This window comes from Rhinatrema bivittatum, chromosome 2 (assembly GCF_901001135.1).
Source record: "Rhinatrema bivittatum chromosome 2, aRhiBiv1.1, whole genome shotgun sequence".
NCBI lineage: Eukaryota > Metazoa > Chordata > Amphibia > Gymnophiona > Rhinatrematidae > Rhinatrema > Rhinatrema bivittatum.
In genome coordinates this window covers 746,689,017-746,833,195 of record NC_042616.1, presented here as the reverse complement: position 1 = coordinate 746,833,195, position 144,179 = coordinate 746,689,017, and positions in this window count along the sequence as shown.

Below are 144,179 nucleotides of genomic sequence, written 5' to 3'. Positions count from 1 at the left end.
TCATTACCCATGAAAACCTTCTCCAGTACGAGTACCTCCCCAACATCCTCTTCAGTAAACACCGAAGCAAAGAAATCATTTAATCTTTCCACAATGGCCTTATCTTCTCTAAGTGCCCCCTTGCATGCGGCTATGCTCCCTTTTTCTCCCAAGGCCTCCCACCCACCCCATACCTTCCAATGGACTCTGTGGTTCAAGATCACAGAGAGAGTGAGTGAGTGAGAGAGAGAGAGAGAGATAAAGACTAAGATGAGATTGCTTCAATGTTCTCTTACCCTAGCTGAATTGTACCCTGGTAGAGAGCCCATCAAGAGAGGGTGAGAGAACACTGTAGAAATCTCATCTTTGTGTGACTTTCCTCATTCCAAATGACGTCAAGTCTTCATGAAGTATACTGTTCTGTTCATATATCTCAATCTGCATGTAAAACTACCCCCAAAGTCCCAGACTACCAAAAAAACCTCAGCTCGATATACCAGCTGCACTGTGATAAACACCACATGCGTTATGGCATTATCACAGGTTTTAACACCATAATGCACTTTGATAAATGACCGTTTGTAATCCCATTCTTGAATATTTCATTTATTTACATCTAATAAATCACCTATCTTTCCAACTCAGAGTAATATACAGTTTAACAATTAGTTATTTTATTTATATAAAATAATTTGTATTCCAGTCTACCCAGACAAATACTGTATTTCAGGATGGATTGCCATGTAAAACACATAAAACAACATTTCTGATAAACATAACAAACAAGAGCATTAGAAACTAATGAATTATAAACAAAAATGTATAAACCTAAATCTGTATTTTATTATTTGTTTTGTGTCAACATTGTTTTTAATTGTTTGTTGGTATTATGTTTATTTTATTATGAATGTGACCTTGTTAGCCATTTTGGAATTTGGAAATGCAGCATATAATTTTTTTTTAATGAAATAATTAACTTTCCCAAGTTGAACTTTATTTCTGTCCAAAGGATCAAGTTTATCAGAGCATGGGTATATTCAGCAGAAAAGGAAAACATTCCTCTCATCAGTATTGGGCATTCTGTCTTTGAACATTGATCCAGAACTTATATAGAAGGATTGGGTCCCAGTCAAAGAAGTCCTGGTGGCAGCACTGTATGTGGTCTCCATGACTCTCCTCAACATGAGAATTCTCCAGTGGAACTTCTGCAGCCAGTGGGAGCAACTACTTCAGTCCTTGTTGTACCTTGCAAGGATTACCATAGAAATTCAAATGCCTCTCCTTTGGTGGCTAGAACCAGAGTTACTGGGGATAGGTGTTCCTCTGATGCCTGCCTTTTCTCTCTCTTTTTTATCTTTCTTTACTTTTTTTTCATATTTCAAGCATCATGTTTTAATTATGGCTGTTGATTTTAGTTCTGTATTGATGTGTTTGTTAACTTATATATTATGTATGTAACTATGTAATCCACCAAGAGTTTTAGATTGGTGGAATATAAAAACTTATAAATAAATAAATGGATTCACAAGGCAGTGGGGCACACACATGGGTTCCTTCTGCGCCCAAGAAATCTAGTCAGTGACAGAATGTCCATTACAGATCAACCTCTTGGCGCTATGAGCCATCTGATATGCATGGACAGTTTTCTCACATCTTCTTTGGATAAAGAGAATTCTGAAACAAACTGACTACCAAAGAGTGATCTTCTATGTGAACAAACAAGAGGGCATAGGCTCTTGGACTCTCTGTCAGGAATCACAAAAAATTTGGGAGTGGGCTCAGACTGTTAATATCAATTTACTTGCTGTAATTTCAGTACGGGAGGGTAAATTGCAAATAACATGTGTAAGGGCATTTTCTTGGTGGCTCCAACATTATGGCATCCTTTACCAAATGAATTACATTTCATTAAATATATTAAGCATTTCAGGATGCAAGTCAATTTATTTTAGTACTACTTTTTATTTATAATGAATATTTTGTCTGTAATCACATTATTTGTACTGTATATGTTTTAGCATTATTGTTTAATATGTTATTGTAATTTGTTAACTAAATTGTGTATGATTATTATGTAATCTACACTGAACATTATATGAAGGAAGCAGAATATAAGAAATGTAAAATAAATAAATAAACTCATTGTTAATCTGTCTCAACCTCTGAAGTCTTGGGTAAAATAAAATGCACAGTATTCAGCAATTTCATGAATAGCAATAAGTACAACATTCCACAGAAAAACCTCAGCAGCAGAAGGAACTGCTAGCAACTTCTTAGTTGTGTACCTCAGTACATGAAAAGGACTATTCAGCAACAAAAGATCTTTTAAATCCTGAGGCCACCCCTCCCTCACAATGTAGTAAACAAATGTGACCATTCAGCCCATGACCCAGAGAAATGTCAAAAACAACACATTTTGACATAACAGTTTCTTGAAGCTCATGATCTTGCAGAATGGCAGGCCATTGGTGTGGCTGGTGATGGAAGCAGTACTTGGACAGACCATGTTCTCATCTCCTTGATGGTCACATAATGAACTTACCTTTGGCCCCCATCCCAGCTCACAAGCAGCCAGTCCAGCCACCTCTGTTTTTTCCTGTGTAGTTCCCAGGCTTTCTTCTTCAGATCCCTAATCTACACAAAGAAATAGAAATACAAATTTTAGTATGTACTGTTACTACTACTATGGTCTCCATATTGATATGTTTTTATGTATTGATTAGAAGTCTGGAGTTAGTAGTATGGCTGTTTGTTCTCCCTTCATGCACCTACAAGTGGTGTCCTACCACCAGAACAAAAAGAATACTGGAATAGGAACAATCCATGAACAGTCATAGTACCCATTTTCATGAGGCAGCTTGCCTGTCTGTCCAGCCAGTCAAAATACCCCTTGCAGATATAGGATCAGATATGGGACAACTCTGAGACTACAGAACACACTGCTTTGAGGAGTAACTGAAACTGTATGAAAGACCCATATCTCTCCCTTCTGGAAGAAGGACAGTGGTTTTCTCTCCTATAGGGGCCACATTTGAATTTATTACATTTCCTATAGGAAGTTCTATCTCATAAATGGACCTTAACTATACTTTTGACGATTGGTTAAAGTCAATCGTTGTTACCTATTACAAATATTTATTTTATTTTATTTATTTTGTGTTTTTCTATACCTGCATTCGCGATAAGAATCACATCATGCCAGTTTACAATTAACAAAAGGGGTGTAAAAAGAAGATACAATAAGAACATTAACAGGTGCAGAACGAAAAACGCAGTTACAATATAACAGGGAAATACACAACTGGGAGCAGAGAAAATCGATAGGAATTTAACAAAGAGAAAAAATTTACAAATTTACAAGTTTATGGTATTTACTAAGTTATGGACTTTCACAGGGATATTGTTTACCATGATAAGGTAAAGTCAGAGTCAGTTAATGGATGGTTAAGGTTCAGTTAGGGTCTGGAAAGGCTTTCTTGAATAGCCACGTTTTGAGTCTTTTCCTGAATGTTGGAAGGCAGGGTTCCTGTCGTAGATCCAGTGGAATGGAGTTCCATAGAGGAGGTCCTGCTGTGGAGAATGCCCTGTCTCTGAAGGTTATATGCTGAGAAGTTTTGGTGTGTGGTACCTGTAGGGAATCTCTATAGGCCTCTCTGATGGGTCTGGAGGAGGTATGTTTTCTGAATGGGATTTGTAGGTTGAGTGGAGAGTGTTGATGGATAGCTTTGTAGATAGAGGTAATGGATTTATATATGATTCTATAGTGAATTGGCAACCAATGTAGGTCTTTGAGAATTGGAGATATGTGATCTCTTCTCCTAGTGTTTGTTAATATTCTGGCTGCCGTATTTTGAACCATCTGAAGAGGTTTAGTGTGAGATGAGGGTAGACCTAATAATATCAAGTTGCAATAATCTAACTTAGAGAAGATTATTGCTTGCAGGACTGTTCTGTAGTCATGAGAGTGGAAAAGTGGTTTTATTCTTTTTAAGACATGAAGTTTATGGAAGCAGTCCTTGGTAGTTTGGTTAATAAATGATTTTAGGTTTAGCCGATTATCGATGATAGCTCCTAGGTCTCTTACTTGAGATGTTTGTAAGTTGGCTGGTGGATTGAGGTGATGCTGCTGTTTTCCAGGGATATTAGTAGGAGTTCACTTTTTGAAGAGTTTAGGATTAAGTTTAGGCTGGAGAGGAGGCCGTTGATTTCTAGTAGGCATTTTTCCCAAAATTCTAGAGTTTTTGTGATGGATTCTTTGAGGGGGATGACGATCTGGACATCATCGGCGTATAGAAAGTGTTTTAGGTTCCGTTTGGTTAACAACTGGCAAAGGGGAAGAAGGTAAATGTTAAAGAGCATGGGTGAGAGGGAAGAGCCCTGCGGAACTCCTAGAGAAGAGGGATAACGCTGAGATTCTTTGTTGTGTATTTTGACCTTGTAGCCTCTGTTCCCAAGGAATGTTGTGAACCATGCCAGAGCCGTACCTGTTATGCCAATGTTAGCTAACTGATTTAAGAGGATGGAGTGGTTAACCATTTCGAATGCTGCCAAGAGGTCCAGGAGGATCAGTAAGTAGGCTTGACCTTTATCAAGGCCCATGATGAGGTAATCTGTCAGGGATATGAGTAGTGATTCAGTACTTAATGATTTTCGGAAGCCATATTGGGTAGGAAACAGGATTTTGTGGTCTTCGAGGCAGTCCGATAATTTGGAGTTAACTAGTTTTTCCATTATCTTGGCTAAGAAAGGGAGATTAGAGTTTGGACGAATGTTGGTAGGATCTTTAGGGTCTATGTTTGGTTTTTTTAAGAGCGGTTTGATGTATGCAATTTTGAGGTCATCTGGGTAGATTCCTTGGGATAAAGAACAATTGATAATGTCTGCCAGAGCTTTGGAGATGGTGTCTGGGATTAGAAGAAGCAGTTTAGTCGGGATATGGTCAAATGGATGTGATGAGAGTTTCATTTTCTTCAGTACTGATAGGATTTCTGAAGTTGTGATGGGTTTGAATGATTGGAGAGAAATGTCCTTGTTGGGATGTAGATATGTGCTGGATGGCACAGGGGTATTAGACTTCAGCTGAGTTAGAAGGTTAGATATTTTATTGCTGAAGAAGAGGGCCAACTCATCTGTTTTTTTCTTGAGCTTGGTTGAGAGGAATGTCAGGAGTATTGCTTTGAGTTAAATTTGACACATAAGCAAAGAGGGCTTTTGAGTCGAAAATAAGGTGATGGATCTTAAGAGCGTAGAAATCCCTTTTTGTTTTTAATGTATAGCACTTGTATAGGTGGAGGGCAATTTTGTAAGTGGAGAGGGTGGTCGGGGATGGCGCTTTACGCCATTAGCTTTCTTTCTGTCGAAGGGAGTGTTTGAGTTTTTGAAGTTCTTCGTTGAACCATGGTTGTCTTTTGGGCTCGTTTTGTTTGAGTTTTTTTGTTGTCAGTGGACAAAGTTTATTTGCTGCCATTTCTGTTATATTGGACCAGGAGTGGAGGGCTGAATTAGGAGTGGAGATGTCAAAGAGAAGGAGTTCTGAGATTAGGTGTTTGTAGAGGTCATCGGAGGAGCAAGATTTCCTGTAAGTAAATTGTTGTTGAGGGGAGTGTTTTTTGCTCATTTGTGCTAGTGAAATGGTGGTAGAGATTAATGTATGGTCTGACCAGGGGACTAGTTTGCAGACAGGTTGAGCTGAGTGTGAGATGCCTGAGTTCACAAAAATAAGATCCAGGGTGTGACCCGCTCTGTGGGTGGGTTTATTGATTATCTGCTTGAATCCCATGGCAGACATGGCGGTTAGGAATGTTTCGCAGTTGGTTGAGCGAATGGGGTTGTCAACATGTAAATTAAAATCTCCAAGGATTATGGCTGGGGACTCCAGATTTAGGTGTGACGCTGTTAATTCCAGAATGGGAGATGCATCTGAGTCTATAAGGCCTGGGGGGGCATAGACTAGTAGGATTTGCAGATGGTCCGATTTGAAAAGGCCTGTTTCAATTTTTGTGGGTGATTTAACTGGATATTGTGCGAGTCTCAGATCTTTTTTGGCAACTAGGAGAATACCCCCTCCCCTTTTTTTCTGTCAGGGGATGGAGAAAAAATCGTAGGATTGTGTTGGGAGTTGATTTATTAGTGTATTTCTGTTATGGCGCAGAAGTCTGGATTTGCATCTAGCAGAAGGTCATTGAGTATTGGCGTTTTCTTGGTGAGGGATTGGGCGTTGAATAGAATCAGGGAGAATATAGCAAGGCCTAGTATTTGTGTAATAGGGGAAATCATGATGGGAATGAGTGATTTGTAAGTGTGTGGATGGGAAATCATGGAAAGATTTCCTGTGAGGATGGTCCTATGATGGAGAAATGGAATTGGAAGACCAATAGGCATTATGGCTTAATATGACCGGTGAGCTGGTTGTTCGAATGACGAGACTTATTTTCTTGGATGAGTGGGGTGAAGGTTGGATGACAATTAGATGAGTAGGATGAGTGCTGGAGGCTGGTCTGATGACTGATGGATGAAGTTAGATGAGTGCTGGAGATTGGTGGGATGAGTGCTGGATGCTGGTTGGATGAATGCAGGAGGCTGGTCTGATGAATGCTGGATGAAGTTGGATGAGTGCTGGAGACTGGTGGGATGAGTGCTGGATGCTGGTCTGATGAATGCTGGATGAAGATAGATGAGAGCTGGGAGTTGGTGGGAAGATTGCAGTGGGATGAGGTAATTTGAACTCTGAAAGCTGGGCTGGGAATTAATGTGATCAAAGTTTCCTTTGTTCTGGGTCTCACAAAAGGGGGGGCATGGTAAACTCTCCGCGCTGAGCCAGACTTTTCTTTTTTCCTCTTTTTAGCTGGTTCTCCGTCTTTTTATCTTCTCTCCCTTGTTTCTCAGTTGTTGCCGGGAGAAACGCCTCCTCTGCATGGCTTACTAATTCTGTTGAAGTGAGTGGGCTAACGCCCCTGTAGGGTCGTATGAGCCCCTTGCATTATATAAAAAGTGAAACACATATACATTTATCATGCCATTAATGGAATTCAATTCTAATACATTATCCATGCATACCTATTGCCTCTTGCCCTAACTTTATACCATTTTGAGCCCACTCTGTTGACTCACCTACATGCTCTTAACATGCCCTTCCCCCTTCCCACATTCCTAGTGTCCCTTAGTGCCTTTCCTACATACCTTTAACAGGCCCCACCCCCACCCCATACACCTAATGCCTTTTCTAGTGATCCTGCTACACAATCCAAGCAATCCCTACCCTTACTACCCATAATCTATTTACCCCATGTGGATACAAACTCCACAATTAAATTCATGTTGCAAGACTTTCCAAGTCTACTTCATAGCCCTCGTGTTTCATTTTGACTGGTTGACATGGTCACAGTGACCCATTTTGGAATATATAATGCTTCACACCACCCTTGGACCCAGTAATCAATGCCCCTCACCCACCGATCCCTTAAAATATCCCCACTAAACTCCCCCTTCTCCCTACCCCTCATCACTGAGGCAGTACTGACTTCAACTTGAATTTAAGGACATAGGAGTGTAGATTTTCTGCAGCCATATGTGGTTAAGAACATAAGAACATAAGATATTCCATTTTGGGTCAGACCGAGGGTCCATCAAGCCCAGTATCCTGTTTCCAACAGTGGGCAATATTAGTTGGCTGTATGTTATGGCTAAAATCTTACTAAAACTAACTGCAAATATCACCAGCTATCATGCTATGAAGTAGCTTACTGAAAATTTACCCCTCAGGGAATAGGATGCTAATGCATTCCCTTTAATGATTCAGTCACTAAGAGGTCCAGGAATTTCTTGGGAAAATTATTATATAGAATTTAAAAAGCTTTAGTATTATAATTGACAAAATGTATATCAGCACAAATCGGTTGCGTGCCCAGAATTGTAATAGATCATACTGATATTTATCATTCAAACCTTTAAATAGTCACTGAACATTCTCTAAGAATTCAGAAAAAGAATATTCACGCCCCTAGTACTAACAATGCTTATTCATTTTATAACACCATTAATTATTTTTATGCCACTGCTCTATATTACTGTCCTCTGTAGCCAGGAATACCATTTGCATATTTATTTCAGTAATAAGTAGGAACATTGAATAGAATAATTATTGTTTCCCTGCTTTTGCATGTTCTTTATTTGTTAATATTCAATTAATCTATTATAGAGAGAACAGAAGGAAAACTGGATAAATTATTTGTTGTCTTAACACTGACAGGAAAAAGTGCATTTATCATACTGTGAGGGCAAATTACAAAGTTATTTATATTGGTAAATAGGGATTTACTCGGGTAAAACTAAAAATTACCCTTAGTCAAGCCAGCAGAAAATAAGCTTGGCGTGCCATTTGCAGAATATATGGAAGGTGTGTTCAGTAAATAATGCATTTATTTTCAAATCTACTCATGTTTTGTTTTTGTTTTTTACTATAGATATTATACCTACACAAAAAGCAGTTGCAAAAGTCCAAGGGTATTTTGCAGTTACTACCCCAAACCAAATGTGCCTGATACTTCACTTTCCATGCATATCCAGCATGGTTCTCTGCTGCATCGGCATGGGAGAAAGACTGATACATCACGCATTTCCAGCATAGCTCTCTGCTTCAACGGCAGGGGGAAAAAAAAAAAAAAAAACAAAACAAAAACAAAAAATTGATGCTTCACGCATATCCTGCATAGCTTCAACGACAGGGGTGAAGAAAAAAAAAAGGATTCGCAATCACAAAGCGAGGAGTAGCTGGCTTGTTACGGCGGTTACTACCCCAACCAAATGTGCCTGATACTTCACTTTCAAGGCATATCCAGCATGGCTCTCTGCTTCTACAGCAGGGGAGAAGAAAAAAAAACCAACAAGAGCTGTACAACATAGTCTAGGTAAAACAAATAAGCATGGGTGTAGCTTGCTTATCGCAGCGGTTACTGCCCCTACTACCCCTAACTAATCAAGCTAGATATTTCACTTGCATGCAGCTCCATCACTGCTCTCTACATTAATGGTGGGGGTGGAAGGGGAATAGAACAAGGAGCTAAGAGTAACAGATAAGAATGAGAGAAAAAATGTGTGAGGCTTGCTGGGCAGACTGGATGGGCCATTCGGTCTTCTTCTGCCGTCATTTCTATGTTTCTATGTTTCTATGTATCCATGACAATTTTCAAAAGGAAAGTACATGGGTACTTTTCACCTAAGCAAACTGTTTGGAATTTGCCTCCTATAAGCAGCATGTCCCTAGGTGATGGACTAGATTAAAAACTGGTTGAGTGACAAACAATGGAAGGTGATGGCATATTTAGATCACAATGAGGAAAGAAGGGTGATTAGTAGAGTGTATCAGCAGTTTTGCAGAAGGGTTAGTGGGAAAAGTTTGCGTTTTGCAGATTATGCTAGTATCTATAACAAAGTGGTAATTATAGGTCAGGTCTGGGTATTTATGGTAAATAGTGGGATAGTTATTTGCATCATCCATAACGATTAAATAAGAAAGAAACTTTAAAAGTACGGGTACATTAGTAAGAACTGAAGATAGGGTATATTAATATGTGTTCTGTTAGGAGAAAAGGAACGTTTAGAGATCTAACAGATGAATATTCTTTAGACATATTTTTTATTATGAAATCATGGCATAGAGAAATGATAATATAATATTAAATCAAATGTTCCCTGATGGATTTTCATATAAGAGTAGACAGAGGGCCTCATTTTCCAGAGGGATCGCACACGATAAGGGACGTTTCGCACGCGTTTCGCACCACCAAAATAGGGGCAGAGTCGACCCCGGAAGAGGAGGAGTCGGGGTGTCACCAGGGCCTACTCCGCGAAGACGCCGTGGATGACGAAAAGGTAAGGCCCTTTTCGCGTCCGAGTTCGCGCCCAATAGCTACACCTTCTATGGTGGCGCTATTGGGTGCGAAACTGGCAGCGATCGCGCCGCAACGGTGCGATCGCTGCCGGCTAGCGCAGGCCCACCCCCCGTTTCAGCCCCCCACCCCTCATTCCCTAAAATATTGCAGGCTTGCGATACTTTAGAAAATGAGGCCCAGAGTTGGTAAAAGAGGCAATGTGGTACTGGTGTTTTATAAATTGGATTTAAAATGAAGATACTGTATATTGAGTATGTGTTTATCCCTGAGTTGAGGGTCTGATAGTCAAAATTAATTGCTTGATTTTTTGTTCATTGTATTGTCTTCCAGATGTTGTTCAGACATCAGTGGCCCAATTGATTGATATATTTGCATCTTTGCTATTAAATAATCCTAATATGTTGATTTGGGGTGACTTTAATCTGCATGTGGAAGATACTGCAATTGCTCATGTAAAATAATTCTTACTGTCAATTTCAGTATTGGGATTGAAGCAAATGGTTCAAGGGACAACTCATAAATTAGGCCATAGATCAGATTTCTTATTATTTTGTCAAGAAAATTGGAATGATGTGTCTATATTGCATCTATTATCTATCGGTTGGATGGACCATTCTTTAATTTTAATTTTCATTGGGGGAAATGACATGTGATAATATTAGGGTTCCTACAGTTTGTGGAATTCATTCAAGAGTTGAAATTGATAATTGTAATCAGGAGGTTTGTGAACCACTTAATAAATTAGAAAAGAATAGTATATTGAATGAGTTAAGGGTTGGTTTAAATCTTTGAAGGAGGTATATGACACTCTTGCAACTGTTACTAGCATTAAAGATAGTTTAGTTAAGCGTAAACTGCAGTGGTTTTGAGGCATTAAAGAAAGAGAAACTAGAGTTGATAAAGTTAGAACAAAATTGGTGGATGTTAAAAAATGAAGCTAATTTAGAAGCTTACAAGATTGTGTTGAGAATTAACTAAGAAAATATATTATTCTGAAAGGCTTCAAAATCTTTAAATGACTCAAGAGAGTTGTTTTATAAGGTAACGTTATTAATAAATTAACTAAAATGTGTGAAATCAGAAAATATGATTAGGATATAAAACAAGTGCTTGCTTTTTTGAAAATAAAGTTGAAAATCTAAAGGGTGAATTCCAAAAGCCTGATGCATACTTTAATTAGGAGATGCACAAATATGTCAGGCTCGCATGGACCGAGTGGGTTTTAAAAGCTGCTGACATATGCGCATATATAGAACATAAGAACATAAGAACATGCCATACTGGGTCAGACAAAGGGTCCATCAAGCCCATCATCCTGTTTCCAACAGTGGCCAATCCAGGCCACAAGAACTTGGCAAGAACCCAAAAAACCAAATCTATTCCATGTTACTGCTGCCAGTAATAGCAGAGGTTATTATCTAAATCAACTTAATTAACAGCAGGTAATGGACTTCTCCTCCAAGAACTTATCCAATCCTTTTTTAAACACAGCTATACTAATTGCAATAACCATATCTTCTGGCAACAAATTCCAGAATTTAATTGTGCGTTGAGTGAAAAAGAACTTTCTCTGATTAGTTTTAAATGGGCCACATGCTAACTTCATGGCGTGCCCCCTAGTCTTTCTATTATCCGAAAGAGTAAAAAACCGCACACATCTCAGAAGTTTTCATAAAGGGGGAGCCCGTGGCTGGGGCACGGGTGAATCGGGACATGAACCTGAGTTGTGTGTAGAAATACTTTTGTGATCTGGTGTGCACTGATGCCCCCTGCCATGTAACTTTACTTATGCTATGGATGATGTGTAAATTAAAAAAATAAAAAAATAGAGAGATGTACAGGATTTTAAGAGTCAGGGGTAACTGAGGGGAGTGAAGGCTATTAAACTTGGGCAGTTTGGACTAACTATATTTTAACTGGGTGAACTGGGGATGAACTGGTAAAACCGGGAATAGTGTTGGCGTACACCCCTTTTAAAATCCCCCAGTTTACATGGTAGAAGTGGCATTTACATGCACATTTGCACACCCATTTAAAATTTGTCGCACATGTGCACGAGATCAGGCTATTTTATATCATGCATGCATATTTATTCATGTATATATTACAAAAAGGTCAAATCCCTGGGTGTGGGCCAATGTAGGTGCACAAATATGCACACGTGCACCAGTTTGGAAGTTATCATCCCTGGAAGCAAGTAAGTCAGAGTAGGATATCTCTAATTCAAGATAAGCTGCAGCAAGAATTATAATTCATATTAATTACTGTGAAAGAAAAGAGGGCAGAGCAAGATGGCTGCAAGAAGCTAGATGTGCCTAAAATCTGTTCCTTCGCAAAGATTTTCTATTCTAATGCCTCCAAAACTGAAAGGAAAAGTAAGGGTTTTCCCTGATGAATCACCTCACTTTTCAGGCCAGCAAAAAATCACCTCTTTCATGTTTGTCTACTGGTTTTCATGGTGGTAAAGTCCTCATTGTTGGGTCTGGCGAAGAAGCATTGAGCCAGCCAGGTGTCTCTAAAGAAGGAACCCAATGGCCCGATCACACGTTCTCCCAAAATTTTATAATAATCTTAGGAAAACCATCCAGTTTGGGAGCTTTACCTGGTTTGCTCGATTTTATGGCGTTTAGTACTCTATGGAGGAAATTGGTGAATTAAAGTATACTGTTTGTTAGGGATGTGCAGAGCAAAATTTTATGTTCATATTTTTTATGTCCGAAAGGGGGTCCCACTTGCGGCCAATATGGACATAAAAAAAATCCAATGAGTTGGGTATATGTACATATGTGCAAAAAAAAATTTTAAACCCCCTCACCCTCCTTAATCCCCCCCCCAGACTTACCACAACTCCCTGGTGATCGAGCGAGGAGTGAGGACGTCATTTCTGCAATCCTTGGCGAGAAGCATGTGACGTCGGTGGCACGTCGAGTGACGCGGCGTCACGTGATTCCCGGCGAGTTCGCGCCGGACGGCTCGTTCGGCCCAAAAAGAACTTTTGGCCAGCTTGGGGGGGCCTCCTGACCCCCCCAAGCTGGCCAAAAGTTCTTTTTGGGCCGAACGAGCCGTCCGGCGCGAACGAGCCGGGAATCACGTGACGCCGGCGTCACTCGACGTGCCGCCGACGTCACATGCTTCTCGCCAAGGATTGCAGAAATGGCGTCCTCACTCCTCGCTCCATCACCAGGGAGTTGTGGTAAGTCGGGGGGGGGGGGATTAAGGAGGGTGAGGGGGTTTATATTTTTATTTTGGCTCAACAATCGCGATTTCCCACATATCGAACATATCTATGTTCGATATGTGGGAAATCCGATCGTTTATGTCGAATCAATTTTTTAAGTAAAAAAAAAATATGAGTTGCGTTTTACTAATGCGGTCAATCCGAATGCACACCCCTACTGTTTGTTGGTCCAAAAGTTGTGCAATTAAGATCCTTTGAAAAAATTATCTTCCTCCACTTGCCCCCCTAATCTGTCATCTGTGTAAATTTTCTCATAAAAGGAGAACATCACTTCACTAATATCAGCCCCATGAATAGCCCAGGTATCCTGAGACATTTTCAGTTTTTCTATATATGTTTTGCTCTGACGGGCTCTTACTAAATTAGCTAAAAGTTTCCCAGTTTTATTTCCATATTTAAAAAGGAGTGTGTTGCTTGTTGAAAGAGTTTTAATGCCCGTTGGTGGAGATAGGCCCATAGAGTTCTGAGTATTGTGTGGTAATTTGCAGAATGGTCAGGGGATGGTGTATTAATCATGATTTGTTTGGAAGCTTTCAGCTTGTCTTCTAGCTCTAAGTTCTTTGCATTTAAGCATTTGTTCCTGTGCCTAAGATAAGATATTATCTCCCCTCTGAGCACTGCTTTGCTGGTTTCCCAGAAGAGGCTAGGGATATCTGCATGTTGGGCACTGGAATCCTGAAAGTGTGTCCACTTGGATTGCAAAAATTGCTGAAACTCTGAATCATTTTTTAAGTAAGATGGAAACCTCCACCATCTTTCCTGTGCTGAGTGATCTTCTATATTCAGATCAGCCCTTATAAGAGCATGATCGGAAACATTGGCGTGGCCAGTGCCAGCTGATACAGTATATGAGAAAATGCTTGGAGACCCTAAAATGTAGTCAGTTCTGGAAAGAGTATTGTGAGCTTTGGAGACATGTGTAGTCCCATTCATCCGGGCGCAAAAATTCTCCACAGGTTCAAGAGCTGCAAATTTGGACATAACATGGGTATACAGGTGTCCTAGTTATGGAGGTGTTTTCTAGACGGGTTTGGGGAACAGTCCATTAGCGGATCATGTACACAAATGAAATCACCAGCTAGGATAAGCCAGCCATTTCTGTGAAGTGTGAGAAGGCTTGCTGTCTTGTGAAAGAAAACAGGGTTAGGCGAGTTTGGCCCATAAATAATTGTGTATCTGCCTTCTGAGTCAGAGATCTCCAATACAAGTTGAAAAGAGACATTTCTATGCAGGAATATTGCTACCCCAGCCTTTTTCCCAACTGCAGGGGAGTAGTATATGGATCCTACCCAGTTGCATTGTAATTTTTTACTTTCTGCGGCTGTTAAATGGGTTTCCTGTATGCAAGCTATGTCCACTTTGGACCTTTTAAGAGCTTGAAGGACTTTAGAACATTTTATAGGACTTCCCAGCCATGTTCAGAAATAAATTGTGATATTATTGTGCCTCTTTATAGCATATGGAATAAATGGATAAAAGAGGCAGGCTGGGGTTCAGTGGGAATTTTAGGTTTTGTAACATATCATTATTTTATGATATATATATGTGATTTATTGATTTGTTAGATCCTTGTCTTGATGGTTTGCTCTCTAAGGCTTGTAATCAAATTTAGATAAAATGCATGCATATCACTATCTAAACAAGCCATATGAAATTCATATAATTTTATTTGATATCAAAATGCCAAATTATTAACATTATTTTTTTTTGCATGCAAACTATATTACTGTATATTTCGATAATGTGGTAACTGTATTGTGCAATAAGGAAAGCCAATATAATATGATATTTTTCCCATTCTTATTGCAATTTAGTATATTTGATTAGGTATGTTCAAAGCAATAACTGTGTGTATCCTGATAGTTCTTACCTCATTTCTTGTTTTTAGTTCAGAGTAAGGATGTGTTTACAGCAGAACCTCACAAATACCGCACCATGTTGAAGTAAATTTCACAGTATTGTGATTTTCAAATCATAGTATTGTGATTAATGTTAAACATATTACTATGATTTACTAATGTAAACCACAGCAAACCTGTCATGTAATATCACTATCAGTGTTGAATTTCTTTAAAATAACATTTTAAATAAAAATTGTAAACTAAATAATCCTTGTTCTGTTAAGGACAGATCCCATTTAAATAATTTAAAAAAAGAGCCTGTTTTTATCTATCTAATTATTTCTATATAGATAGATAGATGGAGAAAGAATACAGATTTAGATATAGATATAAATACTCTTAACACATCTTTTCCTGGCATGCAGGGGATAAGAGAGGAGGGACAGGGCCAAGTCTGAACTCATGCTCCCAAGTTTTTCACTAACAGGTAGGCAAGATTCAGGGGTTTTTTTTTTGTTTTTTTTTAAATCTCCTAGAGCTCCTCTATAACCAGACCAACAGGTAACAAAGAAAACACATGCCACAATGTTGTTCAAAACTAAAATCCTTTACTGGTCACTGTAGGAAAACAAAGTCCACAGCAGAACATTAGACTAGAGCACATTCACATAAGTACAGAAAATTAAAGTCTCCTGGCACAAAAAAAAAAGAAAGTCTCTAAAAGTAGGAAAGCAAAATATTTTGGGGAGAGGGCAATCCCACAATATGTGTTACCCCACTCTGGGAAAATATTGCATGGCCTCCAGTTGATATTTTCTCTCACAGATAATGCCATGAGAAAAATTAAGGTGGAAAAGGGGCAAAAAATGCATGATGGCAGTCCACTTCACCACACAGCCAGCAAACCCTCCCCGCACCACCACCAATGTATAATCCACAAGAGGCAACATCCTATTGTGGATAGAAAACTGGTGAAAAGGTAGGAAACAGAGAGTAGGAATAGTCAGCTTTCTCAGTGGAGAAAGGTAAATAGTGGAGTACTTAATGGATCTGTACTGGAGCCGGTACTTTTTAATAAATTTATAAATAATCTGGAAAAAGAACGATGAGTTAGGTAATCAGAATTACAGATGTGTTGCGGTCTCCGCCGCTTCCTCCTTCCCCGGGCCCTGCAGAACTTACCTCCGCGGCGTGAAGCGCCGCGTTCCGCGGTGCTGCGGCCCCAGCGACGCTGCTCGGGGTTCATGGCGGCCATCTTGGCCGGCCTGCCTCCTTTGGGGGCTCGCGCGCGCACAAGGACGCTCGATATGGGCGCGCAGGCCTGGAAGGCAAGCCCCGCCTCCGTCGATGACATCACGCCCCGGGACTCTCTTAACCGGCGTCCGGATCTCAGCACCTCGCCTTGCAACGAGGGTCGCTACAGTGTGTAGTTCTTAGTTGCACTTCCGTTGTACTGCTTCAGCCACCGACCTCTGCTCGTTCCTGACTCTGCTTCTGCCTGCCGCCAGCCACCGACCTCTGCTCGTTCCTGACTCTGCTTCTGCCTGCCGCCAGCCACTGACCTCTGCTCGTTCCTGACTCTGCTATTGCCTGCCACCTGCCTCAGTCCACGGCCTCTCTGACGCAGCTGCTGTGCTCCTGTCCTCCGGACAGCGTCCTACGCAGGTCTGGGCTGGAACTACTGCCAGACTGTCTTGGGTCTTGTTACCTTCTACTTCCTGCCAGGCTCAGGCCTACTCGCTGCTGGCTCCCATATTGCACCCTGCAAGTTCCATTCAAGACATTACTGACTCTGACCCTGCTCCCGCTTGCTCTGTGCTCCCTGGCCTATTGGCCCTTGCTGCTGGACTCTGTGCCTACTCCTTGCCCGGACCTTTCTATAGAGACTGACACTGTGCATAAGTCCCAAGGGACTGGGACCCTACGGGCTCCTCCTGGGGGGTTCCTAGTTCCCGGGTGAAGATCCATACGTGTGTCTCCTAAGTCCCAAGGCTCCAGGACCCTACGGGCTCCTCCTGGGGGGTTCCTGGTTCCCGGGTGAAGATCTGTGCCTGTGGCTCCGCCTCCCGAGCTACTCTACCCAGGGTGGTTCGGCTCAAGGGTCCACTCTCGAACTGCAGCTTCCCAGACTGCAACAGTTTGCAAGGCCATGGACTCAGCGGAGTTCCCGATGCCCCTAGTCTTGCCGGAAATGGCCCAGCAAATACATTATCCTGTGCAGCAACAGATACAGGAGGACCAGGGCCAAAGCTCGTATGCCCTGCTTGAGTCCTTGCGACAGGCTGTGGCTCTCATCGACACCAGTCCGTTCCTTACGGACGCTCCTGGTTCTTCTGGGCCTCAGGCTGACCTGGAATTACGCTTTCGGCAGAAACAGGACCGTATCAATATGCTTGCAGCCACCGTGGAACAGCTGGTGTCCCGTCTAGAGACTCTTTCTTCGGCACCGTCACCAAGCTTACAGGCCATCCCGGGAATGGCTCAACGCCTCCAGCAACAGCAGCACTGCTTGGACGCACTCGCAGCCACTGTGGAACGATTGGTTTCTCGCTTGGAGGGTCCCACTCGGGAAGCGCTGCCAGCACCTGCTCTCTCCGTAACGCAGCTACCCACGCCTACCCGGTATGCCGGAGACCCCAAGTCTTGCCGCGGCTTCTTAACACAATGCTACGTGCGATTTGAACTTCTGCCTGAACAGTTCCCCACCAATGCGGGGAAAGTAGCCTTCATTGTTTCCTTACTGGACGGTAAGGTCCTCGACTGGGCTTCTTCCCTGTGGGAGCGTCAGGATCCCTTACTGCAGAACCTCCAAGACTTTGCACGCAGCTTCCGCCTGGCTTTCGACGACCCTGCACACCAGACCGCCGCTGCTTCTGACCTCCTGCACCTCCAACAAGGAACACGCCCAGCAGCAGACTACACCCTCGAGTTCCGCACGCTGGCCATGAAGGTGGGCTGGCAAGATGACTGCCTGCGGGGAATCTTCCTCGAAGGACTTGCCCCCCGCATTAAGGATGAGCTGGCAGGCCGGGACCTCCGGGGGGTTGGGACGCCCTGATCAATGTCACTGGCCGGGTGGATCGTCGCCTCCAGCGGGACAGAGAGACCCGCGCATTTCAGAAGGAGTCCGAGCAGTTAGTTCTAGGGATGTGAATCGTGTGCCATATCGTCTTAACGATTGAAATCGTGTGGCAGGAGAAGAAAATCGTGTTAGGCACGATTATTTCGTTGAAAAATCGTTAAAAATCGTTTTTTCCAATTAGTGCGAACTAACGGGAGTTAGTGCGCACTAACAGAAATTGATACAATTTGACACTTTTCAGGTCAGTTAAGGTCAGTTTAGGAATGAATATGTATTCCTATTGGCTGCCCTCTTATTTATTCATGTTACCAAGGTTCCCACTGACAGTATATGGGTGATGGGAAATGGAAACAGTTGGTAGCTTGACAAAAAAAGTAATGTGATCAGTCAATGTGACTAGAACTTGTGCCCTAACCCTGATACCAGGGGTGTTGTGATCTTCCTGCACACAGTGCCCTAACCCTGGCACCAGGGGTGTTGTGATCTTCATGTACACACAGTGCCCTATCCCTATTAATACCAGGAGTGTTGTGATCTTTCTGCACACAGTGCCCTAACCCGGGCACCAGGGGTGTTGTGATCTTCATGCACACAGTGCCCTATCCCTATTAATACCAGGAGTGTTGTGATCTTCCTGCACACAGTGCCCTAACCCTGATACCAGTGGTGTTGTGATCTTCCTGCACACAGTGCCCTAACCCTGGCACCAGGGGTGTTGTGATCTTCATGTACACACAGTGCCCTATCCCAATTAATACCAGGAGTGTTGTGATCTTCCTGCACACAGTGCCCTAACCCTGGCACCAGGGGTGTTGTGATCTTCCTGCACACAGTGCCTTATCCCTATTAATACCAGGAGTGTTGTGATCTTCCTGCACACAGTGCCCTAACCCTGACACCAGGGGTGTTGTGATCTTCCTGCACACAGTGCCCTATCCTATACCAGGAGTGTTGTGATCTTCCTGGACACAGTGCCCTAACCCTGACACCAGGGGTGTTGTGATCTTCCTGCACACAGTGCCCTATCCCTATTAATACCAGGAGTGTTGTGATCTTCCTGCACACAGTGCCCTAACCCTGACACCAGGGGTGTTGTGATCTTCCTGCATGCAGTGCCCTATCCCGCCTGCATTACTAGTGAGATGCTGGCTTCACAGACAGGGGGGAGCTTCCTGACCCTCACTCCTCCCCTCCCCATGTCCCAGCCAGTGAATGGTGTGTGGGTGAGGGGGGGGGGGGAGGATGGTGAAGGGTGAGACAGCTCCTTCCCTGCATTACTAGTGAGAGGCTGGCTTCACAGACAGGGGGGAGCTTCCTGACCCTCACTCCTCCCCTCCCCATGTCCCAGCCAGTGAATGGTGTGTGGGTGAGGGGGGGGGGAGGATGGTGAAGGGTGAGACAGCTCCTTCCCTGCATTACTAGTGAGAGGCTGGCTTCACAGACAGGGGGGAGCTTCCTGACAAAAATAACAAAAATAATAAACAAACACGTTCTAGTCACATGAGTGATGATCATCACGTTACTTTTTTTGTCAAGCTTCCAACTGTTTCCATTTCACATCCCCCCAACCATTACCTCAGTGGGAACCTTGGTAACATCAATAGATAAGAGCACAGCCAGCCAATAGGAATACATATTCATTCCTAAGTGAACTTTACTGACCTGGGAAGTGTCAACACTTTGTTTCATTTTCTGTTGGTGTTCGTGAGTTTCCAGTTCCATTTCCCATCCCCCCAACCATCACCTCAGTGGGAAACTTGGTAACATCAATAGATAAGAGGGCAGCCAGCCAATAGGAACACATATTCATTCCTAACTGACCTTTACTGACCTGGAAAGTGTCCATTTGTATCATTTTCTGTTAGTGCGCACTAACTGGAGTTAGTGCGCACTAACACGATTTAACGATTTTTAACGATAAATCGTTAGAATTTCTATTGTATTGTATTCTATAACGATTTAAGACGATATTAACATTACCGGACGATAATTTTAATCGTTGAAAAATGATTCACATCCCTAGTTAGTTCTCCCTCCCAGAACACCAGCTCCCAGGGTCCCCCCAGTCTTGGCGGACTATGAGGAACCCATGCAGTTGGGTAGGTCTCATTTGTCCCCTGAAGAAAGGAGCAAACGACGCTCAGGGGGGCTCTGTCTCTATTGTGGAGCCAAGGACCACTTCCTCGCCCAAGGTCCGGAATGCCCCGAGAACCGTTCGTGCCTAGACTATACCAAGCAGCGACCTCTAGGCACATCGGGATCGGTCCCTGCATGCACACTACCAGTGACTTTGAAGTATCCCGGGGGGGAATTCCAGATCCGAGCCTGCATAGATTCTGGAGCCGAAGGGAATTTTATTGCGGCTAAGCTGGTGGCCCAGCTTGCTCTTCCCACGGTACAAAAGATTCCCTCGCTACGGATCTCCTCAATCCGAGGCACCTTACTCCCTGGGGCCATTACCCGCTCTACGGCTCCTGAGACCTTGCAGACCGGCCTGTGCCAGTCCGAGGAGATCTCCTTGCTTATCCTGGAGCAAGCAGTGCACTCACTGGTTCTGGGACTACCTTGGCTATGTCAACATTCCCCCACGATACGATGGAACGATTCCCAGCTCGTACGTTGGGGTTCAGCCTGTTTTGGACGTTGTATACAACCGCCACGCTCTCCCGAACCCTTGTACACCTGCTCCTCGCATCTACTGCCCGAGACAGTTCAAGAAGTCACTGACAATTGTTCCGACAAGCAGGCAACCAGACTCCCTCGATGCGGGCCGCCCGATGGCCCTGTTGTCGTGGAGACAAACCCCGCGCATTCCCGTGGACGGGGATGTTCATTCCCATTGCCCAAGACTACTGTCAAGGAGGAGAGCCTTGCTAAGGACTTCACTTTCCCGTCTCGCTCTCCTGCTAGATTCGGTAAGGTCAAGAAGGTCCGGAGCAAGGCTCTCTCCAACACTCTGTCCCGTGAGACAAGACAAGTACCCCCAGACCCGTCTGCTACCGCCTTCAACGATGACGCTACCCCTCGGATGCAGGAGGCCCTGGGCAGTCGCTCCCACGACTGTGGTCAGAGGAGTGTATTTGCATGGGAGAGCTGCGGAAATGAGAACACCGCCTGGGAACTCAGCCGTCGCCTCCTCGACAGTCCCTTGTCTCGACATTTTCATCTGGATCATCCTGGCCAGTCTGGGCCTCTCAAGAGGGGCCGTAAAGGGAGGGGTACTGTTGCGGTCTCCGCCGCTTCCTCCTTCCCCGGGCCCTGCAGAACTTACCTCCGCGGCGTGAAGCACCGCGTTCCGCGGTGCAGCGGCCCCGGTGACGCTGCTCGGGGTTCATGGCGGCCATCTTGGCTGGCCTGCCTCCTTTGGGGGCTCACGCGCGCACGAGGACGCTCGATATGGGCGATCAGGCCCGGAAGGCAAGCCCCGCCTCCGTCAATGACATCACGCCCCGGGGCTCTCTTAACCGGCGTCCGGATCTCAGCACCTCGCCTTGCAACGAGGGTCGCTACAGTGTGTAGTTCTTAGTTGCACTTCCGTTGTACTGCTTCAGCCACCGACCTCTGCTCGTTCCTGACTCTGCTTCTGCCTGCCGCCAGCCACCGACCTCTGCTCGTTCCTGACTCTGCTTCTGCCTGCCGCCAGCCACCGACCTCTGCTCGTTCCTGACTCTGCTTCTGCCTGCCGCCAGCCACTGACCTCTGCTCATTCCTGACTCTGCTATTGCCTGCCGCCTGCCTCAGTCCACGGCCTCTCTGACGCAGCTGCTGCGCTCCTGTCCTCCAGACAGCATCCTACGCAGGTCTGGGCTGGAACTACTGCCAGACTGTCTTGGGTCTTGTTACCTTCTACTTCCTGCCATGCTCAGGCCTACTCGCTGCTGGCTCCCATATTGCACCCTGCAAGTTCCATTCAAGACATTACTGACTCTGACCCTGCTCCCGCTTGCTCTGTGCTCCCTGGCCTATTGGCCCTTGCTGCTGGACTCTGTGCCTACTCCTTGCCCAGGCCTTTCTATAGAGACTGACACTGTGCATAAGTCCCAAGGGACTGGGACCCTACGGGCTCCTCCTGGGGGGTTCCCAGTTCCTGGGTGAAGATCCATACGTGTGTCTCCTAAGTCCCAAGGCTCCAGGACCCTACGGGCTCCTCCTGGGGGGTTCCTGGTTCCCGGGTGAAGATCTCTGCCTGTGGCTCCGCCTCCCGAGCTACTCTACCCAGGGTGGTTTGGCTCAAGGGTCCACTCTCGAACTGCAGCTTCCCAGACTGCAACAAGATGACACAAAATTATTACAAATGGTGAAATCACAAGAGGATTGTGAGAAATTGCAGGAAGATCTTGCAAGACTGGAAGATTGGGCGTCCAAATTACAGATTAAATTTAATGTGGACAAGTACAAATTGATACCCATAGGAAAAAGTAACCCACCCTGCAGTGACACACAATGTTAGGCTCCATATTAGGAAATACATCCCTGGGAAAGGATCTGGGTGTCATCATGGACTATACTTTGAAATCTTTGACTCAGAGTATGGTGGCAGTCAAAAAAGCTAACAGAATGTTCGGAATTATTAGGAAAGGAGTGAAGAATAAAATGGAAAATGCCATAATACCTTTGCTGCATTCCATGGTGAGACCACACTGTTTGCAATTCTGGTAGCTGCATCTCAAAAAAAGATATAACTGAACTCTAAAGGATACAGAGAAGTGACTGAAATGACAAAGGAGATAGAACACCAGAACAGTTCTCTTATGAGGAAAAGCTAAAGATGTTAGGGCTATTCAGTTTGGAGAAGAGGCAGCTGATGGATATGACAGAGGTCTTTAAAATCATGAATGGAATAGAATGGGTAAATCTTAATCTGTTATTTACGCTTTCAAATAATATACAAATTAGGGGACACTCCATGAAGTTAGTAAGTAGTACATTTAAAACTAATCAGAGAAAATTCTTTTTCAGTCAATGTACAAGAAAGCTCTGGAATTCATTGCCGGAAGATGTGGTTAAGGCAACTTGTGTAGCTGAGTTTAAAAAAAAGGTTTGGACAAGGTTTTGGAGGAGAAAAGCCTTTACTTTTCTCGGGGCAATAGCAGCACAGAATCCATCAACTGTTTGGGATCCTGCCAAGTACTTGTGACCTGGATTGGCCACTGTTGGAAACATGATATTGGGCTTGATAGACCCTCGATATGATCCAGTATAGCAAGTCTTATATTCTTATTTTCCTAAATTCCCCCCACTAGGGGTTTGGATATACTCCCGCCACATGTAGAGGTGACTGAAAAGAAAACACCCCTTTCAAAGACCCCCTCCCTTTTAAAACAAATTCAACCCCCTCCCCACTCCAAATACTGCTCAATCCATATTCCTCCACCCCTTTAATAGTTCTCCCCACCCCTGGTCCTCCCCAACATACAACCTATTCCCTGGAATTACAATGGCCCCCTCCCCTACCACACAAGAGTCTTCCAAGTTATCTAGTGGCCCCCACGACCTCCAGAATCCCCTTACCTACAAAATACTTCCAATAATTCCAGTTGTTGCCTGGAGTGTTCCCTAGGCTCATGGGCAGTCAGCACCACTTTTTAAAATGGAATCCTCCAGTCTTTGTCCCTATCATGTCAGCTGCATCAGACAACAAAAATTACTTTCTCCAAACACCATCCAAGTAACTTAATCTCCACACTCCAGCAAGCTAAAATACCCCCAGGTCACTCAACTTACAGGCCACATCTCCAGCAGGCCCCCACCATAGCCAGCAAGGCACCTACAACCTAAGGGGCTGAACCTAGACCCCGGGTGTTTGTCTCCCTCAAGACACTATAGTTCAAAATCAATACACATTTTGGCTCAGGTTCTCTGCTGCTACTGCAACATCAACCCAAAAGCATCAACAAGAGTAATCAATACAACAATACAATATTAAAAATGGAGAGTGGGTGGACTGGGTAGGAGAACCTCTCTCCATTGGTGCAGCCATTACTGAAGCCCCCAGATAACCTTTATTATACCCTACAATGGTAAGCTCCCACCTCATATTGGCCCCATACTGCCAGGCCAACCAAAGCCAGAGAGAATTTGAAAGATCATGGAGAGCATGTGGGCTACTCTCACCATGCTATCCCATGCCTCCCCCCCCCCACCCCACAAGGGGGGGAGGCAGGTGAAGGACAGGCGTAGGGGGCATGTTTTCCTCAGAAGCCCAGGGGCCCATATTATCCCATGGAACATGGATTGGCTGCCCATCCATAATATGAATCCACCTTGGAACATTATCCCCACACACACCCATGATCTTCATAGACCCTCTAGTCCCAACATGACACTATATTGGTGGTCAAATGACACAGCTTTATTATGATCAAGTACCCAAGCAAATCAAAACAAAATAGAAACAAGAAGCCACATCAATCAAAAAAATGACTTTCTCCAAAGCACCAGCCAAGTAGTTTAACGTCCACTCTCCAGCTAATTAAACTATCCCCAGGCCACCCAACTTGCAGGGCACACCTCCAGCAGGCCCCCACCACAATCAACAAGGAGCCTAGAATCCAAAGTTTTGAACCCAGACTCTAGTTGGCTGTCATTCTCAAGACACTGTGGCTCAAAATCAGTTCACCAATATAGTGTCATGTTGGATTTCAGCAAAGTTTTTGATACGGTCCCGCATAGGAGACTGGTGAATAAAATGAGAAGCTTAGAAGTGAGTACCGAGGTGGTGGCCTGGATTGTAAACTGGTTGACAGACAGAAGACAATGTGTGATGATAAATTGGAACTCTCTCTGAAGAGAGAGCGGTTTTAAGTGGTGTATCGCAAGGATCGGTGTTGGGACCTGTCCTGTTCAATATCTTTGTGAGCGACATTGTAGACGAGATAGAAGATAAGGTTTGTCTTTTTGCAGATGACACTAAGATCTGCAACAGAGTGGACATGCCGGAAGGAGTGGAGAGAATGAGATGGGATTTAAGGAAGCTGGAAGAGTGGTCGAAGATATGGCAGCTGAGATTCAATGCCAAGAAGTGCAGAGTCATGCATATGGGGAGTGGAAATCCGAATGAAATGTATTCGATGGGGGGAGAAAGGGTGATGTGCACGGAGCAGGAGAGAGACCTTGGGGTGATGGTGTCTAATGATCTGAAGTCAGTGAAACAATGTGACAAGGCGATAGCTAAAGCCAGAAGAATGCTGGGCCGCATAGAGAGAGGAATATTGAGTAAGAAAAGGGAAGTGATTATCCTCTTGTACAGGTCCTTGGTGAGGCCTCAACTGGAATACTGTGTTCAGTTCTGGAGACTGTATCTCTAAAGAGACAGAGACATGATGAAGGTGGTCCAGAGAAGGGCGACCAAAAAGGTGGAGGGTCTTCATCGAATGAGTTATGAGGAGAGATTGAAGAATCTAAATATGTACACCCTGGAGGAAAGGAGGAGCAGAGGTGATATGATACAGACTTTCAGATACTTGAAAGGTTTTAATGATCCAAAGACAACGACAAACCTTTTCCATCAGAAAAAAATCAACAGAACCAGGGGTCACGAGTTGAAGCTCCAGGGAGGAAGACTCAGAACCAATGTCAGGAATTATTTCTTCACGGAGAGGGTGGTGGATGCCTGGAATGCCCTTCCGGAGGAAGTGGTGAAGACCAGAACTGTGAAGGACTTCAAAGAGACATGGGATAAATACTGTGGATCCATAATGTCTAGAGGACATGAATGAAGAGTGGGTGGCTCGTGGGAATGACGGCTACTACCTGGAGATAATACCCTTATTCAATAAACATACACATGGTTAATGAGACTCCAACATTGCTCTAAGCTTCAACGGCAAGAGGAAAAGTGGAAAAAAGGATTTGATTCACAAAAAAATGGGGAATAGCTTGCTTGTTACGGTGGTTAGTACTAGGGATGTGCAGAGCAAAATTTTATGTTCATATTTTTTATGTCCGAAAGGGGGTCCCACTTGCGGCCAATATGGACATAAAAAAAATCCAATGAGTTGGGTATATGTACATATGTGCAAAAAAAAAAGGTAAACCCCCTCACCCTCCTTAATCCCCCCCCCAGACTTACCACAACTCCCTGGTGATCGAGCGAGGAGTGAGGACGTCATTTCTGCAATCCTTGGCGAGAAGCATGTGACGTCGGTGGCACGTCGAGTGACGCGGCGTCACGTGATTCCCGGCTCGTTCGCGCCGGACGGCTCGTTCGGCCCAAAAGAACTTTTGGCCAGCTTGGGGGGGCCTCCTGACCCCCCCAAGCTGGCCAAAAGGAGGGTGAGGGGGTTTATATTTTTATTTTGGCTCAACAATCGCGATTTCCCACATATCGAACATATCTATGTTCGATATGTGGGAAATCCGATCGTTTATGTCGAATCAATTTTTTAAGTAAAAAAAAAATATGAGTTGCGTTTTACTAATGCGGTCAATCCGAATGCACACCCCTAGTTAGTACCCCACACCAAATAAGCCTGATACTTCACTTTCAATGCATATCCAGCATAGCTCTATGCTTCAATGGCAGGGGAGAAAGACTCATACTTCATGCATATCCAGCATAGCTCTCTGCTTCAATGGCAAGGGAGGAGACCGATACTTCAAGCATATCCAGCATAGTTCTCTGCTTCAACGGCAGGGGAGAAAGACCGATACTTCACGCATATCCAGCATAGCTCTCTGCTTCAACGGCAGGGGAGAAAGACCGATTCTTCACGCATATCCAGCATAGCTCTCTGCTTCAACGGCAGGGGAGAAAGACCCATACTTTACGCATATCCAGCATAGCTCTCTGCTTCAACGGCAGGGGGAATGAAGAAAAGTGGATCTATATACAGACAACAACCAACATGGACTGAATTACATAGTCTGGGTAAACAATAATGGGTGTAGCTTGCTTATTGCGGCGGTTACTACCCCTAACTAATTAAGGCCTAGATTTATCAAAATGCGGTAAGTACCGCATGCGATAGCAAAAGGGGTGTGTTTTATGCTAATATAGTATTTATTGCATTTTGTGATAATTACCTGTGTGAAGAGCTAAGTTAGTGCACATTGTGATACCATTTCATATTCTGTGATAAGTGCTGAATCTGATGTATTTCCTGCATTCAACCACTGGGGGACCTGTTTTTCAATGATGAGAGAGAGAGAGAGAGAGAGAGAGAGAGAGAGAGAGAGAGAGAGAGAGAGAGAGAGAGAGAGAGAGAGAGAGAGAGAGAGAGAGAGGCTGTAATGGCATGTTCCGTAGATAGGTATTTGTATCCCTAGGATAGGCCCACCTAGTAACTCGAGGTGGGGATTAGGTAAGAGTGTAGGGGGTTAGGGGCCACTTTCACATTCTACATGAGACGTACGAACAGAACAGAGGTCTCTTGTGAAGATTTGCTGGCCTTCGGAGTGAGGAAACTCACCCAAAGATGAGATTTGGGCAAGGGTCTCTCAACCTAGCTTGATGGACTCTCTACTTGGGTAACATCAAGCTAGGTTGAGAGACCCTTGCCCAAATCTCATCTTTGGGTGAGTTTCCTCACTCCAAAGGCCAGCAAATCTTCACAAGAGACCTCTGTTCTGTTCGTAGATGTCACGTAGCATGTCAACGTGGCCCCTAACCCCCTACACACTTACCTAATCCCCACCTCGAGTTACTAGGTGGGCCTATCCTAGGGATACAAATACCTATCTATGGGATGTGCTATTATGGTTTCTCTCTCTCTCTCTCTCTCTCTCTCTCTCTCTCTCTCTCTCTCTCTCTCTCTCTCTCTCTCTCTCTCTCTCTCTCTCTCTCTGAAATAAGCCTTACAGGACACATCAGAGATGGAGATAAACCCTTTACAGCCAGTATCACACTGCCTAATGCATTTGAAAAAGGTGTAGTTAAAAATCTGCATTATGGCTGTGCAATACTCTTCACACAGAGCCTAACCCTCTCTCCTCCCATATTTGCATCACACCATACAATATGGTACAAAATGCCTTACCACATTTTGAAAAATGACCCCCTAAGCTATCTAGTTCACTTAGATGCAATTCCAACACTGCTCTCTAATGTTGGCCAATGCCTGCCACAAGGCTAATAATATCTTGTGGGTAATAGGTTACCTCCAGTAGGAAGCCATGCCCATCATCTTGGCCCACCCAGCTAATAAATGCCTCACTATTAATTTGCCAGCAGGAATGCCCCATTCATGTGCCTTAGCATGAATGGCTGTGTTTTTTCCCATTAGCTGTGTAGTTCCCATCCAGGCTCCTCCTCCTCCATTCTTCAACTACAGGTCACTGACATTCCCAGCAGTTCCATTTCTGGCTTCTACTCCTTTCTTCGGCCATTGGGCCTGGGGGATCCCTGTTGGCCCTGCGGTTTCAGCTTATCTACCATTCTTTGTGTGGGGGCCTAGTAATCCCAACTGGCTCCATGGCTCCAGTTCCAGATTTTCCTACTTTCTTTGCCTTAGGATGGTGGTGGGAGGGCTGCCTAGTTTGAATGATTAGTCCACTTCCAGTAATGTTGAATGCATTCATGCATCATGAATGCATGCTCACATGTGATACTTTTGCATTATAAAAATACTGAGGCCGATTTTAATCCCTACGCGCGCAAGATACATTTGTGTGCACTACCCGGCACGCACAAATGTACACCCGATTTTATAACATGCGCATGCTGCTGCAGGAGTGTTATAAAATTCGGGGTCAGCGCATGAAAGGGGGTGCACACGTGCACCTTGCGCACGCCGAGCCCAAAGGGAGCCCCGATGGCTTTCCCCGTTCCCTCCAAGACCGCTCCAAAATCGGAACGGCCTTGGAGGGAACTTTTTTTTTAGCTCCCCCCCACCTTTCCCCTATCTAACCCACCCCCCAGCCCTACCTAAATCCCCCCTACCTTATTTCTTCGAGTTATGCCTGCCTCTGGCAGGTGTAACTGGCGCCACGCCGGCCAGCTGCCGGCGCGCCAATCCCCAGCACAGGCCACTGCATCGGAGGACTCGGGACCACCCCTGGCCCGCCTCCACGCCCCAGCCATGCCCCCGGCCTACCACAACGAGCCAGCCACACCCTGGACTGCTCCCAAACCTCCCCCCGCCCCTGGACCCGCCCCTGGACTGCCCATTTTTGAAAGCCCCAGGTCATATGCGCGTCCCGGGGCTTGCACGTGCCACCAAGCCTATGCAAAATAGGCTTGGCGCGCGCAAGGGTAGGTTTTCTGGGGTTACGCGTGAATCTTACGCATATCTTACATGCGTAACCCTTTGAAAATCTAACCCACTTTGTGTATATATGTGTTTGTGTGTGTGTTTAATATATATACCAATAGCACACATATGAATACATACATTTTTTAATTAAAGAAGATGAACAGGAAGGGTAAATATTATCTTTCATCTGTGACATGACAGGCTCAATGAAATTTGTTTCCTTAGTAGTATATGAGAAGTAAAAGAAAGTCTTCATACCTTGGGGTTTATTTTGACTGAGAGCCTGTATTTTTGCCTTGATTTATAGACCTATTGAAGTGCAATAAACTGACTATTTTTGATCAATCATTTGTACACTGATGCTGCCTTAGAGGCATGAGAAACACTTCCACAGTAGATCAGAGAAAGGAGCTCACATTAGCACTGAATAAATATCTACTGAATTTCATTGAGTCATGTATTAGATAATTCATTATGAAAATTCATAATACAAACCTTGGACCACTGTATTGAGGGAATAAAAACCGCAAATAATAAAAGGCTTATCCTTAAATTCTTTCTGACACATACGGTTATGTCTATTATTCCCAATGGTCTCAGTTCATCAAAAATCAGGACACAGAATAATCCAGGAGAAAAATATCTTTAGCAAATAAAAATGCTCAGACCCCATCTTTTAAAACACAGATCATTGGTCCTATGTAGAGATGTGAATCGTGTCCTCGATCGTCTTAACGATCGATTTTGGCTGGGAGGGGGAGGGAATCGTATTGTTGCCGTTTGGGTGTGTAAAGTATCGTGAAAATCGTTAAAATCGTGAGCCGGCACACTAAAACCCCCTAAAACCCACCCCGACCCTTTAAATTAAATCCCCCACCCTCCCGAACCCCCCCACAAATGCCTTAAATTACCTGGGGGTCCAGCGGCACACTAAAACATGGCACACTAAAACCCACCCCGGAACCCTCGCTGAACGACCTCCTGCAGTCGATCTCCTGCCGGCGCCATTTTCCGTACGGAAAACGATTTGCGGCAGGAAATCGCTCCCGGACGCCCGCTGGACCCCCAGGAACTTTTGGCCAGCTTGGGGGGGCCTCCTGACCCCCACAAGACTTGCCAAAAGTCCAGCGGGGGTCCGGAACAACCTCCTGCGTCAAATCGTTTTGGTCTATGGCCGCCGCCATTTTGCGGCGGCCATTTTGCAAAATGGCGCCGGCTGAAGACTACACGATTTAGTGTGCCACTTTTCCTGCTCTCCCCCTTCCCCCGATTTAGCTACGGACCGCCGCTACGGAGGTAATTTAAGGCTACGGACCCCCAGGTAATTTAAGGCATTTGGGGGGGGTTCGGGAGGGTGGGGGATTTAATTTAAAGGGTCGGGGTGGGTTTTAGGCGGTTTTAGTGTGCCGTGTTTTAGTGTGCCGCTGGACCCCCAGGTAATTTAAGGCATTTGGGGGGGGGGGGTTCGGGAGGGTGGAGGATTTAATTTAAAGGGTCGGGGTGGGTTTTAGGGTGATTTAGTGTGCCGGTTTTCCTGCCCTCCCCCTTCCCCCGATTTACGATTTTTTGATGATAAATCGGGGGAATTGGTATTGTATCGTGGCCCTAACGATTTTTGATGATTTAAAATATATCGGACGATATTTTAAATCGTCAAAAAACGATTCACATCCCTAGTCCTATGTATCTTGGAGAAACTAAATAAACCCTGTTTTAAGAGAGTTTTAAATTAGTCCCTGGTTTGAATTATGCAGTAAATTACCAACGTCATTGCAGTCTGTACACAGACATGCAGAGTCATTCTATACGTCGCTAACATCTGGAATTTGGTGAAGGGAATACCCTGAACATGTTTTGACTGTGATATCAGCTTGAATTAAGGGTGACAATATATTAAATTGTGCCTAATTTGAATTTCCTCATTGTCTCATTTAAAAATGCCCCAGAGCCCTTCCAAAGCCAACCTTCATAGGAATCAATGGGGAAATTAGGATATTATTAAAAAAAAAAAATAGACATCTTTCATTCATTGTGCAAAATAAAATGCTTATATTTGACAGAAATAACAAATAATGTTTTACAGCAGTTAATGTGTCACATGTTATACTGAAGTCAGAAAAATTCCAAATGCGTTTCATATGCATTTTGTATTTTGACAAAATCATCAGCAGAAAATATGCAGAATGGTTCAAGGAATAGAAAGGATATTTTTAGGAGGATGTCGATACATTCAATAACTATGCTGGTGAACTAATGAGTAGTATTGTAACACTCTTTTGGTGCAGCAGATAAATGTAGGAATGGAGTTAACAAACAGGAAAAGATGGTTAACTCCTTATCAGAGCAGAGAGAATAGAGAATACCTTACAATATTCATGTATTTATTTAACAATTATGTAAGAAATATAGACACACTTCTTTGTGATCAGTTTGTTATTAAAGCTAAACAAAAGAGGGCTATTAGCAGAGGTTAGCCACTGAACTCAGAAACTGTTCAGATTTACCAGACACGAGCAGTTGGAAGATTCCCAAGGTGTTCCAGTATTATGAAAGCGAAGGGAATGGATGACCATAAGCTCTCTTCCCTATTTTTTAATACAAAGATGCTTCTTCCACTGCCAGTCTTTGTGACCTTAACCTGCACTTTGCATTACCTCAGGTACACAATTAGTAGAGATGTGAATCGTGTGATCGATCGTCTTAACGATCAATTTTGGCTGGGGGGGGGGGGGGGGGGGAGGGAATCGGATCGTCGCGGTTTTGTTTTTTAAAATATCATGTAAATCGTAAATCGGGGGAGGGCGTGAAAACCGGCACACTAAAACAACCCTAAAACCCACCCTGACCCTTTAAAATAAATCCCCCACCCTCCCGAACCCCCCCAAAATGTCTAAAATTACCTGGGGTCCAGTGGGGGGTTCCGGTGTGATCTTCCACTCTCGGGCCACGGGTGCGTTGATAGAAATGGCACCGGTGCTACCTTTGCCCTGTCATATGACAGGGCAAAGGTAGCGCCGGCGCCATTTTGGTTCCTGTCCCCCGACGTCACGAGCGTAGGAGATCGCTCCCGGACCCCCGCTGGACCCCCAGGGACTTTTGGCCAGCTTGGGGGGGCCGTATGGCCATTTTGGCGCCGGCCGTATGGCCATATTGCCATATGGCCATATTGCCGTATTGCAAAATGGCGCTGGCCGTATGGCCGGCGCCATTTTTCATTACGGCAACACGATTCGAGTGCAGGAGGTCGTTCCTGGATCCCCGCTGGACTTTTGGCAAGTTTTGTGGAGGTCAGGAGGCCCCCCAAGCTGGCCAAAAGTCCCTGGGGGTCCAGCGGGGGTCCGGGAGCGATCTCCTACGCTTGTGACGTCGGGGGACAAGAACCAAAATGGCACCGGCGCTACCTTTGCCCTGTCATATGACAGTATTTAATAAACATATAGTGACATATATCCAATTATGAATCTTTATTAGTGAAAAATCTTCATAAAACACATCCCAAAATTATGTCTCCATAATACCCCAGACACCAAACATTTAAAAATCTCATCACACCCATACAATCACATTCACTCTTTATATCACTCATACAATCTGTTATATAAAACACTTCAAAAATTTTAAATTACACATGCTCATGAGAGGCTTCTAAGAAAACTAAAAAGTCATGGGATAGGAGGCGATGTCCTTTCATGGATTACAAACTGGTTAAAAGACTGGAAACAGAGAGTAGGATTAAATGGTCAATTTTCTCAGTGGAAAAGGGTAAAGAGTGGAGTGTCTCAGGGATCTGAACTTGGACCGGTGCTTTTCAATATATATATAAATGATCTGGAATGGAAGGTTATCAAATTTGCGAATGATACAAAATTATTCAGAGTAGTTAAATCACAAGCAGATTGTGATACATTACAGGAGGACCTTGCAAGACTGGAAGACTGGGCATCCAAATGGCTGATGACATTTATTGTGGACAAGTGCAAGGTGTTGCATATAGGGAAAAATAACCCTGCTGTAGTTACACAATTTTAGGTTCCATATTAGAGCTACCACCCAGGAAAAAGATCTAGGCTTCATAGTGGATAATACTTTAAAATCGTCAGCTCAGTGTGCTGCAGTAGTCAAAAAAGGAAACAGAGGAATTATTAGGAAGGGAATGGTTAATAAAACAGAAAATGTCATAATGCCTCTGTATTGCTCCATGGTGAGACTGCACCTTGAATACTGTATATAATTCTGGTCGCCGCATCTCAAAAAATATATAGTTGCAATGGAGAAGGTACAGAGAAGGGCAACCAAAATGATAAAGGGGATGGAACAGCTCCCCTAGGAGGAAAGGCTGGGGCTGTTCAGCTTGGAGAAGAGACGGCTGAGGAAGGATATGATAGAGGTCTTTGAGATCATGAGAGGTCTTGAACGAGTAGATTTGTGAATCGGTTATTTACACTTTTGAATAATAGAAGGACTAGGTGGCATTCCATGAAGTTAGCAAGCAGCACATTTAAGACTAATTGGAGAAAATTATTTTTCACTCAACGCACAATAAAGCTCTTGAATTTGTTGCCAGAGGATGTGGTTAGTGCAGTTAGTGTAGCTGGGTTCAAAAAAGGTTTGGATAAGTTCTTGGAGGAGGAGTCAATTAACTGCTATTAATTAAGTTGACTTAGGGAATAGCCACTGCTATTAATTGCATCAGTAGCATGGGATCTTCTTGGTGTTTGGGTAATTGCCAGGTTCTTGTGGCCTGGTTTGGCCTCTGTTGGAAACAGGATGCTGGACATGATGGATCCTTGGTCTGACCCAGCATGGCAATTTCTTATGTTCTTATGATCATAAAAAGCATGCAGATAGCCAGCTTCAGACAGGTGCAATGAGTTAGACAGGCATATAGCCTGATCCTCACTTTCTTCAATATCTACATCAACAATCTCCCTACAGTACTGGAGAGATCCTGAAACTCGTGACTAAAATTAATGGTCTCAGAAATAAAATGTTTTCTGTATGCATGTCATTTTATCTTCTGCTCCAGAAGGTCTACAAGAGAAACTAAGGGGCCGATGCAGTATTATTCACGGAAAGCGGGGTGCCATGAAATATGCAAATTAGGGGATCATGCTAGCAAAGAGGCACTAGGGTCGCTTGCGTGACCTTAGTACCTCTTTGCTATCACAACCCCGCGGTTACTGGCAGTCAGCCGGTTATGAAAAACGATACCAAGTTAATTGGCGTAGGTTTTCATTACTGCAGCTGGCCGATTATGAAAACCGACGCCGAGCATATCGGCATTGGTCTTCAAAGTGGCCAGCAGAGGATTTTTTTTTCTTTTTCTTTTTAACTTTTCTAACTGTTTTTTCAGTGCGCTCAGCTATTAATGCCTGCTCCAGGCAGGCGTTAATAGCTGAGCGATAAATTTTCATCTGAGACACACATTTATTTTTTTGCATTTGGAATGAATGAGTAATAGCCTCATTCACATGCATTTGCATGTGATGAGCACTAACTCATTCACTTCACATCACACGCATGCTAAATAGGCACTAATCCCCCTATTGCATTACGGGTGGATTAGCACCTATTTAAGCCGTGTCCAACAGCGGGTTAAACAGTGCCCTCGGCTGAGCGCACTGTATTGCATCAGCCCCTAAAGCTGTTAGAGACCTACAACAAATCATGGGCCCTACAAGTGAAACTGAAAAAAAAAAATCAAGAAAAACTATGATTTTCTAGAAAAGAGCAAAAAAATCTCCAACAGATATTCTAATTCTTCCTAATTAAACAGGAAGTCGAAGAGAAGTCAAGCATACCCTAGATTATGTTTACCTTTGCCTAAGACAAAGTGCATCTGTGAATTTTAAATTGGCTATAAAGACACTAAAAGAAATATTTCTAAAAGCCTAACATGCAACAAAAAAACCTCTGAATAAAGATTACTTCCTAGTAAAACTACTATGGCAATTATTCAATTGCATCATTCAAATAATCCTTTTATATGAGAGTGCGGTCTGCATATATCATTATCTCTATACTGTATAGAATGGGACTGAATTCCAATCAAAATCCTATAACTGCATTTCTGCAAACAAGCCCTCAATGACCATAGAATAATGAGTATAGAAAAGAATTGGTGCTCTTCCTCTTACAAGAAAGAATATTAAAATTCTGGTATCTCATAAACAGCAACATAAACTTTCTCCAGTATCAAGCAATCAGTAAAGTAACACAAAACCTTTGAAAAAAAAAAAAGCACACTCCTCCCACATCAAACCAGCATTAACAGCAAACATTCAAAACATTACAACCCAGCCTATGAAAAGGCAGCAATGTGAATGTTGCATTGTGCCCTGAAATACATCTGCTAATTGGAGGTACAGATTGGAAAACAGAAATAACTGGACTACAACAAATCCTTACACAGAAAGTAGCAGAATACCTCATTTCAATCACACTTGCACAAAACAGACAGATCCTCAGAAATGCAGAATCAGTAATCACAGAATAGAAATTGAAATATGCAGACACAAAACTGAACTGGAAACCCCAAGATGCCAGACTCTGTATGCAATACAATGCTGGAAAAATATAGAAACATAGAAACATAGAAATGACGGCAGAAGAAGACCGAATGGCCCATCCAGTCTGCCCAGCAAGCCTCACACATTTTTTCTCTCATTCTTATCTGTTACTCTTAGCTCCTTGTTCTATTCCCCTTCCACCCCCACCATTAATGTAGAATGTTTCCACCCCCACCATTAATGTAGAATGTTTCTATGTTTCTATGAAATATGCAGACACAAAACTGAACTGGAAACCCCAAGATGCCAGACTCTGTATGCAATACAATGCTGGAAAAATAGAAACAGAAAAATATTTCTTCCTGTGTTGTGCAAAATACAAAGTTATTTGGTATGCACATTTGCAAAAGCTGGCAGAGAACATCAAATATTTTCCACAAACTTTGTATAATCAGTGGAAACAAGAGGAAACAGCAGCTATAGCAGTAAGATATGTGGTATCCTACCACCAGGCCGGAAACATAATCTGACCATGAAAATTATGCATCAGCACCAGAATCAGAGACTTTTCCTTGTTATTGTATGTTCCATAACCTGTTACTTTACTGTTATTTTTTTTTCTTTTCTTCCTATTTATTTTAATCATTCTCTCTATTACTATGGCAACATACAATTTGTAAAATTGCCATGCCAATAACATAATCTGAATCTGGTTATCCTAGACCAATACTGACATAGATGCAGCAGAGACTGAGGCATTCCACCTTGAAAAATGATGAGAAACTCATCTAAAACATAACTTTTTTCAATGCTTGCTGACTTTTTTTTCCCCAGAACTCCATTCCAATGGCATGAGATAATATAATAGGAAAGAGGATGGTGTGACCCAGCACCAGTGATTTTCCTGGAGAAGAAAAGAAATAGAAATGCATTTTTCATCCCACAGGAAATAATGCGAGCCATGCAGACCAATGGGACACCACATGGACTTTCTCCTTTTCTAAGTAGGAGTACATCTATTTTGGATAGAGTTCATTGGGGTGTTAAATAAAATTAAATTTGCATAGCTAAGCAAAAGGTTCATGGATGAATTTCACCTATTGAAAACCTCAAGCAGACGCCTAGCAAGAATCTGGCAGAATAGAATATTGCCCACATGAATGGCAAGCACCTAATAGTTTACAACTCTGAGGTTAAAGAGACTAGAAAGAAGCTTTTTATCCTCAAGTTACCTGGGCAAAGAGCCTTCCTAAGGTATGTTTTAGCTATTAATTATTTTGAGAATGCTCATAACCCTTGTATTTTGAATGCTCTAATTTGCTAATTAGCTGTGAATCATTTGCTTTAAAAACTTTTCCCCAAATTTTATATATTCAAAGGCGTCTAAATGCTTTAACACTTTCTTTAAAATCTTGTGAGGCAATGCCAATACCTATTTGCTTTGTAATAGATTTCTTCTATTTGGTATCTGTTAAACAAATCACAGAGATGTTAAGCATGGCCAAGGCTAATAACTATTGATCCCTATTCCTCAATGTCGATTAAAGATGGGGCAGCTATCCTGACCAAAGCATTCTGCTGAATTATCAAATCATTGTTAAAATTTGTTTTCCCTGGAAATGTAAAGAGTATTGTGATCTGCCCCCTATTAAAAAAACATGAATCTCTTGCAGGTAGATAATAAGTGAACCATTTAAAATCTTTCTTTCTTAATCAAGTTATTTAAATATTCTATTCCGGCCTCATTGTTATCTGTTCTAGAAGAACAATGTTTTATGAACCTCCATTAAGTTTGGATTCATAAGAACATAAGAAAATGCCATACTGGGTCAGACCAAGGGTCCATCAAGCCCAGCACCCTGTTTCCAACAGTGGCCAATCCAGGCCAATGGATGATTTTAATGATAAGTTACAAATTTTTACTAATAGGTCTGAAATTTCATTTTTTAGTTCCTTCAGAACTCTGGGGTGTATACCATCCGGTCCAGGTGATTTACTACTCTTCAGTTTGTCAATCAGGCCTACCACATCTTCTAGGTTCACCGTGATTTGATTCAGTCCATCTGAATCATTACCCATGAAAACCTTCTCCATTACGGGTACCTCCCCAACATCCTCTTCAGTAAACACCGAAGCAAAGAAATCATTTAATCTTTCCGCAATGGCCTTATCTTCTCTAAGTGCCCCTTTAACCCCTCGATCATCTAACGGTCCAACTGACTCCCTCACAGGCTTTCTGCTTCGGATATATTTAAAAAAGTTTTTACTGTGAGTTTTTGCCTCTACAGCCAACTTCTTTTCAAATTCTTTCTTAGCCTGTCTTATCAATGTCTTACATTTAACTTGCCAATGTTTATGCTTTATCCTATTTTCTTCTGTTGGATCCTTCTTCCAATTTTTGAATGAAGATCTTTTGGCTAAATAGCTTCTTTCACCTCCCCTTTTAACCATGCCAGTAATCGTTTTGCCTTCTTTCCACCTTTCTTAATGTGTGGAATACATCTGGACTGTGCTTCTAGAATGGTATTTTTTAACAAGGACCACGCCTCTTGGACATTTTTTACTTTTGTATCTGCTCCTTTCAGTTTTTTTCTAACAATTTTTCTCATTTTATCAAAGTTTCCCTTTTGAAAGTTTAGCACGAGAGCCTTGGATTTGCACACTGTTCCTTTTCCAGTCATTAAATCAAATTTGATCATGTTATGATCACTATTGCCAAGCGGCCCCACCACCGCTACCTCTCTCACCAAGTCCTGTGCTCCACTGAGAATTAGATCTAAAATTGTTCCCTCTCTTGTCGATTCTTGAACCAATTGCTCCATAAAGCTATCATTTATTCCATCCAGGAACGTTACCTCTCGAGCATGTCCCGATGATACATTTACCCAGTCAATATTGGCGTAATTGAAGTCTCCCATTATTACCGCACTACCAATTTGGTTAGCTTCCCTAATTTCTCTTAGCATTTCACTGTCCGTCTCACCATCTTGACCAGGTGGATGGTAGAATACCCCTATTACTATAGTCTTCCCCAACACAGAAGGGATTTCTACCCATAAAGATTCAATTTTGTATTTAGTCTCATGCAGGATGTTTATCCTGTTGGACTCTATGCCATCCCGGACATAAAGCGCCACACCTCCTCCCGGGTGCTCCTCTCTGTCATTGTGATATAATTTGTACCCCGGTATAGCACTGTCCCAAAGGAATCTTCACTGAGAACTCTTTTTTGGTCTTATTAGATGTTCTGGAAAGAAGCATCAATAGAGGTATAGATTCATTGGTAGTATAGATTCATTGGTAGTCCTATTAGGTTTATTATCTGCCTTTGATACCATGTAGCAAGATATTCTTCTACAATGTCTGAGATTCACCTTCAGCCTCAACAGATGATTCAGAATGCTGCCAAATATTTAGTGTTATATCAGAGTCCTGGGGAATGTTTCAACTTGCTTATATGAGTTTCCTTGGTTGCAAGTCCTGCTGTTGTGCCACTGTCCCAACCCAGCAAAAGTTATTCCTAGATCTGAGATTAATATCAGGTCAGATCCCATTATCATATCTTCCATCTGTATCTGTGGTCAGAGTCCAGGCTAGGGCCTATTTCACACTCTGCTACAGAGGAACCTGCTCCTGTGGAGTCCTTGGTGTTCCAATTCCAGGACCTGAATCTGCCTCTCAAAGAAAAGTCAAATTATGCTTCAGGTCATATGCCTAATCCAGCCCAGCTTCAAGAATTCTGGTCCAGGCTTTGCCAGAAGCACTTTCAAAGACTGTATCCCAGGCTGCTCCTGAAGCACCTTTCATGAACCTGGTCCTCTGAGTTATTCTCGAAGCACTTTTCAAGAATCCGGGCCAGGCTGATCCCTCAGTATTTCCAAAGACTCACTTTCAGGCTGTGCTCACAGAAGGCCCCAAACCTCATTTCTGACTGCTTCTCTTGCAATATCTAAACCTCTGCTCCAGCCTGTGCCCACAGCAGATTCAAAGACTTCATTCACAGTGAATCTAGCAACTTCTGTCTAAACACTGGTGAAGCCCATAATGCTTTTGGTGGCGCCAACTTTTTCTGCCATATTTCTGCAATGCCAAACTAAACCAGCTCCTGTCACAACTTTGTTCCAGGCTGAGCCAGCTTTTTCTCCCACATCCCTGCAATGCCAATGTGAGCTGGTTCCTTCCATGACTATGTCCCAGGTTGAGCCAGCTTTTCCTGCCACATCTCTGTGATGCCAAGCTTTACCAGTTTCTACCATCATTCTGTCCTAAGCTAAGTCAGCTATTCCTGCTGCATCTCTGCGATGGCAAGTTGAACAAATTCCTGCCACAATTCTGCTCCAAATGGAATGGACTCTGATCCACCTATTCCACCTCAGTGGACTTTGATCCTGCTACTTCAGTCCTGGATTCTCTACTGCAGATACAAGACCTCAGTCCAGGCTTCATTCACAGTACCCAATCATTCTGATGGCACCCACAGCCTTCAAGCCACAGACTATGCCAGCTATGACTTTGATGAAGCCAGTGCCTGCTGCTGCTGCTGCTACTGCTTTAGTCTCTGCCTTTGCTGAGATGAACTCCAAGCCAACTGTTCAGAGATATACTCTACTACAGGCACGTACCTGGCCTTTGATTTTAATTGCAACCAATGAGTCAAGTCCTTGTCACAGATGGTACCTGTAATGTCCAAGACACCACATCAGATGGATTCCATCTCTGATCCAGGCACTCAGTTTCTGCCTTGCTCCATTCCCGATGCCCAAAGCCCTTCTGCCAGTTGGAACTTGGGGGAAGGAGTTCATTGAAAGGGGGGTACTGTAATGATACTGGCTGCTAGGCAGCTCCCCTGCCAGCAGGGCCCTCACTGGGCCATGTTCAAACTCACTCTAGCCTCCACCTTAAAGAGTTGCATGATGCAGCAAGGCTAGCCCTATAAATCCATCTCTCACAAGTTACTCCCTGCCTTATGGGGGAATCTCTTGACCTTGTATTCCTTGCTTGGTGTCTCTGTTATGGGATTACTTGTTCTTGCCTGGTTAGGCCTCCCAGTGACCTGTCTTGCATGTGTGTTCCTAGCTTTGTCCCTGTCCCGTGTTAAGACTTTCAGTAGCCCCCTTCTCCATGTGTTTTCCTTGTGATATATTTTTTTCCATGCTTTGTCTGATTCCTTGTTTGGTCTCAGAATCTCCCTTGACTTATGCTTATTTGTCAGTTCCTGAACTTTCAGTGCTAACAACAGTCTGTGTTCAGTGTGGCCAGTAGGGATGTGAATCATTTTCCATATCGTCTTAACGATAGAAATCGTGTGGCAGGGCAAGAAAATCGTCTTAGGCACGATTTTTTAGTTAAAAAATCGTTAAAAATCGTTTTTTCCGATTAGTGCGCACTAACTCGAGTTAGTGCGCACTAACGGGAGTTAGTGCGCACTAACTGAAAATGATACAATTTGACACTTTTTAGGTCAGTTAAGGTCAGTTTAGGAATGAATATGTATTCCTATTGGCTGCCCTCTTATTTATTCATGTTACCAAGTTTCCTACTGACAGTATATGGGGGATGGGAAATGGAAACAGTTGGTAGCTTGACAAAACAAGTAATGTGATCAGTCAATGTGACTAGAACTTGTGCCCTAACCCTGATACCAGGGGTATTGTGATCTTCCTGCACACAGTGCCCTATCCCTATTAATACCAGGAGTGTTGTGATCTTCCTGCACACAGTGCCCTATCCCTAATACCAGGGGTGTTGTGATCTTCCTGCACACAGTGCCCTATTCCTGATACTGGGGGTGTTGTGATCTTCCTGCACACAGTGCCCTATTCCTGATACCGGGGGTGTTGTGATCTTCTTGCACACATCCCGATATCAGGGATAGGGCACTGCGTGCAGGAAGATCACAACACTCCTGGTATTAATAGGGATAGGGCACTGCATGCAGGAAGATCACAACACTCCTGGTATTAATAGGGATAGGGCACTGCATGCAGGAAGATCACAACACCCCTGGTATCAGGGATAGGGCACTGTGTGCAGGAAGATCACAATACCCCGGAGGAGTGAGGGTCAGGCAGCTCCCCCCTGTCTGTGAAGCCAGCCTCTCACTAGTAATGCAGGGAGGGAGCTGTCTCAGACTGGTATCAGGGTTAGGGCACTGTGTGCAGGAAGATCACAACACTCCTGGTATTAATAGGGATAGGGCACTGTAAGAGATGACTGTAGTAGATTGAATAAAGATCTGATGTTTCTGCTCTCCTCACACCAAACAAAAACAACACACAAGCAGAGAAGCCCTTCTTACAAAGCTGAGCTAGTGAGTTAAGTAGGAGGAAAAGTAAACATACTGGTGCCAGTGTGGCTACTTAAAAAATACACTTACCAACAATCAATTACATATATTTGAACTGTGTACAGTTCCAGCCAGGACCACCTTTCTAAAATGCACAGTGATTGGCAAATTCAACATGCACTAGCATTTCAGGTGCCTGCTAACAAAAATAATAAACAAACAAGTTCTAGTCACGTGAGTGCTGATCATTACATTACTTTTTTTGTCAAGCTTCCAACTGTTTCCATTTCACATCCCCGCAACCATATTGGTAACATCAATAGATAAGAGCACAGCCAGCCAATAGGAATACATACATACATATTCATTCCTAAGTGACCTTTACTGACCTGGGAAGTGTGAACACTTTGTTTCATTTTCTGTTGGTGTTCGTTAGTTTCCAGTTCCATTTCCCATCCCCCCAACCATCACCTCAGTGGTAACCTTGGTAATATCAATAGATAAGAGGGCAGCCAGCCAATAGGAACACATATTCATTCCTAACTGACCTTCAGTGACCTGGAAAGTGTTTATTTGTATCATTTTCAGTTAGTGCGCACTAAATCGAGTTAGTGCGCACTAACGGGGAGTTAGTGCGCACTAACTCGAGTTAGTGCGCACTAACACGATTTAACAATTTTTAACGATAAATCATTAGAATTTCTATTGTATCGTGTTCTATAACGATTTAAGACGATATAAACATTATCGGACGATAATTTTAATCGTTGAAAAACGATTCACATCCCTAGTGGCCAGGGCACCTTCTGTGCCCTTGCTTCCCACTACCTGCCAGTTTCAGTAAGTGACCCTGCACACCACTCCCAATATGACCTACCAGCCACCGGCACCTGAGGGCCCAATCTGAAGGAAAGGTGGTTGGTCAGGCAGGAGATCTATGCCAGTCCTGCCTGCTCTTGACCCCTTCAGAACACCAGGCCTGACCTGATTGCTCATGGCCCTCACAAACCCCTACCTAGGGGATACCTTCAAATCATCTAGTGTGGCTGTGACACCTTTTTTCTAGAGCTTCCTTTCCGTTGAAAGAGGCTAGCTTCCTATGCATGGAAATCTTTCAGATATTCAAATGTCTCATATTTCCCCTATCTTACCTTTCCTCTAGGGTATACATGTTTAGACCTTTAAGTCTATCTGTGTATGCTTTACAACAAAGACCATAAAACATTTTAGTAGCCACCCTCTGGACCAACTCCAACCAGTTTATATCCTTTAGAAGGTGTGGTCTCCAGAATTTTACACAGTATTCCAAATGAGGTTTCAACATAGACCTATAAAGGAGCAATATCACCTTTCTTTTTCTGTTATCCATTCCTCTCCCTATGCAGCCAAGCTGCTTTCTGGCTTTTGCCATCACTTTATCAACCTGATTTGCCACTTTAAAATTATCAGATACAATCACCCGCAGCTTCCACTCTTCCTTTTGTGCATAGATTTTCACCTCTAATACTGTAGCTTTTACTTGGGTTTTTTCATTCTAAATGCAATGTTCAGCATTTTTAGCATTAAATCTGTTACGCCCATCAGTCACAGACGGCTGTGACCACTTCTGCTCACCTCTCTCTTCTCTTCAGTGACTCCATTGGGGAAGTGGCAGCCTCCGCCAGCTACCGCTGACCCACCTGGCATTCCTAGGATGGCGTGGGCGCTGCCGACCGCCATTTTGACTCTGGGGTCACATAGGCGCGTGCACGCATGCACAGGTCAGGTTAAGCACTGCTTGGCGGGATCCTCAGGGATGTCCCCCGCTGATGACGTCTCCACTCCCGGATACTTAAGCCGACTGAACCTGACCACTGACGACTTTGCAACAAGTTCCCTCATTGCTGATTCCGCACCTCATGCTATGGACTTCCGTTCCAGCTCCTACTCTGGCGAGACACCCTCTGGGTACCCACTCCTCAGGGGCCCATCCTTGTCTCTGGCTATCCGCTCCTTGGAGAGCCTTCTGCCTTAGGCTATCGCTCTACCCTGCATCCCAGGACTACTGCTGGAACGCACCTTGCTGTGAGTACTCTGAATCCTTGGATTACTTCCTATCTCTGGTGTACCCCGTGCTGTGGGCCACTACCATGTTCACCTTCATAGGACCTCCTATGAGCACCTCATCCTGAGAACCTCCTCCATACCATCATCTGTGGGAATCCTCTGGCGTACCCCGTTCTGCGGGCCACTACCATTCCTGATCTACTTGAGGAATCCTGTTGGTGTACCCTGTGCTTCAGGCCACTACCAAGCCATCTCTACAAGAGGACCTTATCGGTGTACCCCGCTCTGTGGACCATGACCTGATTACTACTAGGAGGTATTCCCTCTGGGTCTACCCCATCTCACAAACATTGTGCTTGTCTCTGCACTGCCCGCTCCTCAGGCAGTCCCTCTCTCTCTCTCTCTCTAAGAAAGACTCTATTCCACAGCTGTGTCTGAAGCCTGTCGAGATCTCACCTTCCGACGGTGAAACTCACAGGACTCCTCCCTGTGGGTGGTACCATCACTCCCATCGGTCCAGGGGCCCACAAACATATAAAACCCTAACAAAATCTTAGCTGCCAGAAATTAGTTCATTCTTTGTGCTTCACCAGATCCCTCATTATGTTTTCCACACCTTCCTGGCTGTCAACCTTGTTACAAATCTTGGTATCATCAGCAAAAAGACAAACCTTTCCCAACAATCCTTCTACTGTGTCGCTCATAAAAATGTTGAAAAGTAGTTAACTAATCCCAAGACTGATCCCTGAGACACATCACTAGTAATGCTCCCCTTCTCACAGTAATCTTTATTTACCACTATCCTTTGTCACCTTTAACTTAGCCAGTTTCTAACCCAGTCAGTCGCTCTAGGTTCCATACCAAGCATGCTCAATTTATTTATAAGTCTCTTGTGATAAGGAATATCTGCAGGAATAATCTAATTATATCTCCAATATGGTGAATGCTATGTGCAAAAACAGGAGTAAAAGGTGATAAATTGTACCCATTGTTACTGTTGTGTAAGCAATCTGGGGATTTTTGGGGGTGCTTTATTTTGCTGATCATACAAAAGAGTGAAAAGCCTTACTGAAAAGCAAGTACACTATGTCTTGCTCTCCCTTGATCCAACTCTCTGGTCACCCAATCAAAGAAATTGATCAGATTAGTCTGACAAGATTTCTCTCTAGTAAAATCATGCTGCTTCAGATCATATAATCCATTGGATTTCAGAAACTGCACTATCCTGTTTTAGTAGTAATATCATTCGTTTGCTCATCACATAGGTCAGACTAACTGGCCTGTATTTTCCACCCGCCTCCGTACTTCCACTTTTGTGAATAGGAACCACATCCACCCATCTCCATTCCTTCAGAACTACACATGTCTCAAAAGAAACATGAAAAGTGTAGCTGCTAGGTCTTATCTATATTCCCTCAGTATCTTCAGATGTATCCCATCCGACCCCATCACCTTATCTATCAGTTTAGTTGAGACCTGATTTGAGTATTACCTCAGATCCAAACTTATTTGGATTTGTATTATGTGTTCCTGCTCCAGGCCCTTTCACAGTGAACACTAAACAGAAATAATTGTTAAGCAATTTAACTTTTTCCTTATCAGCCTCTCTGTATTCCTACCATTCAGCCCTGAGTCTCATAATGCTACTTTTGCACTTCCTTCTATCACTCACGTATCTAAAGAAAAGTTTTGTCCCTCACCCCTGTTATGCCCTGTTTTGCTATTTTTTCTTCCATTTGAGTTTTTGCATCCTTGACCTCTTCCCCAGCTTCTCTTTGCTTTTCCAGTTATTGTTGCCTCTCTTTCATTTTCTGTGATCTTACAGTTTATGAACGCGAACCTTTTCTCCCTTATCTTTTTGGCTACTTCTTTAAGTGCACTTAACGCAGGTAAATCCTATGGATAATTCAATGGCATATGTTGTAGCAATTTTAAAAAGCTCACTTACATGGGTGGAGTGCATTTACATGTGTAAAATGCAGATTTTAAATGTGTAAAAGCTTTTGAAATTCAGGCCCATTGTGCCTAATTCAGCTTCATATTAAATAATATGTATATATATATATATATAACTCTTCTGATTATACCTATGGTTATTTTAGCTTTTTGACCATTTTGGGCTTGTTCAATCCAGTTTCTTGCATTGTTTTATATTATAGAGTAAAGTCTGATGGAGACTCATTATATGATGGGAGAAAGTGAGGGCACAGAAAGAGCCAGAAACAGATCCTGAATATAGAAAAGAAAAACACTGAAAGTGAAAAAATGCATTGACATCCTAAATTATTATTTTAAGTAATGATACAGCAATTAAAAAAGAGAGAACAAAAAATAGAGATAGAAACCAGCCTACCACACATATAACGTGCTTGGCTATATTCCTAGTACAGAATAATTACTAATTTGTGTTTGTTTGGTCTATTTTCTTTTGCTTGCATCCTAGTGGGGTGCAGCTACTGTTGCCTGACATTATTTGTACAGCTGTAAGGTAAAAGAGATGGCAACAGCAGTCAATCAGTGACAAGTGACCATTATCCCTCCAGACTAGTATACACATTGTACCATCCATTATCTAGTATACATATATAATTATCAGTGAGGCAGGGAGAAAGAAAGACAAGACAGAATCTTAGGGCTAGGGATGCACTTATTTTTCACTTGCATAGAAAGTCTACCTAGAGAGAACTAAAATGCTTAGATTAGAAATTCTACATGTGCAGCAGCAGCAGCAGGATTGTAATATAACTATTACACTTACAAATACTATATTTGCTAGACTTTATTCTTCTTGTTATCATCAAAGACAACCCTTTGCTACATGGTAACAATGGGTTGTAAGGCCACCCCCCAAAAAATGGCTTGCCATCTCTTTGCCAAACCAGTTTCAGACACTGGATCAGGCCAAGGTGTTGCGGAGCGCTCGGACAGCAATCCCACTTCCTGAGAGATGTGTGTCCTTGGGCCGCGGCTCGACCCCAGAGAATTCCGAAGAGGGTCGCGGGAGGCGTGGCATGCCCGAGCATGGGTAGGACGGAAGCAAGACTGGAGTGATGACCAGGCGACAGGCCCTCCTCCAGACCTGCACGCTTCGGAAGACCCAACAACGCAATGTTGGTCTTGTGAACAGTCCTCCGACCGTTCCCAGCCCTTTCGGACCTGCCGCAGGGTACAGCACGAAGCGGCAGGCCGGACAGAGGCCAGGACAGCGAAGACTGGAACATAGATTCAGACGAGGCTCAGAAGCAGGGTACTGGAAGTGCAGACGTAGACTCAGAAGCAGTGTACTGGGAGTGCAGACGTAGACTCAGAAGCAAGGTACTGGGAGTGCAGACGTAGACTCAGAAGCAAGGTACTGGAAGTGCAGACGAAGACTCAGAGACAAGATACTGGGCGTGCTGACGTAGGCTCAGGAGCAAGGTACTGAAGGTGTAGAGGTAGATTCAAAGGCGAGGTACTGAAGATACTGAGGTAGGTTCAGAAGCGAGGTAATGAAGATGCTGAGGTAAGTTCAGAAGTGAGGTAATGAAGGTGCAGATGTAGACTCAGGAACAAGGACTGGAAGAAGACATGAGCACAGTCCCTCAGGGCACCCTGCTCAGACCACTCCTGGGACTGAGACACGAGCCACCCTGTCCCACGCATCCCCAACACTACTTTGGAGGGCAGGTCACGGACCACGCAGAGAACGGGAGAATGCAGGAGAGATCCAGGCGAAGCGAACTCCGATGCTGGGATACTGACATCCGAAGCCCCGTCGGCTGGCAGGAAGGGAAGCTCCAAAGCTCAGGGACAAATCCCACCTGTTGGCCACTCCAGGGCCCAACAGGCCAGAAGGCAGACAAGGACGAAGGGCAGCACATATGGGACTGGATCAGGAACTCGATCTGGCATCGACATCAAGGCAACAGGGAAGAAGCTGGATTGCTGCACACCGGCAGCCAAGGCAGGAGACAGGGTCAGGAACAAGGACTTCTCAGAGACTTAGAAACGAGGTACATGACTTGCATCACAGATGGCCCTAACCAGCCCGCCCCGAGGGTTGGTCACGGACCACGGCGTGGCTTGCCGCGAGGTACCAGGACATTGGAAGACACAGGATCAAGGTGCTAGCTTTCAGGAGATTCAAGGCAAGGTACTTAGCTTTCAGGCGAGTTCTTAGAAACAAGGTACATGGCTTGCATCACAGATAGCCCTAACCAGCCCGCCCCGAGGGCTGGTCACGGACCACGGCGTGGCTTGCCGCGAGGTACCAGGACATTGGAAGACACAGGATCAAGGTGCTAGCTTTCAGGAGATTCAAGGCAAGGTACTTAGCTTTCAGGCGAGTTTCAGGATCAAGGTACAAGGCTTGTAATGTCTGGACTGGATCATGGATACCGGATAGGAATCAGACCTCAAGGCAGGAACAGGAACAAGCAAACATCAGGACTGGAACAACTGAATACATCAGGACTGGAACAAATGGACAAGAAGCTTCAACGGAAAACATGGAACACTTAGACCTTGCAGAAGGCTGGAACTCAAGGCAGCTCCTGGAACGAGGGTCTCAGGAGTGACCAACTCCTTGCGAAGGCAAAGACAGACTGAACGTTGAATCCCTTTGTAGAGCTGAGGCGGACAACGCCCAGGGAGGAGCCAGCAGGGGCCACACCTGGCTGGCCCTTGAAGAACAGACGAGAGGGGCGCGCTCGCGCCCTAGGAAGCTGAAGAGATGAGTGCTGGAAGCTGGTGGCATCCTCAGCCACGTGGAGGACCCATGGAAGCCAGGCAAGCATGGGGGCAGCCCTGCCCTGAAGCTGGAGAGGTGGCAGGCTGCTGGAGCATCTTCCAGCTACGAAGATGAAAGCAGGAGAGCAGGAAGAGAGCTGGAGAAGGCTGACTGCAGGACAAGCCGGTAGCTGTAGCAGACTGCAGGCAGAGAGGTAAGGCTGGTTGCAGGGAGGCAGGGGGCTGTAGCAGGCTGCAGGCACTGCTCCATGCTGCAAGGCTGAAGAGAGAAGTGCTGGCTGCAGGGAGCTGTAGAGGCTGCAGGCACCGGCAGGGACTGTTCCTTGCCGGGTGAGGACCCGGGCTGAAGCAGGCACTGGGAGGGACAGCCTCCCTGCTGGCAGAAGGTCCCGGAATCGCAACAGCACACCGAGGGAAGGCAGAAACAGGAGCAGAGGAGCCAGCCGCATGGCAACAGCTCGGGGACGGCTCAGCTGATTCAGGGAAAGACAAGCAGCAGCGTCAGCAGCCCGACTGGCTGTGAGAAGGTAAGAGCCTGCCCGCGCTCCTCACGGGCAGGATCGCAACACAAGGGCAAACTTTACCCTCTCCACCATGGTACAATGCAGTCCTACCGTATGATTCTATTTCTCCTCATTGCCAACCCCACTGCTCCTGGGGCTGGCAGCAGGAGTAGCTTTTAAGCATACATCATCATCTGCTGTTATGGGAACAGTCTTAAGAACATAAGAATATAAGAAATTGCCATGCTGGTTCAGACCAAGGGTCAATCAAGCCCAGCTGTCTTCCAGTAGATATTTCAAGATCATGAAACACCTATTTTGAGACTTGATCCATGGCAGCAGATGATGATGTGTTCTTGAATGCTGCCAGCCCAGGCAGATGAGGAGTAGTATCAGAAGGAAAAGTATCTGTGCCCCATTAACCAGGAAGGAATAGTATGATAGTATGATAAATGGCTAAGAGCATAGATAGAGGGTGAGAAAGGGGAAGAGTACTGAGAGATAGGGACAGGGTGAAAACATTGGAAGGGAGGGAGTGAAAAGGAAAGTAAAGTTTCTAGAAGGAGAAGGAAGGATGAGCTTCTGGAGAGAGGAAAGGGATGAAAGCATCTGTGGTAGAGATCAATTTGAGGAAGACTTAGACTTAGACTTAGAAAATAGCCCTGCTATTACTAGCAACAATAACATGGGATAGATTTAGTTTTTTTGGTACTTGCAAATTCTTATGGCCTGGATTGGCCACTGTTGGAGACAGGATGCTGTGCTTGATGGACCCTTGGTCTGACCCAGTATGGCATGTTCTTATGTTCTTATTATGCGTAGAGAAAAATAATTTTCTCTGATTTGTTTTGCTAACTTCATGGAGTGCACCCTAGTCCCTGTTTTGTCTGAAAGAGTAAATAACTCACAACTGCTTCCCATTGAGACATCTACATTAAAAACTATGGTGGATGTTGGCATATAGTAAAGGTAATTCTCTGGACAAAAGTCTTTGAAGGCTTCTAACACACAAGGGCCATAACGGTGAATGAAAAGCCTCACAATAAAATATCAGCTGGGAGCCAAAGTTCTCCTATCAGATCTGGAAGTGATAAACTGGAAACGTTCTCTTCCAGGTTTCCAGTATATCTATCTCCTTAGTGATGATAGAAACACTGGGCCCAGGGTCACAAAGGCTACTACTATGATCTGCGCTGAAGAAAGTCCATAATATAAGTTTTGGGAGAGTGGGAGGGTTAATGTTGGAGGAGGTGACAGCGGTAACAATGGTAGTGCCACTTGGCAATAGTGATCTTAACATGATCAAATTTGAACTAATGACTGGAAGGGGAACAATATTTAAACCTACAGCTCTAGCACTAAACTTTGATAAAATGAACTTTGATAAAATGAAGAAAATAGAAAAAAACTAAAAGGTGCAGCAGTCAGCACTGATCACTCCCAGGCAGCCATAAGGCCCTTGGATTCTGCCTTCACCACCACTATGGGTTCATCCTCTAGCAGTTATTGTTACACCAGTTCAGTTGGGAAGCCTACCTGTATGTCAACACCACCAATGATGCTTATGCGGCTATAGCTGCACACCTCAGAAGATACCTCATCCTCCTCTTGACACAGGTGTCTTCCTCAACTGCCTTTGCTGTCAAGGGAATGATCCTACTCCCATGACCTCTGATGAGGAGCAACATACAGAGCTTCCAGTCCTTCTTCCTCTGACCCCCCAAACCTCAGCTCTCAGTAGCCTCTCTTGTCTCCTGTATCCTCCTGCTGCTCTCATCCTTTGCCACTGACTTCTGTATTCATGGCCTCTGAGAGCACACTCATTGTAGATTGGATGCCCCTGAAAAGAAGAACCAGACTAGGGCAGTCCAAGCTATCTAACCCCCTCCCGCCCCTACCCCTACCCCCAAAAAATGCAAGACCATCTTAGGAAAAAATAAAAGTAAGTCCTGTGCACATTTATCACTTTTCACCTGTTAATACAGGAAATATATCTTCAACTTATACATTTCTTTGGATCAGAGGGTCCATTTCATATACAACCTACTGTTGAATCTGGCACTGTATCTTCTGACATTTCTCTCCTCACATGTCATTTACCTCATCCTCCTCTTCATCATTGGACACTAGGGATGTGAATCGTTTTTTGACGATTTAAAATATCGTCCAATATATTTTAAATCGTCAAAAATCATTAGAGGCGATATTTAATAGGAAATCCCCCGATTTATCGTCAAAAATCGTAAATCGGGGGAAGGGGAGGGGAAGGGGGAGGCGGGAAAACCGGAACACTAAAACATCCCTAAAACCCACCCCGACCCTTTAAAATAAATCCCCCACCCTCCCGAACCCCCCCAAAATGTCTTAAATTACCCCGGGTCCAGTGGGGGGTCCCATTGTGATCTTCCACTCTCGGGCCACGGGTGCATTGATAGAAATGGCGCCGGTGCTACCTTTGCCCTGTCATATGACAGGGCAAAGGTAGCACCGGCGCCATTTTATTCCAGGAGGCTCACTCAAGCCTCTACCAAGGGAAAGCCTCACAGCAAGCCTGCTTGTAATATGTCACTCTCCTATTCTATTCCTTCTTCTGAAATGGTGATAGATATTATCCATTCAAAACCTGACTCAAGATCCTCCAGGCACAGAAGAAAAGGGCAGAGATTTGGTGCAGAGATAGTGTAGTAAGAGAAGTATACATTCCTAGATTTAATCCCCCAGTGATATAGCCATCCTAAAAGCAGTCATGAATTCCTGACAATAAGAGGATTTATTTATTTATTTATTTATTTATATTTTTATATTCTGCTTTTCGGCACTTCACAGTGTATATCAAAGTGGATTACATTCAGGTACTATAGGTATTTCCCTAGCCCCACAGAGCTTACAATCTAGTTTTGTATCTGAGGTAATGGAGGGTAAAGTGACTTGCACAAGGTCACAAGGAGCAACAGCGGGATCTGAACCCTGGTTTCTCTGAGCCATTGTTCGCATTGTGACAGGACCCTGGAAGCCTAAACACTATGTCCATTATGATCCTCTTGGCATTTCAGACCATCTGTATGTTGAAGGAGTGGAAGCCCTTTGAGCTGCAGAATGTGGCCTTGTTTCCTGCAGAACACCTTATGACACACATGTGCAGTTGATATCCACAAACCAGAGAGAGCATGTGCTATTTCATAAAATTAGTCATAATTTAATGGTCTTGCTGTCTGCTATAGAAATGAAATGACGGCAGAAGAAGACCAAACGGCCCATCCAGTCTGCCCAGCAAGCTATGCACTTTTTTTTTCCTCTTACTTGTTACGCTTGGCTCTTTGTACCTTTTAGTTTTATTTCCCTTCCACCCCACCATTAATGTAGAGAGCAGTGATGGAACTGCATCTAATTTTCTCGATCCCACGACAGAAAAAAAGGGGTGGGGGCATTCTCCTAGCAGCAAAGAAAGAACTCAGATTCTCTCATCACCCAATCAAATCTGACTCTAAATTGGAAACAGGTCTTTTCAAATCAGACTCTCTACAAATCCTTCTAGTATATGCCCCCCCAGGACTTCTAGAAGCGGATCCATCACCCTTCCTAGAAATCTTAGCATCTTATCTAAAACCAGACTCCCCAACGATAATCCTAGGAGATTTCAACTTGCACGTTGATAACACCACACTCTCTACCAGCTGCGAAACCATTCTTACAGCCATGTCTGCAATGGGATTCAAACAAATAATCAATGAACCTACCCACAAGGCAGGTCACATACTGGACCTTATCTTTGTGAACTCAGGTATAACACATTCAGTACAACCCACTTGCAAAAAAGTTCCCTGGTCAGACCACTCTTTAATCTCCACCACCTTCTCAATGACCCAAACGAGCAATAAACCCTCTCCTCAACACTCATTTCTCTACAGAAAAGTATGCGCCTCAGATGAACTCAGCAATCATCTAATCACGGAACTCTCACACATAGACGTCACATCACCTAATGCAGCCATAAATTCCTGGTCTACTATAACAGAAACTGTGGCAAACAAACTTTGTCCGTGGACAACAAAAAAAGTCAAACAAGGCGAGTCAAAAAGACAGCCATGGTTTACTAACGAACTTAAAAACCTCAAACTTAACCTGCGTCAAAAAGAAAGTAAATGGCGTAAAGCCCCTTCCCCCTTTACACTTTCTACATACAAACTCGCCCTCCAATCATACAAGAGCTCCACTTTAAAAACAAAAAGGGACTTCTACGCACATAAGATTCATGACATCATATTCGACTCCAAAGCGCTATTCACATTTGTCTCCAATCTAACTCAGGCCAACCTTCCTGACATACCACCTAACCAAGCTCAAACAAAAGCTGATGAGCTGGCATTCTTCTTCAGTAAGAAAATCACAAACCTGCTAACACAATTAAAGCCTAATACAGGCACACCAGCCAGCAATTATGCACTCCATAGTAAAGACATCTCCCTCCAGTCTCTTGAACTCACCACTTCCTCAGAGATCCAAACACTTCTTAAGAAAATGAAACCCTCATCTCATCCACTAGACCAGATCCCATCTAAACTACTACTGCTAATCCCGGACACCATAACCAAAACCCTAGCGGACATCATAAACTGCTCATTCACCCAGGGTTTCTATCCAGACGACCTCAAACTAGCATCCATTAAACCGCTCCTCAAGAAGCCTAACTTGGACCCCAAAGATCCTAACAACTTCCGTCCAATCTCCAATCTGCCTTTCATTGCCAAGGTGATGGAGAAACTAGTTAACACACAACTATCTGAATACATAGAAGAACACAAAATTCTATTCCCTACTCAATTCGGTTTCAGAAAAGCTTCAAGCACAGAATCCCTTCTAATCTCACTGACTGACTACATTATACTGGGCCTCGACAAAGGACAGGCCTTCCTACTGATTTTATTGGATCTATCGGCAGCTTTCGATACTGTTAACCACGCCATATTACTAAAGCAACTGGCGAACATCGGTATTGCAGGATCAGCACTAACATGGTTCAAGACATTCTTAGAAAACAGAGGTTTCAAAGTTAAAATCCACAACAAAGAATCCCCCAGATACCCATCTTCACAAGGAGTTCCTCAGGGTTCCTCTCTCTCACCAACACTTTTCAACTTATACCTTCTCCCGCTTTGCCAACTGCTAAACAAATTGAACCTAAAACACTTCAAATTCGCCGACGATGTCCAGATTGTGATCCCCATCAAAGAATCCATCACTAAAGCTCTAGAACTTTGGGAAAACTGTTTTCAAGAAATTAACGATCTCTTATCCAGCTTAAATCTTATTCTAAACCAATCAAAAAGCGAATTCATGCTAATCTCTCCAGATAATTGCAAAATCACTACAAACCCGCCAGCCAACTTGCAAATCTCAAAAGTAAGAGATTTAGGAGTTTCTATAGACAACCGGCTAAATTTAAAATCGTTTATCAACCAAACAACCAAAGACTGCTTCCACAAACTGCACGTATTAAAAAGAATAAAACCCCTATTTCATTTCCATGATTATAGAACAGTGCTCCAAGCAATAATATTTGCGAAAATTGATTACTGCAAACTCTATCCTTCTAGGCCTCCCATCATCCCACACTAAACCTCTCCAAATGATACAGAACACGGCAGCAAGAATTCTAACAAACAAAAGGAGAAGAGATCACATTACACCAGTCCTCAAAGACCTTCACTGGTTACCAATCCACTACAGAATAATTCATAAGTCCCTCACCACAATCTACAAAAATATCCATGGACTGGCTCCACTCCATCTACAAATAGCTCTCAAAAAACATTCCTCCAACAGACCCATCAGAGAAGCATATAGAGAATATCTACAAGTACCTCACAACAATACCACCCAACATATAACATTGAGAGATCGGGCCTTCTCCACAGCAGGTCCCCCACTATGGAACTCAATCCCCTTAGAATTACGACAGGAACCATGTCTTCCAACCTTCAGGAAGAGACTTAAAACATGGCTGTTCATGAAAGCATTTCCGGACCCTTAATGATTCACTTCCATCAAATGCAGCAACACTGAGCATCTTCTATTAAACTGAAACAGACAATACCAACCAATCACTACAATGTTTTACTTCTTGTTAAACTTTTTATCTCTCCTCTAACTCTAATCCCAGTTAGAATAACCCCTGTTTTATTGTAACTTTTTCTTCTACGCACTTGTTATACTTTTGTAATGTATACTCTTACGTTTTAGCTATGTACGTTATAATGTATTGCTCACCCCTTGTTTTATGTAAACCGACATGATACGAACTGCCGTGAATGCCGGTATAGAAAAAACACAAATAAATAAATAAATAATTGAATATGTAGCTTAGTTAGGGGTAGTAACAGCCTCAATAAGCATGCTACACCCATGCTTTTGTTTACTCGACTATGTAATTTAGTCCTTGTTGGTTGTTGTCTATATATATATAGATACTCTTTTCTACATTGCCCCTGCCGTTGAAGCAGAGAGCTATGCTGGATATGCGTTGAAAGTGACGTATCAGACTTTCTCCCCTGCCATTGAAGCAGAGAGCTATGCTGGCTATGCATTGAAAGTGAAGTAACAGACTTTTCCCCCTGCCGTTGAAGCAGAGAGCTATATTGGATATGCGTTGAAAGTGAAGTATCAGACATTCTCCCCTGCCATTGAAGCAGAGAGCTATGTTGGCTATGCGTTGAAAGTGACATATCAGACTTTCTCCCCTGCCATTGAAGCAGAGAGCTATGCTGGATATGCGTTGAAAGTGAAGTATCAGACTTTCTCCCCTGCCATTGAAGCAGAGAGCTATGCTGGATATGTGTTGAAAGTGAAGTATCAGACTTTCTCCCCTGCCTTTGAAGCAGAGAGCTGTGCTGGCTATGCGTTGAAAGTGAAGTAACAGACTTTCTCCCCTGCCATTGAAGCAGAGAGCTATGCATTGAAAGTGAAGTATCAGTATCAGATTTTCTCCCCTGCCATTGAAGCAGAGAGCTATGCTGGCTATGCATTGTACGTGAATTATCAGACTTTTACCCCTGCCGTTGAAGCAGAGAGCTATGCTAGATATGCATTGAAAGTAAAGTATTAGGCTTATCTGGTTTGGGGGTAGTAACCGCCGTAGCAAGCAAGCTACACCCCGCTTTTTTGTGAATGCAAATCCTTTTTTTTTTCCACATTTCCTCTTACCGTTGAAGCTTAGAGTAATGTTGGAGTCGCATTAACCGTGTGTATGTATATTGAATAAGGGTATTATCTCCAGCTAGTAGCCTTCATTCCCACGAGCCACCCCCTCTTCATTCACGTCCTCTAGACTTGATGGATCCACAGTGTTTATCCCATGCCCCTTTGAAGTTCTTCACAGTTCTGGTCTTCACCAACAAGACCAATGGAAGCACTAGGTAAACTAGGAGGCCTCCTAGAGCACCACCATTCAGGGGAGGGGGGAAGTGACATGATGTCATCTTCTCTGTCCACCCACATTGCCAAGAACGAAAGTAGTATAGCATGGGTCAGCATGGGTGAGAAAGAAGAGACAACATCACCCTTGTCCTCAGGCACAGAAGCAGGATTCATAATCACCAACATGGCAGTGAGGTGCAGTATTGGATTATACAGCAGTAAGGAACAGTATCAACCAGATAAAGAACAGTCAGGCCCACATGGCCAGAAGCAGCAGGCAGCACAGCCCAGTCTGTGCAGCACCTGGGAGCAGGAGGCAGATAAGCCCATCCCCGGGAGCAGAAGACAGAGAAGCCAGGCTCACACAGTCCTTAGGAGCAGGAGGTAATGCAGCTTAGCCCATGTGGTACTGGAGCAAAGCAGCCTGACCTGTACAGCCCCTGGGATCAAGGGAGCAGGAAGCAGATCAGTGTGTACTCCTATGGATGGAAGAAAGAGGAAGAGTCCCTCAGCTGTGGAGGTTGAAGGAGAAGGCTGCTCCTGCCACTTGTGCTTCCAAAAGATGAGGAAGTAAGTGAAAGCACATGAGTTTCTGTATGCAGGTGTGCATTTGAAAGAAAGATAGCTTAAGATTAGGGGTGGGAAGAAGAAAATATTTTATTTAGATTTTTGTTTCATCTTTGGGAATTTAGTTTTCCTCAAATTTCATTTTGTCTAATGTTTATTTCATTAAAAAAATGAAATAGGGGAAAGCCAATGAGGTGGAATGCTGGTGAGATCAGGGTTTAGAGACTGCCCTTCTCCCCCCACCCCCTTTGTCTCAGGAGGAGCAGCAAGATCATCTGCCTGGGACCTCAGCCCTCTTTAAAATCAGTGCAGCTGTGACAGAGCTTGGGGAAGCTAGTGAGGAGAAGTGCCAGTGAGATAGGGGTTTGCAGACTGCTCTTTCCCCCTTTGTCTGCTGAGGAGCAGCAGCATCATCTGCCTGTGACCTCAGTCCTCTTCAAAATCAGTGTGGCTGGGGTGTGCTCCTGTGACATGCTGCCAAAGCTGCGTATCAAAAGGGGGGGTGCCCCTTCTCCTTGATTTTTCTTTTGCTGGTTTAAAAGAAAGAGGAAAGGGAAAACCAGTACTCCATCTTTAGTAGTGATTAGAGGCCTGATGGACCATCATGTAACCTGGCTGCCATCTGATACCATTATCGACCTAGGAAATGGAGTGTCACTGGATTCTGGTGCTCTAAGTTCAGGTATGAATTTACCCCCATCTCAACCTGTGTAAAAAATCATCTCAACTGGATGCCACTAAGGTGTCAGAAATAACTAGTTCCTCCTATGAACAGAATAGTTTTGAGACTCAATTGGAAGATGATCTATCTTCAGTATCTCCTAATGTGGTTGGTGGTTTGCAACTAGAGACCTTGAATATATTGGTTGAAGAGAAATTACAAAGTGGGCTATTGGAAGCTAATGTTTTAGAGAGGAGGGCATCCTTGCCTCAATACTTGCCCTTCCTCTTGATGTAGGAGGTACTGCCAGTCCATCTAATATAACCTTGAAAGACCTTTGGAGAATAGTATCTTAACTTAACAGATCTCTATCTGCTACTGTTGTACAACTGAATAGAAAAACCCTGAGACTAGAGTAAAAATGTGTGAGCAAGATCAGCATCTGAATGTGTTAAATAATTCTTTAGTCAATGTTAATCCTCAAATATCTGCTCTTCAAAGTGTGTGTGTGTGTGTGTGGGGGGGGGGGGGGGGGGTGCCCACGTAAAAGATAGTCTGATATTACATTCTCAGATTAAAAATATAGAAAATGTGTTGAAAAGTAAGAACTTGTGATTTTTAAATTTTTCAATGACTAGATTATTATCTGTCACTGAGCTGTTTAAGAAATATCTATCGGATATCTTCAGGTAATTGTCCCGCTCTATCTAAAATTTCTTATCTTCCTAAAACTAAAAGAGATATTTCCCTTCATGAAGGGGGTTTGGACCCACGTAGTATGGAGAATCTCTCCCTTTCTGCATTTCTTGATTTCTCAATGGAAAATATTGACTTAAAAGTTATCCTATTGGCTACCTTTGCTTTAGAGCAGGACAGTGATCTGGTGTTTCAAAAACTTTATTATAAAAAGAGAAGATTGTTTTGTGGTCAGCAGATTTATGTTTTCTCAGATGTATTACGAATTACAGAAAATCACATAAAGCTATTTCTATAATTGGAACAGAATTATAACTTTAGGTGCTTCATTTTTTCTTAAATAGCCTTGTAAATGTTTAGTGACATATAAGAAGAATAATTTTATTTTTAATGACCCAGTACATCTTGATACTTTTATTAAAGATAAAATTGGTGGTTAGATGTGAAGGGTAACAATATAAATAGTCCTCCTGATTGTCGGAACATGATATCACTCTGTTTTCCCCTAAGATGTGGACTAAGATATATTTTTTTTCATCTAGTTGTAAAGTTAGGGGATATTTCCTTATTGTTATTTTGTGATTTACATCACATCTTGTATTTATATTCATTTGTTGTAAATGAATAAAAAAAATAAACTTAAAAAAAATATATACGGTACTCCTGAGTCCTCCCATGCCTGCCACCTGGCCTACCCAAAAGACTTTAGGGGCCAGGATACTCCCTGGCCCCCACTTACCCCATCCAGAGGGGATCCGATGCCAAGGCTTAGGCTCAGGCCTAAGCCTGAGCCTTACACAGGGCCTAGGCCAAGGTCATAGTTACCTACCACAGACTAAGCCTCTGCAGGGCCAAGGCTTCAGCCAGGGCATAGGCATCAGAAACAGGCCTCAGGCTTGTGTAGGCATGGGATGCAGTAGGTCACTTCAACCTTGGCCCATGCTTCGAGGCCTAGACCTGATAGCTGGGCCTCGATCTAAGCCAGGGCGCAGACCCAGACCCGATGCCATGGCCCAGTTCCAGAAACCAGGTCCTGACACAAGTACCCAACCCAAAGGCCAGGTCATGACATCTGGGCCTCGGCATAGGCATGGCCTGGGTCCAAGCCCTACACCACAGTCCAGCCAAGAGACTGGGTCCCAATTCTGGTGCCTTGGCCTGAACCCAGACCTAATGCCAGGGACCAGCCAGGTCCTAATGCCTTCATCTCAGTCTAGGACCAGCATCAGGGCCTCAGAGATCTTTGGTCCCATCTTCTTTCTTCTTAGACAAAATGACACCATCTGCTAGGAAGGCACCAGAGTTAATTGGGGCACATCCTCCCCAGCTGACAGTGCCAGTTTGATGTATGGCAGATACTTTGTTCTGCTGTACAACAAAATGGCACCCTCACCTGGGGAGGATGCATAGTAGTTAATTAACTGTAGCACCTCTCAAGCAGATGGCATCACATCTTCTTAGAAGAAGGAAGAAAGAAGAAGGGACCATTGAGGCCTGGGAGCTGGGCTTCGTTTTGACACTGGGCCAAGGTCCCAGCATTGGGACTAGGTCTGGAACAAGGCCCTAGCATTGGTACCTGATCTCCAGACAGAATCTAGGCCAAGGCCCAGGCATCAGAAACTGGCCTTTGGCCTGGGCCCCCAGAATTAAGCTTGAGTTCAGGCAGAGGCCCTGGCATCACGACCCGGTCTCTGGACCAGACATGATGTCGGACCTGGGGCTGGGCCTTGGTCGATGCAAAGGCCAAAGCATCGGGACCAAGTTTCCAGACTGGTCTCATGTGAGGGGCTTGGGCCTGGACCTTGGCTTAGATTGTGGCCTAGGTGTTGAGCCTCAGTCTGAACTATGATGCTAGATTCCTGATGAAGCATGTAATTTTTTTCAGTTGTTAGGGTCTTGACTGAGGTTTCGGCATTGGACCTGGGCCTTGACCGAGACCTCGGTATCTTGCTCAGGCATAGGCCATGGCTCCTATATTGGGCCAGGCATATGTCTAAGCGAGGTCCCAGCCTCAGGCTTAGGCCTTGGCCCCGGTCCAGGCATTATGCTTGGGAATGGCTAAGGTCCCTTCTTTGGGTCTCGGTTGATTCCCTAGGCAGGACCCAGCTTCGCACTTGGGCCTAGACCCTATGGATCCATTTTTTCTTTTCAAATCAAAGCATGGTTTCTTACAGTTTGAGTTCTGCAGTCAGTGTGGTTTTGTTGTGGGAAGTCTATTATATTGTAATTATAATAGATCTTCTGAGGGCCAAGCCCACACTCAACATGAATTACAATAGGGCTAATACCATATAGGTTCCAAGTGTCTTTTTCATAGGGTTTAGCACCACAGCAGTGCATATAAATAGATATATACAGTATATATAAATACGCATATATATATTAACAGCTTGCATTGTCAGTAGTTAGGTCAGTCCCATTGTCTCTCTGTAGCTACCAGACTATGCCTGAAAACAGCTGAAGGAACACTGTGCAAAGAAAATATGCTCTGTTTGCAAAGCCTGGCACACATGCACACATGCACTCACACACACACACACACACACATATACAAACCCAGGCACACACACACACATACACATATGCACATGTTCCCCCCCCCCCCCACACACACACACACACAGCCAGAGGTATCCACACCCACAGGCACGGGCACCTACACAGGCTGCTATTTATCAGACAACTGGAACAAAGCTGGGTTCTCTTCACTAATATGCACTGTCTGTGAAGCTCTGTCTCTCACACTTCTACACACAGGGTCAGACAGGCATAGGCACACACACACACACACACACACACAGGCACACATACATAGACACACACAAATTTACACAATCACAAGCTTACATATGCACACACAAGCTCACGCAAGCACTCAGACATACTAACATGCTCATGCAAATGTGTACAAGCTTGTACAAATGTGTAAACACATAGAAGCATACATATACACAGGTGCACACACACAGGCACAGGCACCCACACAGAGGCCCCTCAAAACACACATACACACAGAGGCATAGGCTCCCCCATAGACATAGGCCCCTTCACATATAAAGGCACACACACAGGTGCACAGATTCACACACACACTCAGTAGGGATGTGAATCATTTTTTAACGATTAAAATTATCGTCCGATAATTTTAATATCGTCTTAAATCGTTATAGAACACAATACAATAGAAATTCTAACGATTTATCGTTAAAAATCGTTAAATCGTTAAATCGTTAAATCGTTAAATCGTTAAAAATCGTGTTAAATCTGTTAGTGCGCACTATCGGGAGTTAGTGCGCACTAACAGAAAATGATACAAATTGACACTTTCTGGGAGTTAGTGCACTAACAGAAAATGATACAAATTGACACTTTCTGGGAGTTAGTGCACACTAACTGGGAGTTAGTGCGCACTAACAGAAAATGATACAAATTGACACTTTCCAGGTCAGTAAAGGTCAGTAAAGGTCAGTTAGGAATGAATATGTATTCCTATTGGCTGGCTGCCCGCTTATCTATTGATGATACCAAGGTTCCCACGAGGTGATGGTTGGGGGGATGGGAAATGGAAACTCAGGAACACTAACAGAAAATGATACAAATTATTGACACTTTCCAGGTCAGTAAAGGTCAGTTAGGAATGAATATGTATTCCTATTGGCTGGCTGCCCTCTTATCTATTGATGTTACCAAGGTTACAACTGAGGTGATGGTTGGGGGGATGGGAAATGGAAACTGTTGGTAGTTGACATAAAAACTAATGTGATCAGTCAATATGACTAGAACTTGTGCCCTATTCCTGATACCAGGGGTGTTGTGATCTTCCTGCACTCAGTGCCCTATCCCTGATAACAGGGGTGTTGTGATCTTCCTGCACACAGTGCCCTAACCCTGATACCAGGGGTGTTGTGATCTTCCTGCATGCAGTGCCCTATCCCGCCTGCATTACTAGTGAGAGGCTGGCTTCACAGACAGGGGGGAGCTGCCTGACCCTCACTCCTGACTTCCCCCATGTCCCAGCCAGTGAATGGTGTGTGGGTGAGGGGGGGGGGGAGGATGGTGAGGCTGAAACAGCTCCTTCCCTGCATTACTAGTGAGAGGCTGGCTTCACAGACAGGGGGGAGCTGCCTGACCCTCACTCCTGACTTCCCCCATGTCCCAGCCAGTGAATGGTGTGTGGGTGAGGGGGGGGGGGTAGGATGGTGAAGGCTGAGACAGCTCCCTCCCTGCATTACTAGTGAGAGGCTGGCTTCACAGACAGGGGGGAGCTGCCTGACCCTCACTCCTGACTTCCCCCATGTCCCAGCCAGTGAATGGTGTGTGGGTGAGGGGGGGGGGGGGAGGATGGTGAAGTCTGAGACAGCTCCCTCCCTGCATTACTAGTGAGAGGCTGGCTTCACAGACAGGGGGGAGCTTCCTGACCCTCACTCATCCCCTCCCCCATGCCCCAGCCAGTGAATGGTGTGTGGGTGAGGGGGGGGGGGGTAGGATGGTGAAGGCTGAGACAGCTCCCTCCCTGCATTACTAGTGAGAGGCTGGCTTCACAGACAGGGGGGAGCTGCCTGACCCTCACTCTTGACTTCCCCCATGTCCCAGCCAGTGAATGGTGTGTGGGTGAGGATGGTGAAGTCTGAGACAGCTCCCTCCCTGCATTACTAGTGAGAGGCTGGCTTCACAGACAGGGGGGAGCTTCCTGACCCTCACTCCTCCCCTCCCCCATGTCCCAGCCAGTGAATGGTGTGTGGGTGAGGGGGGGGGGGGATGGTGAAGTCTGAGACAGCTCCCTCCCTGCATTACTAGTGAGAGGCTGGCTTCACAGACAGGGGGGAGCTTCCTGACCCTCACTCCTCCCCTCCCCCATGTCCCAGCCAGTGAATGGTGTGTGGGTGAGGGGGGGGGGAGGATGGTGAAGTCTGAGACAGCTCCCTCCCTGCATTACTAGTGAGAGGCTGGCTTCACAGACAGGGGGGAGCTTCCTGACCCTCACTCCTCCCCTCCCCCATGCCCCAGCCAGTGAATGGTGTGTGAGTGAGGGGGGGGGGGAGGATGGTTAGGCTGAAACAGCTCCTTCCCTGCATTACTAGTGAGAGGCTTGCTTCACAGACAGGGTGGAGCTGCCTCACCCTCACTCCTCCGGGGTATTGTGATCTTCCTGCACACAGTGCCCTATCCCTGATACCAGGGGTGTTGTGATCTTCCTGCATGCAGTGCCCTATCCCTATTAATACCAGGAGTGTTGTGATCTTCCTGCACACAGTGCCCTATCCCTAATACCAGGGGTGTTGTGATCTTCCTGCACACAGTGCCCTATTCCTGATACCAGGAGTGTTGTGATCTTCCTGCATGCAGTGCCCTATCCCTGATACCGGGATGTGTGCAAGAAGATCACAACACCCCCGGTATCAGGAATAGGGCACTGTGTGCAAGAAGATCACAACACCCCCGGTATCAGGAATAGGGCACTGCGTGCAGGAAGATCACAACACCCCCGGTATCAGGAATAGGGCACTGTGTGCAGGAAGATCACAACACCCCCGGTATCAGGAATAGGGCACTGTGTGCAGGAAGATCACAACACCCCTGGTATTAGGGATAGGGCACTGTGTGCAGGAAGATCACAACACTCCTGGTATTAATAGGGATAGGGCACTGTGTACATGAAGATCACAACACCCCTGGTGCCAGGGTTAGGGCACTGTGTGCAAGAAGATCACAACACTCCTGGTATTAATAGGGATAGGGCACTGTGTGCAGGAAGATCACAACACCCCCGGTATCAGGAATAGGGCACTGTTTGCAGGAAGATCACAACACCCCTGGTATTAGGGATAGGGCACTGTGTGCAGGAAGATCACAACACTCCTGGTATTAATAGGGATAGGGCATTGTGTACATGAAGATCACAACACCCCTGGTGCCAGGGTTAGGGCACTGTGTACAGGAAGATCACAACACCCCTGGTATCAGGGTTAGGGCACAAGTTCTAGTCACATTGACTGATCACATTACTTTTTTTGTCAAGCTACCAACTGCATTCCTAAATTGACCTTAACTGACCTGAAAAGTGTCAAATTGTATCATTTTCTGTTAGTGCGCACTAACGGGAGTTAGTGCTCACTAATCGGAAAAAAACGATTTTTAACGATTTTTTAACTAAAAAATCGTGCCTAACACGATTTTCTTCTCCTGCCAGACGATTTCTATCATTAAGACGATATGGAACACGATTCACATCCCTAACACTCAGACAAAGCAGACACACACACAGACATAGGCATCCATATATCCACACAGACATAGGCACCAAACAATCATGCACAAACACTGGCCCCCATACACACAGGAACTGGCCCCCAGGCACAAGCAGACTCACACAAACAGGTAAAGGCACCCACATACACACAGGTACAGGCACCCACACCCACATGCTGAGGTAGGGACACAGGCACACACACACAGAGCCGTACACACGCACAGAATGTTAAAGACCAGACTACCCAAGCAATGCTGGACACTTTTTCATAGTGTAAAATAGATGTTGTAAGTGATATTTTTTATCTCAGAAGACAGTATGTTCTTTTTCAGAAAAAGTTCAAAAAATTCAAAAAGTTGTTGACTTTTTGAACATTAAAGAAGCCACATTTTTAAAGAAGAGTCATACTAACATTCTGGTTTTGTACACTTTACCAAAAATACACAAGGATACAGTAAACTCTCCAAGACATCTGATAGTTTCTGGCCAGGGATTTCTTTTGGAACCCTTGTCATGGTTAGTTAATGATTTTTTAGCTCCTTTTGTCTCTTTTTTACCACCTTATGTAAGGGATTCTCAGCATATGATCCTACGATTGGAGGCCATCAATCAAGATATGACAGATACTTTACTAGGCCACTCTGGATGTGGAATCCCTGTATACAAACATTCCACAAGTCACTGAGGTTGGCTGTGCTTTATTTAGATTAACAGTTATGATGCCACCATATCTCTACAGCTTTTGTAATACAGTTATTGGATATTGTATTGTCTAAAAAATGTTTTCCTTCCATAAACAATTTTTACAGCAAATACAGGGTACTGCAATCGGTACCACCATGGCCCCAGATCTGGGCCATTTTCATCGTCAGTTGTTAATATGGAAATGGTGTATAGATGACATTATCATTTTATGGAAAGGTTCAACAACAGATTTTGAAAGTTTTGAAGTTTGGTTGAACAATTTGGACTCTAATTTGAAGTTTACAGCAACAATTTACCAACATCAGATAGCATTTTTGGAACTGATGGTAATCAAGACTGAGGTTGCTTTTCACACTTGAAAAACCAAGGACAGTAACAGTCTGTGTTAAGATTCATTACTGCACATTCCAGGAATTTAAAATCAAGTTTGTCTGTAAGCCAGTTTCTCAGATTAAGTCACACCCTAAGTCTAAAGATGATGTTTATTATCAAGCATAGAATATGATGGAATAATTTATCCAAAGAGGTTACCCAGTAGAGGTTATTCTTAAAGCATATTTATGGGCAAAATATTGTCATTGAGACAAGATGACCAGAAATCGGCACGTGTTTTACCTTTTTCTGCAAGAATTCATGAGGTCCAGGGTGCTATATTATGCCACTGGCATATTTTGCAACCTCATCCAGAGTTTATAAATTTCCCTAAAATCGCCTATAGCACTGGGAGAAACTTGCAAGATAATTTGACTCAACCAGATTTTAGCAAGCACTTAAGAGAAGAGAGAGGAACAGGTTATCACAGTATATAATGTATCTTACAGATGGACATGGTGTTTATTCCATCAACAGGTTACACTATTAATTTACCTTATAGCAAGAATTGTAAGACATCATGTTGCGATCCCCCCTGTTGCTGCGCTACAGGTGGTCTTTCACCTTCCTCCCGGAGGCCGCTCCCAAGCCAGGGCCTCGCCTGTGTTCCATCCGGGACTTGCTCCAGGGCCCGAGAGGCCTAGCTGTGCCTGTGGCTTGCATGCCAGCGTTTGGACTTCCCGTTTGGCGACGCCCTTCCCTAGGGGCCGGCCCGCAGCTCTCCTCCTTATTTATAGGGCCAGCGGTGGGCGGTCCTGGCAAGCTCCTCCCAGGGAGTTGCCTTCTACCTCCAGTATATAAGGACTTCCTTTTCTTTTGCAACTGGCCTTCGGATTGAGCATTACAGTCGCCTGTAACCTTGCCGATCCAGGTCCTCCATGTATTGATGGCACCTTGTCCTGACCTTGCCTTGATGTCTGTTCCTGTTCCAGTTCCGGTTGTTCTGCCCTGTGTCTTCGTCTTGTTCCTGAGCCTTCTGTCCTGTTGGGCCCTGGAGTGGCCAACAGGAGGGATTCGTCCCCCGGGCTCTTGAGCTTCTGTTCCTGCCAGCCGAGGGGCTTCGGATGTCAGTATCCCAGCATTGGAGTTCCTGCTCGCCTGGACCTTTCCAGCCCTCCTCTTCAACGTCTTGCTTCAGCCTGTCTTAGATGTCTGCTTCAGCCCCCGTCTGATGTCTTCAGTGTAAAGGACTCTGTCTGCCCTCGCCTCTGTCCGGCCTGCTGCCCATTGCCGTTCCCTGCGGCAGGTCCGAAAGGGCCGGGAACAGTCGGAGGACCGTTCATCAGTCAACTTCCCCGTGTTGGCTACCATGGGCGTGCAGGTCCGGCTGAGGGTCGGACTCCCTGCTTCTGTACCCGCCTGGCTCACCATGCCTGCCCAGCTCACCTCCCACGGTGTGGCTGGGGCTCCTCCCTAGCTTTCGCCGTGGCCCAAGGGCTCACCACCAGCTCGAGACGACCGCGCCCGCATGCGCTCGTAACACATCATTGTTTACATTAAAGAGCTGCATATAAATGTGTGGGTATGGCTGTGCATGTTCATACAAGTAAAGTTTTCCTTCCAAAGAACTGGATTATACTTAGAATTTATTAATAGCTTTCATGTCCTCCTGCATAAGAAAAAGTACAAAGCAAGCAAGAGAAATTGTTTAACTATTTCGAAGGCCACAGGTGTGTTTGGTGTGCCCTCGTTTTTAATTAATTGGCTGCTTAAATAGTAATTAGTTTGTTAATCAGATTATAAATCCTGCCAATTTAGAATGTAAGGCTATGATATTCCTGTTGGAGCAGAACATTATTGCATGGTGTTTGAAAAGGAGGTCAGACAAATGGGTATTAAAGATCACATGTTATGATACAGGGAAAGGTATAATATTAGTGGGGAAAAAAAAAAGAAACAAGAACATAAGGATTCAAACATTTTTAAAGATATTAAGGTCTATCTGCTGATCCCAGATGCTCTTTGGTTACTGTACAGTATTTGAACATCAGGCTTTGAAAATGCTCTTATAGCAGTTATTGGGGGGTTTATGCAAGGAAATCATAATCTGAGGTTGTATATTATATTGTAATGTTTATAAAAATAGACTTTGCTAATCTACTGCTAGTGGCATATTTATGCTATATCTTATAGGAAGTTAAGTATTATGGTTTGGCGTGTGTGTGTGTGTGTGTGTGTGTTGGGGTGGGGGTGGATGAATTCTTAATAACATTGTTAAGTGCTTCTGTTCTTAGTAAGTACTGTATGCAGGAATATAGGAAATGTGGGAATGTGGAAAATAATGAATTCAATGTTAATGGAATTGTATGGGAGGTTGGGGAAGTATTCATATCAAGATTTATCAGGGGGTTAGAGAAGTTAGCCATGAACACCTGAGATATGCTCTAACTGTGAAACTAATCTCACTATAAATATGGAACATAATTATATCCAATTAATAAAACAAAATATTAAACAATGAGGAAGGAAAGGGGACATGTTTTACTTACAAGAAATTCAGCTTATAAGATGTAGTGGTAATAGTAGTGTGCACAAAATGTGATGAATAAGGCCAGTTTGTTTCATTCTGGGGTCCCAAAATGAATAGGTGTCCCCCCAAATGAAACAAACCTTATTTGTTACGTTCATATAAAATTAATGCATCGGAATTAGGCCTAGAGCATAGGTCAAGGAGCAAAGCAGGGGCCACAGCCTAGGGTGAGCACGATGCTGGGATCTTGACCTATGCCCAGGTAGATGCCCAGGTCTCGACCAAGCCCTCCTCAAACTTACCTGATCCATTGGGAATCCACAGAAGTGGCCAGGCCGGGTACCGATACCTGGGCCTGGGGCTAGGCCAGGCCTCAATGTGGGGCCTCAATCCAAACCCAAGCCCAATGCTGGGGAAGGCCTGGAGACCAGGTCCTAATGCCTGGGCCTCAGCCTAAGATGGTGCCTGGGCCCATGCCCAATGCCACAGCCTAGCCCGGAGGCCAGATTCCAAAGCCATAGCCTCAACCCAAATCCATGCCCAACACTGGGGCCCAGCCCAGAGGCTGGTACTGATGCATGGGTTTTAGTCTAGGCCAGGGCCTGGGCCCAGGCCCGATGAAAGGGCCTCAGCTTAATCCTAGGCCTGATGAAGGTAGCCTTAGCCTAGAGGCTGGGTCCCAATGCCTGTGCCTCGGCATAGAGTCAGGTTCAAGCCCGAAGCATAAGAGCAGTTCTAATGCGTTTGACCTTCAACTGAAGCCATCCGCTGAGGTCATGCTAGAGTCATGCTAACTCCGGTGCATTCACCCCATGGATGGCGCCATTTTGATGTATGGAAATGTACAGCAATACTATACATCAAAATGGTGCCATCTGCTGGGTTGAATGTGCTAGAGTTAATTAACTCTGGCATGACTGCAGCAAATGTCCTCTTCTTTTCTTCTTCAAATGATGCCATCAGATGCGTAGGACTGTTCCGAAGCCTGGTGTACCTGACCCTAGGCCAAGGCCCAGACTTTGGGACCTGGTCTCCAGGCCAGGCCCTTACATAGAGCCTAGGACTGGGTCAATGACCCGGTGTCAGGCCTAGATCTAGGCCAAGGCAGCAACATTGGGACCTAGCCTTCAGGCTGGCCACCTCATTGGGCATGGACCTGGGCATCAACCTAGGCCCATGTACAGGTATCAGGACCTGACCACAGGGCTAGGCCCTGGGATTGGGTCTAGGTCAAGCCCCCAGTATCAGGACTTGGGCTGCATGCCAGGCCATGGCATTCAGCATGGGTCCAAGCTGTGGCCTAGGTCATGGCTGAGGCATCATCAGCCTTGCATAGGCTGAGACCGAGGATGTGGCAACCTACCATGGCTGAGGCCTATGCAAGACTGAGGCATCAGCATTGGGCCTCGGTCTAGGTCTAAGCCCTGGCATTGGGATCCAGCCTTTGAGCTGGGACACTGCATCAGGCCTGGGCTTATGCTTCAGCTTAGACCAAGGTATTGGCACTTTGGCCTGGATCTAGGCCTTATCGATGGATCCCCATCAGACCGGATAAGTAGGGACTGAAGAGGATCCTCACCCCAGCATTTTTCCCTGTGGATGGGAGGGGAAGCCTAGGGAGTCCCCATTTTCATTTTTTTTCATCATTTGTTTTTATGTTTGATTCATTTTTCCCCACTAAAGAAATGAATCAAGCATTCCATGAACTGAAATTTGAGGGGAAAAAACTCCCAAAATCAAACAGAAAAACAAAAATGAATTTGTTTTCCCTGAACACCCCTAGTGTTTAGAGCGGCAGACTCTGAACCAGAAAAGCCAGAGCTCAAATCCTATTGACACTCCTTTTGACCTTGGACAAGTCACTTCACTCTCCATTGCCTCTAGTACAAATCTAGGACCTTATTTATTAAGCATTTTTCTCATAGTCTATAAGGCATTTCAATTGCAATTGTCTGATTTAAATTTATTGTAATCCACCTTGAGCCATTTGAGGTAAAAGGCAGTATATCAAAAGCCTTTACATAAAAATTAAATTACTTATTTAATTAATTATAGACATAGAGTAGGAGAAAGGCCTTAGTAAATCAAGCCCATAGATTGTAAACCCTTTGGTGACTGAGAAATATCTAGAAGCGCTGCTGGTATGTTTTTATGTCGTTGAGAAGTGTAAAGACTCGCTCAGTTGATGTACATGCTCACAGCAATTTGCAGTTGTTTGGCTTTTCATCATTTATGATGACCTTTGATGTATTAAAATGTAACTTCCCACCCCTTTCAGTTTTTGCTCCACATGTGGCCTCACCCTTAAACCACTGGTGCCAGATTTTTTTGTCAGTGAGTGCTTCTCTCTTTATGCTCATACAGATTCATCTTGTGATGTACTTTGACTTCTAGCTGCACTCTGATGGTTACGTCAGTGATCCCCCAACTCAGCACGACTCCCTCTACTCCCATCTCCCCTCCTACTCTGTTCACTGCAAGATTGCATCATCTGCAATGTGTCTTAGCTCGCTACATGTAGTGTTATTATTCACCTTTTGTTTCATCAAAAAAACATGAGTCCTCTTGGAGTTCATTGTCTAGTTTGAATTCTATTAGATGTTAGTCAGATATGTTTCAGAATGACACAGTAACAATTTCTACTTACCATACTGTCCCTTCGGGGTTTTAATTCCTTGTGTAGCATTGTAGTATGTTATTAGATTTGATTGTATGCACACAGTCAATGATTTAACTTTTATTTTTAAAGACATTGTTCATTGCATCTAATTTTATAGTCACAAAATGTGGCAAGTATGTTTGTATTCTTTTGTGTCAGAGGTTTCAATCTCTCTTGCAAGTGCTGCTGCAAGGAATACACATACTGCAACAACTCTGCTCCCATTCCCTCTTGCTCATGAAAACCCTGTACCTTTTCCTGTACCTTTTCCTCCAAAAGGTAGTGCTTCTGGAACTCATATCTTATGTGGTATCCTTGAAAGGCTTCAGGATTTCTACCAGCTGCTTCATCGTTGCCCAATCATGACTCTCCAGGGTGCAATCCACACCCATCTCTGTTTCTGGAGACAGATCCTAAAGAGGCGTCTGCTGCTCTACTAACTTCTGCAACATCATATAGTTGGAATTCCAGCAGGTGCCAACATCTTGAATCAGACACTTCTGAGGCATCCCAAATTTTTCCTGCTTCTCACAGAGAAACTACCTTCTATATACCTGCACCTCTCTATCAGATTCTTCAGGAATAGATTCCTGTGATCCTTTGGCCATCCCCAGGACATCTATTTTATTTATTGATATATGTATTTATTTGCATGCTTACTTATTTACTCATTTATTTTCTTTTAATTCCGCTTTCCAGGCATTTTCAAAGTGGATTACATTGCTCCTACCATGTGACAGGGGCTGGCCAATGGCACGGATACCCTGTCACATGCTAAGGGCAAAGGGCCATCGGCGCCATTTTGTTTACTGGCAGCTGACACCGGAGAGCGGGAGAACGCTCCCGGGACCCCCACTGGACCACCAGGTACTTTAATTTTTTTTTTTTGGGGGGGGGGTTGGAGGGGTCCGGAGGGTGGGGGGATACCAAAGAACTAATTTTAAAGGTTCGGCTGTGTGTTTGGATTATCGGCTCGGCACAGCCGATAAAAAAAAAAAAAACGATTGGACCGCGGGAAAAATTTTTTCCCGATGGTCCACGAATTCTAAACCAGAACCAATTCCAGTTCCGATTCACATCTCTATCAACTAGCTCCCCTGTCACTGCACTGGAGGCTAAGATGCTATTGACTAAACCTCCCAAATTTGTTTCAGAGTTCTGTTTCACAGACTCGCATACAAGCTTCTTTATCAGAATCAGTAGTTGCAATACTGCATCCATTGTCTCAAAACTAATAGAGGAGCATGCTGTTGGTTTTGGCTGTTACACTTCTGCTGCCCCAGTTCATGCCACTGTCCTTCTATCGCCAGCCTTGCATGGCTCTCCCACCTTTTCCCTCTGCTTGAGAACAAGAGGGAGAGGAAAAGGTGGTGGTGGCACATGCTCTCCAAATTTCAATTGATTCTGCTTTGACCTATCTTTCACTCCTGCCATTCTGTAGCTAAAAAGTCATTTTCAGTTTAGGGGCAGGATTTCTATTAGGATGGTCTGGCTTTGCAGCAAATTCTCTATCCCTGCCGAGGCTTCCATTCTCTTTTTTGTCTTTTTTGCCTTTTCCTCTCAGTGGCATGATGGAATTTGAAGTGCCTACTAGGGGTTTGGATATCACAAAGGAATGCATTTATTGATATTGTATCATCACTAACAGTACCACCATACTCTGTGCACAAATGTCTGTCACGCCAGCACACATGCACACAGACTCAGTGTATGAATGTGCTGTGCAGTGCACTGCTAAATAACTCCTTTTCCACACACATAGCAAATGTTAGAAAATTAAACAGAAACAAGAAGGCTAGCATCCTGGCAAGGCTCTTCTTAATCATCTCTTGTCAGTGTGCTAACCTCACTGCACTGCACTAGACACTCACTGTTGCGCTCCCGACAAACTCTCCCTCGGTCGGGCTCGGGGCCGCTTACCTTCCTCCAGACCGCGGTACGGAACGCAGCTGCCCTGGCTCGGTAGGCTGCATGGTCACGACGTCTCCTCGTGGGGACGCCGCCGAAAGCCCCGCTAAACTCCGCCCACCGCATCTGCCACGCATCTGCATCTTTCATGTCCAACTTTCAGAAATTCTTTTTTCTCTTGCAATCTCTCTTGGACCTGTGGTCGTTGTGGTTAAAAGGGTCACATCAGAACAGTCTCACCATGGCGTGGAGGATGCTGCCTAACTTATGATTAGCTATCTCACTCACTCCTGATTAGAGGGCTGAGTCTTAGTGGGCATACCCTTTCCCATTTTACTATTGTCATATGGACAGGATCTCTTTTTAACAAGGCTCAGTTGTTACTGGTTGCTAGGTTCTGCTTGTGCAGATGGTCTTCTCTAGATGGATTGTCTACCTGTAATGTGCCAAGTTCATATCTGTTCATCCATGTCTGGAACTTTGTGATGGTGACTAATGCCTCCCTGTGACAGTCTTTCTGAGATTCCTGCTACCATAGGCATCTTTGCAACTCAAGTATCTGTGCTCTATATTACTTAATTAATTTAATTTCATTTAATATTTCTATTTTGCCTTTCATGGCTGGTCAATCACTTCAAGGTGGATTACAGGGTAATTAGTCAGGTCAGAATTAACAAAACATTTACTTACAGCAGTTTGCTGCTTAAATCAGGCAAGGATGCTAAAGCAGTAACATGAAAAAATATTGTTTTAATGTCTGTATGTTAATAAATGTATTTATGTTAAGTATCTCACCTAGGATAAAAGATAGGTGGGTAAAGAATATCTTAAGTAAACAAATACATAAAATTTATAGTGTGCAGATAAATTGAAATCATGTTGGTCAATTGGAATTAACAAAAAATAAACTGCTTAAAAGGATCAGATAAAATTTATATCCAAAACACTTTTAGAGTAATTAAGAGAAAATTTAGACATAAACTTTTTGAATAACCAGCCAAAAAGTTTTACTTATTCTGTAAAGCATAAAATTCCTTTACTGAGTAGATACACACGTCCTCTCTACAGTTAAGGTTACTTTCTTTTTAGCTAAAAAGCACCAAGATTTATAAATATTTCTTCTATTCCTTTATCACTTTTTTCCTTCTTGATACTTTGTATCCCATAATATAAACTCAGAGAGTAGTAACGTACACCATTTCATAACACATAGGCATCAGAATGGAATGGGCTACCCAGGACTTAAGCCACTCAAATTATGTCACCATCTCCATGTGTACTGCTGCTACCAATGAAGACACCGTTACTGTGCTGTTTGCTGCCTCAGTCTTGCTTTGGTCTCACCGAGAGCAGCAGATCAGCATGAGAATATAGGCATTTGCGCCAGTGCATGTATTCTCATGCTGATCTGGTGCTCTCAGAATATATCCTATCTCTCTAACAGAAAGTTCTCTGTTAAAATTGGAAACAACCTATCTGCCTCACACCCCCTTCAACAAGGAGTGCCTCAAGGATCATCACTTTCATCTACCCTATTCAATATTTACCTCACCCCTCTCTGCCACCTCCTCTCTGACCTTAAACTCAAATTCTACCTCTATGCTGATGATGTACAGATCATCATTCCCATTCACAACTCTATATCTGACGCCCTGGAGCACTGGGAAAAGTGCCTTACAGCCATCAACGCCCTCCTCACCAACCTTCAGCTTGCTCTCAACACCAACAAAACGGAACTCCTCCACATCTCCTCGCTCCCCCCTGACCGCCTGCCTATCGACCCTAAACTTAACCTCCTCACAGCTCAACCTTCCGTTAGAGACCTCGGAGTCCTTCTTGATCCCAATCTTAGTATGAAACCTCACATCAATTCCATCCTCAAAACTGGCTTCTTCAAGCTCAATGTGCTAAAGAAACTCAGACCCCTCCTCTACGCCCATGACCTCCGCACAGTGATCCAAGCCACCCTCACCTCCAAACTAGATTACTGTAATGCCCTTCTCTTAGGGCTCCCAATGTCTTCTATAAAACCCCTCCAACTTCTGCAAAATGCTACTGCAAGACTCATTACTAACACACGCAAACATGACCATATAACCCCTATCCTCAAGGATCTACATTGGCTTCCCATAATGTCCCGTATACACTACAAAACTTTGACCATAATTCACAAGTCCATTCACACCCATAACTCCAACTAGCTCGACCTCCCTTTCACTGCCCCCCTGTCCACCCGAGCCACCAGATCCACCAACAAAGGCACCCTACATGTCCAATCCTTGAAATTGGCTCATCTCTCCTCCACCCGCGACCGTGCCATATCTATTGCCGGTCCGGCTCTCTGGAACTCCCTACCTGTCCACATGCGACTTGAACCTTGTGCAGTTAAATTCAAAAAGAAACTAAAAACTCTCCTGTTCAACCATGCCTACACAGAATAATTCCTTCCACTCCCCCCTCGTAGTCTCCCCATTCAGGTGACTCCCTCTCCTTATATTAAGGAGACATTCATTGTAAATTGTAAATTGTTTTGGTTATGATTTTCTTGTTTTCCCTGTCCTTCCTACTGCCTCTATGTTCTACCCTCTCCCAGTTACATCCCCCTTGTTGAAATGTATTTTCCAATCTTTCAGTTGTTATGTGAACCGGTATGATGTCCCCACTAATACCGGTATATAAAAGTTTCTAAATAAATAAATAAATAAATATATGTTTTTGCTAAAACAATAAATACAAATTGTATACAAACATACCCATAAGAGCCAAAAAGTGACCTATAAAAATGTTAAACTAAAAGTCTACATTTCTTGTGGATACCGTTTTTACAAAAGAAAATAAAACAATGATGCAAATGTTTTTCATGGGAAATATATTAGGGACTTGAAATTTGGGGAAAATATTAGATTAGTTCAAAACAATCATAAGAATCCAAGCAGTTTGTCTTTCTGCAAAAAAAAAAAAAAAAAGTCTTTTTTTTTTCCTTCTTTCAGATTTTGTAAATGGAGAAGGAAGGGAAAGGGTGAGTAGAAGAATCCCTTTGGAAAAAAAGCACCAACTTAAATTTCTGAAAAATAAAAATTTCTAAACATAACAAGTTAATTTATTAATGTCAAATTGCAGCATACATATACTCTTGTAACACAGTATTCATGAACATTTATATTTATTCATTTATATATTTATTTACACTAAGACAATTTTTAAACAGGTACGAGGGTGCACATGTGCATGCATTAATTGGCCCGTGCACAAGAACGCGGCCATTTTATAAGATATGCACGTATATGCGTGTATGTCATAAAATAGCCTGAATACGTGTACATGTGCTTGCAGTGTTAAGTGAATGCGGTTCTATGCATGCAAATGCCACTTCTACCACATAAATCAGGGGATTTTAATAGACACATGTGCCATCGCATTACCAGTTTTCCCAGTTAATTACCAATTTGATCAGAGAAGGGATAGGACATCCAATCCCCCCTAGTTTAATAGCCTCCCTTCTCCCCTGTTAACCCCTGCCCTTTAAACCCTGTCGATCTATCTATTTATCTTAATTTTATTACGTATGTCCTCCATAGCAGAAGTAAAGTTACTTGGCACGTAAGTATTTACATGCTAATTTGAAGTTAAAATCCAGGAACGCCCATGCCCCACCCAGACCACAGCCATACCCTATCCCTTTTTTGAAACTTTTCATTTATGCATTGTTAGAAACGCCGGCCATGGTGCCCCAGATGTGCTTCGTTTTTTTCTACCGGGTCGTTTTTCGGTTCGGATACTTCGTGGTACAATTCGGGTTTTCTTGTTTCGTTTTTTCAAAAAACGAAACGAGGAAACCCGAAACCAGGCCGAAAAACGAATCGGTAAACGAAGCTTAAAAAAACCCACCCCAAGCATTTAAAAACATTTAGAAGCATTTTCGTATATATATACAACCCCCCCCCCCCCCATCCCGATCCCTCCCCAAGACTTACGAAGATCCCTGGTGGTCCAGCGGGGTCCCGGGTTCCATTTGCCCTCCGTGCCCGGTACTGCAAGCCGTGTGCCTCAAAATGGTGCCGAATAGCCTGAACTACCATGTCACAGGGGCTTTCGGTGCTATTGGTCAGCCCCTGTCACATGGCCATCGGCGCCATCTTGTGCTCCTATCATGTGACAGGAGCTGACCAATGGCGCCGAAAGCCTCTGTGACATAGTATGGGCAAAGGCTATCGGCGCCATTTTGGTTACTGGCAGCTGACAACGAAATCGCTCCCGGACCCCTGCTGGACCCCCAGGGATTATTGGCAAGCCTTGGGGGGGGGGGGTCAGGAGGGGGCTCCTGACCCCCTATCCCGGTAACCGGGATAGGGCACTGCATGCAGGAAGATCACAACACCCCGGTATCAGGAATAGGGCCCTGTGTGCAGGAAGATCACAACACCCCTGGTGTCAGGGTTAGGGCACTGTGTGCAGGAAGATCACCACACCCCTGGTGTCACGGTTAGGGCACTGTGTGCAGGAAGATCACAACATTCCTGGTATTAATAGGGATAGGGCACTGTGTGCAGGAAGATCTCAACACCCCTGGTGTCAGGGCTAGGGCACTGTGTTCAGGAAGATCACAACACCCCTGGTATCAGGGTTAGGGCACTGAGTGCAGGAAGATCACAACACTCCTGGTATTAGGGATAGGGCACTGCATGCAGGAAGATCACAACACCCCTGGTATCAGGGTTAAGGCACTCTGTGCAGGAAGATCACAACACCCCTGGTATCAAGGTTAGGGCACTGTGTGCAGGAAGATCACAACACCCCTGGTATCAGGGTTAGGGCACTGTGTGCAGGAAGATCACAACACTCCTGGTATTAATAGGGATAGGGCACTGTGTGCAGGAAGATCACAACACCCCTGGTGTCAGGGTTAGGGCACTGTGTGCAGGAAGATCACAACACCCCTGGTGTCAGGGATAGGGCACTGTGTGCAGGAAGATCACAACACCCCTGGTGTCAGGGTTAGGGCACAAGTTGTAGTCACATTGACTGATCACATTACTTTTTTTGTCAAGCTACCAACTGTTTCCATTTCCCATCCCCCATATATTGTCAGTGGGAACCTTGGTAACATGAATAAATAAGAGGGCAGCCAATAGGAATACATATTCATTCCTAAACTGACCTTAACTGACCTGAAAAGTGTCAAATTGTATCATTTTCTGTTAGTGCGCACTAACAATGGTTAGTGCGCACTAATCGGAAAAAACAATTTTTTACCTAAAAAATCGTGACAAACACGATTTTCTTCTCCTGCCAGACGATTTCAATAGTTAAGACGATAGGGCACACGATTCACACCTTTAGTAGTAAAACAGCTCTTGCGTGTCTATGTGTGTTCCTAATTTTAAGCAATTATGCAAACAGCTAGGATTTAAATGCACAAGGGAGGAAATTTTATAACATGCACACATGAAGGAAATGGCCAGTTAGTTCATCCACCTGTTTGCCTAATCTATTTCACAGTCATCAAGACCCCACTGATTCTTTACCCTGCACTTCCCTCAGTTTACCCTCAAGTACTTCAAATGCGGCTAAAAATAGTTTTCTTTAGATTTACACCTAATCTATAGCAGAAGATTACATTTGCACAGAAGTGAACTGGATGCACACCGCATTCACTTTACTACATACACGCTTATCTCTTGGCCCTGTCCTGGAATGCCTATGGCCCACTCCCTTTCCTCCCCTTTTTCTCCTTGATGTGATATATCCATGCATTGGTACTTGGGTGCATATGTGTGAGGCTTATAAAATTGGTCAGAAACATGCATACGCTAGATGTACATGAATCTGCATTTTTTTGGCATGCACATCTCTTTTAAAATTCATCTTTAATAGTTGAAAACATATTCAGACAGCTAAATTAATTTGGAAGCTGAAAGGAATAGAGTCCGCTTAATTCAAGTCCTAAAAACTAAAATGCATTTTAGAGTTAGAAGGATTGCAATCAAATTCCATTGCTATTTTAATCAAAATACCAAATATATCTGCTTTAATTTAAATTACAATGAGCTTAAGACAAAGTAGACTTCAAAGTAACTAGGAATTTATGTATTCATCCATTCTTCACTGTTTTAAATGGAGTATTTGGACATGTTCCAGAACTGCGAGGGAAGTATGTTCCTATTTTTAATATACTAACTAATTCATACATAATCATTTTAAGGTGAATTTTCAAAGAGTTGCAGATGTAAAAATCAGCACATACACATGTAAATAGCATATACGCGCTTATATGCTATTTCATAAACTTCAAAATACATGTGGAAAAATAGTGGACCAGGTGCATTCTGTGGTGAGGGCCAACATTTATGCAAGTAAATTGCTGTTTTTTTTAAACAATTTATACATTTAAATTTGGCAGCTTACTTGCTTATATTTACACCAGCTCTATATCTGAAATGATTGTAAACATCTTAAATATGAAATACTGACTGGGTGGGGATACTATGTGAAATTGGGGGGGGGAGGGGGAGTTCAGACAGAAGAGCCAAGAGGGTCTCGACCTGCAGATGGACTGAACAAACTGGTAAACTAACTGCTAAAACTAGTATTTTCATTGCAGCGCATGTTAAGAAAACCTGCTGAATTACATGCGTAAAACCAATTTATAGAGGATAAAAGCATGTAAATTATACAGGTAAAATCTGCACACATATATTTTTAAATTTAGTTGTAAAATATGTGAATATAGCACTAGCATGCTACTTATTTGGATAAATTCCAATTTAAGCAGCTAAATCTTGAAAACAGTATTTATCTGGAACAGATCTGACTTATTTGTCTAAGAAGCGACACTATAATGGACAAATTCCAATTTTTCCAGCTAAGTAGCAGCAAAATCATTACTTATCCAGCTAAGAGGGTCATTTATCAAATCATGTTAGGGCGTAACGCATGCAATAAATACAGCATCGCAAATTGCATATGCAAATTTTTGATTTGTATTCAAGTGGGAGGAGTTTGGGTGGAATAAATGGAAATGAGGGTCAGTTTGAGTGGCATGCGATAGAGCAACGCACAGCAACATAGGTTTTAATGTCAGAAATAACCACACTATTTTCCTGGGCATTGTGCCTGCCTTAGCTGTGCATTACTGGCCAAACACGTTTTTATCACGAATTGAGGTTTGGGAAGGGAGAGAGAGAGAGACTCTGTGGAGGTTCACTTATATATGAACTTTTTATACCCCTATAAGAGGGGGCATTTTGAACTTGGGGTGAGTTGGGATTTGGGAGGCAGTTTTACATGCACAATCATACGTCCAAATAGCACAGTTATCATTAGTGAAGATTTATTTATCTATCTATCTATTTATTTATCTATTTATTTATTTAACTCTTTTCTATACTGACATTCATGACAAGTATCATATCACATCGGTTTACATGGAACCAGGGGTTAATAACTTTAACAAACCATTTAACAAGAAGCAAAGTTACATTAAACAAGGAGAATTGAACTTGGGGGCTGAGGTAGCCGGAAAACAAAGGATAGAAGGTAAATAAAACTTAACTGGCAGTGGATTTAATGTGATTTGGAGTGATGAAAGGTGAAAGAAGAGTAGATTTATACCATGTTCTCTCTACCTTGCTTGATATACTCTCTACCTAGCTGCAATCAATCCATAATGCAATCAAATAATAAGACTTTGGAGACCATTATGCAAAAGTTACTACTAAGTGTTCCAAAATGATTGTAAAGGATATTATTCCACATCCAGTGATATCAGAAACAGTCCAGTGCAATTTCTCATCCTCCTGGATACACTGATTTGGGCCTTTGGGACAGGCAAAACCACAATACTAAAAAGAGATAAAGGAGGTAAAGATATTGAAGCAATCAACACAAACTACTACCTGTCCATGTTAACTACAAAGCTGATGGAAAACAAAGCAACCACAAGTAAATATGCAAGCTTTATGGCTATCAAGATGATGATATTGAAGGGTTAGCCATCAGACAAAAGTCAGGTGCCTTTAGTAGCTGAACAGGAACTCTGGAACTGAGGGATCACTGTTGATAAAAAGCTCTGACTTGAGCATCTTGTACTAGGCATTGTCAATGAAATAGTATTTGAACCACAGTCATTAGGTTCATTGCAAATGATACATTGGTAACCTGCTGGCCTGAGATGATTGTTGCGTTCGTGCCATTTCTCGCCCTCGCTCCACCCTCTCTACCTTTGTGGTGACTCCCTTTGGGTCTGACGGACAGATGCTGCCTCACGCCTCTTTGCCCCGGAATCCCCGGGCTGACTTGATGCTACGGATCCGCCACATTCCTGATGACGTAAGGGCGCACGCATGCACGCGCTCCAGACTTTGTACCAGCAAGGATGCAAACCTCGGGGGTGTCCCCCCATCGTGACGTCATCCGCTTCCACCTTAAAAGGTCTTTGCTTGCTACTATGAATCAAGTTAGCAAGGGGAATTCTTTCTCCGCTGCTCTGTCTCCACCTAGGGGTACCCGCTCCTCGGGGGCCCCGCTCTCTCTTCTTGATTTCAGATTGCTAAGATGGGATCTGGTACTCGCTCCATGAGGGCCTATGTCCCTGAATGTTCAGAAGACTCTTTAATACCTGGAAGCGATTGCAGATGTGAACACAGTGAGTTCTACAGATAGGAACCGGTACTCACTCCACGAGGGCCTATGTTCCTAATCTCCGAAGACTCCCTTCTGTCTAAGACGTTATCACAGGTACGGAGATCGTGAGTCATTACTGCAGATTGCAGATAGGAACCGGTACTCGCTCCATGAGGGCCCATGTTCCTAAATCCCTTCCCAACTCTCTTCTATATCAGAAGCTATTATATACCTTTATCTTGTGTATTACTATTATAGATTGCCGATAGGAACCGGTACTTGGTCCACGAGGGCCTATGTTCCTAAAACCCTCCAGACTCTCTTCTATTCCATAAGCCATCTCATACACAGATATTGTGAGTTCTCATTCCAGACTGCATAAAGAACCAGCGCTCGCGTATAGCTCCTGTTCCTGAATATACTGAAGACTCTCTGTTGCATAGAAGCCATTACAGATATCTACAATTGTGAGTGTATCATCTACTACTGGTTATGTATCCAGCACACCCTGTCTACTCACTACCTATAGTCTCTCTACAGTTCAGCAACCCAGAGACCACAATTCCAGTATCTGAGCGACTTCAGCCCTGCCGGGCACATCAGCTCACTACTGCCACCTCTGGTGGTTCTACTTCCTGTCTAATAAAGAACTATCTGTGTTTGTCTCCATACTCCAGCCTAGCCGGTGGTCCCTCTCAGGATATCCTCCTGGGGGTGCTGTCATCTGCCATCTGCCCAGGGATTCACAAATGTTCATTCCTTACACTACTAGAGTGGTATTATATGATTGCCACTCTGTGAGAAGCCAACCCACCACAGATCATTAACTTCGCCTAAGAAGTATTATAATTGTTAGCTCTTCCCCTTGGCAGGGTGATCCATAACAGATTGCTAACTCCCTGGCGGACCTATAACAGACTGCTACTCCTAGCAGCAAGGATTGATAGCAGACTGTTAACTCCTCCCTCTCCAGGAGGAGATCCATAACTGACTGCTAACTCCTCCCCCTACAGGAGGAGCACGATAACAGATTACTAACTCCGAGCAGCAGAATTATAACAGATTGCCAACTCCTCCCCTCTGGAGGAGCAGATCTACAACAGATTGCTAACTCCATGAATCCGGCTAAAAGTATTGGAGAAAAATTGGAGAAACACTAACTCCAGTGAATCTGGCTAAAAGTATTAGAGAAGAACTGGAGAAACAGTCACTACAGTGAATTCAGCTTTCAAGAAAAGTATTTGGAGAAGCAGTACTCCTGGGGATTCAGCTAAAGGTATTTTATGTCTGTAGCCCATGGACCCAGCTCACCTTTCTGCCTTGCAGGCTATTCCGGGCCTGGCTCAACGCCTCTCAGAACAGCAAGAAACCTTGGAGAAACTTACTGCAACTTTCCACCAACTTCATACACAGAAGGCACAAGGCACAGCTTCTATACAAGAAGGTCTGTTACCAGAGGTATCTTTGAAATCAGCTGTTCCACTGGCTGTGCCTGTTCGAATCTCCGGAGAACGCAGAAGACTCGGGGCTTCTTGAAGCAGTGCAGTTTACATGTCACTTTACAACCTTCATTGTTTCCCACAGGCCTCTCTAAGACCAGCTGCATTCTGTCTTATTTGGATGGGAGAGCCTTATCGTATGCATCTACCTTGTAGGAATGCAAGGACTCTATCTTGCAGGACATAGAAGGATTTATGGACTTGTTTAAATCCATTTTTGATGACCCTGCTCATATGTATGTTGCTGGATTTGCTTTGGTGGACCTGAAGCAAGGCAACAGATCTCTGGCGGAATTTGCCATCAAATTTAAAACTCTTGCAGTGGAACTTCACTGGGACCCCAGATGTCTGAAGACACTCTTTTGCAGAGGCCTGGACACCCGTGTAAAGGACAAGCTGGCTGCTCGTCAGACACCTGACTCGCTGGAAGAATTGATAGCCTTAGCTACTCGGATTGACTGGCGGTTCCGAGACAAGGTGAAGGAACTCTGGCCTAAGGTGCTACCTGGATTGAAGTAAACCAGTGCTCCTGCTGTGGAGACGAAGGAACCGAAGGAACCTGGTCACGGTCACTTGACCTCTAAAGAGAGACGATTTAGGAGGAAGAACGGCCTGTGCATGTACTGTGGTCAGCCAGGCCATGATGTTTCTGCCTGTCCTATTCGTCCGGGAAACAGACAAGCCTGAGTCCCGTGGGAGGAATGTTCTTGGGCTATACAGCAATATCTCCAGGGACTTTAGGCAAGTCTTGTAGGGGTCAAGAGGGTGGGGGTTTTTTTGTTAATGATATGTTGTATTCGTGGGGGTTCGCCATACGTTTCTTGACCCTCACGAATACAACGAATATGGCATATATGTTGCGGATTGCCAATACGTTACAAACGGATGCACACCCTTAGGGGCGGATTTTCAGAGCCCTGCTCGCCGGTGAGCCTATTTTACATAGGCCTACCGGCGCGCGCAGAGCCCCGGGACTCGCGTAAGTCCCGGGGTTCTCTGAGGGGGGTGTGTCAGGGGCATGTCGGGAGGCGGGCCCGGTCGTCGCGGCATTTAGGGGGCGTGTCGGCAGCATTTTGGGGGCGGGTATGGGGGCGTGGCTACGGCCCGGGGCGGTCCGGGGGCATGGCCGCGCCCTCCATACCCGCCCCCAGGTCGCGTCCCGGTGCGCAACAGGCCCGCTGGCGCGCGGGGATTTACTTCTCCTTCCGGGAGGCGTAAATCCCCGGAGAAAGGTAAGGGGGGGGGGTGTAGACAGGGCCGGGCGGGGGGGTTAGGTAGAGGAAGGGAGGGGAAGGTGAGGGGAGGGCGTTAGAGGATTCCCTCCAAGGCCGCTCCGATTTCGGAGCGGCCTTGGAGGGAACGGGGGTAGGCTGCGCGGCTCGGCGCACGCCGGCTATACAGAATTCATAGCCTTGCGCACGCCGATCCAGGATTTTAGTGGATACGCGCGGCTCTGCGCGTATCTACTAAAATCCAGCGTACTTTTGCTGGCGCCTGATGCGCCAGCAAAAGTACGCCTATTCGCGTTTTTTGAAAATCTACCCCATAATTGATACTATGTTTTGTATTGGATTAATATACCAAAGGCCCAGACCTTCCTGAAATGGAGTATCACGTGCGATAAGACTTTAATAAATGACTGTTTGGCAGCTCTCTTTATTACTACCCCTGACATTTCTTGTAAATGTCGTTATGCCCTCTGATCTTTAATTGATAAGTTATTATACACTTTTGAGTTAGCCATATCTTTATAATACAATTATTAAAAGGTCTGAATAGCTGAATCACTTGGACCTGTTGATATCCAAGTCAATGGTTTCACAGTACTGAAGCATCTTGTGATTCATATATATATTCCATCTATTGAAATTGAAATTATTTTTTTCACAGAATCATTATGTATTTGTCAAAAATATGTGGGAGCTTTTGAAAAGAAATGATTATATTCTAATTGTGATAATTCTGTGTGCCCTTGGAAGCGTTATATAGATGACATTTGATCTGTGGGAGAGTCAGAAGAAATGAATCAGTTTATGAAATGGCTTAAAATAGAAATGTTAATTTGAAATTCACAATGCATGTTGATTCTCGGAGTGTAATATTTTAGACCTATGGATCTATTAAAAATCTACAGGATTTCAAAACTACTATCTAGAGAAAACCCACAGATTGTAACAGATTCCTTAGGTTTGCATGTGCACACTGAAAAAATTAAAAGACAATTTATGAATAGGATGATTTTTAAGATTGAGGAACATTTAATCTACCAAAGATGATTTTTTGGTGCAAGCAAAAGATTTATATAATAGATCTCTCTGAAGAGTTTATCCCTATTTCTGCATTAGACAAGCATTTCAATAGGCATTACACTGCCATCATAAATGATTGTTTCATTCTTTTATAATAATAAAAAAAAAAGAATCATTGATCTATGTTCTCTAATTTATACCTATAATCAGGAAAGTTAATTCTTAAACAATGGAAAGTTTTGTAATTACACAAGGTATTTTCCATCCCCCTACAAATAACTTTTATATGAGGGAAACATATAAAAAAACATAGTTACAAAGACAGCTGTCTCTTTAAATGCTCCTGTGAAGTCTGATAAGACACATTATCCATGTGCCCTTTATTTCTAAATATAGATACTGTCACTGTTCCTCAATTAAGAATGAATATAACAACTATAACAGATTGATTATCTACCAATGTAGTAAATGTAAACTTATATCTCCTTCTGAAACACAATAATACAGGGGCGGATTTTAAAAGGGTTACGCGCATAATATATGTGCGTAACCCTTTGAAACCTGCTCCTGCGTGCGCCGAGCCTATTTTGCATAGGCCCGGCGACACACTCAAGCCCCGGGATGCGCGTATGTCCCGGGGCTTAAGAAAAGGGGCGGGAAGTGGGCAGGGTGGGGCAGTTCGGGGGCAGGGGCGGGACCGAGGCCTCCGGCACATCGGTCATGCCGGGGGATTGCGCAATCTATACCTGCCCGGAGGCAGGCGCAACTTATAAAATAAAGGTAGGGGGGTGATTTAGGTAGGGCTGGGGTGCGGGTTAGGGAGGGGAATGGAGGCGAAGGTGGGGGGGTGGAAGGAAAGTTCCCTCCGAGGCCACTCCGATTTCAGAGTGGCCTCGGAGGGTACGGGGAAAGCCATTGGGACTCCCCTAGGGCTTGGGGCGTGCAAGGTGCACAAGTGTGCACCCCCTTGCGTGCGCCGACCCCGGATTTTATAACATGCGCATGGCTGTGTGTGCATGTTATAAAATCGGGCGTAGATTTGTGCGCGCCGGGTTGCACGCACAAATCTTCGCCTGCGCATAGCTACTAAAATCTGGCCCACAATGCATAGACAGAGGTCTAATATATAATCCGAATCATGTATATATAACTTATCAAAAATGTATTACAACTCACTTTTATTAACTCTTCAATATACAAAATAGAATATACAAAATGAAACCAAAGTATCTGAGGTGCACCCCACATTTAATGAAACAATATATGTTATGTAGTGTTACACCACATTTAAAAACCACCATAGGATTTCAGTCATACCAACGTTTCCTCACATACAAACATTCACACATGTACATACACACATTAAATAATACTATGGATAACACATACTGTTTAATCATTCTATATGATGTCATAATATCTTTGTATGTATTAACCCATTTATGCACTCCTATTTCCCTATTCATTTATTTACCTATTATCCTAATTTCCTATATCCTATATCCCTACAAGGTCCCTTGTTTCACCCTCTGCCGGGCTTCTTCAGGGGTTAAATTCATATGAGATATCCTCATTAGCTTACACACGATTTACCTCGTGAATCATTAAAGTGTCAGCACTTCACTATTAACTGAACATAACAATCCAATTCCATATCAAAGCTGAGTCAAGGAGTAACTCCCTACATAAATTCTTCACACATGAATTCTTCACTGGTGAGCGCTGTAGTTATAAATCCGGAAACGGATGAATTATTCATTGATGAGATGCTTTGTCCTCAGGATTTATAACTACAGCGCTCACCAGTGAAGAATTCATGTGTGAAGCATTTATGTAGGGAGTTACTCCTTGACTCAGCTTTGATATGGAATTGGATTGTTATGTACAGTGTACAATAGTGAAGCATTGACGCTTTAACAATTCACGAGGGGGTTACATGCGCAGGCCTATTTTATAAAGGCTCAGTGACACGCATAAAACCCCGGGACGCGTCTAAGTCACAGGGCTTCGAAAAAGTGACCGGGAGGGGGCGATCTGGGGGCAGGGCAGGGAGGGGCCAAAGGCCTCCGGCACAGGGGCCATTTGCTGCTGTGTTGGAGGATCGCGTGCCGGCAGGCTGCCAGCACACGCAACTTGCACCTGCCCGGAGGCAGGCGCAAGAGGTAAGTTAAAGAAATGGGAGGGGAGGTTAGAATAGGGCTAGGGGGTGGGAAGGTTAGGGGAAGGGGTAGGAAGGACAGAGAAGGGGGAAGGGAAGTTCCCTCACAGGCCGCTCCTAAATTGGAGCGGCCTGGGAGGGAATGGGTGAAGGCTGTGGGCGTCGGCGCACGCAAAATGCACTAGTGTGCACCCCCTTGCGCGCGCTGACCCCCGATTATAACATGCGCTCATGGGCGTCCATGTGTGCGCGCCAGGTAGCGCACACACATGGACGTATCTTTTAAAATGTACCCCTAAATGTGTGTTTCAAAGAGCATAAAAGCTGTTTAAAGAACCCAAGAATGGCTGCACCCTTAGTATGACATTGTTTAAAATATCAGCAAGTTTATCAGACCTGGGGTTCCCCACAATTACACAAGTACTGCTGCATTGAAGAGGAAGAGACTCAGAGAAGCTGATACTGCAATTTTCCATTTACAATCCATATAACAAAAGGATAAAATGCAGAAGCAGATCTGTTGGTATTTCTTAGATTTTTCATGTTGTCTAAAGCAGGGGTCCCCAAACTATGATCCTCAGGCTGTACCCAGCCTACAGAGCTGTTTTGGCTGGCTCGATAAGTTTTTCCTTCCTGTGGCCAGATTCAGCCCTCGGAGAAAAATATATTTTTTTATTTTTACACATTAAACAAAGAAAGCCATTGGTGAGGAGGCAAGGCCCTGTTAGTAGAAAAAGAGGCACTGTCACCTGCCAGTGAAGAAAGGCACTGGAAGGAAGGCCAAGCCCCACTAACCTAATGGAGGCTGTTGATTGAATGAAGAGAAGGTAGTGGTGGGGGTTAAAGAGGGGAAGAAGAGAAAGTTAGAAAGCGAATGAGAGGTATGAGAAAGGGAATGAAAAGGAGGGCCTGGAATGAATAGTGAGGGAGGGGACAGAAATGGGAGAAGGGAGAGATAGAAGGAGAGGGAATGAGAAAGTGTAGAGAATGAATCAAAGAAAAGAGGAAAGAAGGGAGGAGTGAAAAGAAGAGGAAGGCAAAAGAGGGTGTGTACTACATCCACATACACACAGACTCCTCTTGGGGAGGGGGAGGGGGGGCAAATGCAGGAGAAAGCAGGGAGCAGGGAGCAGGGTTCATGGGGGTGCCAATTTCAAAGAAATTTAGAATTGTTCTTACTGGTATTTTAGCTGCCACACTCCTGGGAACCCTGCCTCTTCTTTTCCAGCACTTCAAATTATTCAAAGGGTCAGATATTTCCCATCATCCCCACTCAGCAAACTCTGAGATAGAAACCCCTCACAATTTACCACCTCTCCACCCTGCCACTCAGAAAACTCCAAGGAAAACCCATCCCAGACATTTTGATAATTAGATATGTACTATGTGGCCCTTCCCTTGAAAGGTTTGGGGACCAATTGTCTAATGAGAACTAAAACCGAGTTACTGTATTCTACATAGACCGTAGAGTCAACATGAGAAGAAGGGTGAAATAGTTATATAGAGCTATGGGAGGATAAGGTCCACATCTGGATGTAGTGGAGAAAGAAGATTCCATTAGTGCAAGCAAGATATAACAAAAAATAGGTAAGGATATTGGTAGTGTATTCAGAAAGAACAGATTTTGTAAATGATCATTAAAATCATCCATTGTACCTGAAGACTGGAGGATAGCAAATGTAACCCCAATATTTAAAAAGGGCTACAGACCGGTTAGCCTGACTTCAGTGCCAGGAAAAATAGTGGAAAGTGTTCTAAACATCAAAATCACAGAACATATAGAAAGACATGGTTTAATGGAACAAAGTCAGCATGGCTTTACCCAAGGCAAGTCTTGCCTCACAAATCTGCTTCACTTTTTTGAAGGAGTTAATAAACATGTGGATAGGGGGCGCTCTCGCGCAGCAATCAAAATGGCCGCCTAAGCTTGCAGCTCCGCTCTAGTCTACACAACAAGTACGGAAAATTTGGACTTTGCACTTTTCCAGAACTCTCATATTTCTCAACTTAGCTCTCTTTTTGCTAAAGTTTACGATGGCGTCGAGTAAAGTGGGGAAAATAGAAGCGGCGTTCGCGGCGTTGTCGGGCACTAAACGCACCAAGGCCGATCCTCCGCCGGATAAGGCCCCGCCATCAAAAGTCATGGCATCGGCGGATGTCGTACTCACCGAATTGAGACAATTGAAAGATCTGGTGAACGTTAATATTGACGCCACTAACGCGCTACGGGGGGACTTACAAACTGTTTCTAGTAAACTTGAAGCATACCGTTCTCGCTTGGATGACGTGGAATCCCAGGTCTCTTCTCTGCTATTAACTACCGCTTCTGTTCCTCTAATTACTAAAGACAGCTCCGGTTCAACCACAGTCATATACGTCCTTTACTACAGCATGTATAGTGGTTCTCCCAAAGCCGGGAAGAGATGCAACGGAGGTTGGTAATTATCGGCCCATATCATTACTTAATACCGATTACAAAATATTTACTAAAATATTGGCCATTAGATTATCTAAAATACTGCCCCATTTAATCCACCCAGACCAATCGGGCTTTATAAAAAATAGACTAAACGCCAATAACACCAGACTTTTTCTACATATACATGACGCTGTTTTTTCTGCCCCCTCCCCGGTCATTGCGGTTTCCTTAGATGCGGAAAAAGCTTTTGACCACGTAGAATGGTCGTTTCTGTTTTCTACTCTCCATAAATTTGGTTTTGGCCCTAATTTTCTTTCATGGATACGGCTTCTATATCACTCCCCCAATGCATTCCTCTATATCAACAATCGTAGATCCCCTTTTTTCTCCCTCTATAGAGGAACGCGGCAAGGTTGCCCCCTTTCTCTGTTGCTATTCAACCTGGCTTTGGAACCTCTCCTCATTGCAATCCATCAAAATTCTATGATTACAGGTGTACTCATTGGATCGGAGGAATACAAGTTATCGGCTTACGCAGATGATGTATTGTTGTTTCTATCTAATCCTGACTCCTCACTTCCTCATCTTCTTCAACAAATCATGGCATACTCGGCCCTCTCTGGTTATAAAATCAACTGGCATAAGACTGAACTCTTACCTCTTAATATCATGGGATCTTTGGTCGATCTCTCACAGTCTGCTATACAAAAGGTACCCCAGAATCTTAAATATTTAGGTATATATTTCCACTCGGACCCTTCCCTCACAGTGTCTAATGCTGAAGCCCGCATTCTGCAAACCCTCGAAGACCTCACTCTTCGTTGGTCCCGCCTTTATTTAACTTGGTGGGGTAGACTGGACACTATCAAAATGGTCATAGCTCCTAAAGTTACATATTCTTTGTCCATGATGCCCATTTTTTTCTCTAACGCATTCTATAGGAAGGTGGATCGAATTTTATCCGCCTTTCTATGGAAAAACAAGACACCGAGAATTGCCTTGTCTAAATTAAAACTTTCCAAAAATGAGGGAGGGGTAAATTTCCCCAACTTTTATGGCTACCACCAAGCTTTTATACTGCAGCAGGCTTACCATCACTTTTCTAACAACATCGACCCTTGGGAACAACCTAGATGGTTACCCTTAGAACGTTCTCTTTTATCTCCCCTTCCACTTTCCTGTTTTCCAGGAGTTAGGTTATCAGAAAAAACTGCTTCTAATCCCATTTTACAATCTTTGCACAAATCGTACCTTTTTTTTTATTCCATTCGCCCTAAACAGATGGCTCCTTGGAATCAATCTAATATGGCCCCTATTTGGAGTAACACTCTCCTGACCATGAATGATCACCCTCTTAACTGGCCGAAATGGCAAACCAAAGGTATCTGGTTTCTCTCCGCCATTTTGGAAGATACTAAGATTTTACCCTATTCTAGACTCCAACGGGATTATGGGTTACCCAACTCTCAATTTTATTCCTGGCTCCAATTAAGAAACGTTCTCTCCTCCTCCGTCTACGTGTCCACCCCATTACAATCCTTCCCTCATTTATTACAGGTTTTTCAGGAGCACGGCCCTAGGGGCCATTTAGCTTCCAGACTGTATAAGGTCATCAATTCTGCCACAGTCGGGAAGCTTAGTTCCAGTCTATACCCTATATGGTCAAGAGAGGCCCATGTGGTTGTTGCTAAAAATGAATGGAAACATCTCTGGTCTATAACTAATCGCATTTCACTATCTTCCAGTTTGATGCAGTCTTCATTTTTCTTAATGCACAGGGCTTTATGGACCCCATGGAGACTACATCGTGCGGGTTTACTTGTTTCCCACCAATGTTGGTCCTGCTCTGCACCTAAGGCCACATTGGAGCATATGCTTTTCCAATGCTCATATGTACTAAAATTTTGGTCTCAAATTTGGCATACTATATCCACCATTCTTTCCTTAAACCAGCCTATTACTTATGCCATAGTCTTCCTTAGAGGAACCAACTCCTCATTGCAACTATCTTTCCCACATAGGGAATTATTAGATTTCTTACTCACAGTTGCCATACACACTATACTCTCCAACTGGAAGCGTAGTGATTTGCTCTCCTACCCGTGGTGGTGGAATTCTGTATGTCTATTTTATAAATATGAAAAAGCCGTAGCAATTAAGTTTAACAGGTTGACCTCCTGGGCCCAAGTGTGGAAGCCCTTGGATGATTATGTGACTTCTACTATGACGTCTGTCTCTTCTCAGTAAATGTGTATGTTAGTCTTGGATCACTTCCTAGACCCTAATCTTTCTATTTCTCCCCCTCTTTGTTTCTCCCCCTCTCATTTCCCACCTTTCTCTCTTCTCTTAACTCTCTTGTTCATTCCTTCTTCTTACTCTCCTTTTTCTTTTTCTTTTTTTGCAGATAAGTTCACTGGTTGATTCTTATCTGCTTTTTTATTTTTTTTTTCCAGACCTCCATCACTTGTTAGCCACTGTGCTGCATGTTTACATTACTGTTACTTAACTTATGTTATTGTTACTTACCACACATTTATTATATTCACACTGTGTTGCTGTATTACCCAGTTGTTTTTTGGGTTGTATCACACATGCTTCGTGGCTTACACCGTACATCTGTATTGTTCTCTTGTTTCATATTTTGAAAACTCAATAAACAATTTAAACTAAAAAAAAACAAAACAAAACATGTGGATAAAGGTGAACCGGTAGATATAGTATACTTGGATTTTCAGAAGGCGTTTGACAAAGTTCCTCATGAGAGGCTTTTAGGAAAAGTAAAAAGTCATGGGATAGGTGGCGATGTCCTTTTGTGGATTGCAAACTGGCTAAAAGACAGGAAACAGAGAGTAGGATTAAATGGGCAATTTTCTCAGTGGAAGGGAGTGGACAGTGGAGTGCCTCAGGGATCTGTATTGGGACCCTTACTTTTCAATATATTTATAAATGATCTGGAAAGAAATACAACGAGTGAGATAATCAAATTTGCAGATGACACAAAATTCTTCAGAGTAGTTAAATCACAAGCAGATTGTGATAAATTGCAGGAAGACCTTGTGAGACTGGAAAATTGGGCATCCAAATGGCAGATGAAATTTAATGTGGATAAGTGCAAGGTGATGCATATAGGGAAAAATAACCCATGCTATAATTACACAATGTTGGGTTCCATTTTAGGTGCTACAACCCAAGAAAGAGATCTAGGAGTCATAGTGGATAACACATTGAAATCGTCGGTTCAGTGGGCTGCGGCAGTCAAAAAAGCAAACAGAATGTTGGGAATTATTAGAAAGGGAATGGTGAATAAAACTGAAAATGTCATAATGCCTCTGTATCGCTCCATGGTGAAACCCCACCTTAAATACTGTGTACAATTCTGGTCGCCACATCTCAAAAAAAATATAATTGCGATGGAGAAGGTACAGAGAAGGGCTACCAAAATGATAAGGGGAATGGAACAACTCCCCTATGAGGAAAGACTAAAGAGGTTAGTACTTTTCAGCTTGGAGAAGAGACGACTAAGGGGGGGGGGGGTATGATAGAGATGTTTACAATCATGAGAGGTCTAGAACGGGTAGATGTGAATCGGTTATTTACTCTTTCAGATAGTAGAAAGACTAGGGGGCACTCCATGAAGTTAGCATGGGGCACATTTAAAACTAATCGGAGAAAGTTCTTTTTTACTCAATGCACAAGTAAACTCTGGAATTTGTTGCCAGAGGATGTGGTTAGTGCAGTTAGTATAGAGGCGTTTAAAAAAGGATTGGATAAGTTCTTGGAGGAGAAGTCCATTACCTGCTATTAAGTTCACTTAGGGGTAGATTTTAAGAGGCGCGCGAACAGCCTACTTTTGCTTGCGTATCAGACTCAAGCAAAAGTACGCTGGATTTTAGTAGATACGCGCGGAGCCGCGCGTATCCACTAAAATCCTGGATCGGCGCGCGCAAGGCTATCGATTTTGTATAGCCTGCGCGCGCCGAGCCGCGCTGCCTCCCCCCGTTCCCTCCAAGGCCGCTCCGAAATCGGAGCGGCCTCGGAGGGAACTTTCCTTTGCCCTCCCCTCACCTTACCCTCCCTTCCCCTACCTAACCCACCCACCCGGCCCTGTCTACACCCCCCCCTTACCGTTGTCGGGGGATTTACGCCTCCCGGAGGGAGACGTAAATCCCCGCGCGCCAGCGGGCCTGCTGCGCGCCGGGCTGCGACCTGGGGGCGGGTACGGAGGGCGCGGCCACGCCCCCGGGCCGTAGCCACGCCCCGTACCCGCCCCCAAAACGCGGCCGACACGCCCCCGAAACGCCGCGTCGACCGGGCCCGCCCCCCGACACGCCCCCCTCCGAAAACCCCGGGACGTACGCGAGTCCCGGGGTCTGCGCGCGCCGGTAGGCCTATGTAAAATAGGCTTACCGGCGCGCAGGGCCCTGCTCGCCTAAATCCGCCCGGTTTTGGGCGGATTTAGGCGAGCAGGGCGCTGAAAATCCGCCCCTTAGAGAATAGCCACTGCCATTAGCAATAGTAACATGGAATAGACTTAGTTTTTGGATACTTGCCAGGTTCTTATGGCCTGAATTGGCCACTGTTGGAAACGGGATGCTGGGCTTGATGGACCCTTAGTCTGACCCAGTATGGCATTTTCTTATGTTCTTATGTTCTTATATGTTTTATGAATGTTAAGGATGTACAGAGAGGAGAGAAAAAAAGTGAAAGACAACCCCAACACTACAGGATGACATTTTTATCCTCTAGGGATGTGCATAAGGTTTCAGTGAAATAGACGATGGGAACAAAATTATCTATTTTGTCTTGTTACGGGAGTGCCACGAAATAAAAAAAAAGATTAAATTTTGGAAAATTTTGTGTTAGTGCGCATTAACATGTACTAAGTCCCATTAGTGCGCACTAACTAGTTGTCCTAATTTTAGAGATAGTGAGCGCTAAAAGGACTTAGTACACACTAACTATAAATGTTACAAATAAGTTAAAATATGTTAATTGGAGAAACAGTTGGTTAGCTAGAGGCATGGTTCTGCATTCCCATTGGCTGTCTCCTTAGTTATTTGGGGGGGGATGGCCAGTGCCTGGTAATAAATGTAAACAAAAAAGTGAAATAATAATAGAGATGTGCTTCGGGTTTCAATTTCGTGTTGGGCTTTGTTTTGGGGCTCCCCATGGGAATTTTGTTTTTCCCGTTGTTTGTGATTTTTTTTTTCGGGGGCTCTGATTTTTGGGTTAGCACGCATTAACTCCCGTTAGTGTGCGCTAACTCCCGATAGTGCGCACTAACATGGCAGAGCTAGTGTGCACTAACCCAAGAATGAATTTTTTTCTGAAATTTCGGAAAAAATAAAATCAGAAGGCCCCCCCAAGCTGGCCAAAAGTCCCTGGGGGTCCAGCAGGGGTCCGGAAAATGATCTCCTGCCGCGAATCGTTTTCCGTACGGAAAATGGCGCCGGCAGGAGATCGACTGCAGGAGGTCGTTCCGGACCCCCAGGGACTTTTGCCCAGCTTGGGGGGGGCCTCCTGACCCCCACAAGACTTGCCAAAAGTCCAGCGGGGGTCCGGAACGACCTCCTGCAGTCGAATTGTGTTGGTCTATGGCTGCCGCCATTTTGCGCTGCCATTTTGAAAAATGGCGCCGGCTGAAGACAACACAATTCAATTGCAGGAGGCCGTTCCAGACTGCTGCCGTTCCGGACCGCCGCTGGACCCCCAGGTAATTTAAGGCATTTGGGGGGGGGGGTTCGGGAGGGTGGGGGATTTAATTTAAAGGGTCGAGGGTGGGTTTTAGGGGGTTTTAGTGTGCTGGCTCACGATTTTCACGATTTTCACAATATTTCAAACACCCAAACGGCAACAATACGATTCCCTCCCCCTCCCAGCCGAAATCGATCGTTAAGACGATCGAGGATACGATTCACATCTCTACTGACTATGAGAACTGCCACCTGCCCTGACTTATGCCTGGAAACCCGACTACGAGATCTGCCGCCTGCCCTGACTTACGCCTGGAAACCCGACTACGAGATCTGCTACCTGCCCTGACTTACGCCTGGAATCACAACTACGAGATCTGCCGCCTGACCCGACTTACGCCTGGAATCACAACTACGAGATCTGCCGCCTGACCCAAACTACGCCTGGAATCACAGCTACGAGATCTGCCACCTGCCCTGACTTTCGCCTGGAATCACAACTACGAGATCTGCTGCCTGCCCTGACTTATGCCTGGAATCACAACTACGAGATCTGCCGTCTGACCCAACCTACGCCTGGCTTTCTTCAATGAGTACTGTGGCCTGTCCAGCTCCTGGACTCTCTCCTGAATTCCTTCCAGCCTTATCTCCGCAGCCTTCAGAGACCCCACATAAGTCCAGCCGGCCCCAGTACCTAAGGGCTCAACCTGAGGGGAATGAGGGCTGGTAGTGTGAAGCTCCAGCAGAGTCTCTGCTCCAGCCCAGCCTTGCCTTCTGATGGTGTGGACCTGTGAGGGTTTCCTCCACAGGTTGTGTCAACTCCACCTCGGGCAAGGGGGTCCACCTGCCTAGCTGCAACACAGAATAAGCAAAAGCATGTAATGGAAATGCATATTTTAAAATTTGCCAATCCCTTTGAATTTTAGGAAAGGAGCCTGGCATTTTAGGATATGCATTATTTAATTCCTATTTATTTATTTATTTCAGAGCTTTTATATACTGAAGTTTAGCAATTAGCCTTCACCCCGGTTTACAGTAGAACAACTTGTTACATAGAACAGTACATGGAATATAGAATGGAATAGGTTACATCAAACTGTTAGGAGACTGACCTAGAACTAATCTTAAACGCTTGAACCAGGTCGCGTCAAGTTTAATTTAAAACTTTAACAGTAGTAAAGGAACTCAGAAATGAGTTAGCAATAACAAGACAAAATGGCAAAGAGGTATGCAAGAGGTAAAGGTTGGGGGGGCGGGGGGAGAGAGAAGGGGGTGGGATAGGGAGGGGAGGTATCTGTCTGTGTGTTTTGTTGAAGGGGCAGTAAACAGAGAGAGAGAAAGTGACTGGGGTGAATGTATGGGCTGACAAGTGGGAGAGAGACTGGTTGGGGTGATGACTGGTGAGAGACAAGCAGCCTGTTGTGTGTGTGTGTGTGGGGGGGGTGGCTAGTGGCAAGGGGAGTGACTTGGGTTACTGTATAGGGTGACAGGTGGGAGAGAGAGTAGAGTGGTGAGTGATGAGAGGGGGTGAGTGGGGTTACATATGGGGTGACAGATAGGAGAGAGGCTGGTTGGGGTGGTGACTGGTTGGGGTAGTGACTAACATCCAGTTAGTGTGCACTTACTCTGAAATTGGGAATCATAAAATAAACACATGCCAAACCATTTTAAAAGTGAATTTAAACAGATAATGACATGAAACAAAAATGACATGGAAAAAAAGTCAGTGCATATCCTCATTATCCACCAAGATACAAAAATGTACATGGAGGAAATAGGTTTGGAAGGAAAAGTAAGAAGTTCAGTCTTGGTTGTGTGAATTTTATGAAGGCAGTGGAACATCAATACAACTATGCTAGATAATCAAGTTGAGATCAGAGACTGGATTCAAGGTCATACCTTTGTTGCAGAGAAATAGATCTGGGATTCACTGGCATAACAGTGTTATTGTAAACCATGGGAGAAGATCAATGCACCAAGAGAATGATGCTTTTTTATGCAGGTGCATTTTTATTCAGTTTTTAAACTTAAATCATTATATAGTCTCAATCTATTCTCTCTCTCATGACAGCATACAAATATATTATTAAAACCAGAAAACACTTACTCACTTCAAATCTAATCAATGACACTCCATTTGATAAATATGCACCTTATATATGATCTTGTTTTGAATAGCATCCAGTTAGCCACAAATTATAGAGGAAATACGTATATATATCATTTAAGAAAATATTATTAATTGTTTTTTCTGAACAAATGCCAATTTTTTAAATTATAAAGTTGATCCCTCTTGATTAAACACATATTAATTTGAAGAGAATCTCTTACATAATTATATAAGAGACTCCAGTGTTTAAAGACACCTACAGGAAAGTTGATGTGACCCTGTGGGGGAAGGGACCCTGTCAGTGAAAGAAAACATATAACGGAACTGGGCACAATTTGTATGGACTGAGGAAACAAACAGAGGGAAAAGAAACTCCAAAGTACAATGGATAACAAACTGTCTTAAGGAACTGGCACAGTTTAGTTGACAAGGAGACAGAACCAGCAGAGGACATGACAGCAGAGTCAGTTTCTCATGATAGACCATTTAGAGTTCCTGGGAGTTTTTTCAACTTAAGTCTTGGAATTTTCCATTTGAATTCTAGACTCAGAAATGTGATTAACAGGGTATTTTCTTCAACAAAGTAAGGAAGCACAACAAGGTATGGGTCAACAATAGTACAAGAGCACAGTACAAAACATTTATACAGTTTGTCTCAGAGATTATCTTTTACTTGCTGCTGGAGCCATGGGGAAGACAATACAACTCAGAATGAGGATAATTAATCCTTTTCTGTAGTAGAATAGTTCAACTGCTCCAAAAAGAATCTGATAACAAGTAAAATTCATTTTGAAATAACCACTAGTTCAACCAATTTTTTCTTGTAAATCATATCTTCTGAGTATGTCTGCATGTATTACATAAGAACAAAACAATTGTAGTACTATGTCAGACTGATGTTCCATCAAGCCCAGTATCTTGTTTCCAACAATGACCAATCCATATCACAAGTAACTGGCAAGATCCCAAATAGTAGATAGATTTCATTTTGCTCATGCCCAGCTTCAAGCATGGGCTTTCCTCAAATCTACCTGGTTAATAATGTTTTATGAACTTTTCCTCCAGGATCTTGTCCAAACCTTTTATAAACCCAGATATATTAACTGTCTTTGCCACATCAACCAGTAAATAAATTCCAGAGCTTAATTGTGCATTGAGCGCCGGATTTTAAAAGGTACGTGAGGGCATACATTTGTGCGCGCAACCCGGCGTGCACAAATGTGTGCCCGATTTTATAACATGCGCGTGTCGCCACACACATATTATAAAATCCAAGGTCGGCGCGTGTAAGGGGGTGTACAATTGTACAACTTGGGCGTGCCGAGCCACACAGCCTTCCTCCGTTCCCTCCGAGGCCTCTCCAAAATTGGAGCGACCTCAGAGGGAACTTTCCTTCCACCCCCCACCTTCCCCTCCCTTTCCCTACCTAATCTACCCCCCACCCCTTACCTTTATCCTATAAGTTGTGCCTGCCTGGAGGCTCTGGCCCTGCCCCGCCCCACCCATGCCCCGCCAATGCCCCACCCCTTTTTTCAAGCCCCGAGACATACATGGCCCTGGGGCTTGTGCACGTCGCCGAACCTATGCAAAATAGGCTCAGCGCACGCAGGAGCAAGTTTTCAGGGTTACGCACATAATATACGCACATAACCCTTTGAAAATCTGCCCCTGAGTGAGAACATATTTTTATCTAATTTGTTTTAAATGTGCTAATTAACAACTTCATGGAGTGTCCCCTAGTCATTTCAGTTTTTGAAAGGGTAAACAACTGATTTGCATTAACCTGTTCCATTCCATTCATAATTTTACAGATCTCTATCAAATCTTCCCTCAACTGTCTCTTCTCCAAATTGAAGAATCTTAATCTCTTTTGCCTTTCCTTAGAGGAATCACTCCATTGCCTTTATCATTTTGATCATTCTTTGAATCTTTTCCAATTCTACTATATCTTTTTTGAGATGTGTGAACTAGAATTGCATACAATACTCTAGATGTGGTTACATTATATGGAGTGATACAGAGGTATTTTGATATTTCCATTTTAGTCTCCATTCCTTCCCCAATAATTTGGAAGGCATGGCAGGATTTGCATGTGTTGCACAAGGAGGATTTACCTGCACAGAGAGTGAGCTCCACTTACAGTCCACCACACCATATTATAGCCAATTGAGTAAAGAACCCAATCACTTATCACAATTTCCTCTTGAGACTAATAATTAAACAGGAAATTTTATTACTGTGTCAATATTTAAATTGCAATCAAGTTTCAAAATATAGTATCTGGAGGAAGAACTAGTAGGCTGGGAGAACGAGAGAGACGTGGAACAACAGTGGACCAAACAAAAAGGAGCAATTATCAAGGCACCTAATCTATATGTTAGAAAAGTAAAGAAAATCAAAAGAAAAATGAAACCTATCTGGTTCTCAAAGGAGGTGTCTGACATAATAAAGGCTAAAAGAACTGCGTTCAAGAAATATAAAAGATCCCAAAGGGAGGAGCACAAGGAAGAATATCTGGTAGAACTGAAGGAGACAAAGAAAGTAATCAAGACAGCAAAAAGTCAAGCAGAAGAAAGGATTGCCAAGGAGGTAAAGAGAGGTGACAAACATTTTTCAGATACATCAGTGAAAGGAGAAAAGTCCAAAGTGGTATAGTGAAATTGAAAGATGAAAAGGATCAATGTGTGGAGAGAGACAAAGAAATGGCAGAAATATTAAACAAATACTTCAGTTCAGTGTTCACTAAAAAGGACCCTGGAGAAGGACCATCGCTAGTTAAGAAGAAACTGGAGGGGAATGGAGTAGATGTAACTCCATTTACAGTAGAGAATGTATGGGAAGAGCTGGGGAAACTGAAAGTGGACAAAGCCATGGGGCCTGATGAGGTTCATCCCAGGATACTGAGGGAGCTTAGAGATGTGCTGGCGGGTCCGCTGTGTGACCTGTTCAATAGATCCTTAGAAAAGGGAGTGGTGCCGAGTGATTGGAGAAGAGCGGTGATGGTCCCGCTTCACAAGAGTGGGAACAGAGAAGAGGCTGATAACTACAGACCGGTCAGCCTCACCTCAGTGGTAGGAAAAGTAATGGAATCACTCTTGAAAGAAAGAATAGTAAACTATCTACAGTTGCGAGAATTGCTGGACCAGAGGCAGTGTTGTGGAGTGCTAGGAGAGCGATCCCACTCCTGGGTGATGTGTGTCCTTGGGCCACGGCTTGACCCCAGAGGGCTCTGAAGAGGTGCCGGGGGAGGCGTGTCATGCCCGAGCATGGGCTGGACGGGAGCAGGGCTGGAGTGACATGGAAGACAGACCCTCCTCCGGACCTGCACGCTTCGGAAGACCCAACAACGCAACGTTGGTCTTGTGAACAGTCCTCTGACCGTTCCCAGCCCTTTCGGACCTGCCGCAGGGTACGGCCCGAAGCGGCAGGCCGGATGGAGGCCAGGACAGCGATGACTGGAACATGGATTCAGACGAGACTCAGGAACGACGTAGACTCAGGCATAGACGTGGACTCAGGACGAGGTGCAGGATCCATAGACGTGGACTCAGGCATAGATGCAGGATCCTTAGACGTGGACTCAGGCAAAGACGTGGACTCAGGAATGAGGTGTAGGATGCATAGACATGGACAGGCACAGGCGTGGACTCAGGACTGGATGCACAGAGGAGGAATCAGGAACAAGGGCTGAAGGAAGATATGGGCACCGTCCCTCAGGGCGCCCTACTCAGACCACCCGCGGGACTGAGTCGCGGACCACCCTGCCTCATGCGCGCCCTACTCAGCCCTGGAAGGCTGGTCGCGGACCACGCAGAGAGCAGGAGAGCACAGGAAAGAGGAAGCAGGTTCACTGCACTCCTGGCAGCACTAGGCAAGGATACGCTGCTCTCCTGGCAGCACAAGGCAAGGATACGCTGCTCTCCTGGCAGCACAAGGCAGATTAAAGCATCAGGATCAGGAACAAGGATAACTGGAACAGCAGGAACATCAGGACTGGAACACGGATACTGGAACAGGAGGAACATCAGGACTGGAACACAGATACTGGAACAGGAGACACACCTCAGGGCTGGAACATGGACATCAGGAACAGCAGGAACATCAGGACTGGATCAAGAGACAGACCTTGGGATTGGAACGGCAGGCAGACATCAGGACTGGACGAGGAGCTCCGACAGGTAACACGAAACACAGGACCTTGCAGAAGTGCTGGAACACGGACGACTTCCTGGAGCAAAGGATCTCAGGAGTGACCAACTCCTTGCGAAGGCAAAGACACACTGAAAGCTGAGCCCTTTAGTAGGACTGAGGTGGACAACGCCCAGGGAGGGGTCAGCAGGGGGCCACACCTGGCTGGTCCTTTAAGAGGAGCAGAGAGGCGCGCGCCCATGCCCTAGGAAGCTGGAGAGAAGAGCTGGAAGCTGGTGGCATCCTCAGCCACGTGGAGGGCCCAAGGAAGCCGCGGAGCAGCCCTGGACTGGAGCTGGGTGAAGGCAGGTCACTGGAGCAGCTCCCAGCTGCAAGGACAGAAGCAGGAGGAAGCAGAGAGAGGTAAGGCTGGCTGTAGAGGAAGCGGGGGAAGGGCTGACTGCATGAACGGCTCCATGCCGTGAAGACAGCAGGCAGAGCAGAGAGCTGAAGCAGGCTGCAGGCACTGGCAGGGACGGCTTCCCAGCCAGGCAAGGACCCGGACTGAAACAGGCACTGGGAGAGATGGCCTGCTCGCTGAAGGTCCCGGGATCGCAGCAGCACGTCAGGGAAAGGCAGAGACAGCAGCCGAGGAGCAGACCGCATGGCAACAGCTGTGAGAACGGCCCCAGCTGATTCAGGGAGAAAGAAGCAGCCCGACTGGCTGTGGTTGTAACAAGGTAAGAGCCTGCCCACGCTCTTGCGGGCAGGAGCGTAACAGGCAGCATGGATTCACCATGGGAAGATCCTGTCAGACAAATCTGATTGACTTTTTTGACTGGGTAACCAAGGAATTGGATCAAGGAAGAGCGCTCGATGTCATCTACTTGGATTTCAGCAAGGCTTTTGATACGATCCCGCACAGGAGACTGGTGAATAAAATGAGAAGCTTAGGAGTGAGTGCCGAGGTGGTGACCTGGATTGCAAACTGGTTGATGGACAGAAAACAACGTGTGATGGTAAATGGAACTTACTCTGAAGAGAGAGCAGTGTTAAGCGGAGTGCCACAGGGATTGGTGTTGGGACCAGTCCTGTTCAATATCTTTGTGAGCGACATTGTGGACGGGATAGAAAGTAAGGTTTGTCTTTTTGCGGATGACACTAAGATCTGCAACAGAGTGGACATGCCGGAAGGAGTGGAGAGAATGAGACGGGATTTAAGGAAGCTAGAAGAGTAGTCGAAGATATGACAGCTGAGATTCAATGCTAAGAAGTGCAGAGTCATGCACATGGGGGGTGGAAATCCGAAAGAACTGTATTCGATGGGGGGAGAAGGGCTGATATGTACGGAGCAGGAGAGAGACCTTGGGGTGATACTCTCTAATGATCTGAAGTCGGCGAAACAATGTGACAAGGCGATAGCTAAAGCCAGAAGAATGCTGGGCTGCATAGAGAGAGGAATATCGAGTAAGAAAAGGGAAGTGATAATCCCTTGTACAGGTCCTTGGTGAGGCCTCACCTGGAGTACTGTGTTGTGTTCAGTTCTGGAGACCGTATCTCCAAAGGGACAGAGACAGGATGGAGGCAATCCAGAGAAGGGCGACCAAAAAGGTGGAAGGTCTTCATCGAATGACTTATGAGAAGAGATTGAAGAATCTAAATATGTACACCCTGGAGGAAAGGAGAAGCAGGGGTGATATGATTCAAACTTTCAGATACTTGAAAGGTTTTAATGATCCAAAGACAACGACAAACCTTTTCCATCAGAAAAAAATCAACAGAACCAGGGGTCACGAGTTGAAGCTCCAGGGAGGAAGACTCAGAACCAATGTCAGGAAGTATTTCTTCACGGAGAGGGTGGTGGATGCCTGGAATGCCCTTCTGGAGGAAGTGGTGAAGACCAGAACTGTAAAGGATTTCAAAGGGGCATGGGATAAACACTGTGGATCCATAAAGTCTAGAGGATGTGAATGAAGAGAAGAGGCAAGGGGGTGGCTTGCTTGCGGGAATGACAGCTACTACCTGGAGATTAATATCCTTATTCAATGAACATACACACAGTTAATGCGACTCCAACATTGCTCTATGCTTCAACGGCAAGAGGAAATGGAAACAAAGGATTTGCATCCACAAAAAAGCAGGGGAGTAACTTGCTTGTTACGGCGTTTACTACCCCAAACCAAATAAGCCTGATACTTCACTTTCATTGCACATCCAGTATAGCTCTCTGCTTCAATGGCAGAGAGAATGAAGAAAAGATGATTTATATTCAGCATCAACCAACAAGGAATGAATTACATAGTCTGGGTAAACAAATAAGCATGGGGGTAGCTTGCTTGTTACGGCAGTTACTACCCCGAATCAACTGAGCCTGATACTTCACTTGGAATGCTTGTTACGATGGTTACTACCCCAAACCAAATAAGCCTGATACTTCACTTTCAATGCACATCCATCATAGCTCTCTGCTTCAAAGGCAGAGAGAATGAGGAAAAGATGATTTATATTCAGCATCAACCAACAAGGAATGAATTACATAGTCTGGGTAAACAAATAGGCATGGGTGTAGCTTGCTTGTTAAGGCGGCTACTGCTCCGAATCAATTAAGCATGATAGTTCACTTGGAATACATATCCAGTACAGCTCACTGCTTCAACGACAGGGGGGAATGAAGTAAAGAGGATTTATATTCAGAAAACCAACAAGGACTGAATTGCACAGGCAGGGTAAACAAACAGGAGTAGCTTGCTTATTACGGTGGTTACTACCCCAAACCAATTAGCTAGATACTTCACTTAGATGCAGTTCCAGCACTGCTGTCTGCATCGATGGTGTGGGTGGAAGGGAATTGAAACCAAAAAGTTACCAATAAGGGCCCTGACCTCAGCGGTCAGAGTAACAGATAAGTATGAAAACAAATAGGTGTGAAAGCTTGTTGGGCAGACCGGATGGGCCGTTTGGTCTTCTTTTGCGGTCACTTCTATGTTTCTATGTTTCTATATAGGTTTCTATATTATCTGAGAATTGATTTGTATTTGGAAAATAAAATTAAGATGTTTAATTTATTGCAATTTGTTGTTTATTATTGCATTAAAGTGTCAGTTCTGAATGTTCTAGATTTGGAAACTAAGTAATTATATAGAACTGATATCATTTTGGTTAGCAAAAAAGCTCCCTAAAAGTATTGCTAGTTCAAACTATACTACTTTATTGGTGTGCAAAAGTACAGCAAAGGACACATTACTAAACTATAAATGCTTAATTTGGATATTAGGGCCAAAGTAAATGTCAAAGATATGAGGGAAATTCAATTAAGCCTTACAAAGACAAGATTTGGGGAAAAATGTAATGTCAGGGGAATAATGCAGATACTTAGAAAATGATAGGGATGTGAATCGTGTCCTCGATCGTCTTAACGATCGATTTCGGCTGGGAGGGGGAGGGAATCGTATTGTTGCCGTTTGGAGGGGTAAAATATCGTGAAAAATCGTGAAAAATCGTGAAAAATCTAAAAATCTAAAAATCGCAAAACCGGCACATTAAAACCCCCTAAAACCCACCCCCGATCCTTTAAATTAAATCCCCCACCCTCCCGAACCCCCCCCAAATGAGTTAAATAACCTGCGGGTCCAGCGGCGGTCCGGAACGGCAGCGGTCCGGAACGGGCTCCTGCTCCTGAATCTTGTTGTCTTCAGCTGGCGCCATTTTCCAAAATGGCGCCGAAAAATGGCGGCGGCCATAGACGAACACGATTGGACGGCAGGAGGTCCTTCCGGACCCCCGCTGGACTTTTGGCAAGTCTCGTGGGGGTCAGGAGGCCCCCCACAAGCTGGCCAAAAGTTCCTGGAGGTCCAGCGGGGGTCAGGGAGCGATTTCCCGCCGCGAATCGTTTTCGTACGGAAAATGGCGCCGGCAGGAGATCGACTGCAGGAGGTCGTTCAGCGAGGGTTCCGGCGCCTCGCTGAACGACCTCCTGCAGTCGATCTCCTGCCGGCGCCATTTTCCGTACGAAAACGATTCGCGGCGGGAAATCGCTCCCTGACCCCCGCTGGACCTCCAGGAACTTTTGGCCAGCTTGTGGGGGGCCTCCTGACCCCCACGAGACTTGCCAAAAGTCCAGCGGGGGTCCGGAAGGACCTCCTGCCGTCCAATCGTGTTCGTCTATGGCCGCCGCCATTTTTCGGCGCCATTTTGGAAAATGGCGCCGGCTGAAGACAACAAGATTCAGGAGCAGGAGCCCGTTCCGGACCGCTGCCGTTCCGGACCGCCGCTGGACCCGCAGGTTATTTAACTCATTTGGGGGGGGTTCGGGAGGGTGGGGGATTTAATTTAAAGGGTCGGGGGTGGGTTTTAGGGGGTTTTAGTGTGCCGGCTCACGATTCTAACGATTTATAACGATAAATCGTTAGAATCTCTATTGTATTGTGTTCCATAACGGTTTAAGACGATATTAAAATTATCGGACGATAATTTTAATCGTCCTAAAACGATTCACATCCCTAGAAAATGACAAGAGATTGAACACAGTGTTAAGCAACTATAAGTAAATACCATCTCTTTATGTAAGGAAGTGCCAGGGGACAGTAGCAAAATAGAAGAAATTATTTTTGACATTAAAATTTGGTGTCCCTAGACTTCTAATAACATTTGGTACATTGGAATAATAGAAAGAAACAGCAAAAATGCAGAAAATTATACTACAGTTTCTTTGTTACTTTTATATCAAATATTTAATATTTCTTGGTTTCTACAACCAGGAGTATTGCACGCATGAACTGGAGATTAGGGGTGTGCAGAAGAAAAAAATTTGTTTTGGTTCATTCATTAATTTTATAGGACATCTGTTTCATTTTAGTCTTTCGTTCATTTACCATTAAAGCCTATGAGGAAAGTACTGCAGTATATTTGTTGCTCCAAAATTGGAGTTTTGACATCAATTCTAATAAAACTGGTGGGTAGATATAATCATAAGGGTGAAGGCATGCCTAAACATCAAGACTATGTCATTGTGGCACCAAAAGTGACATGAATAGCCTAAGGCACCTTAAAGGAGCAAATGAGTAACAGCAGTGAAATACATTCTCCAAGGCAACATCAGAGGAGCAAAGGAGCAGCAAAAGTGGGAAGAACACACCAAGGCCTCAAAAGATGGCACCAACAATAGTGGCATGAACTTTCTAAGGCAGTACATAAGGCAAAATGACACCAAGAGTGGCATCAAAATCCAAGGAACTATGAAGGAGGAACAAAGCAAACAAGGTGACAGGAAAACCCTCAAGGCACCAATAAAGTGGCAATGCAGCACAAAAAAATGGCATCAACATATCAAGGTACCATGAGTTGACATGAAGCCCTCCAGAGTGATAATACTCCAAGCTGTAGATTGTACGGTATGAAAAAAAGGCTGAGTTTCATCAAGCTTGGAGAAGAGATGGCCGAGGGGGGATATGATAGAGGTCTTAAAGATCATGAGAGGTCTTGAACGAGTAGATGTGACTCGGTTATTTTCACTTTCAAATAATAGAAGGACTAGGGGACATTCAACGAAGTTAGCAAGTAGCACATTTAAGACTAATCGGAGAAAATTATTTTTCACTCAACGCACAATAAAGCTCTGGAATTTGTTGCCAGAGGATGTGGTTAGTGCAGTTGGTGTAGCTGGGTTCAAAAAAGGTTTGGATAAGTTCTTGGAGGAGAAGTCCATTAATGGTTATTAATCAATTTTACCAGTAGCATGGGATCTTCCTAGTGTTTGGGTAATTGCCAGGTTCTTGTGGCCTGGTTTTGGCCTCTGTTGGAAACAGGATGCTGGACTTGATGGACCCTTGGTCTGACCCAGCATGGCAATTTCTTATGTTCTTATGTTCACATTTCACTTCTGAAACCGCTCATACTCAGCGAATTTACTTCCAAATCTCATGACTCACCTGTCATCAATGCAGAAGACAACTTAGAGTACAAAGTCGAAGAGATTCTGGATGTTCTGAAAAGAGGCAATACTTATGAATACTTCCTATCATGGGAGGGTTTCGGCCCCGAAGAAAACTCTTGGGAGCCAATATCTTGGACAAAGAGATGCTTCATCAGTTCCACATCGCGCATCCTTCTAAACCCAAGCCTGGTACCCAAAGAGGAGATTGTCCTTTGAAGGGGGGTACTGTTGCGACCGTCGCTGCCCAGCATCTCCACTCTGCCCTCCTTACCTCTTTAGCGACTGCCTCCTAGGTCGATGGACGTTTGGCTGCCACGGCATCATCTTACCGACCTCCTCTCGCATCCCCGGACCGGCTAGACGCTGCCTTCCACCATGTTCTCCTGAGGCCTAAAGGCACGCCCGTGACATGGCCCCGACTCAAGTACCAGCAGTGGCACAAACCTCAGGGGCGTCCCCCTGAGATGACATCATCATCTTTGGATATTTAAAAGTCTTTCATTTCGCTAACTATTCGAGTTAGCAAAGGGTTTCCTACCTAGCTGCCTCCAGGTATCACTGCAGATGGGATTCACTCTCTGCATACCTTGCTACTGTGCCTCCTCAGACTTTACCAGGGGTACCCGCTCCTCGGGGGCCTTGCTCTCTCTTTACTTTTCAGGTCGCAGTCTGGAACCGGTACTCGCTCCTCGAGGGCCCACATTCCCGGACCTGCTGCTGAATATAACTTCTGCCTTGAAGTCACCGCTGCCTACAACATTGGTAAGTTACCATCTCTCTCTCAAAGCTTTCCCTGGAACCAGGTACTCGCTCCTCAAGGACCTACTTCATTCCAGCTCCTGGGCTGTTCTAAGAGACCACAGTGTGAGTGTTACCATCAAGGTTCTGTTCCTGAACTCTGCATACTCTGCCTACTCACTATCTCAGTTTCTCCACAGCTCAGCCTTCCTGGGATTGCTGTTCCAGTGCCTGAGGAACTACAGCCCAGCCGGGCTATTCCAGCTTACTACTGCCACCTCTGGTGGTTCTCAAAAACTGTTTAATAAAAGAACTAAGGGGTAGATTTTCAAACACGGCGCGTTTGTGTACTTTTGCTGGCGCATCAGGCGCAAGCAAATGTACGCGGGATTTTAGTAGATACGCGCGTAGTCATGCGTATCCACTAAAATCCTGGATCGGCGCGCGCAAGGCTATCGATTACGTATAGCCGGCGCGCGCCTAGCCGCGCAGCCTACCCCCGTTCCCTCCAAGGCCGCTCCGAAATCGGAGCGGCCTTGGAGGGAATCCTCTAACGCCCTCCCCTCATCTTCCCCTCCCTTCCTCTACCTAATCCACCCCCCCGGCCCTGTCTAAACCCCCACCTTACCTTTGTCGGGGGATTTACGCCTCCCAGAGGGAGACGTAAATCCCCGCACGCCAGCGGGCCCCAGCGCACCGGGACGCGACCTGGGGGCGGGTACGGAGGGCGCGGCCACGCCCCTAACCACGCCCCTGGACCCGCCCCCAAAACACTGCCGACACGCCCCGAAAACGGCGTGGCGTGCGGCCCCACCCCCGACACGCCCCCGGCACACCCCCCTCCGAAAACCCCGGGACTTACGCGAGTCCCGGGGCTCTGCACGCGCCGGTAGGCCTATGTAAAATAGGCTCACCGGCGCGCAGGGCCCTGCTCGCCTAAATCCACCCGGATTTGGGCGGATTTGGGCGGATTTGGGCGGATTTAGGCGAGCAGGGCTCTTAAAATCCGCCCCTAAGTGTGTGTCTGTTTCCCAACTCAGCCTGACCGGTGGTCCTCTTGGGATCTTCTCCCGAGGGCGTGGTCATCTGCCACCGGCCCAAGGATTCACCCACACCTATCACAAATAATAACAGTCATCTAATGGTCCAACCGACTCCCTCACAGGTTTCTTGCTTCGGATATATTTTAAAAAGTTTTTATTATGAATTTTTGCCTCTATGGCCAACTTCAGTTCAAATTCTCTCTTCTCCTGTCTATTCAATGTTTTACACTTAACTTGACAATGCTTATGTTTTATCCTATTTTCTTCAAATAGATCCTTCTTTCAATTTTTGAAGGATTTTTTTTTGGCTAAAATAGCCTCGTTCACCTCACCTTTTAACCATGATGGTAATCGTTTTGCCTTCCTTCCATCTTTCTTAATGTGTGGAATACATATGGACTGCACCTCTAGGATTGTATTTTTAAACAATGTCCATGCCTGTTGAACACTTTTAACCTTTGCAGCTGCACCTTTCAGTTTTTTACGAACTATTTTCCTCTTTTTATCAAAGTTTCCCTTTTGAAAGTTTAGTGTTAGTGCTGCAGATTTACTTATTGCCCCCCTTCCAGTTATTAGTTTAAATTTGATCATGTTATGATCACTGTTGCCAAGTGGTCCCACCACCGTTACCTCCACAAAGAATTAAATCTAAAATAGCTCCCTCTCTTGTTGGTTCCTGAACCAATTCCTCCATGAAGCAGTCATTTATTACATCCAGGAACTTTATGTCTCTAGTAATTCCTGATGTTACATTTACCCAATCAATATTGGGGTCATTGAAATCTCTCATTATTATTGCACTGCCAAATTACTTAGCTTCCCTGATTCCTCTAAGCATTTCATCATCTGTCTGACCATTTTTTCCAGGTGGACGGTTGTATACTCCTTTCATTATTCTCTTACCCAACACACATGGGATTTCTACCCATATAGATTCTACTGAGCATTTAGTCTCTTGTATGATCTTTATCCTTTTGGACTCTATACCCTCCTGGACATAAAGTGCCACACCCCACCAAGTTGATCCTCCCTGTCATTGCGATATAATTTATACCCTGATATAGCACTATCCCATTGGTTATCCTCCTCCTTCCACCAAGTCTCTGTGATGCCAATTATGTCAATCTCATCATTTGCTGCTATACACTCTAACTCTCCCATCTTACTTCGTAGACTTCTGGCATTGGCATACAGACATTTCAAAGTGTGTTTTTTGTTTGTATTAATAATAATAACCTGCTTTTCAGTTGTTAGAGATAATTTGGAAATCATTAGCTTCGGTGATTTTTTACATATAGGCACATGGACTATGTTTGCTTTTAATGGAACCTCTCTGTTGGGATGCCCTAACTTTCCTGTTTCATTAGTATCCTTCAAAGATACATTTCTTCAAACCATGCACTGCTGAGTGATTGTTGGCTTTCCCCCTTGTTCTAGTTTAAAAGCTGCTCTATCTCCCTTTTGAAAGTTAGTACTAGCAACTTGGTTCCACTCTGGTTAAGGTGGAGCCCAACCTTTCGGAAAAGTCTCCCCTTTCCCCAAAGGTTTCCACAGTTCCTTATAAAGCTGAATCCCTCTTCCCTGCACCATCATCTCATCCATGCATTGAAACTCTGGAGCTCTGCCTACCTTTGGGGACCTGCATGTGAACAGGAAGCATTTCAGAGAATGCCACCCTAGAGGTTCTGGATTTCAGCTTCCTACCTAAAATCCTAAATTTGGCTTCCAGAACCTCTCTCCCACATTTTCCTATGTCGTTGGTGCCCACATGTACCACGACAGCCGGCTCCTCCCTAGCACTGTCTATAAAACTATCTAGGTGATGTGTGAGGTCTGCCACCTTCGCACCAGGCAGGCAAGTTACCAGGCGGTCCTCACGTCCACCAGCCACACTGCTATCTATATTTCCAATAATTGAATCACCAACTATGATGGCCAGCCTAACCCTTCACTCCTGGGCAGTAGCCCTGGGAGACTTGTCCTCAGTGCGAGAGGACAATACATCACCTGGAGAGCAAGTCCTTGCTACAGGATCACTTTCTGCTATACCAGGGTGATGTTCTCCTACTGGGAGACCTTTCTGATCCAAGGCAGCACTGGAGCTGCCAGACTGGATTTGGGACTTGGCTACTATGTCACTGAAGGTCTCATCAATGTACCTCTCTGTCTGCCTCAGCTCCTCCAAGTCTGCTACTCTAGCCTCCAAAACTTGTTCCCTGAGAGCCAGGAGCTCTTTGCACCCTGTATAAATTACAGGGGCCTCAATGAAATCACAAAAAAGAAGCACTACCCACTGCCCCTTCTCTCAGAGCTTTTTGACCACCTACAAGGTGCCAAGATTTTCACTAAGTGGATCCAAGAGGAGCATATAATATCATTTGCATCAAGCAAGGGGATGAGTGGAAAACAGCATACCACATTCAAGACAGGAACCATGAACATCTTATCATGCTGTTCAGACTCTGTAACACTTCCACAGTTCTTAAAAATATGGTAAATTAAATATTTTGCAATCTCCTCTATTCTTGTATTGTGGTTTACCTAGATGATATTGTTATCTATTTGCAGCCCTTGGCTTCACTCTGAGAATATGTCAAACAAGTACTCCAATGATTGTGAGACCATAAACTACACTAAACTCAAGAATAAGAACAACTTCCCTTCCTGGGTTATATCATTTCTTGCACTGGTTTCCTTATGGACTCCACAAAGCAAAAGGCCATCCTTGACTGGCCCCAGCTAGTTCGCCTCCACTCCCTGCAACATTTCCTAAGATTCACTAATTACTACTGACAGTTTATTCCTTGGTATTCCACCATCGCAGCATCTCTCACCGCCCTGACCAGAAAAGGTGCTGACACTCGGAATGGTCCATGATAGCCATCAAAGCCTTCCAAGCTCTTAAGCAAGCCTTCTCACAAGGACCCTTCCTTTGACTCTAGATCCTGATCACCCCTTCATCCTAGAGATAGATGTCTCTACCCTTGAGGTCAAGGCTGTTCTCAGTCAATGTAACACAATGGGACCTTTAAGCCATGTTCCTTTTTGCCAGGAAGTTTTCCATGGCCAAAGGGAATTACATGATTGGTGATTGTGAACTCCTGGCAGTAAAACTGGTACTGGAGGGAATCAAGCATTGGATCATGATCTATACAGATCATAAAAATCTGGAATACATTCAAAAAGCCCAGCAGCTTAATCCCAGACAGTCTTATTAGGCCATATTCTTCTACTTGATTTGATTTTGAACTTCACTATTGACTATCAGCCAAGAATCAGAGGGCAGATGCTCATTCCTGCTCCTTTCTCATGAAGGTCATAACAGAGGCCCCTCAACACATCATTAATTCTTTGGGAATCATGGTTACTACACCTATACCAGTTTTCCCTGGGAAAATGGTACTTCCCAAGAAGCTGCAGGAGAAAGTATTAAAATGGGCTCATGACTTTCATTTGGCATGTCTTCCTGGAGTTGCCCATACAATCGATCTTCTGCGACTCCACAGATTAATATGGATCTGAAAAGCTACATAAATGTATGTCCTGTCTATGCAAAGCATAAATCTGCTCACTCCCGACCCTTGGGGCTCTTATAACCATTACCACAGTCCAAGGAACTCTGGATTCAACTATCAATAGACTTCATCGTGGACCTTCCGCTCTCACCCATTCCACTGTGATATGGGGTATAGTGGATAGATTTTCTAAAATGGCACATTTGTAATTCTCTTTGGTCTTCCTTCTGCTCTGGAGTTAGCTCACCTGTTCATCCAGAATGTTTTCAGACTGTACGGATTACCTTCTCACATTCTGTCCGACAGGGCATTCAATTTACGACCCACTATTGAAAGAACCTTTGCCAAATATTTGGCATTACACTAAACTTTATCACTGTGTAGCATCTGCAAGGTAACGGGCAGATGGCAAGGATTAATCAAGGCCTTAAAACATATTCCTCCATATATATATGTCAATGAGAGACAAAATGACTGGGCCACCCTGCTACCATGGGTTGAGTTTTCCCTCAACAACCATGTGTGAAATGGGTAATCACCAAGGCCACAGCACAGGCCAATAAAAATGCTTATACTAAAATCCAACCAGCTCTGCAATTCCAGAATAGAGACCTGGCATAGTCACAGTAAGTACGCAGCTCCTATTGCTTTTGTTCCTTCTCTCTGACTGGCAACTTACTTTATAGGACGTTTTGCACCAGTAACGTATCCCAACTACAGGTACACAATGCTGAGTTTTGTGCATTCCTTTGCACTTATCACCATTAAATTGCCTGACATTTAGATGCCTAGTTTCCTAGTCTCACAAAGTTCTTTTGCAGTTCCACACAATCCACTGCTGTTTTAAAGATTCAAAACAATGTTGTGTCACCTACAAATCTGCTTACTCATTGTTCCATGTTCTAGATTATTTATGAATATGCAAAATAGCACAGATCCCAATACATACCCCTGGGGGACTCCACTAACAATCTTTCTCCATAAGACTCAAACCCCTTCTCTACGCCCAAGACTATCAAACAGTCCAAACACTACTCTTCTCAAAACTCGACTACTGCAACTCCCTCCTCCTCGGCATCCCTGCTTCCACTCTCAGACCAATACAACTGCTTCAGAATGCAGCAGCAAGATCTCTCACCAACAGCAAAAGATCCAACCATATCACACCTATCCTCAAAGACCTACACTGGCTTCCTATCACACACAGAATCCAATACAAAACGCTAACTCTCATCCACAAAACACTCAATGACAATATGGAATGGCTAAACGCGTCCCTTCACTTCTACATCCCTCAAAGGAACCTCCACTCCACTAACTCCAGACTCCTCCAAACCTCCTCTCCGAAAATGGCACACCGAACCACAGTAAGAGATCACGCCCTATCAGTGGCAGGACCCTCCCTTTGGAACAACCTACCAGCACATCTAGGAATAGAACCCTCGATCCAAATTTTCAAAAAAACCCTGAAAATATGGCTCTTTCAAAAAGCCTTTCCTCCAGTGACTTAATGCCTTTCTGACCACTGCCCCCCAGAATCCCTAGAAATGCACCACAATGATATCGCTATTTCGCTCATATAGAAACATAGAAACATAGAAATGACGGCAGAAGAAGACCAAATGGCCCATCCAGTCTGCCCAGCAAGCTTCCCTCATTTCTTCTCTCATACTTATCTGTTTCTCTTAGCTCTTGGTTCTAATTCCCTTCCACCCCCACCATTAATGTAGAGAGCGGTGATGGAGCTGCATCCAAGTGAAATATCTAGCTTGAGTAGTTAGAGGTAGTAGGGGTAGTAACCGCCGCAATAAGCAAGCTACACCCATGCTTATTTGTTTTTACCCAGATTATGTTATACAGCCCTTATTGGTTGTTTATCTTCTCCCCTGCCGTTGAAGCAGGGAGCTATGCTGGATATGCGTGAGGTATCAGTTTTTTTCTTCTCCCCTGCCGTTGAAGCAGAGAGCTATGCTGGATATGCATCGAAAGTGAAATATCAGGCACATTTGGTTTGGGGTAGTAACCGCCGTAACAAAACAAGCAAAACAAGCAACACTGTTCCCTTTAATCTCAGTCCTGGTTTTCCCTAAGCTAACATAAAGACAGATCATCAAGACTAAGTCCCCCCTAGCTCCCCTGACCCTCTGTCTTTATGCACCTAACTACAATCACTCCTAAATTACACTGATGTTATATAAGTTTTTATGTTATAGTTACACCAATAGTGTTTACATTGTCTCTAAGTTATTCTATTCTGTAAACGAATAGTCCCACTATTAATGCTTATAAGTTATTGTGTTAATGTTTCTAAGTTATGTAAAATAAGAAACTAATGTTTTATTTAATAGATTATTCAATGTAAACCGATGTGATATCTCCGATCGAATGTCGGTATATAATAAATAAATAAATAAATAAAAATAAGAAAAAAATGACCATGTAGTCCTACCCTTTGTTTCCTGTCTTTTATCCAGTTACCAATTTAGAAAAGGACAGTGACTATTTACCTTATTACCTCCTATTTTTCTGAGGAGCCTTTCATAAGGGTGTTTTGTCAAATGCCTTCTGAAAATCCATATACAATTTATCAACTGGCTTGCCTTAATTCAGATATTTATTTATTCAATCACAAAATCTACTAAATTACTAAGGCAAGACTTCCTTTGAAAGAACCATGTTGACTCTTCCCCATTAAGCTATGTCTGTCTTTCTGGTCAATAATTTTGCTTTTTAAAGAATAGCTTCTGTCATTTTGCCCAGCAGCAATGTCAGACTCACTGGTTCCAATGTCTATGGTCCCTGCACAATGTAGAATCTTACTGAGGCTAATTCATGAGCTCTTAAAAGTGCTTGTCAGTGTAAAGAAATATGACCGATGAATAGGTACGAGAAGAAGTTAAAAAACAATAAACAAATCAAGAAGATCAAGAAAAAGTAGATTTCACTTCATCTATGCACAAAAGAAATTTTATTCTGCGTGGAGAAATTATGAAACTTTTGGCAAATGGAGTCATGATTGCAATACTAAACTTTAAAAGCAAATTGGACACATTTTTAGGAAAGGATATTTGTTGAATGATGAATAGACTGATTCACGCATATGTGAGACTTAGAAAAATTCTGCCAGAAAATGATTTTCAAGTTTGGACAAACAACAACAGTAATGTTTTTCAAAGTATGACAATACCATTCAAAGGCCCTACTTAATTCAGGAGAATTACATAATCTGACTGTGCACCTTTACAATTTGGCCTCATTTCTGAATTTCACAGTATATTATCAGCTTCACTATTCACAACTTTTATTATCTTTTACAGGATATGCAAAATGACCATTATGATGTCAGCAGCATCTTTAAATGGATGGAGGAAACAAATGAGCATTTTTAGCTCAAAGTATGGACAAAAATCCAAAAAGAAATTGTTTCACACTTCAGTCATTGAACAGACCCAGACCCATTTCATCTCTTCAAAAGTATTTACATTCATCAACTACATAGAAATCAATGGGGTAGAAATGAAAAATTTAAATTAAATAAAAACAGACATCCAATATAATTATGTTCAAGTAGTTTTGATGTGAAAGGGAGGAGAGAGATAGTAGGATAAGTAGCAGATCAAGTAAAGTCCAGTGAGGGCTTTTTGAAGAATAATGTGATCAAAGCATGAAGGCAGCAGGAATAGCTGAAGCAGAGAGTGACATAGTGAAGATGTAATGGACAGAGGGAATGACTACAGGAGAAATAGCAGCTGGATGGGTATGAGGGCAAAGAAGCACATATGACGTTTGGAGGAGGGGACAAGATTGTCAGTTTACTTCCTCTGATATTTCAGAAAAGGAAGAGAGGGTGGCAAAGGCCAAGGGAAAGGGAGGAAATTAATGTGGGGGAGAAGGAGGACAGGTGATCTTAAGAAGAACTGAAGGTTAAATTATACACTTTAGAATGATTTTTTCAAAATCCTAACAGTATTGGTGCAAGTTTTTTCTCTGTTGGGAATTCCAAAACAAAACATTAATATATCAAATAAATCAATTTATATTGAGAATTATAACACATCTGTGCAAACTCTTATGTGTTAAATCTATCCAGATATCATTTTATCACTATAGACAGACAGCGTGGAGGACTGTTTTAATGAAACCTTTATAAGTATAATAAAACAGATGTTCGATAAAGATTGAAAAATTGAGATCATCCTCATTCACAACTCATGAGGTATCTGAAGCATCCATAGGGCTTTCACCATTCAAATTAGATCATGGAAAAGTTTAAGGAATTTTGGATATAATTAGAGAAACATGGGAAGAGCAAGATAAATAGAAATATAGAGGAACACATATACAAAAGAAGGGGTGGGACAGATACAGTAGCACCAATAGTGATGGAATATTTATACCAAGCATATGTTTCTCAGAAACTGCATATAAATAAGAAAAGGTCCAGATAGAGGACTTTAGGCCAGATTTTAAACCCCCGGCGTACGCAAATCCCCGGGTTTACATGCATGGCCAGGCCTTCAGCATGCCGGGCCAATTTTCAAACTGGCCTGGCCAAGAATGTAAACCCCGGGACAGGTATAAGTGCTTGGGCCTTAAAAGGGGGTGGTCCAGGGGGTAGGAAGGGGCTGGGCTAAAGGCGCCTGGTACAGTGGCCATTTGCCGCTGTGCTGGGAGATCGCATGCCGGTAGGGTGCTGGCACGCACAACTTGCTCCTGCTCCTTTGCAGGAGTAAAAGGTAAAATAAAAAAAAATAGGAGTAGCTAGGATAGGGATGGGGAGAGGAGGATAGGAGAAGGGAAGGGAAGGGATGGGAAGTTAGGGTAGGGGGTTGGGAACTGGGGAAAGCCCCGATGCATCGCCATGCAAATTTGCTAAATTATACCCCCCTTGCACAAGCCTACCCAGAATTTTATATCATGCGCGCGCTAGCGTATTTATAATATGGATGTGTGCACGCATTTTTTGAAAATTTACCCTTTGTGTAGTTCTAGCTACTTCCTTAAAAAGTGAAATAATAGCTAAGTAGCAAAGATTCTTTATAAATATAGAAAAAGAAATCATGTAAATTATAAAGGTATTTCAACCAGGGGGAAGGAAGACTCATCACATATAAACTTGATGAAAACTTGGTAAAATAGAGATATATGTATGATCATGCTACAGAAGATTAAGATCTAAATTTGACATAGACTTTCTTGGATAGTGGAGCAAAGCCAGTTAGAATTGCAGAATATTCGCAAAAGAAAAAGGGATTGAATGAGTGCAATAGCATTTATTCATGGAAAATACCATGTAAAAGAACAGTTATTAATAATCATATAGGATCACCAAGGTTAAACTAAGACCCTATCAATTGACTAATGCAAAACATATAAAAAAGATACTAAAGTAGTAATAATAGAAGTATCTAGGAGTGAAAAGTATAATTCTATTACTTTAGTTCTAGTGTTGAATAGATGCAATATGTATCTATTTGTGATGCTTATCCTATGCCTAGGTAGAAGAATGAATAAAAAGATAAGAGATGGCTTGTTTTACTCACATTTAACTTTGCAATGGTATACTGGCAAGTTTCCCTCATAAAATATGCTATAAAGTTTCCTGATCCAGGTGTATTATGTCTCATATAACTTTCATGGAATGCATCTTAATTTCTATAAATCCTTTCTTCAAAATGCAATTGATGATTCAAGACACATTGATGTGATAAGTCCAGGTCTGTCATGAAAAGACTTGTTTTTATCTCGTATTAAGAAAGCTAAAGCCATGGAGTTTGAAAGTTTGGTGTGCCTTGAAAGTAAAATCAATGGTTCCTGAGGCAAGGTTAGATCACAAAATGTGGGAAGTGTCAGACATGGATTTATGCTAAAGATATAAATGTCAAGAGTAATATCAGTTAATTATTTGTGATTGAATTAGAATCTACCATCTCATGGCTCACAATAGGCTTCAAGCTGACTCATAAAAAGAAATAGGAAATAATCATTCACCACCTTAATATAACAATTTTTATTTTTATTCAATTAAACTCTGAGTAAATACAAAAAAAACAAAAATCATTACTTATCTTAAAACCACACCATCTCAAAAAATAAAGACATCTACCTCAGGGTTTCTCTACGCAAGAAATAACAACCCCAAAACTGTGCTGTTTTGACAGGTGATCTGCATGAGGGAATAACTTTAAAGAGAAACACAAAAACATTGCTGTCAAAAATCAATTATCTAAAACAAATGAAAATACCACTCACATTTATTTATTTTAAAACATTTATATTCAGCAGTTATACATTTTGATGGTAACATTTAAACAGGTGCATGGTTGCACATGTGCATGCGTTCATCAGACCAGGCCCAGAGACTCATCCATTTTATAACATATGCGCATATATGAGCGCATGTTGTAAAATAGCCTGGGCGCATGCCATCTGTTCTCAATTTTAAATGGATGTGTGCATGTGCGCACAGATCCTGTGCGAACAAATCCCATATCTACTGTGTAAGTGGGAACATTTTACAATGGACGCGCACTGACGCCATTCATCATTTTCCCAATTTGTTCAATTAAGGGATAGGACTTCCAAACCCCACCAAGTTTGATAGCCTCCCTTCCACCCTGTTAGCTCCTACCCTTAAAACCCCACTGACTTATTTATTTATTTTATTTATTTATCTAACATTTTTTTATATACCGACATTCATTGGGAACATCATATCAGTTTACATGGAACATTAAATTAGCGACTTGCCTAAAGGTTTTTGTTTTAAAACTTGCATGTCATGCATAGCTGATGTAAACTTACACAACAGAGAATCCCGTGCATGCCAGTGCCCATGCCCTGTCCAGATCGCACCCATGCTTTTCCTTTTTGTTAGCTTTTATTTGTGTGTTGAAACTGTGCAAAGGGAGATACGCTCATGCCTGAGCAGCTTATAAATTCTGCTCGGTGCACACCAGCCTGACTTGTGCACATATCTCCTAATTTTGACATGTGCTAGGATTTTGAAATTCACCTGCTTGGGTCCAACTTTATTTTCGCATGTACAAGGATGTGTGCAAAGTTGCTACTGTATTTTATACCCATCATGTAAAAATCACAAGCCTCACATATTTGGGATTATCTGGATAAATGCCAATTTATCTAGCTAAATAATGGCATGCAGCCAGATAAGTCCAAAAAGCGCTACTCTGGCTAGGTAGTCCTGCCACTACTTAGCTGGATAAATCTGAATAATGATGTATAAGTAGTGCTACTTATCCAAATAAGTTCAAATGTGTCCATCTAGGTAGCAGGAAAGGAGATACTTAGCCAAGTACGTTTGAAATTAGCCCTTCATCCCAAAGTTAGAAGCTAGCTCTTCTGCCTGAACTGCCCCATCCAATCATTTTATCACTTTAACAATGTTTAGGATCACTTACACCAGATATTGAGCAGAAGTAAATATACCAAGTAAAAGATATACTAGCATCATTTTGGCAGGTTTAAAATAGCAACTTAGGCACGTAAATGTTGGCCTCACCCTGGAATGCCCCAGCACGCCCTTTTCTTACATGCTCAAAGTTACTCATAGAACCTGATTTATGTGTGTAAATTGCAGATTTGACAACAGCTTGTATTTGCGTATGTGCTATTTTGTGTACACAAATGGTAATTTTTATGTATGCAGCATTTTAAAATTCACTTGTTCATGCTCAAAGCATATTGCAAGTTTGTACATACATAATTAAAAAACACATACAATAAACAGAAATAAAAATAAGACAAATATACATTTGTACAAACTTCAAGTATAAACAAGAATCTGCTGCATCATGTTTATTTATTAAAGAAACACGAACCTCATAAAACATTTTAAAAATGGCAGACATCTTTCTGTATTTCAAACCCCAGAGAAGTGCTTCCTGCAACTGGCATACCCAATCAAAATAATCATAGTGACACAGGAGCGTGAAAAAACGAATTACTTTAAAATAAACAAAGCAGGTAAATCTTTAGACAATTCATAATAGAGCCACTCCAAATTAAAGGAATACTGTAAAATTCACCTCTTTATTTAGTCCCTGAGAAGCCATGGTACTTAAGTGGTAAATCCAAGATTGTTCCTTCACCTCCACAAAGACTATAATGTGGTTTCTTAAGTACCAAAAATTTAAAATCAGAAAAAGAATGTCCCAATTTCTTACAAAATCCACCTCCTTAAGGAGGTATAATTTAAAGTATTTGCTTAATTTATTCATGGCTCCATTTTGGATTGTCTAAAGAAGTACCCGTTTTGTTTCTTTAACCCATTTTTACGCTTCTGTGTCACTATGATTATTTTGATTGGGTGCACTAGTTGGAGGGGAGCTTCTCTAGGCCACATTTCCCTTAGACTCAGAGGGGGTCATTTTCCAAAGGTTTCGCGGTGGCACTATTGGGTGCGAAAGCCGGCAGTGATCGCACCGCTGCCGGCTTCACCCCCCCCCCCCCCCGGTACCTTGCGATTCAGGAAGCCGGGCGAAGATAAAAAATCTAGGCCAGAGTCACCAAAATTCCTATGCTGGTATATAACAAGCATTACAGACAAGCATGTATCTCCAAGACTCCTATGGAAGAACATCTAGAGCATGGCAGGTAGGGATAGTGGTGGCAGTAAGACCCTTAAGGTAGTATATAAGGGGCATGCAATGTACAAAAATTATCTGTTATGACTTTTGCTGTAATACGTTGTTATACCTGTAAACCAGAGTGAAGGCTTGTACCAAACTTCAGTATATAAAAGTGCACAAATAAATAAATAAAAAATAAATATGTAGGCACTTGTCAGCAAGACCCCTAATGTGGTATAAAAGGATCAAGGAAAGTAGGTTGAGTGGTCGGAGGTAGAACTCTAATATCATAGCATTCTGGCTAGTAGGCAGAGTAGTGGGAGCAAGATCCCTAAGGAGATACATCAGGGGCATGGTAGGTAGGAAGAGTGATGGCAGCATGATCCCTAAGGTGGTACATTGAGGCATGTCAGGTAGGCAGAGCAGTGGCAGCAAGACCCCTAATGTGGTACACCTGAGCAATGGCTGGAGGCAGAGCAGTTACAGCAAGATACCTAAGTTGGTAAATAAGGGAAATGACAGGTGTGGAGTGCAGCAACAAGGCCGATGCTTTCAGTCATTTTACCACTTGAATGGAAATTCTAGAAACCCAAGCAAAGGCAGATAGCTTAAAAAACAAACAAACAGATTTCCCATCAAATCTTTCAGAAGCCTTGAGCAGTTAAGGCTCATGGTGTCCCCTGTCATTGAGAAGACATATTTACTGGGCACACTCATTGGTAAGCAGGAATAATTTTGCTGAGTCACCTTGTCTAGGTCTGGCCAGACTGCGAATTTGTGTGCCCAATATGCCATTACTTTGTCTCTGATGAACTCCATAAGATAAAGATAGTGTGTCACAGAAATGTATGCTGAAGTCTCCTTTCTCTGGGTGGGCTAAGGGTTTATCCTGCCCGCTGCTATGGCCTGTGTCAGGAGAGATGGTTCTTTGCAAGCAATGAGGCTTTGGTGAATTGAGATGGGAGGGGAAATGGTAGTTGACAGGTTGCTACTCCTGCCTGCACTACTCGCTGAGATTGCCACTATTTCCTGTGATACATCCCCACTGTGTCTCTCCTTCTGACAATCCTGTTTACATGTCCAAGCTACCAGCATCTTCATAATGTGAGATGCTGGAGCTGGTGGTTAAGACTTTCTTTCATTCATGGATCACAAAGTGTAGAAGCAAGTTTGTATACTATATTGTGAGAAGTTTCAGTCACTCTTGCATCTGCTGCTGCAAGCCATAGAGAAACTGCAACATTTCTGCTTCCATTCCCTCTTGCTCATTAAGGCCTCTAACTTTTCCTCCAGAATATTTACTATAAGGATGACCCTTTCCAGGGTGGCATTTCTGGATATCATATTTTTCTTGACATTCTTGAAAGGCTTCAGTATATGTACCAGGTGCCTCATACTATCCAATCATGATGCCCCAGGGTATAATGCACACCTCTCACTTTTTCCAGACTGAACATGAATGTGTTTTTGCAGTTGGTATTATCCCAGTGCCAACATTTTGAATCAAAGGCCTGTGAGGCATCCTGATTTTTTCCTGTTTCTCATGGAGCTGTCCACCTTCAGGCTTCCATGGAAATGTTCTGCTATTTTCCTACACTTCTCTATCAGATACTTCAGGAATGATTTCCTGTCATCTTTGGGCACCAGCTCTATGGCATTCCTCACTGCCAAGTTCAGAAAGTGCTCAAAGCAAATGATATCCTGAAATCCCTCATCTTCTATTGTCTTTAACCATTTTTGCACCACAGTCTGCCACAAAGAAACAACATTTCTGCCTCTTTGGTCTAGCTGCTAACTGTCCAGCATTTTTATTATGACTGATAGAATGCTGCACATAGTATGGGGGTTATGAATTATTTGGTGTAGCAAAGTCCACTTGCACACTGATGCTCCATCCCCACTAGAGCTGCTACCAGTCCCTACCACAGCCAGATCCAATCTGTGTGCCATCAGGAATATTTAAAAGTTCATAACATTCATGCTGATCCAGATATCACTGTTGTGATGTGGACCCTTGAACCAAGGTGGGGTTGATACTACCAGCAGAGGGGGTTCCTCACCGTGGGTCCCCACCATTACCAGGCAGATTAGAGCGGTGCAGAGACCCAACTGGACCACCACTACCAACTCTCGTTCCCTGCAGGTTGAGCCCTTGGGCTGGCTGGACTTAGGTGTGGGTCTCTGGGCAATGAATCCAGGAGGACATCAGGTGAAAGCAGAGTTAGACAGGCCAATGTCAGGGGCAGGCAGCAAACAGATGAATCCAGAATACAGGGCAAAGTCGGAGCAGGCAGCAGACAAACAAAATCCAGAAGACGGGCCGAAGTTGGGGCAGGCAGCAAACAGACGGAATCCAGAAGACAGACCAAGTTGGGGCAGGCAGCAGACAGATGAAATCCAGAAGAACATACCAGAGTCAAAGTCATAAGAACCATCCAAGGAACAGGGAAAGTGGGTCCGGGAACTGGGCAGGGGAAGACAGAGGTGAAGGCTGGAACAGGAGAAGCAGGAACACGGAGAAACAGGAACATAGAGAAGCAACTAGCAGGCTCAAGTAGCACAACCTGTTGCTGAGGCGAGGTTTGGGCAGCAGGGGCTGCGTTAAGTAGGGCCTACTGTTGACATGAGCCATGGGATGCTTTCCCACCATGACCCCTTTAAGTCCCACAGCAAACCACGCACACACACTTAGAAGGAGGTAGAGCAGGCAGCATGGTGGCGGCAGTCCTGCCTCCCTGCTACATGGGGAAGAAGCGATGGAGGCAGCTCCAGGATGCCGCGAGGAGTATGGGGCTGGCTTGGGGGGGGGGGGGGAAGTGTGGCTGGCCATGTGGCCCCATGGCTGGCCATCACAACAGTACTCCCCCTTCTATGCCCCCCCTGGGGGTTTAGGTTTCTTTGGGTGCAAAGCATGGAACCTTCAGAGAAGTCTTTTATCCAAAATGTTGCATGCAGGCTCCCAAGAGTTTTCTTCTGGGTCATATCCCTCCCAGGACAGCAGATTCCCATCTCATGTTCCTGCACCAAACATTCAGTACCTCCTTCACCTGGTATACTTGATCCTCATCAGAGGATACCTTCTGTGGAGACTGGGTTCTCCTGGAGGGGCAGGATAGGACCAATGGCTTGAGGAGAGCAATGTGGCAGACGCTAAGGATTCTTAAGGTTGGGGGAAGACGGAGTTGGTATGTGACTGGGCCAACCTGGCGGAGGATGGAGAATAGGCTGATGTAACGATTAATGAGGCACTAACCTCATGGAAGGTATTCAGAGGCGATGTTGCAGGTCCTTAACCAGACCTTATCCCCTGGTTTGTACTGTAGTGCTTGGTGCTGGTGTCTATCTGTGAAACTTTTCACTTTCTGTGCTGCCTTTTGTATCATGCCCTCAGTTCAGGACCAGAGGCTATAGAGCTCCTGCACTGTCAGCTGAGCGGCCGGTGAAAGGACGACCAAGGGTAGCAGGAGTGGCAGAAGTGGTTGTCTTCCATATACTAGCAGAAAGGGAGAGGATCCAGTAGCTGCGTTAATATGGGAGTTCTGCGAAAACTGCCCAGGGAAGAAGAGCAGGCCAATTGTCTTGTCTCTCATTTACAAATGCTCGGAGGAAGGTTTTAAGGGTTCGATTAGTACGTTCCACTTGTCCGTTCGCTTAAGGGTGGCAAGCCAATGTAAAGTCTAACTTGATATTGAACTTGTTGCAGAGGGATTGCCAATACTTGTAAATAAACTGGATGCCTCGATCCAAGGCGATGTGAAGGGGCTGTCCATAGAGGTGAAAGATATGAGTGGTAAAAAGCTTGGCTAGCTCTGGTGCGGATGGCAGAGCAGGAAGTCTAATGAAGTGGACCATTTTGGAAAAGCGGTCAATTATTACCCAAATGATGCAGTTGCCACTAGAGAGGGGGAGGTCTACCACAAAGTTGGTAAAGAGGTGGGTCCAGGATTCCTTGGGGGCTGGCAGTGGCTGTAACAACCCCCAAGGACACCCCACCAAGAACTTTTGTCGAGCATAGGTGGGGCATGAATCCACATAGGTCTTTACAACCTGGTCCATATGAAGCCACCAAAAGTACTGCCTAACTAAAGCGAGGGTCTGGGCTCGACCTGGGTGACCTGCTACTCGGGAGTCATGGGACCATTCCAGCATGCATTGCCGAAGCTTAAAAGGGACCACTGTTTTCCCAGTGCAAACAGTGTGTGATGCGGCTAGCAGAATCTGCACTGGATCAATTATGTACCCTGGGTGGGTCTGGTCTCTCTTCAACCATGAAGGAATGAGAAAGCACGTCCACTCTGACATTATTCACGACTGGTCTGTATTTTACCACAAAGTCAATGAGGCAGAAAAATAGGGACCAACGAGCCTGGTGGGCATTCAACTGCTGAGCATGGCGAAGGTGCTCTACATTTTTGTGGACAGTATAAACCTTAATGATGTGTTGCACCCCTTGAGCCATTGGTGCCATTCTTCAAAGGACAACTTTATAGCTAGGAATTCCTTATCCACAATGTTATATTTCTTCTCCGCAGGAGTGAACCTCCATGAGAAATAGGAGCAGGGATGGAACTTTCCCTTAGGAGAGAGTTGGCCTAGGACTGCTCCCACCGTGATGGCGGTGGTGTCAACCCCCACGATAAATGGACAAGTCGGGTCCAGGTTGACATGTTTCTATGGTTCCTGCAAGAAGGCCTGTTTTAGCTTAAGGAAGGTGTCGGTCATTTCTTTGGGCCACTTGTTAGGGTTGGCCACTTTTTGGTGAGGGCCGTGAGAGGAGAAACCAGGTGGGAAAAGTTGGGAATGAAGTGTCTGTAGAAATTGGCAAAGCCAAGGAAACACTGCAGAAATCAGAGTCTGGAGGGTTGAGGCCAGTCTCAGATGCAGGCCACCTTTTCTGGGTCCATGCGGAACCCAGTGCTAGAGATAATGTATCCTAGGAAGGGGAGAGAGTCCTGCTCGAATGTACATTTCTCAAGCTTAGCTGGCACACAGTCGTCAGAGCACCTGTCGCACATCCAGACAATGGGAGTGGAGATCCTTGGAAAAATGAGGACATCATTCAAGTAGACCAGTATGTTGATATATAGGAGGTCTCTGAAGATTTCATTCATCATATGTTGGAATAATGTAGAGGCATTGCACAAGCCAAAGGGCATGACTAGGTACTCATAGTGGCCATTGTGTGTGTTAAATGCGGTCTTCCATTAGTCTTCAGGTTTGATGCGGACCAGGTTGTACGCTCCTCATGTCCAATTTAGTAAAAACCTTGGCCCCTTGGAAGAGATCCAGTAACTCTGCAATGAGAGGGAGAGGGTAGCGGTCCTTCTTAATAATTGCATTGAGACCCTGGTAATCGATGCAAGACCGGAAGGTACCGACTTTCTTGGTTACGAAGAAGAACCCCACTCCTGCCGGGGATGTAGAAGGGCAAATAAATCCTCACTCCTGGTTCTCCCAGATGTTTTGTGCCATGTCCTCCATCTCTGGAAGGGACAGAGGATACAATATCCCATGTGGAGGGACAGTGACAGGTATCAAGCTGATGGTGCAGTCATAGGGGCGGTGTTCAGAGAGGATATCTGCCCTCTCTTTAGAGAATACATCCAAGAAGTCAGCGTACTGTGGAAGCAGGTCCAGAATGGTGGCAGTGAGAAACATCTTGGGAGACCATGAGATGGACAAGAGACTGTCTTGATGGCAGCGGGAACCCCATTTACTGAGCTGGAGGGTCTCCCAGTCAATGGTGGAAGAGTGCAGTTGCAACCATGATAACCCGAGGGCGACCGGGTGCACGACCTTCTTGATCACGTGGAAGGTGATCTCCTCCAGGTGCAACAAGCCAGTGGGCAGGCACAAGGGAAGCATGATCTCAGTGATTCATCCTGGGAGGGGAACTCCTGAGAGAGGAGATTACGAGCGGCCTGTCCCGCAGGGCCATCGGTAATTTCAGATGTTCCACCAGGATCTTAATGATGAAGATCCCCCCAGCTGCAGAATCAAAGAGGGTCTGGGTTTGGAATTCTCGGCTGTGCAAGCAAAGAGCCACAGGGAGTATGCGTTGGGGAGAAGGGTTAGTGAAACCTAGGACTATCTCCCCAATAGGTCCTTGGCTTGGGAGTTTCATAGCTTCGCTGGACATTGAGCTAGGAATTGACCTTTCCCAGTGCAATACAGGCATAAGCCCACTGCCCGACAACGTTGTTTCTCTTTGGGGGTCAGTAGGATTCATTCTAGCTGTATGAGCTCATCAAAGCAGAGCGGAGGCAGTGGTGGTAAGTGGGTGAGAGAAGATGGTACCAGTGGGATGGGGCAGCACGGAGTCTGAAGTTCTCGGGCTCTCTGCTGAAGGTGACGGTCAAACCTTCCAGCCAGTTCAATCAGTTTGTCCAAGGATTCAGGAAGATCTCTAGCTGCCAGCTCATTCTTAATGTGTGAGTACAGCCCCTCGAGGAACATACTGTCTAGGCAGTCCTTCCTCCACTGAGCTCACTTGCCATGGAGCAATATGGTTATGGGAGTGAATATGTTTAAGTGAATTAATTTTTAGTCTGTTTTCTGAAGGAAGAAAAGTATGCTTATGAGATGTGGTTCAGATCTTCAGAGAGATAGTCGTATAAGTCTAGTGTAGCAAAAATGACAAGAAGCGGGTGACACCTTATAGACTAAACAATTTATTGAGGCATGAGCTTTCAAAGACTGAGTCCACTTTGTAAGATGCATGAAGTGTAATACAGGCAATTGGTAATATATATGGGGATGGGGGAGGGCGAAGAGGATACAGAACAAAGAGAAGGCATTGAATTAGGCAGGCAGAATGTGGAAACAGAGTGTAAATAAAATTATAATCCAGTTTACTGACAACTGAGGTAAGTATGAAAAGACAGAATGAGTTGAGAACAGTTAAGTTCATAAGAACATAAGGACATAAGAAATTGCCATGCTGGGTCAGACCAAGGGTCCATCAAGCCCAGCATCCTGTTTCCAAAAAAGTCCAAACCAGGCCACAAGAACCTGGCAATTACCCAAACACCAAGAATATCCCATGCTACTGATGCAATTAATGCAAGGGACACTTGTGTTCTGGTATTACTTATGTACGGTGGCTCTTATTCAAGGACAGCCAATTTTGTGGGTGTCCTTTTTTGTAGCCCCGTCTATTAATCTTTATTATCCAAAATTCAATGCAAATTTTTGTGTTTTTCTATTTTTTGACCGTTTTCTTGTTTTCTAAAAAGATCCCCTTATCTCCCCGTTTTATGAGGCGACCCGCTACTTATTTGTCAATACTTATCAGGGCATCCGTCTCAATTTCTTCTCACGGGAATCGCGTCTGCCTGCCCGACATGGGCCATGTTTCGGCACTCTTGTGCCTGCTTCAGGGGCTACGGGGGGGGGGGTTGTGCTGTGTCCTAACCAGGTACTCGATAACTGTTAGTTCTCCGGCTATGAAAATAACACAGTTAATTCTCATCTTCAGTCTATTACAACAGACCTTTTCCATATACCGTTTACACGTTCTAAAATACTTACTTTCGTGTTGACCATGTTTCTACTCGTGGACGGCGCCTACCTTCTGTGTCTGGGGCGCGCTCGCCTACTCCGCTTTTTATACTCACCGTGGGTCCACACCCATTAATTTCATGAGACCGAGACTAGCTGTAGTGTTCTTAATCAGGGTGATTAGTATCGCGGGCCCGCCTCCGGGGGCTTGATGGACAACTGGCCCCTCCCACACCCACCCTCTTTGTCACCTTAGGGGTGTGTTCATTGTTTTTTATTTTATTGGACCCGCCTCAATTGATGCCGCTGCAGCCTCCACGGATCATCTATGGCATTATCAATTGATATTCTACTAAATATACTCAAATTGCGATGTATTAGTCCTGTGTTCATCCTTGCGATGAACTAATCTCTCCGGTTTCTGTCTCTTTCTTATTCTTGAATTACTCGTCTTTCTTGATTATATCTCTCTGTGTGTGAGATCCCGGCTGTCATCGGCTGTCAACTGTTTAATGATCTCCAAATGCTTCGAGCTTGTGCGTGGAGTTGGGCTATACATGTATTCCTCTTCTCACTATTTGATAATGTCCGAATACTTCGAGCTACATTGTGTTTTGTTTTTAGAAATATAGAAATATATACATGTGAGTGGCTTCTTTCTGTTCGTGTCGTAATACTTAAGAGACTACGCTCCTTTCTTCATCCTTCCACTCATTTATGTCAAATATGTTTAACAAAATACTGTCCAATCTATCTCACGATTGAGTCCATTGGGGGTGGTGGTGTTCCAAGTATAAATGAACTTCTGTTCCACTTGTGTGAGTTTTAAATTTAAGTCTCCCCCTCTTGGGTGTATCTGTAGCTGGAAAATAACTGCTACTTGGAAATCTTCTGGTGAATGACCTAATTCCAGCCAATGGTCAGTGAGAGGTGCTCCTTCAACTTGGTGTCTGAGGCGACTCACATGTTCTTGAATTCTGTTCTTCAGCTTTCTCATAGTTTTCCCTAAGTAGATTTTTGGACATGTGCACCATAACGCATAAATGACTTTTGTTGACTCACAGTCATATATATGCTGAAATCGAAAGGATTTCCTTCCTGGTATATTAAGTGATGTGCCTTCATAGACAAAACTACATGCACTGCATTTACCGCATTTTTTATGGTGGCCCTGCTGTCCACCACTCTCTTCTTCAGGGTAACAAAGTCGAATGGACTACGAGATCTTTCAGGTTTCTGGCTTTGGTTAGAGCAAACATAGGTTTCTCTTGAAATTCAGGGTGAATCTGTAAAATGGCCCAATGTCTTAGAATTCTCTTTTTCAACAGTTGTGTTTGTGGTGTATATGGTAATACACACACCATCCTTTCATTTTTATGTTGAGTTTTGGGTTCTAAGAGTAGGTCTCTATTGGCCCATCTGGCCCTTTTATATGCTCTTTTGACTACTGCTTGCGGGTACCCTCTTTGTAGAAACCTGTCAGTCATGTCTTTTGACTGTATCTTGTATTCTGTTGTAGTGGAGCATAATCTCCTTAGACGTAAAAATTGTCCAACTGGCAGGTTATCTCTGAGGTGGTGAGGATGAAATGAAGAATAATGAAGCAGTGTGTTGCGATCTGTAGGTTTTCTGAAGATGGTAAAATCAAATCCTGTATCTGTTAATGTGATCTGAATGTCTAAAAAAGCAATGGTGTGATGATGATGGTGACTGGTAAACCGTAGGTGTGGGTTGCAGTTGTTTAACCATGTCATGAACTCAGTTAGTTGTTCTTCACCTCCTCGCCAGATGAAAAAGATGTCGTCAATAAACATCTTCCAATTCTCTACGTATATGTAATAGACTGAAGATGAGAATTAACTGTGTTATTTTCATAGCCGGAGAACTAACAGTTATCGAGTACCTGGTTAGGAAACAGCACAACCCCCCCCCCCCCCCCCCGGTAGCCCTTGAAGCAGGCACAAGAGTGCCGAAACATGGCCCATGTCGGGCAGGCAGACGCGATTCCCGTGAGAAGAAATTGAGATGGATGCCCTGATAAGTATTGACAAATAAGTAGCGGGTCGCCTCATAAAACGGGGAGATAAGGGGATCTTTTTAGAAAACAAGAAAACGGTCAAAAAATAGAAAAACACAAAAATTTGCATTGAATTTTGGATAATAAAGATTAATAGACGGGGCTACAAAAAAGGACACCCACAAAATTGGCTGTCCTTGAATAAGAGCCACCGTACATAAGTAATACCAGAACACAAGTGTCCCTTGCATTGGTATATGTTACAGAATTATTATTGAAGGGAAGAGGTTGGTTGATGAACTGATGCAATTAATAGCAGTGGCTATTTCCTAAGTAAACATGATTAATAGCAGTTAATGGACTTCTCCTCCAAGAACTTATCCAAACCTTTTTTGAACCCAGCTATACTAACTGCACTAACCACATCCTCTGGAAACAAATTCCAGAGCTTTATTTTGCGTTGAGTGAAAAAGAATTTTCTCTGATTATTCTTAAATGTGCTACTTGTTAACTTCATGGAATGCCACCTAGTCCTTCTATTATCCGAATGCGTAAAAAAACAATTCACATCTACTCATTCAAGACCTCTCATGATCTTAAAGACCTCTATCATATTCCCCCTCAGCCGTCTTTTCTCCAAGTTGAACAGCCCTAACCTCTTCAGCCTTTCCTCATAGGGGAGCTGTTCCATCCCCTTTATCATTTTGGTTGCCCTTCTCTGTACCATCTGCATCGCAACTTTAACTTTTTTGAGATGAGGCAACCAGATAGTTGTAGTGTTCTATGAAGCCATTGTCTATATTCAGACTTAGGATGATGGTGTTAACATTTTGTTATGAGTTCCAATTCAGCAGTTTCATGCTAGAGTGTTCCTTTGAATTTCGTTTTTAGGAATATGGCAACCTTAAGGTCAGTTAGAGAATGTCCTAGAAGTTTTGACATGTTTTCCTACTGGTTTCTGAATGTTGCCATTTCTACTGTAAGATTTATATACATTTATTCTTTTCCTTAGGGATTTACCTATTTGTCCTATGAGGCAGCAGAGGAACAATATTGGAAAGTGATGGCATATATTATATTAGAAGAAGAGCAGATGAATGAGCCACAGATGTTGCAGTTAATGTTGTTGGGTACTGTGATGGTATTACCTGAGCTAGTATGTGCACAGATTTGGCATCTGGGTTTCTGGCAGGGTCTGGTTCCAGAGCTAGTGTAATTGTTGTACAATTTGTCATTGCTGTTTAGTATCCATTTGAGGTTGGGGTGCTGTCAGTAGACCAGCATAGGCTTACCACCCATGGCCTGTGAGAGGGTGGAATCATTGTCCATACCATCAAGGATATACAACCCATTCCAAGAAGGACAATTTACTACATCAGAGACATTACTTAAGTATGACAAGGGATCTTCAAATTTACATGGATCCTCAAACAGTTGAACCATCCAGTTCACTTTCTTTACCATATAATTGGTGAAATCCTAAGGGTCAAGTTGAGACTGAATCCCTGTCTTATCTTGGCCACTGGTTATGGACTTAATGGTATTAAACAATTTATGAGCATGTGTAATAATTCTTTCGAAAGGAATTAAAAAGAGCCCTATATTCTGCCCTAGAGATCTTATACACTTGTTAAGATTCAGAGGAGAGAATTTTCCTCCAGTATCTCTCTGTCCTATGCATCTTTTTCTTTTCCCAAGAGTTAGATGTTACTATAAATTGTGGAACCTTGGTCAATGACCGCTTACCTTGTTCCTCAGAGCCGCGGATGGAATCCGGGAGTCAGATAGCTGGCAGAGGAGTTCCTCAGACAGTCCAGGTCAGGACAGGCAGCAGACAACAAATCCAGTGAGACAGTCCAGGTCAGGGCAGGCAGCAGACAACAAATCCAACGACGTAATCCAGGTCAGGGCAGGCAGCACACAACAAATCCAATGAGACAGTCCAGGTCAGGGTAGGCAGCAGACAACAAATCCAACGACGTAATCCAGGTCAGGGCAGGCAGCAGGCAACAATCCAATAAGCAATCCAGGTCAGGCAAAGAGCAAGAAACCAAAAGCGCAGCAAGCAGCAATCCCAACACTACTTGAGGCCGAAGCAAAGAGGAAGAGAAAAAACCCTCTTTAAATCCCTCCAGTTTCCCGCGCAGACTGACGCTCCTGTCGGCGTCTGACGTCATGCGGGGTCGTGGCCACGGCCCGACTCGCTCGGGGCCGCGGAAAGCCGGAAGTCAACCCCGGGACGGAGCGCCAGCACCCGGGGGCTCCCTTGCGGGTAACATTAGAGAGTCATTAAACTATGAGACTCTACTCTTCACTTGCCGTAGATTGTATATGTAACTGGGGAAAGCTTTTCTTGATCGTCTTTTGGGTTATATAGAATTTACAAAATATATAATCAAGTATCATAGTTTTGAGGAAAATAACCTCAAATCTAATTTATATATATCAGACATTGATAACAAAGACCCAGAAACTAAAAAAATTGACTTTACATATTGATGGATGCCCTCAAAAGAAATGTTTCCCTATTGTCCACATTTTCATAGGCATTAATTATATCGCCCTCGTGTTTATCATGATTATTCCAATGAAAACTGGATTCTAATACTAAAAGGCATTTAGCCATATTTTGAATATTCCCAGTACTTATATGGCTAACTTTTAAGAGAACAAGTCCTTATCCAGATAAAAGTTAGCTGAATAAGTAAGGGGTATTCAATAACTTATCTAGATAACTTGCCCAGAAGCAGATTGTGTGCCCAGAAGCAGGTCTAAATTTATCCAGCCTCTAATGGCTGGATAACTTTAGCCTTAACCAGTTATATTCATAGGCGGCACTGCTTAGTTAAAAAGAAAGATCCTGACATGCCTAGTGGTCCAATCACTGCTCCCCCACCACTAATCTCTAAACCATAGACCCTACCAGGCCACACCTACCCCAAAAGATAAGATTTTTGTCTGCAAAAGTGGAAGAGGTCTCTACAGGTCTTTCCTCCCCCAATTTCCTGATTCCATATTACCTTCAAAGATGGACCCCCTCCTGTGCTTTTCTCCCTCTCACCAATCCCTTCTATGCCAGCCCTAACCCTCCAACCTTCCTAGTACCTTTTCTAGTGGCTATCAATAACTTTCAGCAATGCTCACATTGCAACAATATATATAATTGTTTTGGCACATTTAGGTGATATCTGTTTTACTCTTCCCCCCATCCAACACTACCTTTCCTTTCGGTGGCAAGGTGAAGCCATTCAGGGAAGAAGACAAAGTAGATGGAGTATATTTAATTAACTCTAGTTATAAAAATGTTTTGTAATTATTAAACCATGGAGAAAGAACTGCTCAATGCTTATGTCCTCTGATATGAATTGCAAACCTAGTCATCTGGAGTTTTTGATCTGACTGTTTTACTTTAATTTAGACTGTGATTCACAGACTGAACTGGGAAATTTGTTTGGCCCATATTTTAAGAGTTACAAATTCTTGGATAAGCAATAAAAATTGCTTGACAATTATGTCAAACTCTTTAAGCTTAAAAATTACATTTATGTAGAGAAATGTAAAATATATTAATTGACAAAGTCATATATGATTTAAGGGAAGAAATGCAATAATTATTGCAAGAAAAGCAATGAGGTTAACAGTTAATCAAACATTTGAGTTCCTCTCTCATCCTCATCCCTATACTTTATTGATCCTTAGTCTTCCTGTTTCTGCCCAGAAAACAGTAAAGAGAATTAGTCTGAGAGAAACTGTTGGGGATTTAAGAGGATGAGTATGATGTAGGGAGACAAACTTAGTAATATAGTAACATAGTAACAACAGCTGATAAAAAAACAAATGGTCCATCTAATCTGCCCACCAATTTGCTTATGGTAGTAATTGCCACTCACTGCAGGCTACTCTCATATATTATGTTAAGGGTAGAAACTGCTGCTCCATGCTGGTTACGCCCATACAGAAATGTAACACCATCCCCTTCTTCAAGCTTTTAGGGATCTGCAGGGTTTGTCCCATGCCCTTTTGAATTCATTAACTAGAGATGTGCAATCATTTAGGATGAATTAGTGCGCACTAACCCAAAATTTGGATCCCTCGAATTACAAAGGCCCAAACCGTGGGAAATGTGAAATTTCCCACAGCAGGACGGAAACTAGCACATCTCTAGCATTAACTGTTCTCATCTTCACCACTTCATTTGGAAGGGCATTCCAGGTATCCACCATCCTCTCAGAAAATAAATATTTCATAATATTGGTCTGAGTTGTACCCCCTGGAGTTTCACATCGTGACCCCTAATCCAATGGAAAAGGTTTGAAGTTTGTGCATTGTTAATACCTGTCAGGTATCTGAAGGTCTGTATTAGAGATGTGTTTCAGGTTTAAATTTCATGTCAGGCTTCGTTTTGGGGCCCCCCAGGGGAATTTCGTTTTTCCAGTGGTTTGGGGGGTTTTTCTTCAGGGGCCCCGATTTTCGGGTTAGTGCGTATGAACGTGGAAGAGTTAGTGTGCACTATCGGGGAGTTAGCGCGCACTAACTTCCTTTAGTACACTTTAACCTGAAAATGAATTTTTTCTGAAATTTTGGAAAAAATGAATCATTTTTCGTTTCTCCCGAACCATTCCAAATTAGGCAATTTTGTTGAAATTGCCTAATTCAGGAAAAATGATTGCATATCCCTATTTTGTATCAAATATCCACTGCACCTCCTACATATTTAGATCCTTCAGCCTCTCCTCATAGGTCTTCTGAAACAGACCTTATACCATTTTGGTTGTCTTCCTCTGGACCATTTCCATCCTGTCTCTATCCTTTTTAAGATAAGATCTCAAGAACTCAACACAATACTCCAGGTGAGGCATCACCAAAGACCTGTAAAAGGGCATTATCACTTCCCTTTTCCTACTGGTAATACTTCTTTCTATGCAGCCCAGCATCTTTCTGGCTTTAACTACTGCCTTGTCACATTGCTTCACTACATTCAGATCATTAGACACAGTCCATCTCCTGGTTCTTGCAGGAAAGCCTTTTTCTCCCCATCACATACAGCTCTTTTGTATTACTGTACTCCAAGGGGCGGATTTTAAATGCCCTGCTTGCGTAAATTTGCCCAGATTTACGCGAGCAGGGCCCTCGCGTGCCGGCGCGCCTATTTTGCATAGGCCGCCGGCGCGTGCAGAGCCCCGGGACGCACGTAAGTCCCGGGTTTTTTTTTAAGGGGGCGTGTCGGGGGCATGTCGGGGGCGGGGCCGAATGATGCGGCTTTTCAGCGGCGGGACGTGGCGTTTTGGGGGCGGGACCTGGGGCGTGGCGCCGGCCTGGGGGCGTGGTCGAGGCCTCCGGACCAGCCCCCGGGTCGGATAACGGTGCGCCAGCAGTCCGCTGGCGCACGTAGATTTACGTCTGCTTCTAGCAGGCGTAAATCGAGGGACAAAGGTAAGGGGGGGATTTAGATAGGGCCGAGGGGGTGGGTTAGGTAGGGGAAGGGAGGGGAAGGTGAGGGGAGGGCGAAAGAAAGTTCCCTCCGAGGCCACTCCGATTTCAGAGCGGCCTCGGAGGGAACGGAGGCAGTCTGCGCGGCTCGGCGCGTGCAGGCTGCCCAAAATCAGCAGCCTTGCACGCGCCAATCCAGGATTTTATAAGATACTCGCGGCTATGTGCGTATCTTATAAAATCCAGCGTACTTTTGTTTGCGCCTGCTGCGCAAACAAAAGTACGCGATCACGCTCTTTTTTAAAATCTACCCCTAAGTGCATGACTTTGCACTTCTTGGCATTGAATCTCAGCTGCCAAATATTTGACCTCTCTTCATGTTTTCTTAAATCACTTTTCATTCTCTATACTGCTTCAGACATGTATACTCTGATATAGATTTTCTTATTATCTTCAAAGAAGGCAAACATTTCCTTCTAACCCCTTCACAATGTTGCTCAGAAAAATATTGAACAGATCCTTGAAGCACTCCACTTAACACTGTTTTCTCATCAGTGTGAGCATCAGTTTACCATCACTCATTGTTTCCAATCAGTCATCCAGTTAGTAATCCACCCCTCCACTTTGGCACCCAAGCTTCTCATAGAATATAAACATAGAATCATAGAAATGACAGCAAAAAGGACCAAATGATCCACCCTATCTTCCCAGTAAGCTTATACTTATGCTATTATCTGCTGCAATGTGCAGGTTACCCCATGTTTATCAGTTTCCCAGACCATAAAACTCAGGGCCCTCATTGGATGCTGTTTGAATCCAATTTCCCTTAACCCGCTGTGGAAGCAGAGAGTTGTAGTTGCATTAAAAGTATCAGACTTTGCTATCGATGTGGACCCTTGAACCGGGACCCTTCAAAAGAAACAATGATGCGCGCGTGCTTAGGGAGGAGCGCGAAGCTATACAGCGGTTCTTGGTTGATGACCCTCTGAAATGAGCACTGAGAAACCAGTCCCAGAAGATACCAGCCTTTTTAACAATACGAGCAAGGATTCTTATAATTCTATATAACTAGCAAAAATATAAAGACAGTTTTTAAAACTATGCAAAAACAAAAAATGCAGTAAAAGATAAATGTCAGCAATAACACACTTTATACTTTGGATAGCTTAAAATAAAATTCAATTTCATATTTATCTAACAGCTAAGTCAGCTACATGTATATGTAAGTACTATTTCCCTTCTTTTTCATTTACAGCTGAATCTTTCTAGGTAACCTTCATAAAGGGATACCATACCACTGGAACATTATGATATCTTTTATATAAAATGTTATTAGCTCCATGGTTTAAACTCTCCATACAAGTTGAAATGAAGTGTTCATAAATGGCTTGACTTGAGATTTTCAGTATCTCACAATATTTTTCTGCACAGCTATCAAAAGTTGAGATACATAGGAGAAACCCTTTCTTTAAGTGGAGTGGGGACCAGATTTCTTAAATTCCCAAGTAAAATGATTAAGGGATTCATAGGTTGATTAACTCCAGTAATTTTAAGAATCCATAAGAGAATTAGCTGCCAGTACAGTTTTATGATCAACCCATCCACCGCTTATGCAGAAAAGGCCCCACCTCTTCACAGCCTTACCAGCATCTACTTGATGCACTTAATTTCATTTTGTGTCATCTTTCAGAGGTAGAATTCCATTGGTATAGGATTTTGTATTAGTTTTCCCTGAAGGTCATACAAATTGAATTATTGTGAGTCAGCCTTTCAATTATCTGGTCCTATTTTTAAACTGAAATTGTTAAAGCTAAATCCTTGGCCCTTGATTTTTTTTTTTTTTTATATTTTATAACTGTATCTTGCTACTTTTCCATTAAGATCTTATAAATTCTAGATATAAGTATTTTATTAGCTATTGGTTTTAAAAGCAAATTCTTGAATGACAATGGGATTTTTATGGAAAAGGCAACTGTCTGGCTTTCGAATATTACCTTTAACTGTAGATAATAGGAAATAAGATTATTTTCCAAACTATATTTCGCTCTTGTGGCACCGTGAACAAACCTAGCTAGAGATGGACTCTGGCTATTCCCATAAACTTCTTTATTAATGATAAAAAAACAAAACAGAAACAGCTCTGCTTACTTTTTCAGTTCACAAAATAAAGACAACAAGATAACTAACAGTTCAGCAGTATTTGCCTTCCCTAGGATTCCTTCTCTTCCCTGAGGTCCCACTTGTTCTCTGTGGGGCGGATTTTCAGAGCCCTGCTCGTGTAAATCCGCCCAAAACCGGGCGGATTTACGCGAGCAGGGCCCTGCGCGCCGGGAAGCCTATTTTACATAGGCCTCCCGGCGCGCGCAGAGCCCCGGGACTCGCGTACGTCCCGGGGTTCTCGGAGGGGGGCGTGTCGGGGGGCGGGGCCGGAGCGTGCGGCGTTGCGGGGGCGTGTCGGCAGCGTTTTGGGGGTGGGTACGGGGCGTGGCTACGGCCCGGGGGCGTGGCCGCGCCCTCCGTACCCGCCCCCAGGTCGCGGCCCGGCGCGCAGCAGGCCCGCTGGCGCGCGGGGATTTACGTCTCCCTCCGGGAGGCGTAAATCCCCCGACAAAGGTAAGGGGGGGGGTGTAGACAGGGCCGGGTGGGTGGGTTAGGTAGGGGAAGGGAGGGTAAGGTGAGGGGAGGGCAAAGGAAAGTTCCCTCCGAGGCCGCTCCGATTTCGGAGCGGCCTTGGAGGGAACGGGGGGAGGCAGCGCGGCTCGGCGCGCGCAGGCTATACAAAATCGATAGCCTTGCGCGCGCCGATCCAGGATTTTAGTGGATACGCGCGGCTCCGCGCGTACCTACTAAAATCCAGCGTACTTTTGCTTGAGTCTGATGCGCAAGCAAAAGTAGGCTGATCGCGCTTCTTTTAAAATCTACCCCTTAGTGGATACGCGCGGCTCCGCGCGTATCTACTAAAATCCAGCGTACTTTTGCTTGAGTCTGATGCGCAAGCAAAAGTAGGCTGATCGCGCTTCTTTTAAAATCTACCCCTATGGGTCTAGCTTCTTATCTCCTTCTAAGGACAACACCCTCAGAGTAGAATTCCTTTTCTGTTTCTGGCTTAAAATGAACCAGGCTTAATTCATGGTCCTGGGCTTTTTAAGAACATACAGCACCCCCTCAGCTTGACCTTGTCAGATTCAGCATCTACCACTACCTGGGTTAATGCCTGGGAAAATAATTCATCCTTGCTATTTTCTTTTCCTACCCTAAACTGGGACCGGCCAATTATTTTCACTATGGAGGGTAGGATTAGTATGGGGTCCTCTAGGTTCTCTCCCATCTCAGCATATGTCTTCAGCCCAACTCAAGGAAACTACTTTCAAGTGGGGCTTGCTTAAGCTTTATAAGATTAAACTCCCCCACCATTTTTGGGGAATCAGTTAAAGGTCCTTGGGACTCCCCCAGTTCCCTCTGATATATGTCATCATACCAAGTTAACACAATAAAGCCCCTGTCAGTCTTTAGACACTGAGACCACTCAGATTTTCTTCTCAGTGCTGCCTATGTGGCCTGGATGATTTTGACTCTGGGCAGTACACTTTCACAACATCCCATGGAGAGGCTTCCAGAGAAGATGTTTCTATGCAGCTGGGTTGGCCTGACTGGTGATGATCTAGGCCCATAGAGTCAAACATTGTGGATAATCTCATCCTAGAACAACAAGGATTAAAAAAGGTTTGTATAAGTTCCTAGCACAGAAGTCCATACACTAATTTTAATCAATAAGGATTAGTAGCTTGGGATCTATTCATTTAATGTTTAGGTACTTGCAAGGTACTTATGACTTGGTTGGCCATATCATACACAAGATACTGGGCTTGATGAACCATAGGTCTGACCCAGTATGGCATATTTTATGTTCTTAAGTTCTAAGCTCGGGAAGTATACCCACTTCTACATAGGCTTGCACTACCAAGGTAATCAGTAAGACCTGACTAGTTGGATATTGTTGCTAATCATCATGTATGTGGGTGAGCATCACCTTCTTCCTGTAATTGATATACCCATTCTGAGTTAGCTCTTTCTGGATATTAACTGGCACTGAATCTGCTAGAGTTTGGACAGGGATGTTGTCCAGCAAAACTGGGATCATAAAGTCCCATCAAGGAATATTCATGAAGTTTGCTCAACTATAGATGCTCATATATATTATTTATGCTCCTCTGTACTTATGCTAATACATGTTCATATATAATTATATATATCTATGCTCATCGGTAAATATGCTCATCTGGACTGATGCTCAGCTGTTTCTATGCTCTTCCTCATTTATTCTCAACTGTATCAGTTATCAACCATAGGGGGTCATTTATCAAAATGCGGTAAGGCGTTTTCATATGCATTAAGGGCTTATCGCATGCGAAAAAGCCCCGTTTTCGCATGCCATAGGCCTTTTAGACATGCGAAAACGTGTTTACCGCATGCAATCGCACCATATCGTATGGTGCGATGCAAATGCCGAAACAGGGAGGAGTCGGGGCGGAGAGAGGATGCAAATGCAAAACCTGGGCGGAGAGTGGGCTGGGTTAGCCTGCCTGCGAAGTGGTAGCGCACAGCCATAACGCCAATTTTAACAACACCTCTTTCAAATGCGTTAGGCCTCTATTTCCACAATTGAAACAAGCTGGAGAAGCTGGAACCTGTGATCTGAGTGGTTGCTTGCTGAGGTCTTGCAACCTCACTGCCATGCTTGTGATCCTGTGTGGGTTGCCTTCTGTAGCTTCCACATTAGTTCTGGCATCAACTCAGCCTGATGGAAAGTGTCCACCAATTCCAATGCTTTCTCCAGGGTAAGCCTTTGGTGTCGACACACCCAATTCCACTTAGGCCTATCCAACTCTTCCAAGAACTGCTCCAGAACTACTTCCAGGCTTGATTTCACCTCCTGCTGAAGCATCGGCCATCTGGCATCTTTCAGCTTATGAAAAAGACTTCATGGACTTTCCCTAGGTTGTAGCTTATTACACCAGAACTATTGCCATTATATTTCTGAAGTGTAACCTGCCCTTTCCAGGATGGCAGCTTTGAATTCTGAATAGCTGGTTCTTTCATCTACATTTTCAGCTTGAGAGGCTACTTGACTTTTGCCTATAAGCAGATTTGTCAGGTACATGATCCAGATGGCTTGTGGCTAGGCAACCATATGGCATCATGAGCAGTCTGGGACCAGCCAGAGAAGAGAATCAGGCTTGTCTCTTGCTATTCTCTTATAAACTTTTTTTATTAATGAAAAGAAAACAAAACAGAAATAGCTCTGCTTACCTTCGCAATTCACAAAATAAAGACAACAATATAACTAACAGTTCAGAATTATTAGCCATAAGAACATAATAACATAAGATATGCCATACTGGGTCAGACCAAGGGTCCATCAAACCCAGCATCCTGTCTCTAGCAGTGAATGATCCAAATCACAAGTACCTGGCAAGTACCCAAACATTAAATAAATCCCATACTACTAATGCAGGCAATAATCAGAGGCTATTCCCTATTGATTATTTCATTTATTTCATTTATTTATTTATTTATTTATTTATTTATTTGTTTAAAGACTTTTATATACCGAAGATCATGTACTAGTACATATCGCTTCGGTTTACAGATAACCAGCAATAGAATTACCATATACATGGTATACATAGAACAATAAACAGTTAACCGTGTACAGTTAATAAATAATTAAGGTATAAACATTAAACAAGGAGAAATTATACATTAAACAAGGAGTATTATGAATTAAACATTAGGTTTTTACAGAGAACAATTAATGAATGGGTATACATTGAACATTTATTTATTTATTTATTTGGACATCGTTCCAAATAAAGATCATAACATTTTACAAAAGTAACATTCATAATATAAATCAGCAGAACAGAGTTTAACAAACTTCAGTATATAAAATCATTAAATAAATAAATAAATAAGATAGTAAATAACATAAGATTCAGATCTTATAAGTTTAACTTGTACCTCTTTCATATTTTTAATTTCTTTCCCCACCGTTACCAAGGTTTTTTCAATCGCTTGAACTTTAATTTCCAAGGAATTTGATTTTTCTATGTTCTGTTTCACGACATTTGTTAAATCTATTATAGCCATGTTCATTGTGGTCAGGGTCTTCCAAATCTCTTCAAACGTTATTTTCTCAGGCACTCTTAATGGATAGTTCAATTCTACGTGTATTCCTTTTTTCTCACCTCCTTTATCTGGAAGGCCTTTCTTACCCTATTCATCAAGCAGCAGTTCAGCCTCTTCCCCCCAGAGCCTAGATTTTCAGGGCTCTCCAAAGTAGGCACAATTTCCATACCTTTTCTCTGGGGGTCCACTGATTTTCTAAGAAGCTGTCTCGGCAAATTTTCTAGCTGATGTTCCATCCCCCCTTCCAACGCGGGTTTGTAGGGAAGGGAAGGAGTGATCCGGCCCCGCTCTCCGGCTGACTCTGCACACCATGAAATGCCTCCTCAATCCATGTTTGACAATAAGGCAATTCAGGCGTTGAGGTCAAAACCTCCCGAATCCTCCCCTTTCATTTGGTGTGCGGCATGAAATATATCGAGGAAAAAGTTTCCAGAGGAAAATAACTTGGCAAGTTTCAACAGGAAAAAATGCGGAGCTCTGTTGCTTCCATGCTCACAGCGTGGCAGCCATCTTGGGTCTCTAAAGGACAATGCAACTTAGTTAAACCATTCAGAACTCTAGATTGGGGTATATAGATTCTAAGTTTGAAGTATACAGGTATTCTAAGAGACAAAGAAACTTAATTGAACCAATTCGGAACTCTAGTTTGAGATATATGGAAGTCTTGAGAGGATGGTCTCAGAATGAATTATATGACAGGATGGTTCTCTGGTTTGATTTACAGAAAAACAGGGTAGCTCTAATTAAACCATTTGGGACTCTGTTTTGAGCCATACAGAAAGCAAGATATGTTGAAGTGGTGGTGTCATTTTCTTTTTGGAGGGGTGACAATTGTATAGTTGGGAGTTAAGAGGATTGAGGAAGGGCTTAGTGGCTGGGGAGGGGAGGGGGAGGGGAGCAGCTGTGCAGGGGCTTAGCAAGGGGAGCTAAGGGGGGAGAGGAATGGGCCTGCGTATGTGTTTGGTGAGGGTGGTGTGGGGGGAGTTCATCTATGCAGGGGGATGAGGTTAACTCGGTTGGAAGGCTTTCTAGAATAGCCAGGTTTTTAGGGTCTTCTTGAAAGTCTGAGTTGAGGGTTCCATTCTGAGTTGTGTGGGTAGTTTATTCCACAATGAGGGGCCTGCTATTGAGATTGTACATTCTCTTGTTGAGGTGAGGTGAGGTGAGCCAGTTTGGTGGAGGGGATATTTAGTAATCCGGTGTTTTTGGATCGGAGGTTTCTTTGTGAGTTGTGTGGGTGGAGGTTGTCCTTTACCCAGTCTATCCTTTCATTGTTGATGGTTTTGTGCATGAGGGTTAGGGCTTTGTATTGTATTCTATGGGTTATGGGGAGCCAGTAGAGGTTTTCAGT